We start from the raw sequence: 121,896 nt of genomic DNA, 5'->3' as shown, positions 1-121,896 counted from the left end.
TTGTGATAGTCGTTATTTTCGTAATTTTTTACCTTTTTTTTGACCTTTCATTAAAAATTTTTCATCTCGCTTTTACAAGATTTTAAGGGTTGATGGGGGGGGGGGGGATATTTTTATGTGTCTTTAGATAAACACCACAAAAAGGTTCGCCTTGTGTGAAATTTCACTAGCCTTGTCACCCAGGTCATTCTGGCTACGGGCCTGATTCCACCCGATATCTTCGGTTATTTTGTATCATTACTAGAAGATCCGCGCTTAGTCGCACCGTAAGGAACACACACCCAAATTCTACACTTTTTAACACACATTTTCCCGCAATCGCGATTTTGAAGGGAGTTGAATGAAAAAACTTATGCCATATTCAATTACAATTATTTCGCGTTAATTTAGTTAAAATGTAGTCGCGTTTGAGACGAGATATCTCAAGAATGGTAGCACCTCTCCAAGGGCCCCCTAGGGGTCTGAGGGAAGAAAGGACCTCAGATTCGTGTTCCTCGGCCCAAAAAACCTATATTTTGACATATCACTCGATTTTTTTCATTTTTACAAAATTTGATTTTAGTAGCACCTCCCCATGAGGTCTGAGGAAAAAAAGGACCTCAGATTCGTGTTTCTCGATCCAAAAAACCTACATTTTGATATATCACTCGATTTTTTTTTCATTTTTACAAAATTTGATTTTGGTACCACCCCCCAAGGGGTCTGGCGAAAAACAAGGACATCGGATTCAAATTCCTCGTTGAAAAATACTACGGAATCGCTACTTTCAACTTTTGATATGGTCATAGTTTTGCTGTAAAACGCCATGCGCGCCTTTTTTTGCAATCTGAGTCACTGTGCGCTTCCAGTAGATTTTTGAACCCTAATGCAGCTGGAAATGCAAAATTTATACTGTAAACTAATTTCAATACGCTATGAAGTCGACTGCAGGTAGATTTCAAGCCGTTTTGGAGTCTCCAGCGACTTTTTGGATAATACTGGAGCCTCCAGCAGTTTTTTCGATACTCTAAATTTTCATAAAATTTTACCAAACAGAACTGGAAATCCAAAATTCACTCTGCAGTTCAATTTCAACACGCTATCAAGCCGACTGCAAGTGGGTTCAAGTCATTTTGGAGCTTCCAGCGACTTTTTTTGAAAATTCATAGAACCTCCAGCAGATTTTTGAAACGAACTTTCCACAAAATGTAATCCAATGCAGTTAGAAAGCCGAACGGAATTTTTTAAATTTTGTTGAAACATTGTTGGGTACCTTCAAAAAAATTGCTGGAGCCAAAAAATTTCCCCACCACACCCCCTGGTCACAATGGCGAAAACATTTTTTTGGGGGGGGGGAGGAGGGAGAGCAAAATACATGTATGAGGAGACACGGTTCTTGCCAGGTAAATTTTTACTTCATTTGATGAAATTTTGTGAAAATTTCAAGTATCAGAAATCTGCTGGAGGCTCCAGAAGAGTTCAAAACGGTTTGAAAGCGTTTCCTATCGATTTGGCAGGTCGAAAAAAGGATATACCTATACCTATCCCAAATTTCAGCTTTATAGGTGAACTTCGTAAAATTTCAATTTTTTTTCTCATTATTTTGCTCTTTCCATCTACCTATAGCTTTGTACAGTTCAAGGTATTGGAAATCCGATTTCATTTTAGTGAGAATTTTTCTCAAGCTTTGACACTTGGATTAGTGGATGAGAAGTGGATCACGAGGTAGAGTTTCCTAGAAATTTAATTTCTCTCAAAAATTCATCTTCTCGACAACCCTAAATCTTTTTTAGACCACAATAAAGCAACTTTCATCCTCTTTTTCAGTGGTGTAATTTTTTCAAAACATCTGAATAGGCGAACGTGCATAAAAAATGAGTTTTCAACTGAATATTTTGTAAATTTATTCAAAATTTACTTAGGCTATAATATAAATAGGTAGCAATATGTACAATAATGTTAAATTGAAGGCAAAATCTAAGGAAGACAAAACCAGTGATGGCAAAACAAATTTTTTTCGTTGCGCTTTTCATAACGTTAAAAAAACAAAACGAAAATTCCGTTATATTTTCGTTTCACCTTTGAATTTCTTTTGTTACGTGTACATTAAACCTTACAGCTAAATTTTTTCGTTTTTATTTCAAATTTGCCACTTTTCAGTGCAATTTGGACAATTGTGCTTTTTGCCCATTGATTCAAGTTCTAAAAAATTCCGCAAAAAAATTGAGCCCTTTTCAATAAAATTTTTTCAAAATTTCACAAAAAAGAGAAATGAATTGAAATTTTGAAGACTAATTGAAAAAAAAACAGAACTTTATATGAAAGGTGATTTAAAAAATAGGACAACTGCAGGACTTGTAGGACTCATTGGCAAAAAGCAGAACTTTTACGGGACTTTCAGGATCGTTGGACGCCTTATTTCGTCACATTTTTTGTTTTTTTTTTTGGTATTTTTTTCGTCTTTCCCTGATTGAAAAAAATAAAAAGGTACCAATTTTACAGACTAATACCTACTCATGGGGGAACATGCCCACAATCTTTAGCCCACTGACAACGCAAGTGTACCATTTGTATTTATTTTTACATCCGTTTTTCTCTTCAAATTGGGCAACTCTTTTTTTCGAACACTCCATGATCTTATTCTTGATGTCGTCTGTCATTTGTATCTTAGTGAAAGGTTTCTTAATACTCGTGCTAGGAGAAATATTCGTAGTTTGTCCCTGAATAGCACGTTCGTCGTAAGTAGAAGACGAAGTACCGACAGTTTGTGCCTCAGTGGTAAGTTGCTCGATAGTAGAATTATCATTTATCACGATGTTCATTGCTATTGGATTGGAATCACTGCAATTATTTGAATCGAGCTTCAATTTTAATGTGATGTAGCAGCTAAATTGTACTTCTCCGCAGGTTAAAATTAAGTCATCAAATTTACGTTCCAAATGCCAATTATCACTGAGTTGGACCAATAATCCGAAAATAAGATCGCAATGGAGTTTTGCCGGAGTTGTTTCCTTGACTATTGACAGCAGCTTATAGAAATTACTTTGAACTGAGGTGAAATTGTTCAGTTTGAAATTCTCCAGAATTTGATCAACAACTGCCATTATCGCATCGAAGTACTCCTTTAAATGTTTTCTCGTCCATAGTCGTATTGCATGTTTGAATTCATCGCGCACTTCCTTATTTGGAATGCGGACATTATAATATCGTTCGGATATTTGTTCACACGTCGTATATCCCATTGCTGTTAAAGTGGATAGAAAAGCGTATTCGTCCTTTGCAGCATCAGAGTAATCAATCTCTGATCGCAGTACAGCTTGCACTGAGCTATTGACAAACAATTGCTGGACGTATCTTTGATATTTATCCAACATAAATAGTTGGTGATGACTCGAATCAAGTCCCAATGGAACGCTCGTTATCCAATAGTTGCCCGTTCGATTAGATTCGAAGTAACCACGAATTGAGCGAGGGTTATATCCGTAATGCTCCCCAAACGTGTAGCCACCGTACCAGGTTTTCAATTCGGTCAGATTATGCGGAAAGCTAGGATTTTTTTCAATTAGTGTTTGAACGTTTGCCTCGGTGAAACCAAAATGTGGCATATATTGCGGTTTTATTACACTGCTATCTATACAAGCTGATAGATCGCATCTCGAAAATTGCAGCACACCGGTTACCACACCAAGATATATGCTGGTCCGCGTCTCACCTTCAAATGTCCGAGTGAACAAACTATTCAAAAATTCTGCAGTTTGCTTAAAATCAGTTTCGTTCCATAGCATTCGGTTTAATGCGTAATCAAATTCATCAATCAATACCACAGTTCTCGAGTTGAAATGGCTCGATAATAGGCCAGTTAATATTTCTATGCTATGTTCCAATATATCGAGGTTAGCAGCGAGCTTTTCTTTGGTACTATTTAAAAGTTTATAACACTCAATTGGCAGGCCAGTTTGCCTACAGTACTTTGGTAAAAATGACGCATAATTTTTAGTAGAAATTATTTCGCTTATTTGGTCAGAAAATTTCCTGATAAAGTCGTTAAATGTGTCACCATCGCTGACCAAGGAAATGGATATTGTCGGATGACGTCCCATTTCCTTCATTGCACGTTCCACTTTAGAAATTTCCAAAGGTTTTGTTTCTATGGAAGATTCATTACCTGGTAACACAATTACAGATCCGCCTTCGAAAAATGATTTGACCATGTCTCGTTTGTAGTGATCACCTGAGCCATTTTGGTGATGTGGTATATCGAAGAAAGCTTCCGCCATTGCCATATTAAAAGTTTTACCCCAACGGGAAGGACGACTGATTACTTCGCAACTGAACTGTCGCCTAATCAACTCTTCAATGAACATAGTCTTATCCACAAAAAGGCGATTATGGAACAGCAAAGTCTCTTCAAACTCATTAAGATGATGCGAGCCATTCAGAAAAAATGTTTCAGGTGGTTTGGGTATATTAGGATTTAGGTCATCGGAACCCTGTGTAAGAAAAAAAAGAAATGGTAAATTTTGTGTTTGTACACTAACACATGTATGTACATATGTATGTAGGTATGTAGTAGTATGTTCAGCAAAAAATTGGAAAGCAGCAGGTGTTGATAAAATGAATGTTAAGCAGATAAAACATTTTGGGCCAAAAACTGTTACCCCGATCCAAGCATTGCACAACACCTGTGTAGAAACATCAAAAATACCTCGATTATGGCAGCAGACCCATGTCATTGCGATCTAGAATGCAGACAAAGACCTAGATGACCCTAAAAGTTAACACCCTATATTGTTACTACTTATGTCATCTGTACAAGATATCTGAGCAAGTGGTCCTGAATTGAATAGCTATTAAGCATATTGATAAGAACCTAATCAGTCAGTAGGCAGGTTTCAGATCTGGGCTGCAATTATGAACTCGCACCCCAAAATTTGATAATGCGTAAGTGGGAGGAGTTACGCATTGATACCTGTCGTTCATATGTGTGATTGACGTCTGACAGTGATTGTTGGCAATGATGACATGATGCCCATACACCTGTTACACATACAACATGCTACCAGTTACAATGTGAACTGGTGTGACATTTTTTCAACTCGATACCAGCTACTGGCGAGTAGCAAGAATTTACAGTACGGGTACAGTAGTTACCCGCTGTTAGCGAGTACCGTTTTCAGCTCTAATACAAATCATTACAACACTGCTTAAAGACTGGGGAGGTTCTATGTGACTTTAGAAGGAAAGAATAGCTTGCCACAGGGAAGCGTCTTGTCACCCATTCTTTTTAATATCATCTATCAATAACCAACCAGTCAGAGGTCCTACACATTGTACCCTCTATGCAGACAACTTGGCACTCACAGCACAGTATGACACATTTGTAGAGGAAGAAGACACACTGAATCAGGCAATAGAAGAACTTGACAAATACTATAGAGCCAACCACCGCAGGCCCAAACCTATCCAAGACAGAAACATGTTCATTCCACCTGCGAGACAATGATGAGGTCAAGAGACAGCTCAACATACAATGGGGAAACACTGCACTAAATCACACCAACCACACCAAATATCTAGGAGTGACCCTGCATAGATCACTCACCTACTGGCAACACGGTGAAAAGACCGAAATGAAAGTGGCAGCAAGAACAAACCTGATTCAAAAGCTGGTAGGCAGTAGATGTAGACTGGAGAGCTAAGCCACAGGTCCTGGGTACATCAACGCTAGCACTGTGTTATTCAGTCGCAGAATATGCATGCCCAGTAAGGGGATGATCAGCGCATGCTAAAAAAGTAGATGCATCTCCAAACAAAGTCTGTTGATTGGTGACAGGGTACCTTGGGTCCAACTCCAACTGCAGCTCTGCATTGCTTCGCACGGATTGCACCACCAGAGGTAAGCAGGGAATTGGCTGCCAGAGCATAAAAAACTAAATCAACACACAACCCCTTGCACCCTATGTATGGCTACAAGGAATTACCAGAGAGCAGACTAAAATCCAGACACAGTTTCCTGAGAACAGGAAATGAATTAAGCGCTCCTGCCAAAGTTGAGCACTGTCAAATCTGGAATACCGTATCAAGAAGCAATGTTATGAGCACATAGTCGCCACAGAGCAGCCAACTAAAATACACCCTCTGGAAAATGTTGAATAGATTGAGAAGTGGAACAACATGCACAAAATCCAACTTGTATAGATGGCAATTGGCTGATGACGATCTATACGAATGCGGTGAGGTACAAAACGACAGACATCTTTTCAAGTGTTGATTATATGGGGATTTCAACGCGGTCAAATTGGACCAGACAATTGACAACGAGGGGATGAAGTTCTTCAAATATGTATTGGAACAACAAGAGAATTAGACAGTTGACCTGACAAGAGAAAAATAACTGCCACCATGGTGGTGAAAATATTTGGTAGAGCGGGAACAACGAGAGACAGGGTGCCTCCTTCTTTGTGGATCCTCCCTCCTCCCCCCCACATTACTTTTGAAAGGTTTTGATATTTTTTGGTAGCATTACCTGTGTAGAACCGCCTGCCTGACCCACTAATTGAAATTCAATAGATACAATTTTCAGTCTCTTACAAATTACTCAAATATTGGTGCATTGCAAATATTTTGATTCATCATCAGTTTTACCATTTTAGGACATGGTTCTACATATAAAAAATACCTATATTTTCAAAAAAAAACTGACACTAGATTCGTCATTAGCATATTGAAATACTCCGGCACAGATCATCTTGAAAAATTCATCAAAATTCAAAATATTTCTCATGCAAGCCCTTCTTAGCTCAGTTGGTTTGAAGAAAATAAATCAAAAGAAGTGAATTGGGACAAGTAAGGTGCTTATTACACCCAATGTCTTAAATAAATAGGTTTTAAATTTTAGCTGTATTTATTTTACCTGCAGTAATACGGGGTTCGGTTGTATAGCCAGCAAGAAGATGAAAACTATGCTTTCTTTCATGACAAACAGATCTGCAGAAAAGAAAAAACGGGACACATTTTCAATATTACAAATAATAATTGTCCTTTTCATAAAAAAATTAACAACTCTAATCCCTTAAGGTATGTTTATTCCAATTCCACGAACATATTCTAAAATTAAGTATCTAAAATGCTAAGTTTAGGCAGAATTTTTTTTCTCACGTATCAAGGCGTACTTCAAAAAATTTCCTGCTGCTGCACAAAGTACCAACAATGATCTAAAAATCATTGTGAACCCCCTCCCCCCGCCCAAACTGCTCAATTTAAAATTGAAAATTTCATCTCATTTTTCAGAAAAATGAAATTAAGAATCAATTATTTTAGTTGAATTGAACCTCCCTCCCCCTCTAAATCGGAACCAACCTTCGAACGATTTCTACGTGCCTGGAAATTGAGAAGACGACAGCTATACCTTTTGAAAAATTTGATATTTTTGACCAAAATTATTAAATTAATTCAACTGAACTGTTTAACAGGAAAAAAGGTTCATTTTGTAAAATAGCCATCTTTAAAACTGAAAATGTTGAAAAGCAATTACATTTTTGGAAAAAAAAGTAATCACTCGGTTCATCTAATTTTTTAAAGTTGAAATTTGTTCCTAAATATAGAAATTCTGCTTATTTTGGAGGGTCTTAGTGCTATATAGCGATTTGAAAACTGACCACCAAAACCAAAAAGATTCATTGGCCAAGTTAATTACAAAATTCTATGCAGACTCCATGTAGGAATTGGGCTGAATTTAGATTCATTTTGGTTAGAAGTCATTTTTCAACTCGTATAATAGCAAATAAATTTTGAAAGCGTCGAAAACAATAAGTATGTGACATGTGAGTAGAAGAGGGTACTCACCAAGAAAATCCAACTCAAAAACAAATGGAATGTATCCGTATACCAGTTGTACTAAAATTGAATGAATTCCACATTATCTGCCTACCGTGAGTACCTATCCTCCTAATCGAAATCAGTTTCCTGATCAAATAATTTTTTTTTTATTAATTTTCAAATATCTGCTGATGATTTCTTTCTCAGTACCATGAGATGGTAATACGAGAAATTCGTCTTAATCTCTATCACAACCTTAGATACATCGAGTAGATAGATGTTGATATTAAATCGGTAATAACCTATGGTATTCCATGAGAAATTCTAATCAGTGGCTCAATAAAAAATCTTACAAACAAGATTCCTTTCAATTAGATATCAACGTACGTAAACAGAGTCCGTTCTGGAAATGGCATGACAAAAATTCAACTTTAAATTAGTACTCAAAGAGACGATCCAGAAGTGCGGTGACCTCCTACGCCTAAGATGAGAGCCTCCCTAATGTACAGACCCCCCTCCCTCTGAGTTTTGTTCATTCAATGTAGGGTTATTCTGCCTCAACTTAACTAAAGTTTTTCAGCCATGTCCTTCGATTTCGCTCATTTTTTTTTTTACAATGTTTACCCACCCAATAAGTTGGAAACTCGCAATCAGTTTGGTCCCAGCCCCCTCAAGGGGAATGGGGGCTTCAATTATTTTCACATTGTCTCGAGGTACACAATTTCAGCAGCGCATACCTCAGAAGCTCCGATACTTTGATTAAAACTGATTTCACAGTTCGAAAGGGCATTGCATTTTGAACTAACTTTCATCTGAAAGTTCAAACTTCAAAACGACGGCGCTGTAAGTGGGAGCTACCATTTGAAATTTTGAAAACATTTCCATAGATGTACCTTTTGATGCTTTTTCGAAATATTCAATCATCAGAATTTTACCAAATTGACCTAGAAAGCTTAAATTTGAGATATACCCAATCTTGGAACTGCCAAATCAATTGGAAACAGTTTCAAACCGTTTTAAGCAGTTTGTAACTTGATTTTTACAAAATTTCATCAAATGAAGTTGGAAATCCAAAATTCACTCTGCAGTCCAATTTCAACACGCTATCAAGTTGATTGCAAGTGGGTTCAAGTCATTTTACAGCTTCCAGCGACTTCTTGAAAATTCCTAGAACACCCAGCAGATTTTTGAGACTTGAACTTTTCACAAAATTTAATCCAATCTAGTTAGAATGCCGAATGGAATTTTTTAAATTTTGTTGAAACATTGTTGGGTACCTAAATTTAAAAAAATTGCTGGAGCCAAAAAATTTTCCTTCACCCAAACCCCTGGTCACAATGGAGAAAAACTCATTTTTCGGAGGAAGGGGGGAGGATCATACTTCAACGTGTTTTGAAGTTTTGAATGCACCCAAAATATATATAGAGGAGACACGGTTCCAGCCACGTGTATTTTTTCACAATTTTTAGCTCGCTCCTCCCCCCCCCCCCCCTCCACTAAGGAAGTTATCGACAAAAAAATTTAAAGCCACATATCTCCGCAATAATCACCAAAAAATTGGCACCACGTGCGTTCCAAAATCTTTTCCCTCGGTTTTAGGAATGGTCGTTTACACCTCATTTTTTACATACCTATTTGTGAGGTGGTGGATTGCAGGAGGTTTCAATCCGTTTGGCACTTGGGGCTTCAGTAATTTCCAAAAAGTCGCAGAAGGTTTCAAAATGACTTGAAATCTCTCTGCAGGTCGACTTTATAGCGAGTTCAAGTTGGAGTGCAGCGTGAATTTATGAAATTTTATGGAAATTTCAAGTTTCAAAAATCTGCTGGAGACTCCAGAACTCCTTACAACGGATTTAAAGCGTTTCCAATCGATTTGGCAGGTCGAAAAAGGGATATACCTCGCATCCCAAATTTCAGCTTTATAGGTCAATTCGGTAAATTTTTTTCTCGTTTTTGCTCTTTCGATCTATAGCTTTGTCCAGTTCAAGATATTGGAAATCCGTGACACTGTGATTAGTGGATGAGAAGTGGATCACGAGGTAGACTTTACCAGAAAAATTTATCCCAACCCTAAATTTTTTTTAGACCGATATGAAGCAACATTCATCCTCTTTTTCAGTGATGTGAGTAATTTTTTCAAAGCATCTGAATAGGCGAACGTGCATAAAAAATGAGTTTTTAACTGAATATTATATCAATTTATTCAAAATTTACTTAGGCTACAACATAAATAACAATATAATATACAATTATATTGATGACAAAATCTAAAGAAAGATAAAGCCAGTGATGACAAAAAAAAATTTTTTCGTTGCGCCCTTCATAACCTTAAAAAAAGCACAAAGAAAATTGTTACATTTTCGTTTCACCTTTGATTTTGTTTTTATTACATTAAACCTTACAGCTAAATTTTTTCGTTTTTATTTCTTTCTACATTGAGCAAATTTCGTCGCAAGTGTGCCATACAAATTTGCAACCTTTCAATGCAATTTAAACAACGGTGCTTTTTGCCCATTAATTCAAATTCTAAAAAATTCCGAAAATGAGCATTTTTCAATAAAATTTTTTCAAAATTCAAAAAAAAAGGAGAAATAAGTTGAAAATTTGAAGTTTAATTGAAAAAAACAAGACTTTTTATGGAAGGTGATAAAAAATAGGACAACTGCAGGACTTGTAGGACTCATTGGCAAAGCACTTTTACTGAACTTGCAGGATCGTTATACACCTTATATTGTTACATTTTTTGTTTTTATGGTATTTCTTCGTCTTCCTCTGACTGAACAAAATAAAAAGGTACCAATTTTACAGACCAATACCTACTCATGGGGAAACCAGCCCACAATCTTTGGCCCACTGACAACGCAAGTATACCATTTGTATTTACGTCCGTCTTTCTCTTCAATTTGGGCAACTCTTTTTTTCGAACACTCCATGATCTTATTCTTGATGTCGTCTGTCATTTGTATCTTAGTAAAAGGTTCCTTAATACTCGTACTGGGAGAAATATTCGTAGTTTGTTCCTGAACAGCACGTTCCTCGTAAGTAGAAGTACCAGCGGTTTGTGCCACAGTGGTAAGTTGCTCGATAGTAGAATTACCATTTATCACGATGTTCACAGCTATTGGAGTGGAATCTTTGCAATTTGAATCGAGCTTCAATTTTAATGTGATGTAGCAGCGAAATTCTACTTGTCCGCAGGTAGAAATTACGTCATTGAAACTACGTTCCAAATGCCAATTATCATCGAGTTGGACCAATAATCCGAAAATAAGATCGCAATGGAGTTTTGCTGGAGTTGTTTCCTTGACTACAGATAGCAGCTTATAGAAATTGCTTTGAACTGAAGAGAAATTGTTCAGTTTTAAATTCTCCAGAATTTGATCAACAACTGCCATTATCGCATCGAAGTTCTCCTTTAAATGTTTTTTCGTCCATAGTCGGATCGCATGTTTAAATTCATCGCGCACTTCCTTATTAGGAATGCGGACATTATAATATCGTTCGGATATTTGTTCACACGTCGTATATCCCATTGCTGTTGAAGCAGATAGAAAAGTGTCCCTGCAGCTGGTTACAGCATTCGTGTAATGTATTTCTGAGCTGAGTGCAGCTCGCAATGGGCTATTGCTAACAAACAATTGCTGGACGCATCTTTGAAATTTATCCAACATAAATAGTTGATGAAGAGGGGTATCCAGATGACTCGAATTAAGGCCCAATGGAACACTCGTTATCCAATAGTTGCCTGTTTGATTAGATTCGAAGTAACCACGAATTGAGCGAGGGTTATACCCGTAATGCTCCCCGAACGTGTAGCCACCGTACCAGGTTTTCAATTCGGTCAGATTATGCGGAAAGCTAGGATTTTTTTCAAGTAACGTTCGAACGTTTTGCTCGGTGAAACCAAAATGTGGCATATATTGCGGTTCTAGTACACTGCTACTTAAACAAGATGCCATCCCTGATGATATTTCGCATCTCGGTAATTGCAGCACACCAGTTACGACACTACGGTATATGCTAGTGTATGTCTTACCTTTATATGTCCAAGTGAACAAATTTTTCAAAAAATTTGCCGTTTGTTGAAAATCAGTTTCGTTGCATAGCATTCGGTTCAATGGGTAATCATGCTCGTCAATTAATACCACAGTTTCTGAGTAGAAATGGCTCGTTAGTAGACCAGTTAATATTTCTATGCTATGTTCCAATGTACTAAGCTTACCAGCGAGGTTTTCTTTGGTACTATTTAAAAGTTCATAACATCTGTCTAGAAGGCCAGTTCCTCTACAGTACTTTGGTAAAAATGAGGCATAATTTTTAGTGGAAATTATTTCGCTTATTTGGTCGGCAAATTTCCTGATAAAGTCGTTAAATGTGTCACCATCGCTGACCAACGAAATGGATATTGTCGGATGACGTCCCATTTCCTCCATTGCATTTTCCACTTTAGAAATTTCCAAAGGTTTTGTTTCTATGGAAGATTTATTACCTGGTAACACAATTATGGATCCACCTTCGAAAAATGATTTGACCATGTCTCGTTTGCAGTGATCAACTGAGCCATTTGGGTGATGCGGAATATCGAAGAAGGCTTCCGCCATTGCCATATTAAAAGTTTTAGCCCAGCGGGAAGGACGACTGATTAGTTCGCATGTCTGCTGTCGCCTGATCAACTCTTCAATGAACATGGTCTTATCCACAAAAAGGTGATTATGGAACAGCAACGTCTCTTCAAACTCATTAAGATGATGCGAAGCATCCAGAAAAAATGTTTCAGGTGATTTGGGTATATTAGGATTTAGATCATTGGAACCCTGTGTAAGAAAAAAAAAAAAAGGTCAATTTTTGCGTTTGTATGTACATAGTAGTGCACTATGTTTGGCAGAGCGGGAACAAAGTGGGATGGTGTACCTCCCTCTTTGTGGATCCCTTCCAATCCCCCATCGATATCATTTTTTAAGGTTTTGATATTTTTTGGTAGCAATACCTGTGTAGAACCGCCTCCCTGACCCACTAATTGATATTCAATTAGATACAATTTTCAGTCTTTTACAAATTTTTTGCAATATTGGTGTATTGCAATGTATCTCGATTCATTGTCAATTTTACCACTTTAGGACACTGTTCTACGCTTGAAAAATTCTTACATTTAAAAAAAAAAAAAAAAAAAACCCTGATGCTAGATTCGTCATCAGCACATTGAAGTACTCCGACACAGATTACTTTGATAAAATCATCAACATTCAAAAATATTTCTGATACAGGCAGGCAGACAGGCACACTTCTTAGCTCAGTTGGATTGAAGAAAGTAAATCAAAAGAAGTGAATTGGGACAAGTAAGGTGCTTATTACACCCAATGTCTTAAATAAATAGGTTTTAAATTTTAGCTGTATTTATTTTACCTGAAGTAATACGGGGTTCGGTTGTATAGCCAGCAAGAAGATGAAAACTACGATTTCTTTCATGACAAACAGATCTGCAGAAAAGAAAAAAACAGGGCACATTTTCAATATTACAAGTACAAATATTCAATTGTCCCTTTCATAAAAAATGAACAACTATAACCCCTTAAGGTATGTTTATTCCAATGCCACGTACATGTTCTAACATTAAGTAATAAGTACTTAAAATGGTAAGTTTAGGCAGAATTTTCTTTCTCACGTACTCGTATGAAGGTCTACTTCAAGAAATTTCCTGCAGCTGCACAAAGTACCAACAAAAATCTAAAAATTATTGTGTTCCCGCTCCCTTGGCCCAAACTGCTTACTTTAAAATTTAAAATAAATATTATTAAAAATAAATTTTAGTTGAATTCAACCCTCCCCCCTCCCTCCAACACCAACCTTCGAACGATTTCTACGAGCCTGGAAATTGAGAGGACGACAGTTATACCTTTTGCAAAATTTGATATTTTTGACCATAGTTATTAATTCAACTCGACTGTTTGAAAGAAAAATACGGTTCATTTTGAAAAATAGCACAAGACGTTGAAAAGCAATTACATTTTTGGGGGAAAAAATGAATCACTGAAAGTTGAAATTTGTTCCTAAATATACATACAAATTCCGTACATTTTGAAGGGATTTAGGGGTGATATATCGATTGGAAAACTGACCACTAAGACCGAAAATATTCACTGGTCAAGTTACTGTGATTTCAAAATTCAATGCAGACTTCATTTAAGATTATTTTTCCGGCTCAATTTCGGATTCATTTTTTAGGAGTGATTTTTCAATTAATAGCAAATAAATTTTTAAAATCGTCGAAAGAAATAAGTACATAGATATGTGAGAAGGAGTGGATACTTCTACTTACCAAGAAAACCCAGAGAAAAAACAATTCCAACGTATCCATACACTAGTTGCATTGAAATTGAATCAATTCCATATTATCGATCTGACTACTACGAGTACCTATCACCCTAATCAGAATCAGTTTCCTGATCAAATAATTTTTTTTATTAATTTTCAAATATCTGCTGATGATTTCTTTCCCAGTAGGGTCTACGATGAGATGGTAATACTCGTACGAGGAATTCGTCTTTATCCCTATCACGACCTTTGATAAATCGAGTAGATAGATGTTGATACTATTCTAATCAGAGTGGTTCAATAAATCTTACTTCTTACAAACAAGATTCCTTTCAATTAGATATCAACGTACGTAAACAGAATGGCCTGACAAAAAATCAACTTTAAATTAGTACTTAAAGATACGATCCAGGAGTGCGGTGACCTCCCACGTCTACGATGAGAGCCCCCCTAATGTACAGAGACCCCCCTCCCACTGAATTTTGTTCATTCAATGCAGGGTTATTCTACCTCAACTCAACTAAAGTTTTTGAGTCATGTCCTTCGATTTCGCTCAATTTTTTTTTTTTTTTTACAATGTTTACCCACCCAATAAGATGGAAACTCGCAATCAGTTTGGTCCCAGACCCCTCAGGGGGAAGGAAGGCTTCAATTATTTTCACATTGTCTCGAGGTACTCAATTTATACCTACTTTGACCAAAATTGATTTCGCAGTTCGAAAGGGCATTGCAGTTTGAACTAACTTTCATTTGAAAGTTTGACCTAGAAAGCTTAAATTTGAGATATACCCTATTTTCGAACTGCCAAATCAATTGGGAACAGTTTCAAACCGTTTTGTGCAGTTCTAGAGCCTCAGCTCCGGCAGGATTTTGTAACTTGATTTTTACAAAATTTCATCAAATGAAGTTGGAAATCCAAAATTCACTCTGCAGTTCAATTTCAACACACTATCAAGTTGACAGCAAGTGGGTTCAAGTCATTTTGAAGCTTCCAGCGACTTTTTGAAAATTCCTAGAACCGCCAGCAGATTTTTGAGACTTGAACTTTCCACAAAATTTAATCCAATAGAGTTGGAAAGCCGAACGGAATTTTTGAAATTTTGGTGAAACGTTGTTGGGTACCTTTGATAATAATGTTGGAGCCAACAAATTTTCCTCCACCTCACCCCCTGGTCACAATGACAAAAAACTCCTTTTTCGTTGGGGGGGGGGGAGAATCATACTTCAACTAGTTTTGGTGTTTTGAATTCACCCAAAATATATAGAGGAGACACGGATCCGGCCACGTGAATTTTTTCACAATTTTCAGCTCGCCCCCCCCCCGACAAAAAAATTTAAACCCACATATCTCCGCAATAATCACCAAAAAATTGGCACCACGTGCGTTCCAAAATCTTTTCCCTCAGTTTTAGGAATGCTATATTTAAATATTTTGGAAAACGAACCACATTTGAGGTGATTGGGTTCTTCAAAAATTGATTTTATGCCGCGCAACTTTCTGATCATGGCGTAAGTAGCGCTTCAATGAAGCATTTTATTGGACCTTCATGGTCGATAAGGTACCAAAATAGGTGTACGAGTATTCCAGTCTAAAACACATTTTTATACTTATACATCGATTTCATATGTACTTCTTTGAAAATTAATTGAAAAATCACCCTTTCGCCTCCGTTTGAGGTAGAAAGATGAAATTAAGTTTACACCTCATTTTTTACATCAATTATTGCGAGGTGGATTGCTGGAAGTTTCAATCCGTTTGGGAGTCTCAAAGGGGGGGTTTAGAAACTGCTGTTTTTTTTATATTCCGAAAAATATGTCCGAATCATTTTGAGCACGTACTATGAAACTTTGTGAAAATTTCCAAGTTTCAAAAATTCACTTGGGGCTCCAGTAATTTTCAAAAAGTTGCAGAAGGTTCCAAAATGTCGACTTTATATGTACTTAGCGTGTATAAGTTGGAGTGCAGCTCGAATTTATGAAATTTTATGGAAATTTCAAGTTTTCAAAATGTGCTGGATGCTCCAGAGCTGCTCAAAACGGTTAAAAAGCGTTTCCAATTGATTTGGCAAGTCAAAAAAAAAAGAAGGAAGGGCCTACCTAGTACCTATCCCTAATTTCAGCTCCGTAGGTAAATTTCGTAAAATTTCAATTTTTTTCTCAGTTTTGCTCTTTTGATCTAGCTTTGTCCAGTTCAAGATATTGGAAACCCAGGTTCATTTTAGTGAGAATTTTTCGCATGCCTTGACACTATGATTACTGAAGGATGAGAAGTGGATCACGAGGTAGACTTTCCCCGAAATTCGACTTCACCCAAAAATTCATCATCTTGACAAAAAATTTTTAAACCGCAATAAAACAACTTTCATCCTCTTTTCAGTGATGTAATTTTTTTAAAACATCTGAATATGCGAACGTGCATAAAAAATAAGTTTTTAACTGAATATTTTGTAAATTTATTCAAAATTAACTTAGGCTACAATAAATACAAATGGTAGGTAACAATATGTACAATAATATTAAATTGAAGGCCAATTCGTTTCACCTTTGATTTTTTTATTAGGTAGATATGTACATTAAACCTTGACTTACCTATAGCAAAATTTTTCGTTTTTATTTCTTTCTACATTGAAAAAATATCGTCGCAAGTGTGCCATACAAATTTGCAACCTTCCAATGAAATTTAGACAACGGTGCTTTTTCCCCATTAATTCAAGTTTTAAAAAATTCCGCAAATGAGTATTTTTCAATAAAATTTTTTCGAAAGTCAAAAAAAAAGGAAAAATAAGATGAAAATTTGAAGTCTATAACTGAAGAGTGATATTCCAAAACTCGCTTTGTCCATTTTTATCAAAGTTGGGTTTTCAGCAGTACCTGGTAGATGAAGTCTTAACTCACATTCCTACATCATCAACCTACCAAAATGAGGTGTTAAACTCACCTAAATAGTCAATTCACTGAAAATTAAAAAAAAATAATGTTCCAAAACGCGCTTTGTCCAGTTTTATTGAAATTTTTTTCAGCAGTATTTAGTGGATGAAGTGTATACCTACACTCCTACATCATAAATCCACCCAAATAAAGTGCTAAACTCGCCTAAAAAGCCAATTTACCCGTTTAAAGGAAAATCGTTTTTCCTCTTTCCTGAAAAGTTGTGAAAATGGACAAAGCGAGTTTTGGAATATCACTCTTCAACTGAAAAAAAGCAGGACTTTTTATGAAAGGTGATAAAAAATAGGACAACTGCAGGACTTGTAGGACTCATTGGCAAAAAGCAGAACTACGAGTATTACAGGACTTGCACGACCGTTATACATCTTATTTTGTCACATTTTTTGATTTTATGGTATTTTTTCGTCTTCCCCTGACTGAACAAAATAAATAGGTATCTATTTTACAGACTGATACCTACTCATCGAGGAACATGCCCATAATCTTTAGCCCACTGATAACGCAAGTATACCATTTGTATTTACTTGTATATCCGTTTTTCGCTTACAATTGGGCAACTCTTTTCTTCGAACATTCCATGATCTTATTCTTAATGTCGATGACGTCTAAAAAGGTTCATTAATACTCGTACTAGGGAAATACTCGTAGTTTGTTCCTGAATATCTCGTTCCTCGTAAATAGAAGTACCGGCGGTTTGTGCTTCAGTGGTAAGTTGCTCGATAGTAGAATTACCATGTATCACCATCTTCACTGCCATTGGATTGGAATCTTTACAATTTGAATCGAGCTTCAATCTTAATGTGATGTAGCAGCTAAATTGTACTCGTCCGCAGATTAAAATTACGTCATCAAAGTTTCGTTCCAAATGCCAATTATCATCGAGTTGGACCAATAGTCCGAAAATAAGATCGCAATGGAGTTTTGCCGAAGTCGTTTTCTCGACTATTGACAGCAGCTTATAGAAATTGCTTTGAACTGAGGTGAAATTGTTCAGTTTGAAACTCTCCAGAAATTGATCAACAACTGCCATTATCGCGTCGAAGTTCTCCTTTAAATGCTTTCTCGTCCATAGTCCTATCGCATGTTTGAATTGATCGCGCACTTCCTTATTTGGAATGCGGACATTATAGCCGTCTTCGGATATTTGTTCACACGTCGTATATCCCATTTCTGTTAAAGCTGATAGAAAAGTGTCCCCGTCTCTTGTTACAGCATTCGGGTAATGTATTTCTGATCTGAGTGCAGCTCGCAATGGGCTATTGCTGACAAACAATTGCTGGACGTATGTTTGATATTCATCCAACATAAATAGTTGATGAAGAGGGGTATCCAGATGACTCGAATTAAGTCCCAATGGAACGCTCGTTATCCAATAGTTGCTCGTTCGATTAGATTCGAAGTAACCACGAATTGAGCGAGGGTTATACCCGTAATGCTCCCCAAATGTGTAGCCACCGTACCAGGTTTTCAATTCGGTCAAATTATGCGGAAAGCTAGGATTTTTTTCAATTAGTGTTTGAACGTTTGCCTCGGTGAAACCAAAATGTGGCATATATTGCGGTTCTAGTACACTGCTACGTAAACAAGATGCCATCCCTGATGATATTTCGCATCTCGGTAATTGTAGCACACCAGTTACGACACTACAGTATATGCTAGTGTATGTCTCACCTTTATATGTCCTAGTGAACAAACTTCTCAAAAATTCTGCAGTTTTCTTAAAATCAGTTTCGTTGCATAGCATTCGATTCAACGGGTAATCATGATCGTCAATTAATACCACAGTTTCTGATTTGAAATGGCTCGATAATAGACTAGTTAATATTTCTATGCTATGTTCCAATGTATCGAGGTTACCAGCGAGCTGTTCTTTGGTACTATTTAAAAGTTTGTAACATGCGTTTGGCAGGCCAGTTCTTCTACAGTACTTCGGTAAAAATGAGGCGTAATTTTTAGTAGAAATTATTTCGCTTATTTGGTCAGCAAATTTCCTGATAAAGTCGTTAAATGTGTCACCATCGCTGACCAAGGAAATGGATATTGTCGGATGACGTCCCATTTCCTTCATTGCACGTTCCACTTTAGAAATTTCCAAAGGTTTTGTTTCTATGGAAGATTTTTTACCTGGTAACACAATTACAGATCCGCCTTCGAAAAATGATTTGACCATGTTTCGTTTGTAATGATCAACTGAGCCATTTTGGTGATGTGGTATATCGAAAAAGGCTTCCGTCATTGCCATATTAAAAGTTTTACCCCAGCGGGAAGGACGACTGATTACTTCGCATTCGAACTGTCGTCTAATCAACTCTTCTATGAACATGGTCTTATCCACAAAAAGGTGATTATGGAATAGCAACGTCTCTTCAAACTCATTAAGATGATGTGAGGCATCCAGAAAAAATGTTTCAGGTGGTTTGGGTATATTAGTATTTAGATCATCGGAACCCTGTGTAAGAAAAAAGAATGGTAATTTTTGAGTGGTGGAAATGTTTGGCAGAGCGGGAATAACCTGAGACAGGGTAATTAGGTTACTCTTTGTGAATCACTGCCCCCCCCCCCCATATAATTTTCGAAAGGTTTCGATATTTTTTGGTAGCATTACCTGTGTAGAACCGTCTCCCTGACCCACTAATTGAAATTCAATAGGTAGAAAGTCTTTTACAAATTATTCGAATACTGATGTAAGTATTGCAAATGTTTCGATTCATCGTCAATTTTACCACTTTAGGACACTGTTCTACATTTAAAAAATACCTACATTTTCAAAAAAAAAAAAAAAAAACAGACGCTAGATTCGTCATCAGCATATTGAAATACTCCGACCAGATCACGTTGATAAAATCATCAACATTCAAAAATATTTCTCATACAGACACCCTTCTTAGTTCAGTTGGTTTGAAAAAAATAAATCAAATGAATTGAATTTGGACAAGCAAGATGCTTATTGGACCCAGTGTCTTAAATAAATAGGTTTTAAATTTTAGCTGTATTTATTTTACCTGAAGTAATACTGGGTTCGGTTGTATAGCCAGCAAGAAGATGAAAATTATGTATTCTTTCATGACGAACAAATCTGCAGAAAAGAAAAAACAAGGCACATTTTCAATATTACAAATAAAATTGTCCCTTTTCATAAAAAATGAACTACTCTAACCCCTTAAGGTACTTATGCTTATTCCAATGTGAAGTACATATTCTAACATCGAGTACCTACACTAAAACGGTAAGTTTAGGCAGAATTTTTTTCTCACGAACTCGTATCAAAGCCTATACTTTTAGAAATTTCTTGCAGCTGCACAAAGTACCAACAAAAATGTAAAAATTGTTGTGAACCCCCTCCCCAAGCCCAAACTGCTCAATGTAAAATTGAAAATTTCATGTCATTCTTCTGAAAAATGAAAAAGAAACGTTTCAAACCGATTTTATTAAAAATCAATTTTAGTTGCATTCAATCCTGCCACCCCCCCCCCTCTAACTCCAAACCAACCTCCGAGAGGACGACAGTTACTCGTACCTTTTGCAAAATTTAATATTTTTGACCAAAATTATTCAATTAATAGCAAATAAATTTTGAAAAGCGTCGAAAGAAATAAGTAGATATGTGAGAAGGAGTGGGTACTTCTACTTACCAAGAAAATTCAGAGCAAAAACAAATCCAACTTATCCGTACACTAGTTTTATTGAAATTGAATCAATTCCAAATTATCTGGCTACTATCCATAATCGGAATCAGTTTCCTGATTAAATAATTTTTTTTTATTAATTTTCAAATATCTGCTGATGATTTCTTTCTCAATACGATGAGATGGTAATACTCGTACGAGGAATTCGTCTTTATCTCTATCACAACCTTAGATACATCGAGTAGATAAGATTTTGATATTAAATCGGTAATAACCTATGGCATTCCATGAGAAATTCTAATCAGTGGTTCAATAAATCTCACAAACAAGATTCCTTTCAATTAGATATGAACGTACGTGAGCAGAGTCCGTTCCGGAAATGGCCTGACAAAAATTCAACTTTAAAATTTAAATTAGTACTTAAAGAGACTATCCAGGAGTGCGGTGCAGGTGATCCCCCTACAAATGTACAGAGACCCCCCCCCCTCCCACTGAGTTCTGTTCATTCAATACAGGATTATTTTACTTCAATCCAACTAAAGTTTTTGAGTCATGTCCTTCGATTTCGCTCAATTATTTTTTACAATGTTGACCCACCGCACCCAATGAATTGGAAACTCGCAATCAGTTTGGTCCCAGTCCCCTCAGGGGGCGGGAGGGAGGCTTCAATTATTTTCACATTGTCTCGAGGTACTCAATTTCAGCAGCGCATCGCTCAAAAGCTGTGATACCTACTTTGACTAAAACTGATTTCACAGTTCGAAAGGGCATGGGCATTGCATTTTGAACTAACTTTCATTTGAAAGTTCAAACTTCAAAACGGCGCTGTAAGTGGGAGCTACCATTTAAAATTCTGAAAAAATTTCCATAGATGTACCTCTTGATGCTTTTTCGAAATATTCAATCTTCGAAATGGGATCTTTCAATGGAGGAGAAGCACCCCCTACTCCAAATTTGGGCAAAACTTTTTTTAAAAAAAATCTGGGGCATGTGATACATCGAATAGTACGTTTTTGGTGACTCTGAACACGAATATGACGTTAGATTTTAGATTGGACCCCATCCACGGCCCCTCACACAAAATGAAAATAATTTTTTGGACTTTTACCCATTTGGGGAAGAGGTTCTGGGGAAATGCTTGAAAAGTACAGAATGCAACGCTCAATTTATTATAGATTTAATTAAATTAATATTTAAAGATAATATTTATTTATTTATTAATATTTAATTATTTAAGGTTTTATATTTTTTTAGTTTAATATTTTTTTCTTTAAGAATATATTTTTATGAATTTTAATACCATTTTTAATTAATTTAATAAATTTTAAATTTTTTATAATTTTTTTTTTATGATTATAGTAAATAAAATTTTTTTTTTTTTTTTTTAGTTTGATCTTTAAATGCCCTTTTCGAACTGTGAAATCAGTTTTGATTAAAGTATCATCAAATGATGATTGTCCTTAACCCCATAGTACGAGTACGTATAGGTACACGAGTGGACAAACAAAAAATGTGGGCAATTTGTCGTTATAACATAAAAGAAAGTATAATTCTCTTCAAAAATTCACTGAGCAAGAAAGAGATCATATCTACTCATAACTAAAAAAAAGTAAGGTTAATTATTTTTTTTAAAAACACACACAAAACAAAACAACAACAAAAATAAAAAACATGAGAATAAAAATAATAATTTAAAGTAAGGTAAACTACCAGTTATGGACCACTTTTTTACAATTAATCGCCAAGACATCATTTATGACCCAATTTTGATATTAAAAAAAAAAATAATCCTCGAAGCTTCCTCTTTCACTTCAAAGTGTTCAGTTTTGAAAAAAAGTAATTTACATTACCCTAATTCCTATTTGATCATGATTGAAAACAACGACTTCTGCTCATGCAATTTTCATGATGTGGAACAACATTATCTATGATCAAGGAGGGATAGTGACGTCTTCATGAATGCTTCAACATTATGAAATGCCAGAGACAGCTGCAATTTGACTGTGTAAAACTTTTCAAAGTGGTAGATAAACCTCTTTCGACATTTCCGCAGAAAAACAATCGTACCACTAACCTTTAGGGGATGTAACTATTTGTTTACAAATATCGAGAAAGAATATCGACTTCAGCAGAAATTTCTCAAAACTTTCAAAAGTTCAGAGTTGTGGTTGAACAACAGTTGAAAGCTTTTTGCTGAAACTCAAATCCCCTGAATCCAGTAGGTAGTCATAAGCTAGACACAATCTCATGATTGTAAACGACGACTTCTGCTCATGCAATTTTCACGATGTAGAACTACATTATATTTATGATCGAGGAGGGATAGTGACCTCTTCACAAATGCTTGAACATTATGAAATGCCAGAGAGTGCTGCAATTTGACTGTGTAAAGCTTTTCAAAGTGGTAGATAAACCTATTTCGATATTTCTACAGAAAATCAATCATACTGCTAATCTTTGCAAGATGTAACTATTTGGTGACAAATATCGAGAAAGAATATCCACGGAGTGATAAACAGATTTGATAGGTGGATTGTAGATTTTCTGAACTTATGTCCTGTTAAGAGCATTTGTGTTCCTTTCAATTCTTGTTTCTGTCATTTCAAGCCTACTTAAGAATATTTCCGTATTACGTACTCTGCGTATTCATGCTCTGTTTTTTCAGGTTTTTTCCGAAACAAGTTTATCAAATTTGTAAAAAAACGCTCTGGTCCACCCTGCACACGCCTTTCTTGATTTCATTTTGTGAAAGCTCAACCATCAATATGTTCATCCAAAAATGGAGCATGGGTCCCTGTATTTTATACCAACTTTTATCAATGTTTACCCCCCAAAAAGAGGTGAGGTGTTCCTTGGAATTATGCTTTCACTCATTCATTACATCTAATGAAACTATATCATTCAGTTCCAAGATTGACCCAATTGGGTTTTTTGCTTCCTCAATTTTGGACAATAATCAAATAAATAAGTCTATCATTATCGAGGTGGCTTCAAGGGGCTGGGGAGCGGGGGTGAACTGTGAGTAAAAGTGATACTTGTGATGATCTTATTCAGGAAATTGAAAGCATTTTTTTATAACATCTCAGGATTTGCTTGAGCCGTTAAGGGTTAAAAAATTCATAGAAATAAAAAATTAGCTACCAATTGTGGATCAAAACTAAATTTCACAATTTGAATGTTTATTCACTGGAACATGAAAATATATGTGGTATGCAACATAAATACATAAGATTTGGCTTATAATCATCAATTTTGAAAACATTACAGCGATTTCATGTTCGAACATTGTCATTCTACCAAAAAACGCCTAACATATACCTATAGATAAGATCATAGATTCGTCAAAACTCAAGTTGAAACATTTGTGAATGCTTTGACATCTAGCCTTGTAAAGAGTAAGAAATTGAAGTTTTTGTATGGTATACTTGTATCATCATTGGAAAAGTGGTTTTAGGTAGAGTATATACCTAAAACCACTTTTCCAATGATGATACATGTATACCATACAAACTTCAATTTCTTACTCTATACAAGGCTCGATGTCAAAGCGTTCACAAATCAGGCCCGTAGCCAGAATCTGACTGTAGCTGGGGCCAAGGAAATATCAACTGGGGCAGCACTTTTTGAGGCTCAAACATCTATGAAACATACCCCCTTTAACCCCCCCTCCACCATCTGTTTTTTAAAAACAAATGAACAGAACGAGTGTGTATATTTCAGAAAAGGAATATACATATGTACATAATGCATAATGCTGGGGTTGAGTCTAATTCAGCTGTAATCGGCGCGATTTACTGTGAAACTCTTGTACTTAATAATTTTTTGGCTGTGACACTGTTTCTGTTAAAATTTTTTCATGAGGTAAAATAGTCAAATTTGACTCGCGTCCAAACAACATTAAAAAAATATATCATTCAAATTTTTAAAGAAATGTCAAGACAAATAACGCTCTTTTCACCTGAAAAAACTTTACTTCTCAAAACAAACTTTTGCCCTCGCTCAGGGCTTGTACTTGGTCACTTTTTAAGAAACTAAGTTACTAAATTGGGTTACTTTTTCAATAGGTAGCTTTGGGTTTACAAATTATTATTTTTTTTTAAATTTCAAAAATTCAATTTTTGCATTCATCTTGGTGAGAAAAAAATGCTAGTAATATCCATAAGTGAATAATTTGAGAAAGTTGACCGACTTATACATACACTTTTATCGCCAAAAATAGCTCAAAATTTCACCTTTTGCCAACATTTCCAAAAATATCCTCGTTTCTTGCCAAAAACTGTTACTTTTTGGTAAAAAAAATTCAAAAAATATCCATTTCTCTTTCTAAAAATTACCTAAAAATTCCGCTTTTTTGCTTTAAAAAAATGTTAATGACCAAAATTTCTCCCATTTTCAAACGAAGGTTGCGAAAAAAATAATCATTTTTTTGGCCTATTGCCAAAAATTTGTGATTTTCCTCAAAAATAGTGAATCTTGCTTTGCTTAAAATTGTCAAAATTCTCGGTTTTTTGCAAAAAATTATAAAAATTTTCATTTTTTCCTAAAAGTTTGTCCATAAGTCTTCCCTATTGCTGAAAATTTTAGCTTTTTCACAGTGTAAAAGTTTTAATTTTTTATGTAGAATTGCCATAAATTGCACAAAGTGAAAATCTCACTTTTCGAAAAAAATTGCAAAAAGATGTACTGGATTTCTTATCCTCAAAAATTACTAATTTTTACTCAAATTATCAAATTTTTGATTTAAAATTTAGTATCGAGCGAGTCATGGAGCTATCAAATGCAATTCATGCCGGTGTGGCCATTTTATAAACGTAAAAATAATTTTACGTTGTTGAGTTTATGCACTTTCTGATTTTTTCTTTCTGATTTTTCTGGTCGGGGCAAACGTGTTTTTTTTTTGGATTTTGCTACCTGGGGCAAACAGCCTTTCTAGCCGGGGCATTGCCCCGGCTGACCCTATGCTGGCTACGGGCCTGTCACAAATGTTTCAACTTTGAGTTTTGAAGAATCTATGATCTTATCTATATTCTCATTAATAAACTTGCCAAAATTATTTTTCCAAGTTGATTTAATTTGAATTGTCCTGATGCCATGCTTCATGACGCCTTTCGCCCCTTTGTTTATTTTAGAGAAGACACTGGTAGAACATGTTTTCAGAACTGTGGTACGACTAGTAGCAGCAAATTGTGTCCCACCGCCACCGGTAATTTGTACAGTAACATTATGGGTATGACCATCGTTAATTGTTGTGAGCTTGGTAGGAACTTTGGAAGAAACGTCACGTGTTGAATCGAGCTTCGATGTAGGTTGTTCAACTTCAAAGCTAGGATTTCCATTTACCATGAAATTGACAGCTATCACTGGACCGGAAATATTATAATTCGGGTCTGGCTTCAATGTTACTTTACCGTTTCACAGAAACTACCTGCGTAATCCACATTGCCTACCTATTTTTCAAACTTACTTAGTAGCTGAATTTGAACAATCGAACATTTGCCAGAGTTTTCCGCCGACGTAAACGAGAGCGAACCGATCGCAATCGCAACTGTTCGTTGCAGTATGGGCAACTTTAGTATTTATCCAATCATCGATCGCGGTCTTGAACGACTTTTTCATACCCATTTTCACTCGTAGTTTACTCCACAGACGTTTGAGTCCACCCTTTTCAGCAACAGGACTTGTATTTACATTTATCAAGATATAAGCTGTTATTGGATTAGGATGATTGAAATTTGGCTTCAAGCTTACTGAAATGTAGCAGTGAAATTGTAGTTTTCCTGCGATGGAAATTACGTCATCGAAACTACGTTGCACGTCCCAGCAATCATTACCGAATGTGACCAATAATCCGAAAATAAGATTGCAATGGTGTTTTGCATCAGTTGTTTCGTTGATGCCCGACACGAGCTTGGAGAAATTTTCTCCAATCAAGGCCACATTTTTCTGTCTGAAACTTTCTACAATTCCATCAACGACAGCGTCCATCGAATCAAAGTCCTTCTTACTAACATGCTTTTTCGTCCATAGTCCGATTGCATGTTTGAATTCATCGCGCACTTCCTTATTTGGAATGCGGACATTATAAAAATTACAGATTTCGAATATTTTTTCAAACGTCGTATACCCCATTGCTGTTAAAACGGATAGAAAAGCGTCTTCGTCCGTTGCAGCATCAGTGTAATCTATCTCTGATCGCAGTGTAGTTTGCACTGAGCTATTGACAAACAATTTCTGAACGTACCTTTGATATTTATCCAACATAAATAGTTGATGAAGAGGGGTATCCAGATGACTCGAATTAAGTCCCAATGGAACGCTCGTTATCCAATAGTTGCTCGTTCGATTAGATTCGAAGTAACCACGAATTGAGCGAGGGTTATACCCGTAATGCTCCCCAAATGTGTAGCCACCGTACCAGGTTTTCAATTCAGTCAGATTATGCGGAAAGCTAGGATTTTTTTCAAGTAGCGTTTGAACGTTTGCCTCGGTGAAACCAAAATGTGGCATATATTCCGGTTCTAATACACTGCTATCCAAACAAGCTGATAAGACGCATCTCGAAAATTTCAGCACACCAAAAACGACACCACGGTATATGCAGGTTTGCGTCTTACCTTGAAATGTCCGAGTGAACAAACTATTCAAAAATTCTGCAGTTCGCTTAAAATCAGTTTCGTTGCATAGCATTCGGTTCAATGGGTAATCATGATCGTCAATTAATACCACAGTTTCTGAGTTGAAATGGCTCGTCAGTAGACCAATTAATATTTCAATGCTACTTTTCAATAAATCGAGGTTACCAGCGAGCTCTTCTTTGGTACTATTTAAAAGTTCGTAACACGCGTTTGGCCGGCCAGTTCTTCCACAGTACTTTGGTAAAAATGAGGCGTAATTTTTAGTAGAAATTATTTCGCTTATTTGGTCAGCAAATTTCCTGATAAAGTCGTTAAATGTGTCACCATCGCTAACCAAGGAAATGGATATCGTTGGATGACATCCCATTTCCTCCATTGCACTTTTCACTTTGGAAATTTCCAAAAGTTTTGTTTCGATGGAAGATTTATTACCTGGTAACACAATTACAGATCCGCCTTTGAAAAATGAATCGACCATGTCTCGTTTGTAGTCATCAACTGAGCCATCAGCGTGGTGTGGTATATCGAAGAAGGCTTCCGCCATTGCCATATTAAAAGTCTTAGCCCAGCGGGGAAGGACGACTGATTAGTTCGCATGTCTGCTGTCGTCTAATCAACTCTTCAATGAACATAGTCTTATCCACAAAAAGGCGATTATGGAATAGCAAAGTCTCTTCGAACTCATTAAGCTGATGCGAGGCATTCAGAAAAAATGTTTCAGGTGGTTTGGGTATATTAGGATTTAGGTCATCGGAACCCTGTGTACGAAAAAAAAGAAATGGTAAATTTTAGCATTTGTATGTATGTAGTAGTGTACTGTGTACTGCCACTGCAGTGGTGGAAATGTTCAATTTTACCACTTTAGGACACTAAAAATACCTACATTTTCAAAAAAAAAAAAAAAAAAAAAAAAACCCTGACGCTAGATTCATCATCAGCATATTGAAATACTTCGAGACAGATCACTTTGACGAAATCATCAACATTCAAAAATATTTCTCATATAGACACCCTTCTTAGTTCAGTTGGTTTGAAAAAAATATATCAAAAGAAGTGAATTTGAATAAGCAAGGTGCTTATTACACCCAATGTCTTCAAATAAATAAGTTTTAATTTTTATCCGTAGGTAATTACAAATTTTACCTGAAGTAATAAGAAGTTCGGTTGCATAGCCACAGCTAGCAAAAATATGATAACCATGCCTTCTTTCATGACGATCAGATCTGCCAAAAAAAAGAAACGAAGCACATTTTCAATATCACAAACAACTTTTTATCTTAAAATGGTAAGTTCAGGCAGATTTTTTCTCTCACGCACGGGCATATTCCAAGAATTCTGCCAGCTGCACAAAGTACCAGCAAAAATCTAAAAATCATTGTGAACCCCCCCTCCCCCTCTTCCCCGGATTTACCAGTTCAATGTAAAATTGAAAATTTCATGTCATTCTTTTGAACAATGAAAATAGAAACGTTTCAAATCGATTTTATTAAAAATCAATTTCAGTTGAATTCAACTGATATTTTTGACCAAAATTATCAATTCAACTCGACCGTTTTAAAAAAAAAGGTTCATTTTGTACATAAAATAGTCCATCTTTAAAACTGAAGATGACTGTTTAAAAGCAACTACATTTAAGCAAATAAATTTTGAAAAGCGTCGAAAAAAACAAGTATGTGAATAAGAACTTACTTAAGTTATAGAAAACCGAGCGCTAGATCTATATTACTTTAGCTAAAACCAATCGAATGTGTCCATACACCACTTGTATTGAAATCGAATCAATTCCAAATTATCTGGCTCTGGCTACTGTGAGTATCTACCCCCCACCCGCCGGAATCAGTTTCTTGATCAAAACATTTTTAAAATTAATTTTCGAATATCTGCAGATGATTTCTTTCTCATTACAATGAGATGGTAATACGAGTAATTCGTCTCAATCTTTATCACAGCCTTAGATAATTTGAGTAGATAATGGATGTTGATACTAAATTAGAAAATAACTTAAGGTATTTCATGAGAAATTTCAATCAGTGGTTCAATAAATCTTACAAACAAGATTCCTTTTCAATTAGATATCTACGTACATACGTACACAAACAGGGTCTGTTCCGTCTGTCAAAAATTCAACTGTAAAATTAGTACTATTAAAGAGACGATCCATGGGTGCGGTGATCCCCCTACGTCCATGATGAGCGCCCCCCTAATGTACAGTGACCCCCCCCCCTTCCACTGATTTTTGTTCATTCAATGTAGGTCATTCTACCTCAACTCAACCAACATTTTAGAGTTATGTCCTTCGACTTCACTCAAATTTTTTTTACAATGTCTACCCACACAATAAGTTGGAAACCCGCAATCAGTTTGGGGTCCCAGCCCCCTCAGGTGGTGGGAGGAGGGGGCTTCAATTATTTTCACATTGGCTCGAGGTACTCAATATCAGAAGCGCGTACCTCAGAAGCTCTGATACTTTGATTAAAACTGATGTCACAGTTCGAAAGGGCATTTCACATTGAACTTTTTAACCATTTTAAAATTTTCAAAAGATGAAAGTTTAACTTCCATTTGAAAGTCCAAACTTCAAATGGAAGCTGTAAGAGGGAGCTACCATTTAAAATTCTGAAAAAATTTCCATAGATGTCTTTTGATGCTTTTTAGAAACATTCAATTTTTGAGATAGGATCTTCTAATGTTGAAGGAGCACCCCCTCCCCCAAAGTTGAGCATAACTTTCAAAAAAATCTGGGACATGTGTGATATATCGAATTGTATGTTTTTGGTTACGCTTAACACGAACATGACGTCAGATTTTTGATACTCTTTGGACTTTTACCAATTGGGGAAGGTTCTGGTGGCCATGGGTGAGGTAATTTTTTTTTTTTAAGTTTCATCCAAAATGGGGGCGGGGGTGCTTGTGAAATCAGTTTTGATCAAAGTATCATAGTTTTGGAGGAATGGGCTGCTGAAGTTGAGTACCTCGAGACAATGTGAAAATAATGGAAGGCCCCCCCAACCGCCCCCTGAGGGGACTGGCACCAAACTGATTGCGGGTTTCTTACTTATTGGGTGGGTAAACATTGTAAAAAAATTTGAGCAAAATCAAAAGACATGACTTTCAAAATCACATGTTTTTGGTTGAGTTGACATGGAATGACCCTGTAACAACATTTTGCCCTACAGAATTTTAATTTTATAGATTTTTAAACGTAATATTGTTGGCTATTAATTTCTGCAAATTGAACTGCTTTGAGGAACTTGAAATGTGTTCAGAAACTACATTATTTCAAAAGATGAAAATACGTCTCCAGAATCAATTTCTTCAAGTGCTACAGGTTTGTAAATAAGAATACTCGCATTGAATTTTGTGGCGAGTTTAAAAATTTGTTCCGAGATTTTTGATCAATTATCGCCTGTAACTTCGATACTTACTGCAAAGAATTGCGATGAATTTTGGTTCTGCATCAGCTGTTGTAAATGATGTGATAAAAAATTTTAACAGTTTGTGCGATGAAAAACCCCGTTGAAATGATTTTAAAAATCGTACTTTCAACATTATTGTGTTCAAATTTTGATGTTGGAGAAACAAAAAAAAAAACAAAACAAAACGAAATCGCGTTCAAAAGAGATTTTTTGCGACAAAGCGCCAGCAGATGGTTTCCGACAATTTTGACCTATTGGAAGAACTTTCAAAACTGAAAATCAATACTTTTTATGCCATGCCTGTCTCCTGAAGTGAAGTGAAGTGAAGAAGGCGCGTACTTCGCAAAACCCACAATTTACTAGGTATAATTTTGAAAAAAGTCATCACGAATCATTCAAATGATGATTGTCCTTAACCCCATAGCAGGGGTATATATGTACACGAGTGGACGAACAAAAAATGTGGACAATTTGTCGTTATAACATGAAAGAAAGTATATGTAATTCTCTTCAAAAACTATTCACTGAGCAAAAAAGATGTCATACTTATAACTGCAAATAAAAAAAAAATAATAATAAGAAACACACACGCACACAAAACAAAACAACAACAAAAATAAAAAAACATAAGAATAAAAATAATAATTTCAAATTCCTAAATAACCAATAAACAAAAAAAAAAAAAAAACAGAAAGATATCTACTTATAACATAAAAACAGGATAGGTACACAAAACATAAGAATGAATATGAAACGATAAAAAACGATTACTTAAATTGGCAAAAATAACTACCAATATTGTTTTACATGAAAAAAATTCGTTTTCGTAACATCGTGCCAAAAAAAAAAAAATTTTGGTACTTATTTCCACCAAAGTTTCACTGTGAAATGCCAGATTTTGTGAATTTTTAATTCTGTTTCTGTTCTATAATCACCGGACAAAACAAAACTTGAGGTATTAATGAGGAAATATGCTTAAAACCACTTTTCCAATGATGACACCCGTATACCATATACTTAAATTTCAATTTCTTACTCTTTACAAGGCTCGATGTCGAAGCGTTCACAAATGTTTCAACTTTGAGTTTTGACGAATCTATGATTTTATCTATATTCTCATTAATAAACTCGCCAAAATTATTTTTAAGTTGATTTAATTTGTTCTTCACGATAGTCCTGATGCCACGCTTTATGACGTCCGCCATGAAGCGTGGCATCAGGACAATCGTGAAGAACAAATTAAATCAACTTGAAAATAATTTTGGCGAGTTTATTAATGAGAATATAGATAAAATCATAGATTCGTCAAAACTCAAAGTTGAATAAAAAACGTAAGAATAAAAATAATAATTTCGAAAAAACTAAATAACCAATGAACAAAAACAAAACAGAAAGATATCTATACCTAACATAAAAACTGGATGAACAAAACATAAGAATGAATACGAAATGATAAAAAACGATTACTTAAATTGACAAAAATAACTACCAATTCCTTTACATGAAAAAAAAATCGTTGTTATAACATCATGCCAAAAAAAAAAGATGTTTTGATATTTCCATCGAAGTTTTACTATGAAATGCCACATTTTGTGAATTTTTTATTTTGTTTCTGTTTTACAATCACCGGACAAAACAAAACTTACGGTATTAATGAGGGAATATGCCTAAAACCACTTTTCCAATGATTTTTTTTTTTGGGTGTTTATAATTACAAGATTATTACACCCGTACGGGGGAGGGGTTAGATTTGGTTTGTGAGGTCGATGTTTTTTATTAGGGAGATGAATTTTTGTATTTCACAGGGTTCGTTAGGGATAGCAGGTGGGTTTTCTTTTATTTGTAGTGTAAGTCTGTTTTGTTTTAGTTGGGGGCAGTTGAAAAGTATGTGTTGAATGGACGTGGGTTCGTTTCTGCAAAATTGGCATGGGGGTTTTAGTTCTTTTTGGTATAAGTGGTTATGAGTAATTTTTGTGTGGCCTATTCTTAGTCTATCTCGCGAGGGCACAGGTTGTTGTCGCTAGAGGTAGTCTCTAGGTAGTAGCTCGGATCATCAAGAGGAGCCAGTCCCCGAGGATAGATGAGAAGGCGAAGACAACACCAGGGGTATTCTGCGCGTCCACGTCGTGCGGGGTGGTAACATGTTGCTGTTCGATGGACTCGGAATCGATAAACATGGCCAAAGCAGAATTCTCCAGTATGTGGAATGACTGGGAGGAGTGGCAAGCTGAAGGCCAAACCTCTACATAAATACCAGATTACAAATAAGAATGCATAACAGCTGCAGAACACCAACAACTCACTTGTTCCAGCCCCAGGGAAGCTCAAGGGCTTCAGAGTGAGAAGGCGAATACCAGCGCCTAAAAACTGGCACATTCAGCTAAGGGAGCAAACCGCAACAGAAAACCATGGTGGAAGGCAACGGGAAACCAACACCATTATATCTCCCTAGAATTATATGGATATCAATTCAGCAATGGCCCTAAGTCTCCATTAGGCTGATCCTCATCCGCCAAGGCAGCCGGATAGGGTGCTAAGAATACGTGGAGTTAAAACAAGGAGGAACAACATCAACGTCGCAACCTGGAACGTAAGAACCTTGTATAAAATTGGACAACTTGCCAATGTAATCAAGGAAGCCAGGAGATTAAAAATCGACGTATTAGGAATAAGTGAGACCCGATGGACTGGAAATGGCAGAAACCGGGTAGATAAGGATTATGAAATGATCTACGCTGGAAAAGACGCACACGAACTAGGTGTGGGTATATTAATACATACCAGAATCAGCAATAAAATCAGTGCCATAATTCCAAAATCAGAGAGGATAATATTTGTGAGATTGGAGGTCAAGCCAAAACCAATTGTGATAATTCAAGTTTTTGCGCCAACAGCAGAAAGCAGTACAACAGAAATCAATAACTTCTACAATGACCTAGAAGAAGTAATGAACTGCTCAAAAAACAATGATGTTGTGTTTTTGATGGGAGACTTCAATGCCAAAGTCGGGAATGATCATGGTAGCCAAGTGGCAGGGAAGCACGCACTTGGAGAGCAGAATGAAAGAGGAGAAATGCTCATAGAGTTCGCAGAAAGACACGATCTAATAATATGCAATAAGGTGCACCGGGGGAAGTTGAATTCGGGGTAAGTTAGAAAACTTGCTCTAGCGCCTAGAGGTTTATATCTGGCGAAGTGCCACTAAAGGTGACTTGAGGGTACTACCCCTACTTCATCACGGCATAAAAATTTTCGCGATTCAGTTTCATTTTAGATGTCTTTGGTTCAATTGTATTTTGTTGTTGTTTTGAACTTATTTTGAATTTGGTCTAAAATACAGACTTTCTATTTCTTAGTTTTTCGCATATAGCGGACGAACCGTGCGTCCTAGTGAAAATCTGATGGGAGTGATCTCAAAGAGAATTAAATTCTCTACAATTTTGTTTCTGTGCAATTTCTCTAGGACACTTGGTTTGTGATCTACGCCTCTGCAAAGTTTAGCCTGTTCTGACTTCCCCCAATTGGGGAAAGTCAGGACAGTTTATATTTTATTCCACTGAGCGAAAGCTACTGTGTCAATCGCGCTCAAATTTTTATCATAGGTTGAAAACCCTTATGGGAACCTACATAATAAATTTGATCCATATTGGTTCATTAGAAGGGGAGTAACAGCTGGTCAAAGTTGAAATTGCGAAAAATCATTCTGACTTGCCTCGGTGCACCTTACCTGGTTCAAACAACATGCAAGAAGATTATTATACACATGGGTCAGTCCTGGAGATCGAGCCAGAAACCAGATAGACTACATTCTTGTAAAAGGAAGATTCAAGAACATAGTGAAGAACTGTCATACATACTCTGGTGCTGACTGCAACACTGACCATAAGCTACTGGCTGCAAAATGCCAGATAGTCATGAAGAGCCAGAAGAAGAGCAAAGAACAATACCAACAACTTGACATTGCAAAGATCAAATCAAAGCATGTGCAGAAGAAATTCCGAGAAGAACTGGAAAAACAAAAGGAAGACAAGTTGGAAGAAGAACAAGGTATTGAAGAAAAGTGGCAAGAATGGAAGCGAAAGGTTAAAACAGCAGCAGAAAAGTCTATTCCACTCAAAGATAAAAGAAAACATAAACCATGGATAACTCAAGAGATACTGGATCTGATGGAAGAACGAAAGAATGCAAACAGACCAAGTAGTGAATACACAGAACTAAATCACAAGATCATGGGAATGTGCAGAATGGCCAAAAATGAATGGTATGAGGAGAAGTGTCGAGAAGTAGTAGAACTGGAGAAAAGACACAACTCTAGAGAAATGCATACCAAAGTGAAGCAGATGATGGCTGCCCATAAGAAAAGGAGAAGTGGAATAGCATACATGCGAAGAAAAGATGGAAAGTATTGTGTTAACAATCAAGAAACAGAAGAGGTCTGGATCAGCTACATACAGGAACTGTATGGAGATGACACATGTCTGGCTCAATTGGAAGTTTCATCCACAGAGGAGGCACCACGAATCGAAATGTGGGAGCTGAGAAATGCGGTGAAGAGAGCCAGAAACCACAAAGCAGTGGGGGAAGATCTCATACCAGTAGACTTGATTAAACATCTAACACCTGAGTACGAAAAAGAACTGCTGAAGATTATAAATGAGATATACAATGAAGGTACACTGCCTAAGGACTTCAAAGCAGTAAATTTTGTACCAATACCGAAGAAAAATAACTCGCAAAAATGCTCTGAATATAGAACCATCGCATTAATGAGCCATGCTCTAAAGCTACTACTATCCATCATGAATGCCAGAATTGAAAAGAAGATAGACAAAAATCTAAGCGAAACACAATATGGCTTTGTAGCAAAAAAAGGGACGAGAGACGCAATTGCCCTGCTGAAAGTGATCATCCAAAGAGCACTGAATGCAAACAGGGAAATTATTGCTTGCTTTGTCGACTATGAAAAAGCATTTGATCGTGTCAACCATGAGAGGATGCTGGAGATCCTGAAGAAATACAATATTGATGACAAAGACCTGCGGATAATCAAGAACTTGTACTGGGAGCAGAGCGCAAATATCAAGTTTGGAACTGAGTACTCGGAGAATAGATGTGGTATAAAGAGAGGTGTGAGACAAGGATGCCCCCTCTCACCTAGGCTGTTCAACGTGTACGCAGAAGAAATAATGAGAGAAGCGCGAATCAAACAAATGGGATTCAAGATCAACGGCAAGAGAATAAACGAAATAAGCTATGCAGATGACAAAGTGATCCTTGCTGAAACAGAAGCGCAGATGCAGAAAATGATCAACCAAATTAACAGTGCTGGATTAAAATATGGAATGAAAATAAATGCAGGCAAGACCAAGGTGATGAGATTTACAAAAGGAGACTTCAAGGAGGTCAAAATCAACATTGGAACTCAAGAAATTGAAAATGTAAATCAATTCACATAGGTACCTTGGAGCGCTGATAAATAATGATGGTAGAGATCATAAAGAAAAATTAAATCACGGATTGGAATGGCAAAAAGCGCCTTTAACAACCTAGCCAATGTGCTGGGAAATCGAACGATGAGTCTAGCTCTGAGAAAGAGAATTATGAGATGCTACGTATGGACTGTTCTGAAGTATTCCTGTGAAACATGGACCATGAGTGCAGAATGCGAGAAGAAAATATCTGCTTTTGAGATGTGGTGCTATCGAAGGCTACTACGGATCTCATGGAAGGACTTCATTACCAACCAGGAAGTATTAGCAAGAATAGGAGAGGAGCGGAAAGTCGTAATAGAAGATATAAAGAATAGAAAGCTAAAGTATCTAGCTCATGAAATACGAGAAAATGGTATTTTCATGCTAGTGGTACAGGGGAAAATTCAAGGAAGAACTACAAGAGGGAGGAAACGATCCGAGATGTTAACAACAAACTCACCGGCCAACTCTCCCTGTAACACCCTGAAAGAAACTATCAGATACGCTAGAAACCCGCTGATATAGATGGAAGTATACGCTATCTCCTGTAAAGGAGCGCGACTACGACGACGACAACGACTGTGTTTTCGTCTTTAGCCAGACGCTATGATTAAATTCATCGCGCACTCTTCTCTATTGAATCTATATCGCCTACCTATTTTATAATCTTAGTAGCTGAATTTGTACAGTTGAACATTCCCCACAGCTTTCTGCCGACGTAAATCAGAACGAACTGCACCCAATCGCAACCGCTCGTTGTAGCATGGGCAACTTTAGTATCAATCCAAAGCTGGATTGCAGTCTTGAACGATTTCTTCACACCTAGTTTTACCACTTTATTCAAGAGACGTCTGACTACGCACTTTTCATGTAAGGCGGTGGCATTTCCATTCACCATGATATGAGCTGTTATAGGATCAGGATGATGACGAGTTGGCTTCAAGCTCACTGCAATGTGGCAGTGAAATTGTAATTTTTCTGCGATGGATATTACGTCATCGAAACTACGTTGCACGTCCCAAGCATCACAAAATGTGACCAATAATGCGAAAATAACGTCACAATGGTATTTCGTATCAGTTGTTTCGTTGATGGCTGACTGGAGCGTAGACAAATTCTCTTCAATTAGGGTCACATTTTTCTGCATAAAACTATTCAAAATTTTACCGAGGACCTTGACCCTGTCCATATCATCAAAGTAGTTCTTCGTATGTTTTTTCGTCCATAGTAGGAGCAATTCTTTAAATGTATCGCGAACTTCCTCATTAGGAATCCATACATTGTAATAATGTGCTCCAGATGTTGGTTGACACGCCGTCGTATATCCCATTGATGTTAAAGCGGATAGAAAATCGTCCGTGTCTGTGGGTGTGGCAGCATCCGTGTACTCTATGTCTGACCTGAGATTAGCTAACAAGCCGCTAACAAACAATTTCTGAATACAACGTTGATACTCATCAGCCATGAATGGTCTGCGAAGAGGCGAATTCTCATGTTTGACATTAAGGCCGAATGGGACGCTTTCAATCCAATAGGAGTCTGTTTGATTAGATTCGAAGCTGGCACGAATCGACAGAGGGTTGTACATACGGTATTGCCCAAACACGTAACCGTCATACCAGGTTTTCAGTTCGGCCATTTCCAGCGGATATCCGGCATTTTTTTCAAGTAGTGTTTGCACCTCTGTCTCGGTGAAGCCGAAATGCGCCCTATATCTGTCATGTAGTACACTGCTAAATGCGCAAACTGCCAACCCGGTTGACAGTCTGGCTCTGGAAAACTGCAGAATACCAGTCACGACACCGCTGTATATATTGGCGTGCGTGTTACCTCTGAATGTACGAGTGAACAGACCTTCCAAAAAGTTGACAGTCTGGCTAAAATCCGCATCGTCGCAAATCATCCGGTTCAATGGAACATCGTACTCGTCGATTAATACTACAGTTTTTGAGTTGAAATGGCTCGTTAGTAGAGCAATCAATATTTCAATGCTATGTTTCAATAAATAGAGATTTCCGGCAAGTTGTTCTTTGGTACTGGACAGAAGTTCATGACATTCCCTTAGGAATCCAGATCGTTCACAGTGCTTCGCTAAAAATGAGTCATAATGTTTACTAGAAATGATTCTGCTTATTTGCCCAGCAAATTCCTGGATAAATTCGTCAAATGTGTTTCCGAATTCACTAAAGGTAAGGAGTATCGTCGGATGACGTCCCATTTCCCTCATAGCGCTTTCCACTTTGGAAATTTTCAGCGGTTTCGTTTTTATCAGAGTTGGTTCCATTTCTGGTTTCCGAATTGCAATTGTCGATCCACCTACAAACAATGACTTGGTCATGTTTCGTTTGTACTCATCCACTGAGCCATCATCGAAATGAGGAATATCAAAGAAACAGGCGGTCGTCAGCATATTAAAAGTCTTCCCCCAGCGTGAAGGACGGCTGATAAGATCGCATTCTTTTTGCAGATTAATCAACTCAGCAATAAACATAGTCTTATCCACGAAAAGATGATTGAAGCCAATCAGAGTTTTTTCAAAGTCATTACTCGGCAATTTATCCAGAAAAAATGTTTCATTACTCGTAGTTTTATTAGAATCTGCATCAGCGGAACCCTGTGTAATAAAAAAAATGAAATGGTAAATATTTGCGTTTGCATGTCGATAGTACCCAAGAGTAGGTAGAACGGGAGCAACATGGAACAGGGTACCCCCTCCCTCTCTGTGAATAGGTAAGGTGCCTGGCCACCACATCTATCGCACCTCGGGAGTAATAAGGTTACATCTCGAAAAAAATTGATTTTGACATTTTTGCATTTTTGGAGTTTGTATGACCCCCCTCAACCAAAAATAACACTTTGAGTTGGGTACATTATCTAGATCTTGTAAACAACGCAAACGGCCTAACTCAAAATCCCAACAACATTGCAAGTTGTTTGGAGTTATAAGGGTACTTCTCAAAAAACTCCACCTTTTTTGAGCAAATTTCGTACATACAAAGTGTTAACAAATAGTTTTGATTGTTTTGAATGTTTGTCAGTTAGAAATAGTCACAACGAGTGCATTTTTTATTGGTTTGTACCAAATGGAAACATTTCTTTAAATTGGTAATTTTTCAGAAAAATGAATTTGCACATATAATGAATTTTAGTTTTTTGAGAAAAACTCAAAAACTAAGCACTCTAGAAAAAAACTAACGACATTAGGTCGATTGGAAATTTAATTCTCTACAACTTTGTTATCATGAAATTTTTTTTGGCGCCTCCACATCAACTTTAATGAAAGGTTATAACTCAAAATGTTTTCCAAACATTGAAATAATTCCTCTTTAAGATTTTATTTTTCAAAGTGTTCTTATGCTAAATGAAGGTAGGATACCGGTTCTTTAAAAAGAGATGCTATTCATTCCTCACAATTAATAATTATAAGTTGATAAAAATAATGAATCAAGTTTTTAAAAAAAAAGAAAATCACTCTCCTGTAAAATTCCACTTTTTTGAGATGTAACCTTATTACTCCCAAGGTGCGATATTTTCGCTGCAACTTTGTATTCAACTTCGCCCTTACGGGAAAAATACCAGAGATCACAATTTTTCAATACGAAACATTACCACCGCGCGAGTAAACCATAACAAAGCGTTCTTTTTTTAACCCCCAGAAAATGGTGGCCCTGAAATCTTTTGAAAGTGAGATTCAAGGAAGTATATACAGACCGGCTTAACCAAGGCGGGGGGGTGGGGGGGATTATTCGCTTTTCTAATGTCATCTTCAAACATCCCAAGAAAATGTCATTTCTATCATTTCAATTTGCGATTCTGTTTTCACTTTCAAGGTTCTAGCTAATGAAATTTTTTCAAAATTCCAAAAAGAGGAGGAACAAATTGAAAATTCGAAGTTTGATCGAAAAAAAAAGCAGAACTACTTTACGAAAAGTGATAATGGTACAAGAAAATAGTAGGTACTCGCTGCACCACTTTCACAACTTTTAGGACCGTTAAACAATTTGTAAATTCATAAATTGACTCGGAGGGCTGAAATTTTGGTCTATAGCCTACATTATACGACGCCCCCTTCCCCCGCAATGATCGGTGATGAGCCTCCAGCGGATTCAGGTTCTCCAGCTTAAGCAAACTACTAAAAATAAACCTTGCGTGGCGAGTATGCTGAAAATTAAATTCGGCACCTACGAATGCGGATTTACTTTTTTTTGTAACCCATTCGTTTTGTGCCGGTCCAACCGGTCCGAATTCGAAATTTTCTCTAAAAATAAAAGAGAGAGAAAAAAAACAAAGTACGCCGGAGGTTACAGAACAATTCGAAATCATCATCAATGAATTCGGGTAGTCGGAGATACGCTAACGATAGTAAGTATTTCATTTCATTTTATTTCATTTTTTTGCATAAATACGATAACAAAAAAACACTGTCGCAAGAAGTTGACTGTATCTGATAAACAACCTCTGGGTACTTTTCCCCCTCCAGAAATTTGACCACGGTGACGCGTATGATGAACTAATTGTGGTCTGCTAAAATTCAATATTCGAGTACCTACAGCGCCGTCTCGTTGCAATTTTATAGCGGTAATTTACATATTACACCCGATGTCTTAAATAAAAATAAGATTTAATTTTTAGTTGTTTTTGTTTTTACCTGAAGCAATACGGTGCTCAGTTGTACAGCCACAGCCAGCAAGAAGATGAAAACCATGTCTTGTTTCATGATCGCGACGAACAGATCTGTTGAAAACAAAAAACAAAGCACATTTTCAATCGTTATAAATAGTTTTATTGCCCCTTTCGTAAAAAAATGAACAACCCTACACCTAATCTTTGATGTTTATTTCAATGTCACATACGTATTCTAACATGAAGTATTCAACTTTTTTAGAAAGGCTATAGGAAGTAATAGATATACCTAGATAAGCGCATAAAAAGGGTGAAATGGCCCCCGAGAGCTTTCCGGTTGATTGATGATTTCTTTCTCACAATCAGTACGCTGAGATGGTAATACATACGAATAATTCGTCTTAATCTCTATCACAACCTTAGATAAATAAATCGAGTAGATCGATGATAACATCCGGTATTTCATCGCGATTCTCTCTCTTTTTTTTTCATCAAAGTTGAAGGATTGAAAAAAATTGACTTCTCACATTGAAAATAATGTTGTTTTACTTCCGCGCTTTTGAAGAGTTATTATTTTTGATTACGTTGAAGCTATGAAAATCCACTTTTTGCATCAGTTACCTATTTTTTAATTTTCGAATATTAATCAATTTTTTCAAGATTTTAATCTCACTGGCTCGGGCAGATTTGATCCCTATATTAATGAACTTTCATTATTTTTTACGTTTAAAGTAAAAAACATATCCATCACTTCAAACTTTATTCGCAGAAAGGACATTACCTTAATTTATTTTATTTTATTTTATTTTTTTTTGATATCTTCAACTTTCGAGGTTTTTACTACGTTGGAGGGCAACATTGTTGGGAGGATTGAGGAAAGGGGTTTCTTGAAAAAAAAAAGAATTATCCGGAAGTATTCTGCCCATGAGATGAAAAAAAAATTGAAATAATTTTCATCTACAGCTAGGCATCAATGTTTCATATTTCACAACATTGGTCTAAAAGGACATCTATGTAGCTTATTTCATTCAAAACTTCTTAACCAACCGTACCTTTAGAGTAAGACTCAACAACACATAGTCTAAATTATTAATTGAACTAGAAAATGGAGTACCACAAGGTTCAGTTCTAAGCACAGTTTTATTCATCCTTTTCATTGATGACATTTCTAATGTTATTTCACGACCTACATATCTCCTTAAGAATCTTTGCAGATGACATAAACATCTCCTTTCGTTCAAATAATATCCCACTTTCAATTCAGATAATTCAAGAAGCCCTTGATCAAATTGAAATAGGGGCAAATTCTAATGGTCTTACATTCTCAGAATCAAGAACACATTGTATGCTTTTTACAAGAAAAAATAAGATTTCTCCAGAACCCATACTCAATTTTAAAGGTCTCCCACTAGAGTTCAAATTCACTACTAAATTTCTAGAACTAATTTTTGATAAAAAGCTTACCTGGACCCCTCATTTTTTAAAAACCGAATTAGACCCCGTGAAACGTCCAAATCTTTTGAAAATAATCAAAAACCCTAAATACAATCCCTCTCGTAAATTATTACTACACTTATATAAATCTTTTAATTTCATATGATCGGAAAATGAGTAGTTTCCGCAACAGTTTTGTGGTTGGAAAATATGTCTTTAACGCATCTATCTAAACACGTGCGGAAAGTAGTTACTTTCCTCCCTAGGGAGGAAAGTAACTGTTTTCCGCACATGTTTACAAATTCCAAATTAACAATTTTTAAAAATTTCAGCATTTATTTTCCTCTCATATGAAATTAAAATAGTATACGCGACAGGATTGGACAGTAACGCGATTAACTTGTGCGATTTAAGTCACTCGGCTTCGCCTCGCTCCTTAAACTACGCACTCGTTAATCGCATACTTTCCGCTCCTGTCACGTAATATACTATAATTCGTAGTAAAACTGAATATGGAAGTCCATGTTTTACAGATATCTCTAATAAAACTTCTAGTATCATAAAAACAATACAAAACTCAGCCCTAAGAATTTGCATAGGAGCCCTCTATTCTTCTCCAGTTGATAGTAGGTATATACTGTGAAGCAGCAGAATTACCCCCAGACTTCAGAAGAACTTTAATAACAAATAAATTCATCGCAACAGCTTCAACCAATCACTCTCACCCACCCAATATTCAATTCACCTATACTCAACCCTCAGCTTTATGAACAATCAGAAGGACCTATCTCTGATTTTATCAGAACATTAACCAATCTTCAAATAGACCCCAAAACTCTCGTTCAAAAACCAATATCCTACCCTCCATGGCTGCATAAACCTCCCCAAATTGACTACTATTTGAATAATTATTCAAAGAAAAGTCATTCCCCATTAGTAATAAAAAACAACTATCTGGAACTTCTATTAAAATATTCTGAATTCATCCTCTGTTTCACAGATGGATCAAAAATACCAAATCATCATTCTGGATATGCATACTATATAAATGATGAAATTTCAAATTTCAAACTCCCAACCTGTTGATCACTGCTATCTATCATTGCCTCTGTGATATACTCACCTCTGAACCAGATAACAAACATTTTTTGATCCAGAGTGATTCCTTAAGTTCATTAATTTCTATACAAAACTTATTTTCTGATCACCCTATAGTTCAAAATATTCTTAAAAAACTATTTGAGCTGCAAAATTCCCACTTTATTATCCAGTTTATGTATGTTCCCAGCCACATTGGAATCACTGGAAACGAAATTGTTGATACTTATGCAAAGTCTGCAACTATACTTTTCCCACCCCTTACCATCATCACAGCTCACGACATCAAATTTTTTCTCAATCACAATATATACATGAATTGGCAAAATTTCTGGTCCCAACAAACAGTCAACAAGCTCTTTCAACATAAAAAAATCAGTCCATCCTTGGAAAAACCTCTCCCACTTAAATAGTCTTGAAGAAGTTATCTTGACAAGATTGAGAATTGGACACACCAAAATCACACATAACCAAAACTATCTTTACCTAAAAGCCCCTAAACCATCATGATAATTTTGCTCTTCTGAACTCATATCTGTTCAACACCTTACTATTCCATTGTCCCCAATTACACCAAGATCGATTTGCTCTTCAAATAGATGAAAACTCTCTCTCCATTCCTGACAGCCCCTCCGAAATAGAAAAACTCATTACTTTTGTTAAAAAACACAAACTGACAAATTCAATTAATCTGACGTAGGGTGTAATAATCTAGTAATTATAAACATCCCAAAAAAAAAAAAAATCATATTTATTGATACTTTACAACTTGGAGGGTTTCATACAAGGGGACCAATATCATTTGGACGACCAAGGGGGGGGGGGGGTAGGTTCTGGAAGATATGGTTATCTAAATTATAATTAAAATTCAAAGCGAGACTTTTTGGTAACTTTTGGCAACAAAAAAATTTCCGGCAAAAAAGTAAGACTTCAGCACAATTTTTGAAAAAATTAGACATTTTTTTTAGAAATTTTTGGAAATAAACTAGACTGTTTGCTGTTTTTGGCAGAAAGCGAGACTTCGACAATAATTTTAGCAAAAGGCAGGGCACCACAAAAATTCTTCCCGCAAAGTTCTTCCCCTCGAAAAGGACATTTTTTAAAGCAATTTTTGGGCAAAAAAAAGTAGGTAAGTAAAACTTTTTGACAATTTTTGGCAAAAAAAAAAAAAAATTTGTAATTTCCGACAAAGAAGCAAATTTTTGACGAAAAAGCAGTTACCATACTTAAGCATGAGAAAAAACCAACAATTTTTGACAAAAAGCGAAACTTTTTGATCGTTTAGACAAAGAGCAGATTCTTGCTATTATTGACAGAAAGAGAGAATTTTACCTAAAATAATTTTATCAAAAAGTAAATATGGCTTTTCTGAGCAATTTTTGGCAAAAAGCGAAAATTTTAGCCATTTTTTGAAAAAATAAATAACGTAAATTTTTCACAATTCCTGGAGAAAAGCAATATTTTAAATATTTTAGTAAAAAGCAGAAATTTTGGGGAATTACTAATAAAAAGTGACGCATTCGACTTTTTGGAAATTTTTGATCAAAAAACGAAACTTTCTAAAATTTTTTGCAAAATAAGAAAGCGACAACGATCAGCAAGAAACAGAGAAATCGCAGAATCATTTTGACCCTACCTTGCAAAATTTTATATTTTTGACCAAAATTATTAATTCAACTCGACTGTTTGAAAGTAAAGTAAGGTTCATTTCGAAAAATAGCACATCTTTAAAATTGATGATGTTGACAAGCAATTACATTTTTGAAAAAAAAATGAATCACTCAGTTCATCTAATTTTTGAATGTTGAAATTTGTTCCTAAAATATAGAAATTCTGTACATTTTGGAGGGATTATCGATTTGAAAAGTGACCACTAAGACCGAAAAGATTCTCTGGCCAAGTTACTGTAATTTCAAAATTCTATGCACACTTCATATAAAATATTACGGCTCAATTTCGGATTCATGTTGTTAGGAGTAATTTTCCAATTAATAGCAAATAAATTTTGAAAAGCGTCGAAAGAATTAAGAAATAAGTACGAGTAGATAGGTGAGAAGGAAAGGGATACTTCTACTTACCAAGAAAACCCAGAGCAAAAACAAATCCAACGTATCCATACACTAGTTGTATTGAAATTGAATCAATCCTGAATTATCTGGCTACTATGAGTGCCTATCTCCCTTAATCGGAATCAGTTTCCTGATCAAATAATTTTTTTTATTAATTTTCAAATATGTATCTGCTGATGATTTCTTTCTCGGTACGATTACCATGAGATGGTAATACGAGGCATTCGTCTTAATCTCTATCACAAGCTTATAGATACATCGAGTAGATAGATGTTGATATTAAATTGGTAATAACCTACGGTATTCCTTGAGAAATTCTAATCAGTGGTTCAATGAATCTTACAAACAAGATTCCTTCCAATTAGATATCTTACGTACGTAAGCAGGGTCCGTTCCGGAAATGGCCCGCCGAAAATTCAACTGTAATTAACTAATTGTAGTACTCAAAGAGATGATCCAGGGGTGCGGTGATCCCCTTACGTCTACGATGAGAGTACCCTCTAATGTACAGAGACATCTCCCACTGAGTTTTGCTTATTCAATGTAGGGTCATTCTACCTCAACTCAACCAACGTTTTTGAGTCATTTCGATTTCGGTCAACAATGTCTATTGTCTACCCACCCAATATGTAAGAAACCATTATTTTCACATTGTCTCGAGGTACTCAATTTCAGCAGCGCATACCTCAAAAGCTGTGATACTTTAATCAAAACTGATTTCACAATTCGAAAGGGTATTGCATTCTGAACTTTTTAAGCATTTTGAAATTTTCAAAAGTTGATGAACTTTCAAATTGAATGTTCAAATTTGAAAATGGCGCTGTAAGTGGGAGCTACCATTTAAAATTCTGAAAAAATGTCCATAGATGTACCAGTTTATGGTTTTTCAAAATATTCAATTTTCGAGATAGGATCTTTTAATGGAGGAGGAGCACCCCCTCCCCTAAATTTGGACAAAACTTTCAAAAAGAATCTGGGGTATGTGATATAAAGAATTGTATGTTTTTGGTGACGCTGAACACGAATGTGACGTCAGATTTTTGATTGGACCCCATCCACAGCCCCCACACAAATGGATTACATTTTTTGGACTTTTACCTATTTGGGAAGGTTCTGGGGGCCATGGGTGAGGTCAGTTTGAATAACTAAGGCTATATTCGTGTTCAGCTATATTGGACACATACTATTTCATGTGTCACACGAATGAAACCATTTTTTTGACTGTTACCCCATTTGGGGAGGTGCTGGAGGGCGTGAATGGGTCCATAATCAAAAATCTGACGTCACATTCGTGTTCAGCGTCATCAAAAACATACAATTCGATATATCACATGCCCCAGATTCTTTTTTTGTAAGTTTCGCCAAAATTTAGAGGAGGGGGGGTGCTCCTTCTCAATTAAAAGATCTCGTATCGAAAATTGAATATTTCGAAAAGGAATCAAAAGGCACATCTATGGACATTTTTTCAGAATTTTAAATGGTAACTCCCACTTACAGCGCCATTTACAAAAGTTCAAAATGCAATGCCCATTCGAACTGTGAAATCAAAATACAACAAGTGCCATTTATCAACTTATTCGCAATATCTTGGAAAATCTCCACAACAAAAATGACATTATAGGGTTATTTTGCGATCTTTCAAAAGCATTTGATATGATTGATCATAAAATATTGCGAGGTTAACTAGAAAAGTATTGTATTAGAGGGGTGGCTTTGGACTGGACTACATCCTTTCTCAAAATTAGAACTCACAATTGTTAAGACAGAAGATATAAATGGAGAATACCATTTCTCTGAACAATACCCAGTCGAGCAAGGAGTTCCACAGGGGTCAATATTAGGACCTCTGTTCTTTATTTACTATGCCAATGACCTTCCAAAAAATGTAAGAAGTAACTTGATCATATTTGCAGATGACACTTCAGCACTGATTCCTATGAATATGGGTGTCTCAGTGCAGCAGGTTGTTGATGATTTGATAGTGTGGTTCAGAATAAATAAAATGAAATTAAATGTTGAGAAAACAAACCTAATATATTTTGGTCACAGCACACAAAATTTAAATTTGGCACGGCCTATAACTGGGAGTATACATCAACTCCAGTCTAACTTGGACTGATCACATAAGACTATTTAGCTTGGAAACTTTAATCATCAATAAATTATCTTATTTGGCAATTAAAAGGTGTTACCGATGTGCAAACTTTAAAAATGGCATATTATGGAATGTTCCAGTCTAATATGGGATATGGCCAGGGTTGTACATGTTTAAAACAAAAATGTTTTAAACATGTTTAAAACACGTTTAAAACAACTGAAAAAAAACAGAACGATGTTTTAAACAAAAAAGGCCATTTAAAACCGTTTAAAACAGTGTTTTTTTTTGTTTTAAACGTGTTTTTTTTCAACTCCAATTTCCTAAAAAAAACACTTTTTTTTAAATTTCTTGTTGAAAAAAAGTGAAATTGAACAAACAGTATTTTTAGAGACAAATTTTGTGTTTTGATTCCAATTTTTCAATATTTCTTGAGCTGTATAGCTATTTTATGACGTCACATCTTAAAAATTGATGTCTGATGAACCCAAAACGAATGTATTTGTGTTTAAAACACATTTTAAACGTGTTTAAAACGCGTTTTAAACACATAGTTTTAAACAAGTAAAAAAAACTGTTTTAAAACAAAAAAAACGTTTATTTTGTTTTTTTTTTTAAAAAACACGTTTTTGTACAACCCTGGATATGGCTTGGTGTTTTGGGGCGCTAATATCAGTCTTATGCAGAGAATCTTTGTAACATAAAAACGAGCAATAAGAATCATCTATCGAATGCAAGTCACAGAATCATGCAAGAATGTCTTTCTTTCAAATGAAATTTTAACCTTACCCCGCTTATACATATATCTGATAGCCCGAATTGTGAAGAAGGGCATAGTAAAATTACATACCCCTCAACATAGTCATTACACTAGCAATAGCCAACAACTACATAGCACACAATTCAGGACTACATTTTTCCAAGCTAGTATAGACTTCATGGCTGCAAAAATTTATAACAAAATTCCAAATGAAATCAAAATTATCAATTGCACAAAATTATTTTCTAAAACTCTGAAAAAATGACTGCTAAAAAAAGCATTTTATTCAATAGATGAGTATATGGACGCTATTACATAACTGTGTGCATTAGAAACTGAACTTTCAGCGACTCCTTGTATTTTTGATTTATCATCTTCAATATTCATGATCATTCATACAGCATTATTGTTTCTTTTTAATTTTTTTTGTATTATCAATAATTTTAGGATGTTGTAAATCATTCTAAGAATCTTTATAAATGTACGCAATATCTCAATTTTTTAGAATGTATTTTTTTCTGATTTATTACAATTATGTTGTTTTTTTAGTGTGCGTAGCACACTATTGGTTTCGCTTTGAGAAATTGAAATTTCAATTACAATGAATGTTCTCTTAAGCTATCCAACCGTTTTTTGTACCTATTGGACACCATTTGAGAATCATTAAGGCGGAGGGAATAGATTAATTTTCATTCAATTCGGATGGGTAATTGCTGAGTAATAATTGCAATTTTAGTTCATTATTTTAATGCATTAAATCCTAAAAAAGGGAAAAGGGGACTTGTAGAACACCTGCCGCTCATTGTACTCTGCTATACCCCCAGTCTATTCCATCACCAGCTGTTTTTCATAGTACCCTGTTACACCCCTCATCTGTTAGCTGTATGTTCCAAGTGGGAGTGGTTTGGTGGGGCGTTTACCCAACAAATATATTCTTTTAATGCCCTAACCCACCATGTGAACTCGTAGTCGAATGGTTAGGGCATGTAGGTAAGGTAGGAATAGGAAATTTAGGGACCCAGGTTCGAATCCCCGTGAGGTAAGTAGGTAGGTGACGGATTTTTCGTAGGAAAATTGGATAGGTAAATGCTTTGGAGTTACCTATGTAGTACATGATAATGGGGCAAAAATAATGCTGAAATTGAGTTATGAATTATGATATCATTTGCTAACTAAAAATTCATTTCATTAATTTTTTGTCTACCTATAGCCATAAGTATAGTAAGAACTACCTTGACATGAATAATTTTCAACTTTTTACTTATAATTTAAAAATTACTTCAAAATGAGTAACTAAACTAATTTTTGTACAATTGAAACATGTAATTTTTATTATCATGATTCAGTAAAAATTATTAAAACAAACTGATTTTTACTATTGGTACCTATAGCAAAATTTATTAAAATGATAATTTTTACTACATATATGATTACAGTAAAAATTATAGAATGGGATCTGGTACTTAATTGTGCTAAATACCAGTATTTAGTTAGATTTTTTTGTAAAAATTACCCATTTTTTTTTTCATGTAATTTAGAGGCAATGCAAATTCTTAACATATTTTATAAGATTTAATTCTTAATTTAGAATAAAAAGCAAGTTCTGAAAATTGGTTTGAAAATTTATAAATTTGAAGACAATGGAAATTCTAAAAAAAATAATTATGAAAAGGGTACCCCCCGATAAGATAGGCAAAATGCCCTTAACCTCAGATTTCGATGAAACTCACAGGGTATGTTTAGTACCCCCAAAAAATAATTTTGGGCCCATAGCCCGCTCCCCACCCCACCCCCCTCAGCCAGGGGGGTCATAAAACGCGTTTTTCAGGGGAAAAATTCTGTATCAGCGCGTAATTAAGATAAATTGATTCTGTAAACGAATATAGTTAGAGGATACATGGGCGTACCTCCCTGAATTTTTTCAGAATTTTTCATCACACAGGGAGAGAAGGGGGGACAAAAGAAAACTTTAAATCGACATTACTCCGGAACGAAAAAACATACCAAAACGATTTTTTCGTCAAATATGTATCTTTAGGTCTACTTTCTATAGAAATCATCACCCGGCCATTTGGAGTGGTGGGTCAAGCTCAAAAGCTCAAAAAACTCTCAAAAAACCACGTTTTTTGCGTTTTTCTCCAAAAATATGGACAAATGGCGGAAATCTAAGAGAATCAAGTTGTTCAGCGTGAAATTTTACCTCAGAATTGTGTAATTGAAAATTCATTTACACAGCATGATCGTAAAACTACATGCGCAGAAGTATTTGTGCTTACATCAAGATAGCTGAAAGGGTATTCCTGTAGGTGAAATGTCCCTGTCCTCGGATTTCTGAAATTTTGATGAAACATAGTTGGGTACCATTAAAAAAAATGTCGGAGGCAAAAAATCCCCCCCAACCTCTCCTTGCTCATAATAGCGAAAAAAGGGCCTTGTTCGGGGAGAAAAAATCCATGCTTTAACGAGTTTTGACAAAAAAATCTGTATTCACTCAAAATACTTGAAGGAGATATGATTCTAGCAACTTGAATTTTCTTCAAAAATTGTGGGCCCCCCAGGGGAGATATATTGACAAACGAAAATTTGAAACCGCCGTATCTCCGAACCTAATTTAAGTACATGAAATTTTTTTTTCAAAAATGTATCTGCATGAGCACTATGATTGGTATTTTTTTTTCAAATTTTCCCTCCAGGTAGGCCATCTTCAAAAACTCAAAAAACACTCAAAATTGTTTTTTTTTTTTGTCACAGCACCACCAAAAAAAGCGATCCATAATTTTGGACGCTGGCCTCCAAAAACAATAAGAAAACCAACTAACTTCTTTAAGGCTATTCTAATTTTTTGATGAAAAATGGTCAACTTTGGGCGGGGATTGTGCCAAAACTATAGAACGGATTTTTCTAGGGTTTGCTTTCAAAAGCGAGGGTATGTCGAGATATTTTTGATTCAGGACATTTGATGGCTATAATAGGGAATTGGATGGAGGTACTTTAGACGCTCACTTCCCTGTTGTAAAAGCAAAATTAGAAAATATGACTACATACCCTCGATTTCATAGATGAATCAGTATTGGTGAAAAAAAATTGGAAGAATTTTGAAAATTCACGGAGAAATCCCCGTCTGAAGTTTAGATGGGAGCGGGTCGCGGGACATAAGCACGACTAAATTCGTTCAATCGATTACATGCAGTCTTACGAACGAATGATGAAAATAACGAACAAATCGGTTTCATATTTCGACCGGTTGTCAAATTAGAATGCTCTCCGCAGAGTATACCCTTAAACTCCAATTTTTTGGCCATAGGCACCCCCTCTCCAAATTTGCGCTATTTACGCCATGCAACTTCTTAATCAAGGTTTTCTTGAATTACAAGTAGCCTACTTTTCAAGTACATGGTATCTAACTCAAAACTATCAGAAAGGTTTCTTTTTAGTGTCGATGATTAAATTTTTATGTGAGTTACCAAGTACATTGAAAACATAGGTATTACCTACCTACGTACTATGTAGTAGATTGGGTAAATCACCAAAAAAAGAAAAAAAAACTGGATTTTTACCAATTTTAGCAAAAACTGTCATTTTGAGTTGAAAGTTGTACAGAAAAATTCTGGCTCCAGAAGTGCCCCTAAAGGGAAAACATGTGCCCTTAAAGTGGGAGTATTTTCGAAAAAACACGGTTTTTTCACTGTAGCCCCTGTACCCAATTTGTTTTGAGAAAAATGAGATCGACCCAGTCCTAAATGAATATATCTTAGATTCTGCGTCCATTCTATGCTATTATTTTAAATTGTTTTTGTCAATTTTGAAAAATCAACAAAAATTTAGGAATTTTTGCCAATCTTTATCAATTTTTTGAAACCTAAAATATTGTCATCACTGCGTTCCAAAATATTTCCTCAGTTTCAGAAATACATATATTATCTTTCAATATTTTTTCGTCATTATAGCGAAACTTTTGCGAAGAAAATATTTTCAAAACACCAACTACTAATACCCCCTCTCCAAAAAAAAAAAAGATTTACTTTTCAATTTTCTCAGTAGAACCCCAAAAGTGGCCTTGGATTTTGATGGCAATAGCATGGATTGGCGCAGAATCTCAAATACCTATGTAGGTACTTCTATTATACTGTCTCCTCCATATATTTTGAGTGAATACAGATTTTTTTGTCAAAACTCGTTGAAGCATGGATTTTTTCTCCCCGAAAAAGGTCCTTTTTTCGCTATTATGAGCAAGGAGAGGTTGGGGGGGGGGGGGATTTTTTGCCTCCGACATTTTTTTTAATGGTACCCAACTATGTTTCATCAAAATTTCAGAAATCCGAGGACAGGGACATTTCACCTATTTTACCCAGGAATACCCTTTCAGCTATCTTGATGTAAGCACAAATACTTCTGCCCATGTAGTTTTACGATCATGCGGTGTAAATGAATTTTCAATTACACAATTCTGAGGTAAAATTTCACGCTGAACAACTTGGTTCTCTTAGATTTCCGCCATTTGTCCATATTTTTGGAGAAAAACGCAAAAAACGTGGTTTTTTGAGAGTTTTTTGAGCTTTTGAGCTTGACCCACCACTCCAAATGGCCGGGTGATGACTTCTATAGAAAGTAGACCTAAAGATACATATTTGACGAAAAAATCGTTTTGGTATGTTTTTTCGTTCCGGAGTAATGTCGATTTAAAGTTTTCTTTTGTCCCCCCTTCTCTCCCTGTGTGATGAAAAATTCTGAAAAAATTCAGGGAGGTACGCCCATGTATCCTCTAACTATATTCGTTTACAGAATCAATTTATCTTAATTACGCGCTGATACAGAATTTTTCCCCTGAAAAACGCGTTTTATGACCCCCCTGGCTGAGGGGGGTGGGGTGGGGAGCGGGCTATGGGCCCAAAATTATTTTTTGGGGGTACTAAACATACCCTGTGAGTTTCATCGAAATCTGAGGTTAAGGGCATTTTGCCTATCTTATCGGGGGGTACCCTTTGTATTTAGAGACGCTGAGAATTCCAAAAATTGATTAAAAGTTCTGTAAGTTGCAGATAATGTGAACTTGAAAATTATATGAAATACTTAAGTATTGTAATATTTATGAAGAATATGAGAATTCTGAAAAATTGGAGGCAATGTGAATTCCAAAAATTGAGTAAACGTTTTACAATTTGTGGACAATATGAACTTGAAAATTGAATTTGAAATTTTTTAATTTAAAGGCAATACGAATTCTGAAAAATTATTCAAAATTTGACTATTTAGAGGCAATGTGAATTCTAAAAATTGATTGCAAATTTCCTAACTCAGCAGCAATGCAAAATTCTGAAAATTTATTGAAAACTTTATGAAATTGTAGCGATGGGGAATTCGGGAAATTGATTTGAAATTTTGTAAATTTTAAAACAATGCAAACTATGAAAAACAACTAGAAATTTCTTAATTTAGAAGCAATACCTACAAGCTTATAAATTATTCTGAAATACCTATTGTACTTTGGAAAATATGAAAACACTGAAAAACAATTATTATTTTGAAGCAGTGAGACTTTCAAAAATTCTCATCACTGTGACTTGGTTGATTCGCTTATGCACTACCTAGATGTAATAACAGTTATAGGTGTTAGAAAAGGCAGCTAGCTACGCACACTTTGCAGCTTAGCTTAGCTGTCTAGTTTTTTTTTAGTTTCTATTATTTTTATTGAAGGAGTCTATTTAAATATCCGTGCTAATCCTATACTTCTATAATGCTGTAAGTACATGGCGCATTCATTTCATTTTATTTCATATCATTTCATTTTATTATTCATTTTTTTATATATCATTATCATTTCTTATACTTACTAAATAAGGTGACTTTGTAAATGCAGCAATGCTGCCTACACGAAAAAAAAATTATGAATAATTTTTACTATTTCACACAGTAACCGGATCCCATTCAAAAATATTGTGATTTTTACTATGATAGTAATAAATTTTACCTACATAATTTCCAGGTAAAATGTATTTTTTGGCTGAGTAAAAATCATTATTATTTTTGAATGGGATCCGGTTACTATACTGAAATAGTAATTTTTATAAAAATTTTTTTCCGTGTATTGCAAAAAATAAAGTTGATTTGATTTGATTTGATTTGATTTGATTTGACAGACCATACAAAACATAGGAATGAATACGAAACGATAAAAAACGATTACACTGACAATATTGTACATTATTACATACCAAAAATTTTTTGTTTTCATAACATTATGGCAAAAAAACCACCTATTTCATATGACGGAATATGCCTAAAACCTTTTTCCCAATTATAATGCACGTGTACCACACAAATTTAAAACTTTGCTTCTCAAGTTGTGCAACTCTGTGTTTTGAAGATTCTATGATGTCATCAACGAAATCACAACCTTGCTCACTAGTAGTGGCAGTTTGTGCCTCGATGGTAGATTGTTCGAAAGTAGAATTACCATTTATCATGAAATTGACGGCTATTGGATCGGTAACGTTACCATTTGGATCGAGCTTCAATCTTAACGCGATGTTACAGTGAAATTGTACTTTTTGGGAAACGAAAATCACCTGGTCAAAACTGCGTTCGACGTGCCAATCATCACAGTACGGGTATGTGGCCAATACTCCGAAAATAACGTCGCAATGGTGTTTTGCATCAGTTGTTTCGCTGATGCGCGACACGAGCTTGGAGAAATTTTCTCGAATCGAAGCCACATTTTTCTGTCTGAAACTTTTTTCAATTCGATCAACGACTGCGTCCGTTGATTCAAAGTGATTCTCAATAATATGTGTTTCCGTCCATACTCGGATTGCACGTTTAAATTCATCGCGCACTTCCTTATTTGGAATGCGGACATTGTAATCTGCGTCGGATATTTGTTCACACGTCGTATACGCCAGTGCTGTTAAAACTGATAGAAAAGCGTCCTTGCTCGTTACAGCATCCGTGTAATCTATTTCTGATCTGAGTGCAGCTCGCACCGAGCCATTGGCAAACATTTGCTGGATGTATTTTTGGTGTTCATCGGACATAAATGGTTCGCGAAGAGGCACATCCTCGTGTCTCGAATAAAGACTCAATGGAACGCTATTTATCCAATAGTTGTCCATTTGATTATCTTGAAAAGAACGACAAATTGATTGAGGGTTACACATGCGGTATTTCCCCAACGTGTAGCCATCGTACCAGGTTTTCAATTCGGTCAGATTATGCGGAAAGCTGGGATTTTTTTCAAGTAGTGTTCGAATGTTTGCCTCGGTAAAGCCGAAATGAGGCGTAAATTGTGTTTTTAATACGCCGCTATCTTCGCAAGCTGCTACCGCTGATGATACTCCGAGTCTGGAAAACTGTAGAATACCAGTTACGACACCACGGTATATGCTGGTCGACGTTGTACCATCAAATGTCCGAGTGAACAAATTTCGCAGAAATGCGGCAGTCTTGTTAAAATCCGCGTGATTGCATATCATTCGATTTAACGCGTAATCGAATTCATCGATCAATACCACCGTTTTTGATTTAAAATGGCTCGATAGTAGACCGATTAATATTTCTACGCTACGTTCCAATGTATCGAGGTTACCTGCAAGTTTTTCTCTGGTACCATTTAGAAGTTCATAACACGTATATCGCATGACGGATTCTTCACAGTACTTCGGTAAAAATGAGGCATACTTTTTAGCAGAAATCATTCTGCTTATTTGCCCAGCAAAGTCCTCGATAAATTCGTCAAATGTTTCGCCGCAGCCGATAAAGGAAATGGATATTGTTGGATGACGCCCCATTTCCTCCATTGCAATTTTCACATTCGAAATTTCTAAAGGTTTTGTTTCTATGGAAGATTTATTTCCTGGTAACACAATTACAGATCCACCTTCGAAAAATGATTTGATCATGTCTCGTTTGTGATGATCAATCGACCCATCTTCGTTTAGCGGTATATCGAAAAAGGATGCAGTCATTTTCATATTAAAGGTTTTACCCCAGCGAGAAGGACGGCTGATTACTTCGCATCGTTTCTGTCGATTAATCAACTCTTCAATGAACATAGTCTTATCCACGAAAAGGTGATTGGAGAGAATCAAAGTTCTTTCAAAAGCAGTATCCGGCACTTCATCCAGAAAAAATGTTTTAGTTGTATTAGAATGTAGATCACCGGAGCCCTGTGTAGTAAAAAAAAGAAATGGTGAATATTGACGTTTGTATTGTCACTGTATAGTGATGAAAATGTTCGGCAGAGAGGGAACAAAATTGAACGGGGTACCCCTCCCTCTTTGTTGATCCCTGGCACCCGTATCATATTTTCGCTCCAACTTTGCGTTCAACTTCACCTCACTGAAAAAATTCCAGCTGAGAGAAAATTTTCAATATGAAACATTTCCATCAAGTAAACTATAAAAAAACGTTCTATCCCAACACCCAGAGGGAAGGCCCCTACGAACTCGGATTTACCTTCTTTGTGATCCATTCGAACGATTTAGGCAAATATTTTCAAAATGTTTTTGTGCCGAATCAAATCCGAAATTTTTTTCTCCAAAAATTAAAAAAAATCAAAATCCACTTGGAATAACGCCAATTGGGTGGTGTGTATTTGGAAGCATATTACATCGAATTGAACTACTCTTGGGCGCTTTCAAATACAGAAGATGGTAGAAAAATGTCCCAGCTTTCAGATGCAACCGTTAAAATTACCTTAATGAGCTTAGTTTACGAGCTATAGCAGTCCGGGATTGAACTGGCGTTAAAGGGGGTCCGTACCTTAATATACCTTCGTCATGTCCCTAGGATCTACCTACCCACTCATTAAGTACCCAACTAAAATCATGACGTACCTGCCTATTAATAACAAAAAAGCACTATGAGAAGAAGTTGACTAAGTATATCTGGTAAACCACCCCTAGGAGCTTTTCCCCCTCCAGAAATTTGACCTCTGTAACGCGTATCATGAAGTTACTGAGGTCTGCTAAAATTCAATATTCGAGTACAGCGCGGTCTCGTTGCAATTTTATAGCGGTAATTTACATATTACACCCGAAGTCTTAAATAAATAGAATTCAATTTTTATTAGCTGTATTTTATTTTACCTGAAGCAATACGGTGCCCGGTTGTACAGCCACAGCCAGCAAGAGGATGAAAACCATGTCTTCTTTCATAATCTCGACGAACAAATCTGTTGAAAACAAAAAACAAAGCACATTTTAAATTATTACAAATAATTTTATTGCCCCTTTCGTAAGAAAATGAACAACTCTATACCTAATCCCTGATGTTTATTTCAATGTCACATACGTATTCTAACACGAAGTATCCAACTTTTTTCTAAAGGCTATAGGAGGTAATAGAGAAGCGCATAAAAATTGTGAAATGGCCCCCAAGAGCTTTCCGGTTGATATTTGTATGTTAGATGGTTACTACTGAGAAACTTCCGCGTGGTAATTTTCAGACCCCCTCTTTTTTTGAAAAACTCCCTCTTTTTCTGAAATTACAATAAAAATAATCATCATCTCAAATCGACCATATCGGAATCAGTTTTTTGATCAAATTATTTTTTAAATTAATTTTCAAATACCTACTCGTAAGTATCTGCTGAGATTTCTTTCTCAGTGCGATGAGATGGTAATACATACGAGTAATTCGTCTTAATCTCTATCACAACCTTAGATAAATCGAGTAGATCGACGGTGATACATATTAAATTGATACCTTTGGGTCATTCCACGTGAATTGGACCAAGAAGAGGTAGGGGGGTTCGGCGATTTTTTTGATATTTTTCCTGTGGAAAGACCTTCCGAAGGGATGACCAATGGCGCAAATCGCAGCCCTCTAGCCCATTTTTGAAGGCAGCCAGGCGGTGTCAACGTTTTCATTGAACCTAAAATATCATCCATTTCAGCAGTGGATTACTCGATAACCGCGATACCTACCAAAATGAAACATTTTCCCATAGTTAGGGGGTTTTGAAAGGCAGAAGGCTTTTTGGTGATATTATAAAAATCAGTGTTGCCAGTTTTTTTCGTACAAAAAATTAGCTCAAAAAGTTTCGAGATGTATGTAGTTTTCATATGGTTCAGACTCTCAAAAATTCTGAAAAAAAATATATGTATTATGGACAACTTTATTCATGCTGAACAACATATTAAAACATTGGGATGGTAACATGTTGCAAAGTTGGTTTTTATAAAATTTAAAGTTTGCGAAAAAATGCGAGTTTTTTATTTAAAACGTGAAAAAAAGTTTTGATAGGCGAAGTTGACCCCTTTGACCCCTATTTTGTACGTAGGTATCTGTTGAAAAAGTTGAAAAAACCCTTTCACTCGATGAAATAAACTCCTCGCAAAAAATCAAAATTCGAAAAAATTCAATTTTCGATTTCAAACATCGAAAAAAAATTCAAATTTATTCAGTTGTCTTATTTTGACCTCTTTCTGACGTATTCCAGTAAGAAGTTTATAAAAATAATTACACTCGCAACAAAAAAAAATAGAAAATTCGTTCATTTTTTGAATTTTTTCGAATTTTGATTTTTTCTGTGAGGAGTTCATTTCATCGAGTGAGAGGGTTTTTTCAACAAATAAGTAAAAATCGGGGTCAAATGGGGTCAACTTCACCTATCGAAACTTTTTTTCGTGTTTTAAATCCAAAAATCGCATTTTTTCGCAAACTTTAAATTTTTTAAAATCAACTTTGCAACATGTTTCCGTCCCAATTTTTTAATATGTTGTTCAGCATATTTTCACTTTCAATCATATAAAATTTTACACAATTGGTTTATGTACGTAATTTTTATTATCATGCTTTATTAAAAATTATTAAAACAAAATGATTTTCACTATTGGTAGGTAGGTACCCATAGCAAAATTTATTGAAATGATAATTTTTACTATACGATTACAGTTAAAATTAATATTGTAACCGAACAGTTAGAAATACTGAGTTTTGAAACAAATTTCATCATATTAGGTATGTAGCCTATTTGTAAAAATTACCTATGTTTTTTCGTGTAATTTAGAGGCAATGGGAATTCTGAACATATTTGAAGATTTAATAATTTTAGAATGAATGGCAAATTCTGAAAATTGATTTGAAATTTTGTAAATTTAAAGACAATAGAAATTAAAAAAATATATACATATGAAATTTTGTCATTTAGAGACACTGAGAATTCAAAAAATTGATTAAAAGTTCTGTAATTTTATTTGTAGATGATGTGAACTTGAAATGAAATGTGCTAATATGAAGACAATAAGAATTCTGAAAAATTATTCAAAATTCGGTCATCTAGAGGCAATTTAAATTCTAAAAACTGATTCAAAATTTCATAACTCAGCAGCAATACAAAATTCTGAAAAGTTATTTAAAATGTTGTTATTTTGAGACGATGTGAATTCTGAAAATTCATTGAAAACTTTAAGAAATTGTAGCAATCCGGAATTTGGGAAATTGATTTGAAATTTTATAAATTTTAAAATAATGCATGCTATGAAAAACAACTAAAAATTTCTTAATTTAGAGGCAATGCAAGCTTTGAAATTATTCTGAAATTTTGTAATTTGGAAGGTATGAAAAACTGAAAAATAATCATTATTTAGAAGCAACGAGAGTTTCGAAAATTATTATTTCACATCACTGTGACATGGTTGAGTCACTTATGCACTACCCATGTAATAGCGGTTAAAGCTGTTGAAAGGCAGCCAGCTACGCACACTTTGCAGCTAAGCTGTCCAGTTTTCTTCATTTTTAGCCTTCATTTTGATTTTCAAAAATTTATCAAAAATCCAAAAAAATATTCTAACTGAAAACTGAACTGGTCATGCTTATAGGAAATTTGACGTAGAATAATTTTAGATTTATCACTTTTTTCGTCCGACTTTTCATTTAGGCGATATAGCCGAAAAACGTAGATTGACAAAGGTTAATGACCTCTTGCGGGGGTAGCAGACAAGTTGCAGTATGCAAGTTTGGTCAAAATATTTTCGAGTCTATCGTAATCGAGTTCACGTTTTAAATTGTCAATTTTAATTTTTTAAAAGAATTTTCATAAAATTTACAACTTTACTCCCTCCTCAGTAAGGGTGAAATCGCCATTTCGGGAAATGCTGAACTGGTCATGCTGATAAGAAATTAACCGCAGAACAATTTTTGTTCCAACATTTTTCCTCTCGGACCCTTCATTTTGGCGGTACAGCCGAAAAACCTGTATTGGCAAAGGTTAATGACCTCTTGCGGCGGTAGCCGGCAAGTTGCGGAGTGCACCTTTTGATGGGTTGTTTTAGAGACCAAACTGAACAAATCAGCTACCACCTTTTAAAAACATAGTTGTATCATCTGCAAACTGTGTTAGAAGTGCATTAATGTAAGATGACAAATCGTTGACATAGAGAATAAACAATAAAGGTCCAAGTATGGAACCTTGGGGGACTCCTTTGTCTATTATTTTCTCTTTAGAAAAGGTGTAAGTCTCGGCATTTTGGATTTTAAATTTGTACCCTATTTTAAAGGAAGGATTTCAGCCAACTGTGGATTGGACCCCTTATCCCATATTTTTCCAACTTTCCCAGTAGAATTCTGCAGTTCATGTTATCAAAAGCTTTCAATAAATCACAGAATATTGCCAATGAATTTTCACCCTCTTGGCCAGCTTGGAGAATTTTGTCCAATAAATTAACTATTGCTTTGGTGGTGTTTTTTCCACAACTGAAGCCAATTTGTGTTTCACTTAGAATGCTGTTAGTTGATACCTAGGAATCGTATCAATCGATTATACAACAGATGCTCAAAAATCTTTGAGAATACTGGTGTTACAGAAATGGGCCTGTAGTTGTTTAAATTTGATTTTTCTTCTTTCTTATGTACAGGGGTTACAATACTTGATTTCAAGCTGTCTGGAAATTTTCCCTGATCTACAGAGTCATTAAAAAGTTCAGCAAGTACAGGGTGATCCAAGGAAACCGGACAGATTTAAAAATGGAACAAGTTTTTGAATAAAACTGCTAGACTCATTTTTTTTATACCAAAAGAACCGTCATTTCGGCCTATTTTGAAATGTAAAATGTTCATTTCAATAAGAACTATTTTTTAAAAATGATTGAATTTAAATGAACACCCTTATTTTTAACAAAAATCGTGAATCGTTTTTCTGAATTTACAAATACTTTTTACAATATATTTTTTCGAATAGCCTCAACTTCAGCTCTAATATTTGTTTTCAACTCTTCCGAGGTGCGTGGTGATTCAACATACCCGCACGCTTTCAAATTCCCACATAAAAAGTAATCGCAGACGTATAGGTCTGGCTAACGAGACAGCCAACCAAAACCACTGTGCCGAGAGATATGCGTGCATCGAAATGTTTTCGAAGAAGATAACGTTTCTACCGCAGTGTGGCATGTCGCACCGTCTTGCGGGAACCAGGTTGAATTGAAACGACATCTACGCTTTGATTTGGGCACAACAAACTCGTTTAACATCTGCCTGCACTGTTCACCGTTAACAGTGTTACCACAAAAATAAGGCCCAATGATTCCAAACTGCAATTCCTAACCAAAAGTGACCTTGGCAGAGTGAAGCGGTGTTTCTTTTATTAGTTCCGGAGTATTATCACTCTAATAACCATAGTTTTGTTTGTTTGCATCACAATCTCAGTAAAAATTCTCTTCATCTCTCATTGAAAGCCTACCTAATGAAATTTCCTGGCACGTAAAAATTTGTATCACAAAAATAAGACTCTACCGCGATCGCGCAATGTTCATTCAACCATTCACTTCTGTTGAAAACGTTGTACTACACCTAAAATAGGCTGGAACTAGCTACCGAACAGCGTATGAATCATCCCCCTATCTCATCTGTGAGCTCAAAGATGCTACTTTTAAATCTGTCTGGTTTCTCTGGATCACCCTGTATATGAGATATTTAGGAATCAGCTTGCTTGATAAGGCCTACATCTAAACCATAACTATCCCTCGAGTTGGAATTTTTGAGACCTTGTATGACATTATAGACTTCAGCTGCAGTAGCTGGTAACACAAACATTGAGGAATCATTAGCTGGAATAAGGGATAATGGGTACAATATTTGAGAAGAATTAACTACGTTACTCGCAACAGTTGCAAAATGTTGGCTGAATAATCTAGCCATGTCAGCTGAGTTGGTATATTTGGTGTCTTGAAATGTAATATGATCAATGGTTTGTTTGCATGGTTGATATGAGTTTATTATCTTCCATGTATGAGGGGCGTCTCAAAAGTAAGTTTCATTATTTTTTTTCTCCGGATCTACTGGACCAAACTGGATGAAATTTTGAGGATATGTAAGTTTTGAGTTGCTGGTTACACTGTAATTTTTTCAAGTCCGTATGTTGTTGGAGGGATTGCTTGCAATTGGTTCTCAAACATAGAGGTACACTTTTAAGCCGGAGTTGGCTCAAAGCACCCTTACACGATACGTTATTCAAGGTCTACAGGCAACACGTGGAAATGTGTCTAGTGTGTAGACTTGATATCGTGAATGTTCAAATGATGCGTTGATGAAAGAAATATTCCTCGAGCGCATCGAGTACACCTTGAATGTTGTAAAATGACATGAGACTGTCGTTGAGGCGGCCTTTTCAGGACAAATGGCAAATTTTCTGAGGTGTAGGTTCATTGTGGCAAATTTTTCCAAAAATTTCCTCCATCAACGCATCATTTGGACATTCACGATGTTAAGTCTACACACTAGACACATTTCCACATGAATTTGAACCAAATTTTTGCCCGTAGACCTTGAATAACGTATCACGTAAGGGTACTTTGAGCCAACTCCAGCTTAAAAGCGTACCTCTATGTTTGAGAACCAATTGCAAGCGATCCCTCCAACATACGGACTTGAAAAAATTACAGTGTTACCAGCAACTCAAAACTTGGATATCCTCAAAATTTCATCCAGTTTGGTCCAGTAGATCCGGAGAAAAAAAATAACGAAACTTACTTTTGAGATGCCCCTCGTATATATTTGCCCAACTGATCAATTTTTTATATTCCTTTTGAAGGAGCTTGTATTCAATTTTATCATCTTCAGACCCACTGGATTTCCAATTTGAGTATCTAATAGTCTAGTTTTTAGGGTGCGTATTTGGGTTTGAATACTATGGGGATAATGTAAGTGGTTAGGGTTATGATTTGTGTAAGTTTGGAGTGGGAAAGATATGTTGTAGTAGTTCAAAAAAATATTAAAAAAATTGGAACATCTTGAATTAATATCACCTATTTTCAGTGCATCCCAATTTTCAGATTCCAGAGAGTGGAAAAAATCATCAAAATTTGTTTTAGAGAACATACGTTTTTTTAAAGAAGGTTGTTTTGCTGTATTCACAGATATTTTGACCAGTTTCAAGGATAGGAATACACTATTGTGATCCAATATGGGTGGTGTATCTAAATTATCAATACAATTTCCTAGCCTGGTGGGCTGATAACACATCAGCTTCAGACCATATGATGACAGTAACAAGAAAAATCTACTAGATATAACATTATCATCTAAAACATTGATGTTAAAATCACCACCAACCACAATTTGGTAACTATTATTGAGGAGAAGGGTAATGGCATGTTCTAATTTGCTATGCAAAAAGCAGAAAAATTCTAGAAATACTCATAATACTCGAAGCATAATATGGAAAACGCAAAATTTTCATTTTTATCTGAACAGAACAACTGGATTTTAGAGATAATTTTCTGAAAACCTTTCATGGTGTGTAATGATTTTATAAGAACAGTGGTAAAATTCCTGCTCGAGTAGAGCGAGAGCGAACACTTTTAAAAATTAGGTCCCAAAAATGATAAAAAGGTCATTTTTGCATGTTTAATTTCAAATTTTTACACGCGAGTGGGGGCAATGGCCCTCTTTACCCCTCCCCCTGGCTATGCCACTGTCTCTTGCCCACCTAGTGAAAATTTCATAAAAAATGGCCTGCAGTGGCTGGATGGATGGATGGATGGATGGATGGTTGATGTTTATCCGTCGTAAATAGTTGGTGAAGAAAGAGTATCCAGATGACTCGAATTAAGCCCCAATGGAACGCTCGTTATCCAATGGTTGCCCGTTCGATTAGATTCAAAGTAACCGCGAATTTTCAGAGGGTTATACATGCGGTACTCCCCAAACGTGTAACCGTCACAACAGGTTTTCAATTCGATCATATTATGCGGAAATCCGGGATTTTTTTCTAGGAGTGTTTGCACCTCTTCCTCGGTGAAGCCAAAATGCGCCCTATATCGATCTTTTAATATACTGCTAAATGCGCAAACTGTGAACCCTGTTGATAGTGCGGCTCTGGAAACCTGCTCAATACCAGTCACAGCACCACGGTATATGCGGTTGTGCGCCTCACCTTTGAATGTACGAGTGAACAGCGATTCCAAAAATTTGAAAGTCTTTTTATAATCCGCTTCGTCGCAAATCATGCGGTTTAATGGATAATCGTACTCGTCAATTAATACCACAGTTTTCGAGTTGAAATGGCTCGTTAGTAGACCGATCAGTATTTCAATGCTATGGTGCAATAAATCGAGGTTACGGACGAGTTGTTCTTTGGTACTATATAAAAGTTCATGGCATGCCTTTGCCATGCCGGTTGCTTTACAGTGCTTCGGTAAAAATAAGGTATAATTTTTTGTAAAAATCATTTCGCTAATTTTCCCAGCAAAGTTCTCGATAAATTCGTCAAATGTATCGCCGCAGCCCACAAAGGAGAGGAATATCGTCGGATGGCATCCCATTTCCCTCATAGCGCGTTCCACGTTGGAAATTTTCAACGGTTTTGTTTGTATCAGAGTAGGTTCCTCTGTTTGTTTCCCAGTTGGGTCCTTTGGCAATGCAATTCTCGACCCACCTACAAACAATGATCTAATCATATCTAGTTTGTACTCATCTTCAGTGCCATTGTCGAAATGAGGAATGTCGAAGAAAGAGGCAGTCATCTCCATATTAAAAGACTTGCCCCACCCAGAAGGACGGCTGATAAGATCGCATTCCTCCTGTAGATCAATCAACTCTGCAATGAACATAGTCTTATCCACGAAAAGGTGATTGGAGCGAATCAAAGTTTTTTCAAAAACATTACCCGGCGATTTATCCAGAAAAAATGTTTTATTACTCGTAGTTTTATTATAATCTGCATCACCGGAACCCTGTGTAATAAAAAAAAAAGAAATGGTAAATATTTGCATTTGCATCATGTCGATAGTACCCAAGAGTAGGTAGAGCGGGAACAACATGTGACAGGGTACCCCTCCCTCGCTGTGGATAGGTAAGGTGCCTGGCCACCACATCATATTTTCGCTCCAACTTAGTATTCAACTTCGCCCTTACGGGAAAAATACCAGAGATCGCAATTTTCAATACGAAACATTACCACCGAGTAAACCGTAACAAAGCGTTCTTTTTTAACCCCCAGAAAATGGAGGCCCTGAAATCTTTTGAAAGTGAGATTCAAGGAAGTATATACAGGGACAGACCCCGGCTTAACCAAGGCTGGGGGGGGGGATTATTCGCTTTTCTAATGTCTCCAAACATCTCAAGAAAATGTACCTAATTTCTATCATTTCAATTTCCGATTCTGTTTTCACTTTCAACCGTTCTAGCTAATGAAATTTTCTCAAAATTCCAGAAAAAGGAGGAACAAATTGAAAATTCGAAGTTTGATCGAAAAAAAAAGAAGAACTAGGTACTTTACGAAAAGTGATAATGGTACAAGAGAATAGTAGGTACTCGCTGCAGCACTTTCACAATTTGTAGGACCACGAAACACGTTGTAAATTCATAAATTGACCCGGAGGGCTGAAATTTGACCTCTATGACGCGTTTGATGAACTTAATGAGGTCTGCTAAAATTCAATATTCGAGTACAGGGCGGTCTCGTTGCAATTTTATAGCGGTAATTTACATATTACACCCGATGTCTTAAATAAAAATAAGATTTAATTTTTAGTTGTTTTTGTTTTTACCTGAAGCAATACGGTGCTCAGTTGTACAGCCACAGCCAGCAAGAAGATGAAAACCATGTCTTCTATCACGACCAACAGATCTGTTGAAAACAAAAAACAAAGCACATTTTCAATCATTATAAATAGTTTCATTGTCCTTTTCGTAAAGAAAATGAACAACTCTATACCTAATCTTTGATGTTTATTTCAATGTCACATACCTATTCTAACATGAAGTATTCAACTTTTTTCGAAAGGCTATAGGAGGTAATAGATAAGCGCATAAGGGTGAAATGGCCCCCGAGAGCTCTCCGGTTGATATTTGTATGTTAGATGGTTACTACTGAGAAACTTCCGCGTGGTAATTTTCGTACCCCCTCTTCTTTTAAAAAACTCCCTCTTTTTCTGAAATTACAATAAAAGTAATTATCATCTCAAATCGACCCTATAGGAATCAGTTTCTTGATCAAATAATTTTTTCAATTAATTTTCAAATATCTGCTTATGATTTCTTTTTTAGTAGGATGAGATGGTAATACGAGTAATTCGAGTAATTCGTCTTAATCTCTATCACAACTTTAGATATGATAATGGGAGTAGATCGATGATAATACATATTAAATTAATAATAACATATGAAGAGTCCAGGGAAAGAACCAGGTAAGTCACTTTTTCAAACTTTTGAGTTACGGCGTTTTGAAGTATCAGAATGCTCCAATTTTGTAGGGAATTTGAATTTCATCAAGGTAATGACTGGAAATACATCACACAACATCCCACAAACACAACTTGAGGCATTGTTGAAAAAAAATGAAGAGATGGGCCAGTCACGACTTGAAAAGTCACTCTTTTTGTGAAAAAATCAAGCAAAAAATCGAAAAATCAGTGTTTCGCAACTACTTGAATTCGATAAAAATCGATTATTATGATGACATAATGAAAAATTTTTGTATTCTAAATAGTTAACGATGTTGAAATTTTCTTCTTATCGCCTCACATTTGGTCTCGGCTCATTTTTCTCCTCCCCTCTTTTTTTTAAAGGCCATTTTAACCATGAAAAATCGATTTTTTTCAAAATCTAAATGGACTACATTTTTCTACTCCTCAGTGTGAATTTAATTCAACCCTAAACTCATTTTTGAAAAAAAGTGACTTACCTGGTTCTTTCCCTGGACTCTTCATATTATGGTATTCCATCGCGATTCTCTTTTTTTTTGACCAAAGTTGAAGGATTGAAAAGAATTCACTTCTCACATCGAAAATAATGTTGGTTTGCTTTTTGTAAGCTTTTGCCCTCGCTTCGTTCGGGCCTTCATTTCTGTATTTAAAGATAGGTACATATTATTATCTACAATTTCCCGAGTTGAAATTTTGAAATGTTGAAACTATGAAAATACACTTTTTCAGGGTCTCTACCGGAATTTTTCGACCGAAAATCACTACCTTTTTCACTACCTTTAAAAAAAATCACAGCTTTCCAAAATATTTTCAACCCCCTCCTCCCACAAGAACGATTTTTGATTTTTGATTTCTTTTTGGTTTGAACTTTGTAATTTTTTACATTGGAGTATGTCTTACGCGTTTTCATCAATTTGAAATCAGTTCAACGATTTTATAATCATTGCTACATTTATTCAAGTTGTCACAATTTTTCGTGTGTACATGTTAAAAATACAAAATGAGCGAACTCGAAAAATTAACAAATCAACTACGTATTTTGAGAGTAAAATTCTTTCAAATATGAAAGATGAAGGATTTTATTTTTATTTTTAGCAGTAATTTTTCAGGGTGTCTAGTCCAACAAAATTTCAAAATAAAAAAGCAGGACTTCGGCAGGGCATTCTTTAAACACTTGGGATTTTTTCAAGAGAGGGAGGGAGTGGACGAGGCAATATTTTACATTACGATTTTTCGCTTTTCCAATGTCTTCAAACATCCCAAGATCTTTTTCAAGCGAGCTGATTTGTGATTTCAATTTTTGATTTATTTTCACCTTTTAAGTTCTTGTTACTATAATGAAATTGGACGAATAAAAAACTTTTTTCAAAATGAAAAATTAAAAAAAATAATGGAAAATTCGAACAACATTTGGAAACAAATATACCAATTTTTCGAAAAAGTTATCGAAAATTAGTATTTCGAGGGGCATAAAAAAAGTTATTTTCTTGGATAATGAATGAAGAAGTTTCTTTTTGCTTCAAAATTTTAAAATTTAAATGATTATTCAAAAAAAAAAATTCAAACTCGAAAAAAAGCAAACAAGTTTGGCAGAAAGCGAGACTTCGACAATAATTTTAGCAAAAGGCAGGGTAGCCCAAAAATTCTTCCCATAAAGTTCTTCCTCTCAAAAAGGCAATTTTTTTTTTTAGCAATTTTTGGCAAAAAAGTAAAACTTTTTGACCATTTTTGGCAACAAAAAGAGAATTTTGTAATTTTCGACAAAGAAGCCAATTTTTGAAAGAAAAGCAATAGATGCTGATAGTCCGGCATATGACAATAGGAGTAATTGCACACACCACCCCCAACCGATCCTCTGGGCAACTTTTTTCTTGAAGGGGACATCCTAAGGAACATTTTAAAGCAAACTTTCCCAAAAAAAAGTTGGCCTTACTCACAGAATGGCGGCCATTTTGATTGACAGGTCAGCCGAAATCGTAGAGTTTGCGTTTCAACATAGGACTTGCACGAAATTTTCCAAACTTTACAAAGGTAGATGGAAAGATCATGCAAAAATTCATCACTTGCCAAAATTTCAAGTGCTAACGTGCGTTTTTCGAGCTTTGGTGAATTTTTAAAAATCGAATTTAGGCCAAAAATGAGGGAAAAAATCAAAATTTTACCAAATTGACCAAGAAAGCTGAAATTTGAGACATACAATATTTTCGACATGCCAAATCGATAGGAAACTGTTTCAACCCGTTTTGAGCAGTTCTGGAGCCTCCAGCAGATTTTTGAAACTCGAAATTCCCACAAAATTCCATCAAATTGGAGTTGTACAGCTGAAATTTATTCTAAAAACTAATTTCAATACGCTAGGAAGTACTGCAGGTGAATTTCAAGTCGTTTTGGATCCTCCAGCGACTTTTTTTGAAAATTCCTGAAGCCTCCAGCAGATGTTTGAAACTTTAAATTTTCAAAAAATGTCATCAAATGGAGATGGAAAGTTGAAATTTACTCTACACTCCAATTTTAACACCCTCTGAAGACGACTTCAGGTGGGTTCAAGTCATTATAGAGCCACCAGCGACTTTTTTGAAATTTACTGGAGTTTCCAGTAAATTTTTGAAATTTGAAATTTCCCCAACGTTAATTTATCAAATGGAGTTTGCAAGCTGAAATTTACTTCGCAGACTACATGGTGGTTTCAAATGGTTTTGAAGCTTCCAGCTACTTTTGGGAAATTTCGATTTTCCAAAAAAACGTCATACAACCTTTCAAAAAGTCGCTGGAGGCTCCAAAACGACTTGAAATCCACCAGCAGTCAACTTCGTAGCGTATTTAAATTAGTTCGCAGAATGAATTTCGACACCCCATCACAGTTTGATGAAATTTTGGGGAAATCTGGAGGCTCCAGTAATTTCCAAAAAAGTCTCTGCAGGCTCTAAAATGACTTGAACCCAACCGAAGTCGTCTTCAGAGGGTGTTAAAATTGGAGTGTAGAGTAAATTTCAACTTTCCATCTCCATTTGATGACATTTTTTGAAAATTTAAAGTTTCAAACATCTGCTGGAGGCTTCAGGAATTTTCAAAAAGTTTCTGGAGGCTCCAAAACGACTTGAAATTCACCTGCAGTACTTCGTAGCGTATTGAAATTAGTTTTTAGAATAAATTTCAGCTTTACAACTCCAATTTGATGGAATTTTGTGAGAATTTCAAATTTAAAAAATCTGCTGGAGGCTCCAGAACTGCTCAAAACGGGTTGAAACAGTTTCCAATCGATTTGGCATGTCGAAAATATTGTATGTATATCCCAAATTTCAGCTTTCCTGGTCACTTTGGTAAAATTTTGATTTTTTCCCTCATTTTTGGCCTAAATTCGATTTTTAAAAATTCACCAAAGCTCGAAAAACGCACGTTAGCACTTGAAATTTTGGCAAGTGATGAATTTTTGCATGATCTTTCCATCTACCTTTGTAAAGTTTGGAAAATTTCGTGCAAGTCCTATGTTGAAACGCAAACTCTACGATTTCGGCTGACCTGTCAATCAAAATGGCCGCCATTCTGTAAGGCCAACTTTTTTTGGGAAAGTTTGCTTTAAAATGTTCCTTAGGATGTCCCCTTTAAGAAAAAAGTTGTCCCGTAGGATCGGCCGGGGGGGGTGTGTGTGCAATGACTCCTATTGTCATATACCGGGCTATCAAGCACAAGAAAAAACCAACAATTTTTGGCAAAAAGCGAAAATTTTAGCCATTTTTTGAAAAAAAAAACGTTAACTTATGACAATTCTTGGAGAACTGCAATATTTTGAATATTTTAGTAAAAAGCGGTCCCTCGGTGGCGTAGTAGGTAGAGCCGCGGTCCTCTGTTCACGAGGTACCCGGTTCAAACCCAGCTACAGAGGCAAGCTTGTGCGTGTAATTAAAAATCTTTCGTGCAATTATCATCATTACACGCCAAGTACCGGGGGACTACCAGTTTAGCCGAGCTAACAGATAATGCACGCCATCTGTTAGCAGAATCAAAAAGCTGAAACTGGTTCGAGCGTCTATAGAGGTCAACACTGAGGAGCTCAGGGTCTCTAAACTACCCGGCTAGCTCCAAGGTGCTTGTGTAGATGTCACTAGAAAGCAACGGGAAACTACTAGTGGAAGCTCGAAACAACGTCGATTCCCCAGAATAATCGCAGTGGCAAAAGGCATTCGCCTCGCCCTGTTAGGGTACCACAAAAATGCGATTTCCAATCTCCTGTAAAGGACAAGGAACCACGACGAGTAAAAAGCAGAAATTTTTAGGAATTACTAATAGAAAAGTGACGTATTCGACTTTGTGGAAATTTTTGATGAAAAAAACGAAACCTCTAGAATTTTTTGCAAAAGAAAAATTCGACAATTATTAACAAGAAACGGGGCGTGACCTCGCAGAATAATTTTGACCTCACGACGTCCATTTGAAAAGATCTAGGTATTGCAGAATTCTTGAAAACATGCCCCTTCCATATCAACTCGAACCAAAAATAAATTCTGGTCCTACGTTTTATTCGTTCAAATTATCTTTGCACGTTGTAGAAAACACTGAAAATTCAAAATCAATAATCAAAACACAAAGAGCTCGACTTTGAATTTCAATTGCAAGAAAAACTGATATTTTGACCTTTCTTACATCTTCCCTCTCCCTCAGATGGACAAAATACTGCTTTAAATTCGTTTTTTTTTTTTTGAAATTTGAAAAAACGACCATATACAATAGTGTGAATGTTTGCTATTCGATCAGCCTACGTGATTTTTACTTCTTTTTAAGCAAACACATTCTGCAGCCATGCTCAGTCCTACTCCGCAGTTTGTTATGAAATCAGTCACGATTGTACGAGGATCGATGATCAAAACTCGACTTCTCGTCCGTTATTTGTAACTAATCGCTTCTGTTTATGGATACGACGACGACGACGACGCAGCATGTAACCTCATAGCCAACCTTATTTTATTACGGTTGGAAATATTATAAAAAGAAGGCTACGAAGAAAGAGAAAAAAACCTAAACATGCGACAAGGCACGCGCTCCAACACCCCGTACGACATACGTGTTGTTTTAATTTTCATTTCTCATTAATACACGTCAAGTCGTAAAATATGTATGACAAAACATCTCTGGCCATGTTAGACAACGACAACTGCGCGTACATGGCTGGCGCTGAGCTGAGAGCACACAACACCAACACCATCGCACCTAAATGGTAATATACTCGTACATTACTTTTTTCCCGTCATATTCTTTGGTTACCTATATAAAAAGAGCAACAATATATGCACAAACGATGAGCGGAGGATTTATGCGAGTCAAGAATTAAGTTTGTATTTACCAACGATATTGATGGGCTATAAACAATACGCGAGTCGCGTTCAATTTATGGCTGGATGGTGGAAAAAAAAACTTTGCACGGATATATGTACCTCGTGCTGGTCGCAGTTAACCCTTTTACAACGTGTTCGCGTATTTATCTGCGGACGTTTTGGAAATATTTATTAGCCGTTGTGTACGCTTTTATAATATCCTGTGTGGTGAGCTTTTGTGGCGCGTATTTCCTCTCACACACACAGCACAGTCTCTCTGTCTGGGGTACTGGGGTTATAGTTACATATATATACGTAGGTATATCTGATTCACCTTCAATGCGCTCGTCGCGTAGTATAGGGTATAATTTTGCCATACACCTCGAAATATAAGTATGAAATAGATTCTGCAACGTGTCACACATGTCGCAGAGTAGCCACTAATTAAGACGAATCGTGTGAAAAATTCATTTACTAAACGAACTCGCTGCCTAAATTGAAAACCCAACAATTAATAACCGACTGCCCTGCTCTGCCCTGCCCTGAGCTGTGTTTACGTTACGATTCGTCCTCTTTCCTCTAATATAGAATCATCTCTCGGCATTTTCCATCAGATATCTGCAACGACATGTTGAACAGGGTGTTTCAAAATTAACATTCCTTCGTAGAAAACATGCCTAGTTATATAAATAGTTTTTCGAGAATCTTCACTATCCAAAAAGCATTTTTGATGAAACGAATAATATTACATATTTGAATTCGCACGAGAGGGGGGGGGTGGGGTGGGGGGGGGTACTTTACCAAAATGTGAAATGAGAAAAACAACGATATTATGAGAAAACAAAAGTAGAAAAAAAAGCTCTGCTTTGGGATTTTTCTGCGCTAAAGTATAAGCTGTACTATGAGATATAGGTAGGAAGGCAGCTACCTGTATTAAAAACGATTACAAACACACACACACACACACACACACACGAGCACAATGCACATTACGACCGAAGTAACAAGAATATTGGCGCATTGTTGTTATTATCGCACTCTATAAATTACAAATGAAATAGCTTTTCCTACATTCAAACGTTCAGAAAGCTATTAGCTGCGGGCCGTGTTGGTGGCTCAGATAACCATGCGGAGTTTTTGTACTTTTTCTCGCAATGCATTTTATTCGCCTACAATTTTTTTTCATAAAATCAATCTAAAAATAAGTATTTTTGCCGAAATTCTACCGAACAATGTAAATGGAGTATACGATAACCGTCTGAAAGGGATCGCATTCAATTTGCCCCCCCCCCCCAGTAACTTTCATCATCATCATTGAACTTTGGCCTGGTGAGCTGTTCAGCCCATCTGGGAAACTATAGAAGAATTGCTTGCCGATGTATCATCAAGTTTTTTCTTCAGTCTTCATCTGCTCCTCCTGCCAGTTGGAGTGTATTCATTGACTTTTCGAGCGGACAGTTCATCAGACATTCTGTCAACGTGTTTTCGCCATTTCTTTCTGTAATTTTTCATTCGTCTAATGATTGGCTCTGCTCCTAGCTCCTTCAGGATGTCTTTGTTTCTTTTCCTATCTCGTCTAGTATATCCTGCTGTGACTCGCATGAATCTCATTTCTGCTGCGGTTACTCTGCTTTTTATATCCTTTCTCATTGCCCATGTCTCACTTCCATACAGTAGCATTGGTCTTGCCAGCGTATTGTAGATTCTTATTCGAGTTTCGGCTCTGACTTTTCATGGCGGTATGGCTCGGTTTATAGCTCCGCTTACTCTCATCAATTTACTGATCTTAAGTTGTGCGTCAACTTCTCCTTCATATGACAGCTCATATCCGAGATATTTAAAGCTTTTAACTTGTTCCACTGGCAGTCCATTTACAATGATTTTACTGGGTATTGGCTGTTTCCCCTCAAAGGCCATCACCTTTGTTTTTGACAATGAGATTCTCATTGTGTACTTATCAGCTACTTTCTGAAGGTTGTACATCGCTCTCTGCAAGTCATCTTTGTTGTCAGCAGAGACCACCTGATCATCAGCAAACAAGAGGGTATTGACATGGGTGTCGTTGATGTCTAGCCCTTTTGGCTTGGCTTTCAGCCATTCTTTTATCATGTCATCAAAGTAGATGTTGAACAAACTACATGACATTGGGCATCCTTGTCTGACTCTTCTTCCTATTTTCTTTGCTTCAGACATGTTTCCAGATCTTACTTTTATTACATTATCTGTGTACGTATATTTCTTCAATTAGGCATACTTACTATTTGTTCATTCACTTCAATTTTCCTCAGGATTTCGAACAACTTCTTCCTTCATACTTGATCATACGCCTTCTCCAGATCAACAAAGCACATGTGGGTCTCCAGGTTATATTCTCATCTCTTCTCCATCAGCAGCTTTGTTGTGTATACCCATCTATGCATGATCTTCCTTTTCAAAATTCATTTTGGCATTCCAATATTATTGGCTCTGCATGATTCTCGATTCTTCTCGCTAGCATCTTTGCAAGTATTTTGTAAGCAGCATTCAGTAGGCTAATTCCACGGTAGTTTCCTGGGTCATTTCAGTCTCCTTTTTTGAAAAGGGGTATTACAATTGCAGTGCGGAAGTCTTCGGGTATGGTCGCACCTGATAGTATTTTATTGTGGAAAGCTAGCAGTCTCTTCTTAACGGTTATTGTGGCATTCTTGAATAAGTCTGTTGGTAACTTATCACTGCCTGGGACTTTTCTATTTTTGGAGCTTTTCAAGACTCCATCTAGCTCTCCCCAAGAGAATGGCTCATACTTGTTCTCCTCATGGTTTGCCGCTTTGATTTAATTGCCGGGATCACTCCATAGGTTTGTGTATTATTCAACCATTTTTTCACAGTCTGGTGGGGCAATGTCAGGGTTGCGGAACGATACCGATACCGAAAAACCAATACCGGCAAAACCGCCTAATTTTTGAAAAAAATTGAAAAAACTGAAAACCGATACCAATAAGTTGACAAATGAAAAACCGATTTAGAAAATACCAATATAATTTCAAAATCGGTACAAAATACCGAAAACCAATACCGAAATTATTTTAAAATCTGTATTTTGGTACTCATTTTTGCATATTTCTGCAAATGAAACAATTCCAACATCAAACAAAATGAGTTTATTCATTTCAATGATCACTTTTCTTTGTTGATTTTCCTCTCATTTCATTCTCATTTCAACTTTTATACTACTACTCTCTCAATTTCTGAATTTTAAGCCAAAGTGTTCTGTAATTAGCTTGATTTTTGGGTGATAAAATACCAATACCGAAACCGAAAACCGAAATAAAATTCACAAAAATTGGAAAAACCGATACCGAAAACCGAAATTTTGAGGTAGAAATTGATGAAAACCGAAAAACCAATACCGTTTTAGCCACCACATTTGAAATACCAATACCACGTACTGATACCGTTTTGTTTTATCGTTCCGCAACCCTGGGCAATGTTGGCTCTGAGTACCTCATCTTCCGATATTCTTTTGATTATTTTGTACACTTTTGGTTTCAGTTTATACGTATCCCTCTCCATTTTTGCCACAAACCTTTTGTATTGTTCCTGTCATGTTTCTCTTATCATCTTTTTTGTCTTGCGGCACTATTCTTTGCAGCTTCCTTTGTCTTGCTCGTTCTTTGAACTCATCCACTTCCTCAAAAGGGTTTGTTTCCTCTTCAGTTCTCTTGATAGTTCATAGTTCCAGATTTTCAGCTTTTTATGGTTTTGTCTACTTGATCTAAGTTTGAAAAACAGGGTGTCTAACAAAATTTCAAAATGAAAAAAAAAGACTTTTAGTAGGACTTTCAGCAGGTCATTTTTTGAGCACTTATGGAATTTTTTGAGGTGTGGGGGGGTGTCAACATTTTTTTCAAGCTGGGAGCTTCAAAATTTTCATTCAAGTTTTTAGTCAAAGGAATTTTAGCAGGACTTTTAACAGGACAGTTTGTGAACACTTGGGATTTTTTAAGAGGGAGAGGGAGTGGGCGAGATCGGAATTTATTATTAATAAAAGAGAAACAAAACGGCCCTGGCGAAGCGAGGGCTAAAGCTCTCAAAAAGTAGAAGGTATTTTGGGAGATATAAAAAATTGTGTTATCTTGTGTGATGAGTTACTAAGTATATTATTTTGCTTCAAAATTTTGAAATTCGAATAATTAATTTTTGAAAATTTAAAATCCTAAAAAGAAAAGCTAACGGACCCAAGCAAAGCGAGGGCAAAAACCCACTAAAATGAAAAATCATCATTTCGAGTTCGAGAGATACAAAAACGATGTTCGTATGTGTAACGAATTATTCGTGTTTTGCTTCAAAATTTTAAAACTTGAATTATTATTTTTTTTTGAAAATTTAAAAATGGAAGCCAGGGCAAAAGCTTTAGAAATACAATATCTTGAGAGGTATGACAACGATGTTTTTTTGTGTAATAAGCTACCTATATATTTTACTACAAAATCTTAAAAGTTAAATGATGATTCAAAACCCCAATTCAAAAAAAAAAAAAAAAAAAAAAATTCAAACTTGAGTGAAGCAAGGCTAAAAGTTTTGATTTAAAAATTTCATGTTTTGCTGAGAACTAAAAAAAATCTGTAAGGAAGGAGTTTATTTTTCTGATTCAAACTTTGAACATTTCTTAAATTTAAACAATAATTAGTCATTTATCGGGAAAGAGAAGAGCAAATAGCCCGAGTGAAGCGAGGGCAGAAGCTCACAAAAATGTGTGATTCAAGTTCTAAAAAAGTCGACAAATGAGCCCTTTTCTACAAGTTCAAAATTCCGGATAAAAAGGGGAAAAATTGAAAATTTGAAAAAGTCATTTTGAAAAAAAAAGTACTTTTGGATAAAATTGTTGGAAAAAAGGACATTAAAAGGACAAAAAGGTCTTATAGGCAAAAAAAAGACTTTTGTAGGATAAATAGGATAAATAGGAGTGTTAGACACCCTGAAAAAACAACCAAAAAATAACCAAAAAAAGGACGAAACGCGATCAAAACATTTCAATGTAGAAAAAATGAAACTAAAAAAAAACATCACAAAATGAAACATTCTGTCTTTTTTTTCAAAAAATTCAACTATTTTGAAATTTGTTGATGAAAAAGCAAGACTTTTTGGCAATTCTTGGTAATAAAAGTGAAATTATTGTTCTCACTTTCTGGTGTAAAAAAATTGAAGATTTTTGGTAAAATAAAATGAAACTTTATAAATTTCAACAAAAGGAAGGGCTTTTTGACAATTTCTGGTCAAAAAACAAGACTTTTGAACAGTTTTCAAAAAAAATTGTGATTTTTTTTTAGCAATTTTATACAATTTTTGGTAAAAAGCGAGACTTTGACACTTCTAGCAAAAAGCAGGAAATATGACCTAATTTTTGAAAAAATGAGAAAATTCCTCGTAATTTTTATAAAACACAAAAATTTTTTCAAAAAACTGGAATTTGATAATTTTAGCAAAAATTAGCAATTTTTGAGAATTATTGGCAAAAAAATGAAGTAAATTTTATGGATGGACTTTTTTTTTGAAGAATGAGGCTTCTTTGTGTATTTTTTAGTTGACAAACACTTCTTGGAGATTTTTGGTAAAACAGTGAGACTTTTTTAATTGCTAAAAAGTTTAAATTTCTAACAAAAGGCACAATTTTTGGACAATTTTTGGCAAAAAAGTAAAATTTTCTGTATTTTTTTGTAAAAAAAAAAAAAATTGAGAAATTTTTGAAAAAGCGAGAATTTCTGACAATTTTTGGAAAACGTCGAGACTGCATGAGAATTTTAGGAAAAAGTATTGGCAAAAAAATGATACTTTTTTAAAATACATATACGTTGAAAATGGGAAACATTTTGCAATTTTTGCCAGGAAAGCGAGGTTTTTGACAATTTTGTTTATTAAAAAAATCAAGACTTTTTGGGTATTAAAAGCAAAAGTGATACTTCTTCAATAGTTTTTGTCGAAAAAGTGGTACTTTTTTGCAACTTTTTAGCAGAAAACAGACTCTTTCTCAAAATGTTGGCAAAAAGCGAGACTTTGACAATTTTAACAAGAATACAGTAACGTTTTTTGACACTTTTTGTAAACAAAACGAGACATTTGGGCAATTTTTGGAAAAAAGTGGGTCATTTGGAATTGTTTGCGAACTATACGCAGAAAATGAGATTTCGTCAAATTTTAGCCAAAGGCGGGTTTGGAAAAATCGAATTTTTGACAATTAAAAAAAAATTAAGTTCAGTAATCAAACTTTTGAAAAAGCGACCAAAAGTTACTTCTAGTAGTTTCAGTATCTTGATTACTTAAAAAATAACCGAGTTAGAGTCCTGTATGTTTTTCTTCAAGACTTATGAAAAAGTTTAATTTTTGAAAGTATTTGTATTTTGTGAAAAAAGGGAAATTTAGTAACCAAAACGAAGAAAAAGAGTGCCAGTTCAAAAAATTTCCCTCGTAAATGCCCTAGAGAGATCCTCCTTGCATATTTTCCCCCCTACTGTCTGGATTTTCTCTGCACATCTTCATTTTTTTCGAATATCACAAACTTGATTTTTTCAGCCTCAACTTCTTTCGTGAAAAATGTTTAAAAATCTGTTCGATTTCTTTCAAGCGTTGAAGAATGAACAAAGGATTATTTTTGTAAAGAGCACCCTTGATCGTCACGGTTGCTGGTGGTCTATTTACTCGCACTCGCATGTACATATGAAGGTCGAGTATGTACCTTATCAGTTCACTTAACAATTAACATCAGTCGATAAGGAGTATTCACAAATTCCGCGACCTATGATCCCAGGCCACCAGCATCTTCGAGATAGCTACAATCTCAACAATTCACAATTGTTTTGCAAAGATGAAAACAATCATTCTCATTCTCGAATTGGCTGCAGAAGAGATAAACCTCATCTATGTACCAGTAAGATGTGTGAAGTTCAAATTGAGTACTTTGGTGATAAGATTATACGAGTACATACAATCGCTTTCTCAGACCCTGATTTTTCACAGGCACACGAATTAGACAACATCGCTGTAACCGAACGAAGCACACCAGATAACGTGTAACTCGTGTACTCTGTCGCGAGAATATTAAGATATCCCTCATCCATCCCTCAGTCAGACTAGAACATTATACAAATACATGCACGTTTCGTCTAACCAAAAAGTTTGCGGTTTCCAATTCACTAAAAGGGAAAAAAGCTTATAAATCGGGTTCTACATATAAAACACACATACCCGTACATTTCTACATACTACATACATAGTAGTTTTACCCTTGCAACTCGGAACGCGTAACGAATGTTCTCATTACAGCGCCGTTGATTTTTTTTTCTCTCGAAAGGACATTTTTCATACACCATACACGACTGCCGTTTGCCATTACATTAGCCATTTGCCAGCATGATCAGATTTGGGTTCGGTTTCGCGTCCCGTACGTGTCTTCCAATCAAACGACCTATTTGCCGAAATATATGTACGTACGCGAATTCGATAAATCTATATGTATAGCTAGTACACGTAGGAGATAAAAATCCACTATACACCGATCAGCTAATGCGGTATTAATTACGGCGGGGTGGAGGTGGGCTAAATTCGCATTATCGTCCATCTATAAAGTAAAAAGGATTAGAGGTATAGAGGTATAGCAGGTATACCGCTACATTCGAGGAGAGAAATGAAAACGGACATTGTTATTTTTTTGATTTATTATAAGGCGAGCGAGCTCGCAAACAGCCAATATAGCCAACAAATTGCCTTCTCGTATAGCCAAGAATTTAATAAGTTTCCAAATATACCTACAACGTCGTCGACGTCGTCGTCGTAGTCGTCGTTGCTCGTTGTTGTTTAACACACAAAGCTCGAACACGCAATTTTATAGCCTCCGGTTAACGGATGACCATGGTTTGGGCGTCTCCCGGCTATTATAATGTATCGACTTTAACTACATATTTACCTTATAATTCGAAGGGTAATATTTCCATCTAACTATCGCGCCGGTAGTATCAGTTCGCTTCAAACAAATCAACCTTACGAAAATATGTAGGTACGTCTAAAAGTATACCTTATAGTTTGGCATATGCCATGTATGGAGAAATTACAACCCCCTCCTGATCCTCCGGGATAACTTTTTTCTTAAAGGGGACATCCTAAGGAACATTTTAAAGCCAACTTGCCAAAAAAAAGTTGGCCCTGCTAACAAAATGGCGGCTATTTTGATTGACAGGTCTGGCGAAATCGAAAATTTTGCTTTCCAACATAGGACTCGCACGAAATTTTTTGAACTGGACAAAGCTGGATCGAAAGAGCAGGCAAAACTTCATCGCCAACCAAAATTTCAAGCGCTGAAGTGCATTTTTCGATTTTTTTGTGAATTTTTAAAAATAAAATTTAAGCAAGAAATGAGACTAAAAAAATTGAAATTTTACCAAATTGACGTAAAAACCTGAAATTTGGGGCATTCCCTATTTTCGACCTACCAAAATCGATTTAGGAACTGGTTCAAACCGTTTTGAGTATTTCTGGAGGCTCCAGAACATTTTTCGATGCTCGATATTTCCATAAAATTTTACCAAACAGAGGTAGGAATCAAAAATTATTCACTCTCATGGTATCCAAAAGATTTTTTTGTTGAAAAAAAATCACTACTTTTTACCTATTTTTCTACTGCCTTCCTCCAACCAATTCTTTAGAATGATCTCCACTCACCCCCCCCCCCCCCTACCCAGACACAATTTAACAAAATTGAATGTTACACAGGAAATTTTTCAAAAAAATTGAAATTGGAAGACAATTTGTAAAAAATGTACCTATTTCTTAATTTCAATCAATTTTTTCAATAATTTGAAGATTTTTGATGCACGTTTGATTTTTTTGATTTTTTCAAAACCATTTTCCTTTTTGACTAAATTCACTACTTTTTCACTACTCTCACTACCCATTTTAAAATCTCTACTTTTTCACTACTTTTCACTACTTGTTAGATACCCTGTATTATGAAAAAACTGGCGCTCAAGTTTAAATGGACGGTTTTTAGAGCGGTTTTTAGAGCTTTTTTTTATTAAATCTGAAATTTTCAAAATATATCCAAAGGCTCCAGAACAGTCTGAAACCTCCTTCAATCGACTCAGCGTATTAAGAATAGGGTACTAAAAAGGAAACTTCTTGAGGTGTCCGCCTCCGATTTGAACGGGACCGCGATTTTTGGAAAGAGCATGTCGATGGCTTGGTATAAATACCACGTAAGTCCAAAATCCTAAATTTTTCAGGAGAACAAAAAATCGTTTAAAACATTCATATCTTGTTATTTGCAGTTTTAGATTGCATTATTATATTTTAGAGGTCTTAACGCTATGGCCTGATGAAATTTTATAGGTTGATCAAATATAATTAGTTGATTAAAGAACTTTGAAAGGACATACGAGGTTTCTAGAGACGACATACAATATTTTTATTGTACTTACATACGACTTACGAGGTTTTCAAATTTACAATTGATGAAATTCTTGTACTTACCTCGTATGTCGGACTTACGTGGTTTTTAATGTTGGATTTTCGCCGATTAGAGCGCTAGGATGCGTTTTAGACTTACGAGGTTTTTAAATTCGGATTCCTCGTTTTTTTTTTACTAAAGAAACCACAAAAAAAGCATTTTTGAAAAAATCTGGACTTACGAGGTTTTTATACCAAGCCATCGATGTTTTAAAACCCCAAATCCAAATTTTCAGGTCTCCAAGTTCATTTTTCGATTTTTTATTTTGGCGAATTTTTGAAAATCCAAAATTGACTATTTTTGGTGATTTATGCTATTTTTAAAAGTACGTACTTGATCAGTAAAAATGTTCAAAATAAGTCCAAAAACTGATAATAACCCCCCAAATCCAAATTTCGCCATTTCCAGCCATTCTGGAGCCTCCAGCGCTATTTTTCAATTTCACCAGAATTTTCAAATTTGCTCCAGAAGGCGTGAATATGAAGTTGGGCAGCTGAAAATCGAGTTGTGTGTCATACTCGACCTGTTTAACGAATTTATCCACATTTGAGCCGATTCTGGAGCGGACACTTCAAGAGTGGTTTTTTGACCAGCTTTTTTTCAAAATAAAAATATCCAAAAACCAAAAATTCCTCGATTGTGAGAAAATTTTTGAAATTTGCGCGAATCGCTGTATTTTGTCATTAATTAACCACACGAGAGCTAATTTCTTCATATCCAGCCTTTCATGAGCCTCCCTTTAATTTTTGGATATTTTTATTATGAAAAAAGCTGGTCAAAAACCCACTCTTGAGGTGTCCCCTCCATAATCGGCTCAAATGTGAATAAATTCGTTAAACAGTTCGAGTATAACACACAACTCGATTTTTAGCTGCCCAACTTCATATTCACGCCTTCTGGAGCAAATTGAAAATTCTGGAGAAATTGAAAAATCGCGCTGGAGCCTCCAAAATAGCTGGAAATGGCGAAATTCGCCCTCGTAGGGTTAGTTCATGAGATCATGATGAAATACTGCGATTCGCGCAAATTTCTAAAATTTTCTCGCAAACGGGAAATTTTTGATTTTTGAATATGTTTATTTTGAAAAAAAGCTGGTCAAAAAACCACTCTTGAGGTGTCCGCTCCAGAATCGGCTCAAATGTGGATAAATTCGTTAAACAGGTCGAGTATAACACACAATTCGATTTTTAGCCGCCCAACTTCATATTCACGCCTTCTGGAGCAAATTCAAAATTCTGGAGAAATTGAAAAATCGCGCTGGAGGCTCCAGAATGGCTGGAAATGGCGAAATTTGGATTTGGGGGGTTAATATCAGTTTTAGGACTTGTTTCGAACATTTTTACTGATCAAGTACGTACTCTTTAAAAAAAAGCATAAATCACCAAAATAGTAAATTTTGGATTTTCAAAAATTCGTTAAAAATCGAAAAGTGAACTTGGACAGCTGAAAATTTGGATTTGGGGGTTTTAGAACATTCCCTTTATAAAAATCGTGGTCCCGTTCAAATCGGAGGCGGACACCTCAAGAGGTTCCCTTCTAAGTACCTACCTATTTCTTAATTACAATCGATTTTTTCAATAATTTGAAGGTTTTTGTTGCACGTTTGAATTTTCCAAGTTTTCACTACCTATTAGACTAAATTCGCTACCTTTTCACTACTCTCACTACACTTTTTTAAAAGACCTTGTATTACGAAAAAAAATGGCGCTAAGTTTAAATGGACAGTTTTTAGGGCACTTTTTAATAAACCTGAAATTTCCAAAATATACCCAAAGGCTCCGGAACAGTCTGAAACCTCCTTCAATCGACTCAGCGTATTAAGAATAGGGTACTAAGTAGATTTTATTTCAACAACTCAGAAGGGCAAAATTTAGTCGAAATTTCAATTTTCAATAATCTGCTATGATGCTTCAGAACTTCCACTCAAAATGGTTCGAAACCGTTTCCAATCAATTTGGAGGGTCGTCGAAAATAGGGCACACACCAAATTTCAGCTTTCTTGGACTATTTGATGAAATTTTGATTTTTTTTTCTATTTTTGACCCGAGTTTAATTTTTCAAAAATTCGTTAAAAATCAAAATTGTTTGTGATCTGAAAAATTCCATCTACTTACTGTTTCCAAATTCGTATTCGGAAAATCAGATCGCCTCAATTCAAACCTGATAGATAATTATTTTAGCTAATTTTCCAATTCCGCGATTTTAGAATTATGATTTTTTGATTTGCCATTGAAAATAAAAGGACACAGGTGTAAAAGTGTCTTACGTAACTTTTCTCATAAGGATTATAAAATCACTTACTCATTCTCATACGCGAGTTCATATTTCATCATTTTTCGAAGGAAATTTGTACTCACCTGAAACACAGTAAAATTAATGTGGATTAATTAATTATAAAATTATTGATCAATCAACAGATATACAAAAAAGTATCATAAAAATTGTAAAACTGATCGTGAAAATCACTCAAAAATATCAAAAATATTTTGTGGAAAGTTCAAGTTTCAAAAATCTGCTGGAGGTTCTAGGAATTTTCAAACAGTCACTGGAAGTTCTAAAATGATTTGAACTCACTTGCAGTCGACTTGATAGCGTGTTGAAATTGGACTGCAGAGTAAATTTTGGATTTCAAGTTCTGTTTGGTAAAATTTTATGGAAATTTAGAGTTCTGCTGGAGGCTCCAGTATTTTTCAAAAAGTTGCTGGAAGCTCCATAACGGCTCGAAATCTACCTGTAGTCGTATTGAAATTAGTTTACAGTATAAATTTTGGATTTCCAACTGCACTAGGTTTCAAAAATCTACTGGAAGCGTCAAAAAATTCCAAAAAGTTACTGGAAGCTCCAAAATGACTTGGTGTGTTTAAGTTGAAGTGCTGCGTGAATTTCGGATTTCTAACTTCATTTGACGAAATTTTATGGAAAATTCAAGTTTCAAAAATCTGCTGGAGGCTCCAGAATTGCTCAAAACGATTTGAAACCGCTTCCAATTTTCTAAAATTTCAGTTTTTTTTGGTCCATTTGGTAAAATTGTGATTCCCCCCCCCCCATTTTGGCGTAGATTTGATTTTTAAAAATTCTCCAAAAATCAAAAAATGCACTCTAACACTTGAAATTTTGTCTGGTGATAAATTTTTGAATGCTCTTTCAATCTGGCTCTAGCCAGTTCAAAAAATTTTGTGCGAGTCCTATGTTGAAAAGAAAAATCTGCGATTTCACCTGACCTGTCAATCAAAATGGCCGCTATTTCGCTAATAGGACCAATTTTTTTTTCAGCAAGTTTGCTTTAAAATGTTCTTTAAGATGTCCCTTTTAAGAAAAAAAGTTGTCGTCATATTCCAGACTATTATAGACGTATCCAGGAGTTACAAGTTCATCAACGAAAGATACACTGTGTGTAGAACCAGATGTGTCATTTTTTCTACACCATCTCGAGACTACCATAGCACAAGCTAAGAAACTCAGATTTCTTCCCAACCACCATCTCACCATCCTCTATAAAATTTATCACTCACAAAGCAACAAAAAAAGTAGTAGAATTATGTCATTAAAAAGAAAAATAATAATAACGATAATCAAAACGCCTCGCATCATGCCTCATCTCACTAGTAAATTTTACCAAACACCATTTACCAAGCAATTTATTTTATCTCTGTTAAAAAAAAAAAGGCCTCGTTAGGGACGACGCACGATATACTAAACACTTGGAGCAGATGTGGTTGCACGATAATACCTTTTCGACAGATGGGTTTTTATGATTATGAAACACGACCTACTTGTATACCAGAGCCAAGACCTTGAATGCACATTGCACTTTGCAAATCGAAACAACCACGGTGAAAAAAAAACAGAGACTAGACTCAGGTTGAATGGGACGCGACCCTGCGTCGCGATACTCATCCATATAAGTAAGTAGTACAATGTTCATTTTATCAAACCATTCACCGCACCATTTCCTCATCATGAGTCGATATGCCCGACTCTCCCCTTTTCTAATACATATAATTTTATACGCGTACAAGAGATACACACGCCGAATGAATAACGCCAAAAAACCATATGATTCCAAAACCTAAGGGCCTTTTACAAGGTTCGAGTTTACTTTTTTTTTACATATCTGCGAATGTGTTTTCTGGATTTTTTTTTTCACTTGCTCTTTTTTATTCCATCGTTCTTATTTTTCAGTTTGTAGACTCGAAAACTCGACGAAATAAATAAATTTGGATTGGACGTTAATTTTTTCATTCGAATGAAACACAATGGGCTACTATACTGCGTTTCAAAAAATTTTAATTAAAAAGATACCAGATTTATTCTTTTACATCATTTATTTAGGATGTTTTTACACTTTCAGTATTCGACAGATAATTGTACCTAATTCCATTTCGAATGGAATCATATTTTCATGTTCAATGATTTTTTAATAATAATGAATATAGGTAAGGTACCGACAAAATTGAAAACAAGGTGTCTCAAAAACAGCAAAACTATGGATTTTTAGTTGTCTATTTGACTAAATTTTTTCAAAAATTTTATACGTTGATGTGAAAATTGACACATGTGTACATATATCTGATCAAACAACGTTTCAATGCTGATATCATTTTTAATTTTCTAAATTACACACTGCAGTACACATCTGTGGACAACATTGACATTATATGCCTGTGTTGATGAGAAGTGTTATCAAAATGCGAATATGGCAGAGGATGAAAAATCCAAATTGAAATAAGTACATACTTCCACATAATAAGATAAGAATTACGTATCTCGTAATTTCAGTTCTCGACATCCTCGCTCGAGACGAATGGGCAATCATTTTGAAATGTGTTTACAACAGTGTAAACTTGTACGGTCAATTCCGTGTACCTTTTCGCCGCAAAATGTGCGAATAAAACGGAAGAAAGGCATTTGTTTATCAAAGCGAGCATATCAACTGGTCGAATTTATTCGCCTATTTGTACTTTTCGCAAAGTTAAAAGGGGTTGGGGAGGGAGAATTCGAAGCGTGACCAGGTTTACGTACATTTGTACGATTTGTACTCGTACCATACTACGTACCTACTATTTCGTGCTTCGGACGTATTTGCAGCAGGTTTAGTTGATTAAGTTTAAAGATAACTTCGGTGTAAATCCGTTGTACAGTTGTTTTAATTGATTTTAATGTAGTTGTTTAAAGATGGCATTAATGAATGAATTAAGGTACACTGTCTTCTAATTTGATTAAACTTTCGACAAACCGAATCGCAATTAACGAAATACAAGTTTCGTTCGTTTTGACAGGTTTTGGCGTTATTGTTGCCTAGGCTGTAACCGCATTCGCTCTTTATTAATCGATTTGGCGCATTAGTCTTTTGAAATAGCGTACAGGTAATTAATTTATCGAGGCATGTGGGTGAATTGGGAAGAGGGGGGGAGGGGCGGTTTCGATTTCAACGAAAGTTGTATTTTTTTGAGAAACAGCACGATTCGAAACTTTAGTAGGTGCTAAATTCAAGGCTGTAGGTACAACATATGGTTTTTAAATTTTCGATAAATCTTCCAAAATCCAAGTTGATCAATTTTCAGCCAAAGTAAAGCCAGCATCATTCGGCAAACTTTTCATTTATCTATATTTCCGCAAAGGTTCCGTTTGGTAGAAAACCTGCTCGATGAACCGATTACAAATCCATGGCTGATTTTTACCTTTCCTCAAGGAGCATTTATCAACTTCAATCTCCAATACAGCGTTTATTTGTCTCTACTGCAAATTAAAAGCCCTCAATAATGAGATCTTTAGTCGCGATATCGATGTGCTGTCAAGTATTTCCGAAATGAAATCGAAAAAAATACACTAGATGAGGAAAATCGCTGAGAAAAGGCTTCGTACGAGTCGTCAAAATTATCTTCGCGCGAAGTTTCCCACAATTACGAGATACGACGACGAAGCGAAGAGACCAGACGCATCCCCAATTTCCATCCTTAAATAAAAAACATTAATTTTATCGCGCTTTATCGACACGCTGCCGATACGAAAAAGGCGGCGTGAAATTTAAATCACCTTTTTTCGTTTTGTTTCGTTCCATTTTGGTTGAAAATGTCGTATTATAATATTTAAGCGGAAGAAATCGAGCGCGTATAAGTAATTGATGCACTGTGGTGGCGATGGCGTGTGGTAGAAATCGTCTCGTGATATTGTCGCGTATTTTCTATACCATCGACGCGACGTGGTGCTGTGATTTGTTAGGGTTATGATAGAGACGCTTCAGCTTCGCGTTCGCCTTTTTCAACCCTTCGTTTAAAAATGCACAATGTATAACGAACAAAGCGCTTTAATTGCCCTAATTTTTATCAATACGTACTATAATATGTACGAGTATACGAGTATATAGCGGATGAGGATGACACCAGACGCGCATATTACATTCGTTTTTGCCCTTTCCAGAATTAGGGCCGTGTTACAATGAATCCTCCAGTTGAGCTTGCCAAAAAGTCATGTTTTCTGCTCAACTTTCCAAAAAAAGATGATTCCTTTTTGTCAAAATGAAAATAGCATAAAAACTCTATTTTTTTTTCAAAGTTGCATACAAAAAGTCTCGTTTCTTGTCAGAATTGCAACAAAAAAAAACAAGTCCACTGTTTTTTGTGGCCAATTTTGAATTAAAAAATCAAGTTTTTGCCAAAATTTCAAAAAACTGTCCACTTTTTTTAGCAAAAATTGCACAATGAAATACACCGTTTTCTGTTGGAATAGCAAAAGTCCCTTCTTTTCCAAAAAAGTTCAGTCAGAGTTGCCAAAAAGTGTGATTTTTGGTCAAATTTGCAAAAAATGAATTTTTTTCAAAATCACAAAAGATGCACTTTTTTCAAAATTGCATCATCATCATTGAACTTTGACCCCATGAGCTGTTCAGCCCGTCTGGGAAAATGTAGAAGAATTGCTCGCCGATGCATCATCAAGTCTTTTCTTCAGTCTTTCTCTACTCCTTTTGCCAGTTGGAGTGTATTCTTTGACTTTTTGAGGGGACCGTTCATCAGACATTCTGTCAACATGTTTTCGCCATTCCTTTCTGTAATCTTTCACTCGTCTAATGATTGGCTCTGCTCCTAGCTCCTTCAGGATGTCTTCGTTCCTCTTCCTATCTCGTCTAGTATATCCTGTTGTGGTTCCCATGAATCTCATATCCGCTGCGGTTACTCTGCTTTTTATATCCTTTTTCATTGTCCATGTTTCACTTCCATACAGCAGCATTGGTCTTGCCAGCGTATTGTAGATTCTTATTTGAGTTTCGGATCTGACTTTTCTTGGAGGTATGGCTCGGTTTAGGCTATAGCTCCGCTTACTCTCAGGAATTTACCAATCTTAATTTGTGCATCAACTTCTCCTTCATATGACAGCTCATATCCGAGATATTTAAAGATTTTAACTTGTTCCACTGGCAGTCCATTTACAACGATTTTACTGCGTATTGGCTCTTTCTCCTCAAAGGCCATCACCTTCGTTTTTGATGACGAGATTCTCATTCCATACTTGTCAGCTACTTTCTGAAGGTTGTACATTGCTCTCTGCAAGTCATCTTCATTGTCAGCAAAGACCACCTGATCATCAGCAAACAACAGGGTATTGACATGGGTGTCATTGATGTCTAGCCCTTTTGGCTTGGCTTTCAGCCATTCTTTAATCATGTCATCAAAGTAGATTTTGAACAGACTACATGACATTGGGCATCCTTGTCTACATGTGGGTCTCTGGGTTATATTCTCGTCTCTTCTCCATCTATGCATGATCTTCCCTTTTGAAATCCATTTTGGCATTCCAATATTATTGGCTCCGCATGGCTCTCGATTCTTCTTGCTAGCATCTTTGCAAGTATTTTGTAAGCAGCATTTAGTAGGCTAATTCTACTGTAGTTTCTTGAGTCATTTTGGTCTCCTTTTTTGAAGATGGGTATTACAATTGTGGTGAGGAAGTCTTCTGGTATGGTTGCACCTGATAGTATTTTATTGTAGAAAGCTAGCAGTCTCTTCTTAACAGTTATTGTGGCGTTCTTGAATAAGTCTATTGGCAATTGAAGACGTCATAACAAAAAAGGGTATATATGACACATATGTCATTTTTGAGACGAATCCATATTGTTATTCTTCAGACCTTCCTCTATCATATGAGACCACCCCCACTTCACAAAGTCAAAAAACCAGCGAGATATTGTCATTTTAAAACTGTGAAGTCTATTAAAAATTTACTTTTTCAGAGATATGGGTTACTCATGGTCGATTTTGTGTTGTCAACCATTATTTACCTGGTTTAAATCCAAAAATTTGCTCAAAAACATTTTTAAATCGAAAAAAAATTGGCTAATTTTTTGCTTCAAAAAGGACATAATAATAGTTTCCTCCAGACTGATGGTGCATAGCATTTCATATAGTTAAATAGTGGGAAAATAAGATAAAATCGTCACCATGTTCAAATATGCACATTTCTAAACTTCACAAGCACTCAAACTTTCAAACAGTTTTTTCTCAAAATACAACTTCCACACATACCTATGTCCTTTTTGCTATGACGTCTTCAATTTATCACTGCCTGGGGGTTTTCCATTTCTGGAGCTTTTCAAGGCTCCATCTAGCTCTTCCCAAGAGAAAGGCTCATACTTGTTCTCCTCATGGTTTGCCACATCAATTTCATTGTTGGGATCACTCCGTAGGTTTGTTTGCATAGTATTCGACCATTTTTTCACAGTCTGGTGGGGCAATGTTGGCTCTGTGTACCTCATCTTCTGATATTCTTTTGATTATTTTGTACACCTTTGGTTTCAGTTTATATGTGTCCCTCTCCATGTTTGCCACAAACCTTTTGTATTGTTCCTGTTATGTTTCTATTACAGTGAAACCGCGATAAGTGCAACCTCAATAAGTGAAAATTCACGTTAAGTGCAACCAAAATTAATCCCCGGTCCCTACAGTTCATTTACCATGTAAATTCACCTCCATAACTGCAACAGTACCTCGATAAGTGCAATGAATTTGGCGAGTTTTTAGTGAAAATTGTTCAAACTAAAGTAAAAATTTGAAAAATACAGTAAAAAATGTAGAAAATATTCAAAAAATTCTTCAACATTTACACTAAAATAGTATAATTCCCAAAAAAATCGTTTAAAAATTGAAAAACGGGTAATGTTGGCATAATATCAATCAATCAATTTCATTTATTTGGCTCAGTTTTTACAACTTTATCACAAAAAGATAACAGGTATAATTATTAAAGATGAAAATTAAAGGGGCAGGATTTTAAACCTGAATATCTTGGAAAAGTCTGGGTCGAAGACGACGGTTTATGGTTGGATTTATTATATAATTTAGGTTAGCATTACGCTCAAGTTTTAAATGATTTTTCTTACATAAATTGAGTGAATGCATCTTCAATGATTCAATATTAATATCTCGTCGAATCTGTATATTTCTCACATACCAAGGGCTTCTTGAAATTATACGTAGTGTCTTACTCTGGAATGTTTCTACTTTATGGAAATTTGAATCAGAGGTACCAATCCAAATTGGTACACCGTAGGTGATGATTGGACGTATGAGAGATGTGTAGAGTAGTTTTCCAATTTGAATGTAGGTAATGTAAAATTGACTGAAAAATCATCAAAATTGAGTCCAAAAAAGGAAATACTTGTCGCGTAATTTATTCACCTTGATAAATGCAAATAGCGAAAAAATAACCTTGCTTAGTGCAAACCTTTTTAAGTGAAAAACTCAATAAGTGCACTAATTTTTCCGGTCCCTTGAGTTTGCACTTATCGCAGTTTCACTGTATCATATTCTTTGTCTTGCAACACTCTTCTTTGTAGCTTCCTTTGTCTTGTTCATTCTTTGAACTCATCCACTTCCTGAAAAGGTTTTGTTTCCTCTTCACTTCCCTTGATAGTTCATCATTCCACATTTTCAGCTTTTTGTGGTTTTGTCTGCCTGATCTTTTTCCTAGTGCCTCCTCTGCTGCTTTCTGTACAATAGTTTTCAGGCATGCCCACTCCCCTTCTACATCCTCTTCTATCAGTAAGTCTTTTTCAATGATTTCCATTCTTCTTTTGTATACCCAGTTTGTTACTGAATCATTTAATGAGTTGATGTTGAGCTGCATCTGTCTTCATTCAGTTGTCATTCCTATGTTGTTGACTCAAATGGCTGCTTTGACTAGACAGTGATCTAATCCAATGTCGTAGCCTCAAAATACCCGCACATCTAACATTGTCTTCTTGGCATGGATGTTTGCCACCAAATAATCGATTATTAACTCTTGGTCTCCTGCCACCCATGTGATTTTATGGAATTTCTTATGTTTGTAGAACCCGTTCATAATTGTGAAGTTGTTGTAGCTTGAGATGTCAATCAGCCTTGTCCCATTCTTGTTCACTGTGATTTCTCCGTGTCTTCCTACCACTTTGTCATTTTCACTTGACCCTGTTCTTGCATTGAGGTCTCCAATTACAAAAATGCTGGGTTTTAGGTTCATCTTATCAATGGTCTTTTGGAGCTGTTATCAAAATTGCAAGAAAGTATTTTTTGTCAGAATTGCGGGAAAATCCTTTTTTTTGGCAACAAAATTGCCAAAAGTCTCAGTTTTTCACTTCAAGTGTTGTTTTCTTGTCAGAATAATTGTAAAACAAGTCACGTTTTCAGCCAATTATTGTAGATAGTTTTTTTTTGCCAAGATTGCAAAGACAAATTTTTTTTGGTCAAAAATTTAAAAATAAGCAAAATGATCAAGGTCATATTTTTTATCAAACATGCTTAAAAAAAAGGTCTTAATTTTTTTTGTTGAAAATTACAAAAATGAACACTTTAATGGGATCAAAATTACAAGTTCTATTTTTCAAAAACATTCCACAAAAATTGCAAAGATAGAATGATTTCGGTGTCTTTTTGTCAAAGTAGGGAAAAATCAATTTTTTCTACCAAACCTACTTTCTACCAAACCTACAAAAAAAGTGACGATTTTTGTTAAAATTGCAAAAATGTGTTAACTTATGTTTTTTGTCCTTACAAAAAAAATTCCTGTTCTTGCTAAAATTGCATCAAAATTGCAAAAAAATGATTTTTTACCAAAATAGCAAAAAGTCTCAGTTTTTTACTACCAAAATTTGCATAAAAAAGTACAAGACTTTTTTACGGTTTTCAAGTCAAAAACGAGACTTTTGTGAAAAAAAGCGACAAAAAGTTATTTTGGTAACCAAAACTTTGAAAAAGAAATAACTGAAGAAAGAAAATCAAAATTCGTATAAAATATGTACCTACTTGAAATTCAGCGTTCCAGGGCTCCTGCGAGGAGGTGTTTTTGGACATTGAGATTTTGGCTTTTCAATCTCACCTCATTATAGCTACAAAAAAATTGATTTTCACATATTTTTTTTCTCAAGTTTTTGACTTTATAAATAATCGTTGGAGTCTCACCAAAATTTACTTCGAAAGTTTTTCAGCAGGCACAATCGGGGGGGGGGGGGGGGTGTCCTGAATATGCCTTTTGGAGATTTCGATTTTTCAACCCCTACCTACTCGAATCTAAACCGATGATAAAATTTGGCACAGGATCGATCTCAAACGATACAAAAAAGGCAAAAAAAAGGCCATCTCACCTACAAAAGAGCGAATGTAAGCCCAAGTCAAAGGTTTCCTACTCAGCTACAAAGAAAAAACTCTCCACTTCTCGAGATAATTGAAAGAACGAGACTGGGGACTGAGTTTCGCGTTTTAATTCGCTTTAAAACGATACACAACGACCGAATTAAACTCGTTCATTGTGCGAAGTTGAGAGTAATGTTTTTTAATAGCGCTTTAGGGGTAAACCGAGTGAGATGGCTGAGTTGCGACGCGTTAAAAAGGCTCTTAATTAGCACAAGGGTCGTTCAGGTGTACCTATTACGAGTACATTGTGCATGTTGAATGTTTATATAAAAACAGCCCCCATACCCCGTACTCCATATGCACATGTTGAACGTGGCAGTAAAACTGGCGCGACATTAAATCGAGTTTAATTGTTTTAAAAATCTCCCCGTGTGTCTGGTCTAGATTCAGCGCTCGAGGGTCCACACATCAGCTTAATTATTCGCCAGCCCAAAATACGTTGTACTAGTCGAGATTTCTATTGTTTTTATTCCTAGTATTTCTTCGCATTATATATACGTACTATTGTATCAGTTTCGACTTTTTCGACAGAATACGAACGACTTGGTTAAAAATCAATTTTCTAAACCGTGTAAACAACATAAAGCGAGCTAATTTTTCGTTTCGATGCTTACGCGACGAGTATCGCCCTATAGCCGTAGAGGTTTGAAATTTTCATCTTTCGTCAGCAAGCACTATGGCAGGCAACAAAAAGAAGGAAAAAGAAATAAAGAGAGAGAAAAATATTAAAGGAAACAACACTACACACTCGAATGCTCGCTATTTCCTGTATTGTCGGTTCGAACAAGTTTCTCAGCATTGTTTTTTCTTCGAATACGAATAAAGCGATGCGTTCTTGAATGGTATTTTTAATTTTAAGCAACTCTCAGGGTCGGACTCGAGTACTCGTAATAGTACTATGTTCCGCAGAGTTGACTTTTTCGACTACTGCGAGCTGCAGAGCCAGAGACAGAGTATAGACCATCGAGTCGAGTAGTTTTGGATATCGAGGAGTCGATGGGTGGGTAGCTGGGTACCATAGAGGAAACTTATAACTATGCACTGTCTTGAAACACACTACTAGCGAACGATGAGTCTTGGCCGTGGCCGTGTCGTGTCGTTAAATGACAAAAGGCAGGTGAATTTCAATCGGACCCCTTCTGTTTTTATGCGCCTTCTAAATTGCAGGAGACCGTTAATGGTTGTAACATTTTAAAGCAAAGCGTACATACTACATACTTTATACTAGATACGTAGCTAGCGATGATAATAAATAACGCGAGGTAATCGCTTTTATAGCTCCAGCTCGGTACGCACCGCTCCAGCACCCCCGCTTGCATGTTCTCTCATACGCATTCGACTCGACTCGACTCTTAGTCGTAGCCTCCTCGTAGGCCTTATACAACCATATTAAGTATTACGTAAATTTATTTTCGTCGATGGGTAATCGTTCTTAATTCGAATCGTATATACGAGACACGGGTATTTCGATAGCCTATTCGCCGGCTGAATTATATTATCGTTCAAACGACGACACCGAAATACCAACTGATGAGAATTAAATTACACCATCCACGGACCTGATTTGAAAATTCAATCTTACTTGCACATATCAACAATTAAGTGTACTAGGGTGCAATGGGGCAACGTAAAAACACAACCAACTCGTACCTACGAGTATGATTTTCGTTCGGGTTCATCGTCGTCGTCGTCGTCGACGACACTCGACACCAGTTACAAAACTTTCGCTACGCTTTTAATGGATTAATAAAAAAGTTTTTAAGTGAAATCGTGACGACTAAATGGTATATAGGGGCTTTGATTTCATTCTTCCTCGTGTCAACTTACATTACTAAAGCTGTATGCTAAATCTAAACTTACCTCTCTCGAATGATTTTTCTCGTATACTTTTCCTCGCCGCGCACTGCTGCAATCGGAATCGTCGTCGTACAATTCATGGTTTTTAGAGTGCTGCAAAACCCGACGACGATATTCGATATTCTGAAACGAGAATTATAAAACAGAATGAGCACGAGGTAAACAAACCCGAAGCTAAGAAAACACACGATTAAAAATACACACTAAGATGCTTTATTAATAAGTTCAACAAATAGTTCAACAGTCTAGGGTGGCCCTTGTAACTGCATGGCAAAAAAAAATTGGAATTGGCGATTTTTTCTGCTCCAGCCCTCAAAGTTGTGACCTCTTGTGAAAAAATAATTCCCTATTTGTTATTTTTTCCATGTTTAAAAAATTAGAGCTGCGGTGGGCCTCTCAATTTTCAAAAATTGAAAAAAATCCGACTTCAGAAGAAAATTTTTCAAAATTTCAAAATTCCAAGTTCCAACACCTCTCAAAAGTCTCTTTTGAGTAAAATGAACTCTCAGAACGATATTAACCCCCTCCCTGGAAAATCAAGTTGGCCCCCTTCAATAGCTGAAATTCGTACTTTACATTAAAATTGGTAACCGCTTGAATTATACGACCCCCCCCCCCCCACCAGCACCCAACTACCTCTAATCACGAGATGTTGATTCTGAAGTTAATTTGATAACTGTGCTAATTTCGTGTAAAAAATAAAATATCAAAAAGATGAATTATTCATATTCATATTTAGCAATTCTGAAAACCTAATAAGTAAGCCATATTATGTCACCTGATTTTTTCATTTTTTTTTGGGGGGGAGGGGGGAATGGGAAGCATAGAGAGGCAGGGGACTAAATAAGAAAAAACAAGTTGATATCCGTATTCAACGCTCTAGAAAGCGTAAAAGAAAGATTTTTCATCTCATATTCGGCACTTTTTTTACATTTTGACCAATATTTTGAGGCTTTGAACGCTCCCTTCCTCCCCGCACAGGTTTGGTGAATCCCATCACAAGTTCACAGTTGTAAATATCATAATAATGTGCATGCTCCCTGTTTTTTTCCAAATTTTGAATTCGTGGTTCCGAAATTTCAGCAAGATTTTGAAAAATTGAGCTTTCGAAAAAGCTGAACTTTGAGCATTTAACATTTTTGGAAAATATTTTTTAAACTTCTTTCAATTACTTTTAAAACGCTGTACACAGATTTTCTCCAAATTAGACCCCAAGGTTGGGCATTATAACGAGAAATCAAAGGGGGTGGGGGGCAATGACAGCAATTTTCCCACCTCCTAATGGGAATTTATTCATTTAAAAAAAGGTGCAAGATCGCAAGATTCGAACCCAAAATTGGGCTAATTTGACATGATATGGAAATCCTCCCCCCCCCCCACCAAAAAAACTTATTCGTCTAAAAACTTACCTATTTAGTATTTTTTCTTTAGAATTTTTCCAAATGATGCCCCTTTCAAGAAAAAACCGCCCTGTAAAAAAAAGCCCAAAAGTTGTTTTTTTTTTTGCCAAAAAATCAGTTTTTCTGTCAAAATTGCCAAAAAAAAGTTTTTCATCAAAATTATCATTTTTTGTTAAAATTGACAAAAAAGTCTAGTTTTTTATGAAATTTTTTTAAAGAATTTGATGAACCGGATCTAAAAATTTATGTTAAGGTAGTCCGGCATATGACAATCGGAGTAATTGCACACCCCCCCCAATCCTCCGGGACAACTTTTTTCTTAAAGGGGACATCCTAAGGAACATTTTAAAGCAAACTTTCCCAAAAAAAAGTTGGCCTTACTTAGAAAATGGCGGCCATTTTGATTGACAGGTCAGCCAAAATCGCAGATTTTGCGTTTCAACATAGGACTTGCACGAAATTTTTCAAACCTTACAAAGGTAGATCGAAAGATCATGCAAAAATTCATCAACTGTCAAACTTTCAAGTGCTTAAGTGCGTTTTTCGTTTTTTGGTGAATTTTTGAAAATCGAATTTAGGTCAAAAATGAGGGAAAAAATCAAAATTTTACTAAATTGACCAAGAAAGCTGAAATTTGGGATATACCCTATTTCCGACATGCCAAATCGATTGGAAACGGTTTCAACCTGTTTTGAGCAGTTCTGCATGGAGCCTCCAGCAGATTTTTGAAACTCGAAATTCCCACAAAATTTCATCAAATTGGAGTTGTAAAGCTAAAATTTATTCTAAAAACTAATTTCAATACGCTACGAAGTACTACAGGTGAATTTCAAGTCGTTTTGGAGCCTCCAGCGACGTTTTGAAAATTCCTGAAGCCTTCAGCAGATTTTTAAAACTTTATATTTTCACAAAATTTCATCAAATGGAGATGGAAAGCTGAAAATTTCTCTACATTCCAATTTTAACACCCTCTGAAGACGACTTCAGGTGGGTTCAAGTCATTTTAGAGCCCCCAACGACTTTTTTGAAAACTACTGGAGCCTCCAGTAGATTATTGAAACTTGAAACTTTCCCAAAATTTCATCAAAGTGAGATGGAGAGTCGAAATTCATTCTGCAAACTAATTTCAATACGCTGCGAAGTTGACTGCTGGTGGATTTCAAGTCGTTTTGGAGCCTCCAGCGACTTTTTGAAAGGTTGTATGGCGTTCTTTTGGAAAATTGAAATTTCCTAAAAGTAGCTGGAAGCTTCAAAACCATTTTAAACCACCATGTAGTCTGCGAAGTAAATTTCAGCTTGCCAACTCCATTTGATAAATTAATGTCTTTTGCGAAATTTCAAGTTTCAAAAACCTACTGGAGGCTCCAGTAATTTTCAAAAAAGTCGCTGGAGGCTTTAAAATGACTTGAACCTACGTGAAGTCGTCTTTAGAGGGTGTTAAAATTGGAGTGTAGAGTAAATTTCAGCTTTCCATCTCCATTTGATGAAATTTTGTGAAAATTTAAAGTTTCAAAAATCTGCTGGAGGTTTCAGGAATTTTCAAAAAGTCACTGGAGGATCCAAAACGACATGAAATTTACCTGCAGTACTCCGTAGCGTATTGAAATTAGTTTTTAGAATAAATTTTAGCTTTACAATTCCAATTTGATGGAATTTTGTGGGAATAAGAATTTCAAAAATCTGCTGGAGGCTCCAGAACTGCTCAAAACGGGTTGAAACTGTTTCCAATCGATTTGGCATGTCGAAAATAGGGTATATCCCAAATTTCAGTTTTCTTGGTCAATTTGGTAAAATTTTGATTTTTTCCCTCATTTTTGGGCTAAATTTGATTTTCAAAAATTCACCAAAAATCGAAAAACGCACTTTAGCACTTGAAATTTTGACAGGTGATAAATTTTTGCATGATCTTTCGATATACCTTTGTAAGATTTGAAAAATGTCGTACAAGTCATATGTTGAAACGCAAAATCTGCGATTTCGGCTGACCTGTCAATCAAAATGGCCGCCATTTTGTAAGTAATTAGTAAGGCCAACTTTTTTCTGGGCAAGTTTTCTTTGAAATGTTCCTTAGGACGTCCCCTTTAAGGAAAAAGTTGTCCCGGAGGATCGGCGGGGGGGGGGGATGCAATTACTCCTATTGTCATATGCCGGACCATGAATCAATTTTTTATTGGTAAGGGGAAATTGATGAAGCAAATTTGGGAGAAGAGGATGAGAATGATTTGTTTACAAATAAATAAGATAAATATCGTTAAGAACAACACTTCCCAACAAACTTTGGCAGAATTTTTCAACACATCTGACAAAATCTGTATTTATCAATTTTTTTTTTTTTTTTTGCAAAAAACTCGCACATACCTAAGTATTCATTTGATGATTTAAGCAAAAGCATGGCATTTTTACAAAATGAACTTTTTAGGTACATTTTGTCAAAAAACAGAACTTTATTTATTTTGGCAAAAAAACAGAAAATTTCTACAATTTCGTAAAAGAAAAATTTACAATTGTGGGAAAGAATAGGTAGGGTCTTTTTTGAAATGTTTTAAAAAATACAGAACTGTCAATTTTGGTAAATAACGCCATTTTTCTTACATTTTTGGTAAAAAAGAAATTTTTTTATCATTTTTTTCTTAAAAAACATAAATTTTCAAAACAATTTTTCCTCGCTCTGTTCAGGCCAGATCGTTTTCCTTTTCATTGCTGCGACCATACCAAATTTTCAAAATCAAATCCCAAAACTAAATTATAAAAGCGATCAAAAATTTTAATTTATACATTATCGTTTAAGTCAGCAGTAGATATTCGGATCCTTATTATATAAGCATGATACCGAACCCCGGCAATTCGAAACTTTCACCATCGCATAACAATCATTTCTCGTACACCTCGCTAATCGAAAATATACCATTCAAAAACTTCAACTCGAAAGGTTAGAAACATCGCTATATAAGGGTATTTCGGAGACGCAAGGTGTGGGGGGCATGGAGGTGGGGAAACGCTTAAGGAGTAAGTAGATATCGGTAAAATGTAAAATGGGGCAAATATTTTGTTAAAAGTTGAGAAAATAATCCGGCAGAATGATTATAGTGCTTTCAAGACGGCTTCTCTGTGTGCAACCCCTCTCTAATGTTCTACTCATTAATTTAATGTCGAAATTAATGCGAGCCAGTTATACGCATTACTCGAACATGCAACTTTTTAACCGCCTCTCTCGTCCAAGTTTACATGAAACCGCCATTAAAATTTACTTCGCTCATACCACACTCTGTATACGAGTAAGTTACTACACAAACAGACTGGCAGCGAGAGAAACAGAGAAAGAGGAACAGCAGTTTCATTTTATACGCGGTAGAGCGATGAACTATATTATTGTATTATGTAGTACTATGTTGTACAATGTACCTACCTATAGTGAGAGCGAAAATTCCAACGTACCTATAGCATCCCCTATCGATCAAAATACATATACTAGTTCTCGACTCTCGGTGAAAATTTTCAAATGTAAGACGACGCTAGCAAGACCCGAGTAATGAGCAATAGGCTATACTTGTATATCTTGTCGACTCACATCGTTATTAAATTATAATGTTAGCTATTGTTAACATCAAGCAAGTAATACGATGCTTCCATTATCGATAAAATATGATGCGTCAGTGACAGCAAGTTCAACTTCTGCTATTCCAATGACTACCTTATCGACGGTGCAAAAACATAATATACGAACACTGATATCTAATTAAGAACCCTTTAACATGTGGTCCAGTCAAAAAGGTGTACAGTTTGTTAAAGTTTAATCTACTTTCATCCACTTTATTCTATTATAACCGAGTCTGTTGATGCCTTTCTAAATAGGGGAAAAAAGTCATCTCAGGTTTTGGGTCCCACTGGAGTGCTTAGTCAGCTTCCAGCACAGCTAGCACAAAGTTTCGCTTTTTTGCCCTCCTATACACTTCTGAAATTTTGTATCTTTGAGTTGCCCTTAAAGTTGATGATGTATCGCAGAGAGCCTTTCAGAATGAGATAGTGAAATCCATACTTTCTCCAATTTTGACAAAACTCACCCAAAATGTTGGTTTTAATTTAAAACCGTCTCAAAAAATTTTGAGTCGACCTCCCTCCCCACCCCAACAAGAGAAATGTACCCATACGTGCTCAAAATTTACATTCTCCGGGTGGTGGGGGGGGGGGGCTGTTCAAAAATTGGAATCTTTCATAGAAAATAGTCACTGGGTAGGTGCGTATGTGGAATTTTTTTCAAAAAAATATGTTCATATTATTTAAAGTTTTTTTTTGGGGTTGAAAATTTCAAAAATTCATAGAAAAAACGTCAAGAAATGAAGGGGGAGAAAGTAATTAAGCGCATTTTCTCTCTATCGTCTCTGGTTGTACTCGTAAAATGCACACATCCGTGTCCAAAATGTGGGGAGCACATCTCAAAATCAAACACATTACTTTTGTTGATTCTCGATATAATTGCATTTCTTCACATAAACGCAATTATCCACCAACATGTCCTCTGACTCTTTCCTAAGGAGCCTCGTGAACCGTAACAAATACACGATTTAACGGGGAACTTGATATCGTGAAGCGCGAAGTCATAAAGTAATAGAATACGTCATAAGTTGTCCAGGTAGGAAGCCCTGATGGTAAATCATCTCAGGGATAGAAAGCGTGTCATAAGTTGTCCAGGTAGGAAGCCCTGATGGTAAATCATCTCAGGGATAGAAAGCGTATGAGGAAATTATGACATCAATTAACCAAATAATAAATTCATGTATTGAAAGCGTAACATGTAATATCACAGGTTGCTCAAATCGTATACATGAATGAGACTTCTATAATTAAATGATAATTATAAACTTCTAATAGAAAACATAATAAATCGAATGCGTAATGTGGAGGCAGGCTTTCAACGTTTTTAGTTGCATATTGAGCTCAAAGCCGGAAAGCTCATATACAACCCCCTGTTGGGGTCCTGGTTAAGGACATCACGTTCTCTGGAGTGCCATGTCTACTGACGAACTTTTAACCCTGATGCCCGAGTGCTAGTTACATTCCACGGTTCCTCATTTATGATCCTTCATGACTTATATCCCACAATACGGTGGAAATATAAGAATGCGTAAGGCGTGACTCAATATGTTGGTCCATGATGAATGGGATAAGTTTCAAGTGTCCTTAGAAAGTGTATCCACAGCATAAATTCGAATTCGTAATTCTTGATCACCAAGGTATTCCACTGGGCAGCAAGAAGTCGAAAGCGTGAGGAGGAATGCGTACAATAACTGGAACAGCTTTTATGGTGAGTTGTTGGAACTAACAACTGAGGAAAACACACTTGTGCAGGAGCTTTTATAGACGAAAGTTCAACGTAAAAGCGGCAGGGATGACGGATATTTTGCGTGAAAGTAGGGACATAACGGCGCGCATCGCGTAGGTTCTATTGGCGGCAGCAAATTGGTGGTGGTATCGTGGAAGGGTTGATGAGTCGCGAGTATTTCTTGTGGCTGACATTACAAATACCTTAAATAAAATGTGTATGATGTCACTAATATCTTGTAGAATTATGTAGAAACGTTCATTTTCTACTGCCTATACTTAGTGGAAAAAGTGATCATTTCTACCGCTATAGAAGGAGGCCTTCTGCAAAATTTTTTCAGAAATTCAGTTACACCCCAAGGTATAACATATGTACTCGTACGTATATTTTTGTGGAGTTCAAAAATCGGTGCAACATGCTCAAAAAAATTGAAATCTTTTGGACTTTCTAAGTAAACATTTTTGGAAAAATTAAAATTCAAGCAATGTACGTAAAAAGACACAAAAAGTTCTGTCATTTGCCAAAATGGTCAAAAAATCTTGTTTCTTGTTAACATTTTCAAAAGTTCTTGTTTTTGCCTAAATTGTGAAAAGAGTCTGTTTTGTGTCCAAAAAAAAGTTTTGTTTCTCGTCAAAAAGTATGAAAAAATTTCCTTTTTTTTAACCAAAAGCGTCAAAAAAGTCATGTTGTTTGCCAAACACGTCAATTCATGCTCTCTGTCGGAATTGTCAAAAGCTCCTTTTTTTTAAAACAAAATTGCGAGAAAAATCTGTTTTTTTTTCTGTCTAAAAAAAGTTTTGCATTTTGACAAAACATGTCAAAAAGTTCATTTTTTCCAAAAGTGTCATAAAATGTTTATTGTTACCCAAAATTATCGAGGTCTTGTTTGTTGTTAAAATTTTTAAAAAGTTCTTTTTTTTGCCAAAATTGTGAAAAAGGTGAATACTGCGTCCAATTTTAAAAAAAAGTTCAGTTCTTCTACAAAATGTATCAAAAAGACCTTTTTTTTCAAAAAGGTCTGAAAAGTTTTGTTGTTTTCCAAAATTGTCAGAGTCTTGTTTCGCGTCAAATTTGTAAAAAAAATCTCTATTTTGTGTCAAAATTGTTGAAAGTTCTATTTTTTTGCTAAAAATGTAAAAAAAAAGTCAATAAAGTGCTGATTTTGACAAAAATTCTCAAACAATTTCCTTTTTCATAAAAATTGTCAAAAAAGCCAAATTCTTCGACAAAATTGTCGAGGAAGTATTGCTCTTGCCAAAATATTTGAAAAAATACGTTTTGTTCTTCGCAATTAAATAAATCAAAAAAGTTATATATTTTTCCACAAAAAGTATCAAAAAAATTCAAATTCCAGGCTCAATTCCGAACTAACAAGCTCAAAATCCATATCGGTGTCTTTATCTCATTCTCGATTGTCTAGTTTAGCAACTTGAACTTGAGTTTTATGTAAAAAAACTTTCAGCATCGGTGTTTGGGAAATTAACGTCAAGACAAATAAATTACCCGTTTCACGTGTCTCGAAGTTTAAAGGTACCCAGTAATTTAAATTTAGTTCACGAACTAAGGCAAAAAATTTGGCCAACGCGTCAAATGGAGCTATACTTGGCGAAGTCTTGACAATAGGTGAACTTTCGAGCTGGTGTAGGGAAGGCCGATGGTACGAGATAGGTATACGTAAAAAAAAAGCACACCTCCGAAGGCGATAATTGTTGGCCAAGGAAGAAAATTGCTTGGAACGCGGTCGCTTTGAGCGAATATATTCGCGCACACCGCTCATACGAGTACACTGTACAGAAGAACAGAAAAGGGTAGCGTGGCATGGCGTGGCGCAAGAATAATCACATATAAAAGATTAGATTGGGCGTAGCTTGACTATCTTTATAATTTATATAGGCCAGAAGGCCGCAACCAAAACAACCATAATTCATCAAATACTCGGAAAAAGCTTTCGTATAAAAATTTTCCCGCCGCCGGTGTCATGTGGACGCGCGGACCCGTGCCCGTGCCCCAGCCGGGTTACAATTAGTTTATTCGACTAGCACGTGCGCAGCTTTTCAGCTTTTGCGAGTCGGGCGACGACGACGATGCTTTTAATTTGAACATCGCATGACAACCATATTATACGAGTACGACCGCAGCAACCGAGACGTCGAGGAATGGCTATATGGCTATATATAGGTACCATAGATATGCTATACCATAGCGTGTAAGGTCCTCGCGTTTGGTATTTTTTTCCTGTATTTTTTGCTTTCACCGCAGCACCTACCACCTACGTCAAAGGCGATGCGATGCGACGCGACGTACGACCTTATATAGAAATATCACCCCCGCATTCGTCACCCCATCTATGGCACCTTGCACGACGATGCTTTCGAAAACTCGGCTTTTCTAAATTAAGTAATCCATAGGCAGTTGTTGATTTCTTCATTTTTTACACCCCTTCCTTCGCTTCCATGGCGAGCTGCCTTTTCTACGCCATCAACCCGAACTCTAACTCTAAAATTAAGCCAAATGTACGTATCATTTTAATTGCGTGAGTCGTCCGTACATGCGATACCGATGTAGGCATTTTCTTGTTAACATACCGTCTCATTACCTCTTCCTCTTCGACCAAAAGTTTCGCTCAACTCCTGCCATATTTGATTTGATGTCTACTCCGCGAAAATAAGACGGACATGTCGAGCAATTCACGCGATTTCATCGTATACGAGTAGTATTGCGTTTTAATCATACCTCGAGCTGGAAAATTTGCGGAAAATTTGCTTACATTATAAATACATGCGATAATATCTCTCCTCGAAACGCCTTATGTTCCACAGTCGAGTATAGTACAAAGTCGAATCTAGTTCGCATGATGTCCAGTGTCTGTAAACTGGCAGAAGAGAGATTTTGCGTACGAGTTTTCGATAAATGGAAGTCATTTTGCTAGACTTTGCACTAACTTGGAACTACTCTCACGATCAACGAGAAAAATAAATATACCATCGCCAATTTTATATCTTCACATTCGAAGCAGCACCTTCCTAGTCCTCTAGCCATCAGTTTTATTCACAAATTATCCTCCCCTCCCCACCAAAAAATGTGCAAATGAGTAGTGAAGTCACGGCCTGAATGCTCAACTTTGGAGAGCAATTATTGCTCGAGACCACCGAATTTGAAGAGAATCTATTCGCCGCGTTTGAAAAGTGTTCAAAAATATTTTCAAAAATTTCAAAAACTCAAAAGCTAACTTGACAAGTTTTGGAGTTATACAATTTAAAATTTCAAAAACATCCAGGAAACGTACATACATTCTCATTATGTTTACAACAATACACTTTTCATGATGGAATTTGCAAATCTTGAATTGGTGGGAGAGGAGTACAGAGCCTCATTCGGTCAATAACTAAAAATGTAAAAAAAAAAAAAAATAAGTAAGTAGATAACTTACTAACCAAAAAGCGAGAAAAGAGTCGAAAACAAGAACCAAACACTAACCACCTAAAAAGCTGAACCCGGAACCGTTTTAAAACTTTTAGTTGAATAAGCAAGATTTTTTGACAATTTTTTGAAGCAAAATTACTAGGACTACCTACACAGTTTCTGGCACAAAAAAAAAATCGGCAAGAGACTTCAACAATTTTTAAAAAGGGAGGCCGTATTGGCAATCTCTAGCAAAAAAGTGAAACTTTTGGACAATTGAAATGCGATGCACAATTCGAAATAAAACAATGTATTTCACATGGGTAAGGGCGCCTAATATGGACAGGTTTTTTGTTTTTGATTGCTGTGGCCGCTGTAATTGAGCTAAAAACTTGGTTGATAGCTCAAAATGTACCTACATCTATCTAGTTTCATATTCCAAAGCCTCAACATTTTTGAGAAATTTCAAGTGTGTCAAAAATATCATTTTCTGAAAAGTGTCAAAAATCAAAAAATTGAATTTTGGGTTCCTAATATGGACTGTTTTGAAAAATCAAAAAAAAGCGCTGAAATCTCCTAAAAATACGTTCAATAGCTGAAACACCATTAAAATATGTTTAATTAAGACAATATGAGTAAATTCTAAGTGGGCCAAATGAATTTTTTCCTGAAAGTAGTCAAAATTTGAAAAGTCAATTTTGGGTCCCTAATATGGACTAATTTATCGTGAAATTAACTAAACCCATAACAAATGTACACCAGTCCATATTAGGCTACCCTATAACTTTGAACTTTGAAAAATCATATGTAGTATGTATATGTACCTTGAATAATTTCTAAATTGTCTTGTTTGATTCAGAAAACTTCACCACTTCTTAATAATAATAATAAAAAACATTATAGGGTGTCCCTGGGAAATTTTTCAAGAAGCCGGATTTTCTAAACACATGAAAAAAATTTTGAGGTTCTCAATTTCGTTTTTTCCCTCTAGAATCACCAGTTTTGACTTTAGGGAGTTGATTTTGGTCTCATTGTGTTTTTCTGTGAAAAATACATCAGATTAAGCTTGTACCTGCCAGGTAGTGCTAATAACCACCGAGATTGGGCGTCGGTTCATATTAGGAACCAGTCCATATATAGCGCCCTTACCCTTACATTAAAACAAAACGGTAGAAAATCGCCATATTGCGAACGTTGGCGTGATCGAAACATTAGTTAGAATATTCCAAAAAACAGAATCGCGAGTATAAAATATTACAAAGTCATCTTCCATGTTTGTTGACTTCTCAAATACAATGTATCACAATAATATGAAGAATTACCAGTAAAAACACCCTAATAAATAATTACTGATAAATACACGATTTTTACATCATTTTTAACACTTTCCCCAATTCGAGAATTATTAAGCAATACATTAACAGCAAAACTGCTCGGCACAAACATGAAGAATGTCAATCATGTTTCCTCGAATTCGGTTGATGTTGAAGATGCTTCAATAGCGGCAATCAACTCAGATAAGCAACTCAATCAGCTACCTGGGTCCACATATTGCCGCGTCAGCATTTTTGATAGGTACGCCAGTTGTCAAGTGAAATGTACTCAGACATCCGGTGAAATCAGCATAGCTGGAACATTGGAGCTGTCTTCGATTCACATTTTAGACAGCTGATGTCTTCAGTGGTAAAATTTTCCAGAATTTTTGATAACACACTGGCTGCATCGAGGAGTGTGTCTCTGGTGTTGTAAAGCAGGTTGTGTACTGCTGCTCGATGATCGATAGGAAACATCAGATGTATCAATGTCTAATCACATTTCCAGAGGTCTAAAACCTAGATTCGGCGCGTCGTTAGTGGCTATGGATTTCTTCAAAGTATCCACAGAGTTTTTCAATTTGGAAGCACAGAATTGTCTTGACAATCGTTGGAATTATCATTAGCCTCATCAAATTCGTCATTCCCAAGCAAGGAACTATTTGATGATTAGCGCGAACTATTTGGAGTCGATTTGGTCAAAGATTTTGGCGTAACAGGCGATGACTTTGACATAGAAGGTGCACTTTTCTTCAGAGTTGATGTTGTGCTTTTAGTTTTCTTCACATCACTGATTTTGGTATTGTTTTTGTTATCAACCAGATCTAACAAATCTCAATTGATTGGTATGGTAACTTATTGGTCGCAATTTCGAAGTTTCTCGTTGAAAGTGACATCTTTCAAAATAACAACATCACGTGAGACACTACTTGGAAATGTTTTCCAAAAACCAACTTTTTTGTGAAAAAACGACAACTTTGAACAATTTTTGACAAAAAGCCAGATTCTTAAAATTTCAGCAAAAAGCAGGACATTTTGGAAATTATTCGCAAGAAAAATTGAATTTGAATAATTTTTAGGAAAAAAAGTAAAAATTTGATAATTTTTAACATCAAGTAGCAATTTTTGTTCGCAATTCTTTTCGAAAAGCGAGATTCTATGTAGGTAGTTTTTAGTATTTTTTTGCCAATTTCAAGTGAAAAAGCGATACTTTTCAATTGCTGAAAAATTGGATTTTTGGCAATTTTAGGCAGAGACCAAAACTCTCCGATAAAATGTTTTTAAAAAAGCAGACTTCTTGATTTTTTTTGTTTTTCAAAAAAAAACTACAATTTTAAAAAAAATTTCTGAATATTGAAATTTTTGTCAATTTTTGAAACAGCGAGACTTTTATGGCAGTTTTTGGAGAAAAAAACAAGACTGGCAACTTCAGCAAAGAGTATGACTTTCAGGCAACTATTGGCAAAAAATATTGATATCTACTTTTTTACAATTTTTTAGGAATTTCTTGATGAAATAGTGACCATTTTTAACAAGAAATGAGACTGACAATTTTATGACTGAATGTGAGCTGTTATGGTAACGAGAATTTAGCAAAGTTTGGCAATAATTAAGACAAATCTCTGTATCGAAAAACTGAATTTCTGAAAGTGTTACACATTAGGGCGTACCTTATTTCGTAAAGTTGGAATTTCCCATCTCCCACCCATTAAAGTTGTTATACCCGAGGTGACAAAATAAATCTCTATTTTTTATTGTCCCCCTATCTGCATAAAAAAAAGATGACGGTAGCTCCTCCCCAAGTTGAAACAATTTTAAAAATGGCAAAAAAAATCAATTTATCAAAATTAACTGTTTTTGCGTTGGAATTCATCTGAATGATTCCTTTTTCAAGAGAAAACTATCTCCGGCCCTTCAAACCATATTCGCCCTGTAATGAGGAGCTCCTAGCCCCTCAAAGTTGAAAAAATCACAAAAAATTAGAATAAATCAAAATCAGGGAAAATTTTTTGAAAATAGTAGATTTCAATATCAGAATCGTGATTTTCAAGAGAAAATCCTCCCTTGGCCCTCCAAATGATGTTGGCCTCATCGTTTGAAGCCTTCAAACTTGAGAAATATCAGAAACGATGTAAAATTGATATCTTCAGGTATAAATTACAAGTACATGTAAATTTTTCATCTTTGAGCAGAATACTTCTTAACGAGCCTGTTTTTTCATTTATTTTTTTGGGACACACTGATTCTCGAAAGTCGTAGATCGATAATTTTTTGTACTCCATGCTCACCCCTAACCACCAGAAAAATTGATTTTCGTCTCATCTGTTCAAAAAGTCCTGTTTTTTGCTAAACTTACTTACCTAATGTTCTGTTTTTTTTCTGCTAAATTCGCCCAAGTCAAAAACTGTCAAAAAGCATAAATTATTTTTGACAAAATAGTAAACAAGTGACCACTATTATAAAAATTGTCAACTGGAAGAACGCGAGGTGTGGGGGGGGGGGGGTAAAAAATGGGAATTTTGGTAGAAATAACTATTAATGAATAGGGGTGTCGTTTCCGCATGATTCGATACCACTGAGCACGAATATGGCATCAGATTTTCTGCTATGTACATTCGTCTAGCCCCCTCCAGACTCTTCAGCCCCCCACCACAATTTTTACTATTTTTGAATTTTTTTTTTTTGAATAATGTTTTCATATGATTCGTACCTCATGAGCACAAATATAGCGTCAGATTTTGTTTTACACTTACCCAGCCCAGTGGCGATTTTCAGAGGGAAGTTAGGGAAGTCAGACTTCCCCTATAATTTCTCTCAAAATTTTGTTTTTCTCTCATGATTTTACAGTTTTGTAAAGTTTTGTTTAAAAAATCAAAAAAATGCTCGAATTATTTACTAATACAAATTAAAAGTTTTTCTTTGCCAAACAAATTTTGATTCGAAAAAACGAACGTTCTAAGTAGGGCAAAAATTAGGCTTGATGACTTCCAATCGGACTCTTTTCTATTATCTTGGTTTGTTTTTGCATCAACTCGATGTAAAGGATGGCGATTTCATAAGTTATGATACGATATTGTTACCTATGGATACTTATATGCAGGTGTTATGCCCATGTGGGCTCAATTTTTTTTTGAACTGTAAAAAATTATTAAAAAATGCTCATTTTGTTCAAGATTGCTGACTTCCCTATATTTTTCCCTCCAGAATCGCCACTGACCCAGCCCATTCAGAACCTCACAATCAGTCTCATCAATGTTCACTATTTTTTAAACGGAGCTAATTTTACAATATTGAGGTCGTTTTCATAAATGAACCGAACTCCCTAAACGCAAATATGACGTCAGATTTCGTTTTATTCTCACCAAGCCTCTCCAGAGCCTCAGCCCCCTATACTCATTCATGAAACAAAATTTTCTCATCGTCGTATAATCCTTAATCGAGGAATCGAGTTGATACGAAGCCAATGTTGATTCTGTAAGTGGTCTCCTTTCCTGAATTTAATCATAAAGACGACCACGCAGCCGATGAAAACTTTTTCATCCGCAGACTTTTGTCGGAATTTCTTTTTGTCAACTACAAGCCAATCAAATACAAATTGCCCTAACCTGTACAAAAAAAATCCAACTTTACAGTATAAAATTTAATACAATTTACGCAGTTTTGTCAAATTCAAATGACTACTTTTTTCTCCAGTTTGATGAATAGGTTTTCGTGATGGGTAAGGGTAACCCTAACCAACAAAGATGAGAAACATCGATCGAACCAAGTATTCTGTTTGAAAAAAGTGGACGCTTCGTCGCATCCTGCCCTATTAAATTCGGTTTTTTGTCGGTGACGCGGCGCGGCGCGGCGGAGAAAACATCGAGTCGAGTAAAGAAAATCCAACGAATCGTCGGGAATTTTCTTTTTAAATTCAAATAGCTTTTGGAAATTAGACACGACGATATAACAATGAAGTCTTTTAAATTGAAAACGAACGTTGTTTGGCAAATGTAAAAAGCAGAAGAAGACGACGACGACGAAAGAATCGAGCTACTTAATAAGAGCGTAAGACTAAATATCGTATTAAACGAACGATTTGAATGGTAAAAGAAGACGACGACGACGCGTCGCGACAGAAAAAGCAGTTTATTAATAAGCAGGGTGACGCGAAACGACGAGCGACGCTCGACGAGTATCGCAGCATCATCATCCTCATCCTCATCTCCTCATCTGGAGCTGGCGAGAGTGCGAGTGCGAGAGAAACCGAGAGATGCGGTTTGAAAAATGGCGAATCGCGCCGCGCGTCCTTAATAGATATTCGCGATTGTGATTCGCCAAAGAAGACATTGTTCCGTCACGAACAGCACAACGAGCGAAGAGCGAACGAGTACGAGGACGAAGTACGAACGAACAGCAGCTATAACATGCAAAAATTCATTAAACTTTTTAACCATATTGAAAAGCGCTGGAACGAGAGAGCTTTCATGTTAAGTAGCAGTTTACAAATTACCGCAATAATAAATCTCTATAAATTTAACGAAATGGCTTCTTAACGTTTTTACACAGATAAAAAATAACAGTATAGAAATAATAAATTAACCGCGGAAAATTACTTTTTTTTTCTTCAGCTCCTCCAAAGCCATAAAAGAATTCCCTTCTGCTTTTTTCCTCTTTTCCCTTTCCTTTCGCCGTGCTGGCTTTTCTTTTGAAAAGCTGTTAGATTACATCGTTTTTCGAGGGGATGTGAAATGACAGCTCACACACGTACCTACTATACGAGTATTCGCGCCATTGCTTGAAAATCAAATCAAACCAGAGTACGAGTACGAGTACATGCAATAATGCAACATATGCTCACGCATTTTGGTAATTCATATTACACGTGACGTGAAGGGTGTCCCTGTGCCTGTCCAGCATTGCTGCGTGTAATGCCTCTAATGCGTCACTCCATGGACACACCGCTGTAGTGGTTGTAAATTTTATTCGTCGCTTTTATGCGTGTACGTACGTCCGAGTCGATACCTATTGAAATTGGTTTCGACCGAAGCCGAAGACGATGAAGGCGTCGTATCGTTTGAGTGCGCCAAAAACACAGGGGTGGTCAAGCAAAAAAAAAAAAACGAAGTGTAAGAGAAAAGACCATAAATTTTAAATGATGCAATCTCATTACGGTGTATAGCCATATAGCCTTATATCGAGGATAGGGAGAATGACGTAAACGTGCGATGAATTTTTATACACCTTGTGTAGAGGGTCAACGAGTCGAATACTGCACGAAGGGGCTTTTACGAGACGCGGTGATTTTTCAATTTCTACAATTTTCAAGGTACCTACCCGGAATCCTCGGCGAAGGCTGACGAATGCGTTTTTTTACGTAGTACGTATACCCGGTGCATTGTAATTCGAAAATCGTCCGACGTTCCTGCACAGTATCCCCTTTTCCAACTTCTTCATCGCTATACCTTTATCCATTTTAAACGAATGGTATGATGTTCCATTCTTTATTTCGCTTTTGAATTTATTAAATCTGCTCGGAAACGATCAAACGTGAAATTAATAATACCCTGGCTCGCGCCAATCTATATTCAAAACCGAGACGAGCCCCTATACATACGGAATTTTCAACTCGACTTGAATAATTAAGCTAGGGTCGAGTTTAGGTCGCTATAATATAGGTGGCGATATTTTTCTTAAGACTCGCGAATTGAGAGGAATCGAGAAAAAATATTTGTCAAGTCGAACTAGCGACTCGTGCAAAATAAATTATGTATTTGAACTTATTCGTGGTATTCGCCATTTAGAAATTATGGTATCAATATAAGAAATCCGAAAAATTGAAATTTTTACTCGTACGTTTTTTCAACCTGCTAACCCTTAAATTTGGTTCATTTTCATTGGAAATATTGTTAAATATTTTCCACCCTTCTACATGATTAAAAAGTGGAACTGGTCTCCTTCCTCAAAAAATGAGGAAAATAAATATTTTCATTTTTTGCAAAATTTTAATCCTTGGATTTGGTCCATAACTCGATCAGCAAAGCACCATATTAATGTTTCCGATTTTCCCCCTCAACATCATCACCATGGAAAGGGGGACTTGTTCCCTTCCCAAGTTTCTGAAAATAATTTGATCTATTGAAAAATAATTAATTTCATAGTTACTACATAGTAGGGGACCTGGCCCTAAGACGGCGCAATTTTTTTTCCGAAGCCTGGTGCTCCTAAAGTATTCAACCAAAATGGACAAAAATTTGATGGAAGGTCCCTCAGACTATCTACTACTTACCACCAGAAACGTAAAACTTTTGGTTTCAAACTCTTGTCTCAATCGAATGAATTCTAAATAGGTTGAAATGCGCCGATGGCAAAAATGCATTCCTAAGATGGCGCAAATCCAATTTTAATGTAAAACGTGTAACTATATCGATTGATTTTGATTGAAATTATTATGTTAAATACATTAGGATCCCTAATTTACACCCAATTTTTTTGTTTCAGGCTGTTAGAAGTTTTTTTAGTGATTTAGCTGATAATTCTGCTTTTTTCAATATTTTCACAGTAATACCTTTTTATGAAATATTGTGAACAGAAACATGTAACATTAGGCACACTATATACACTTCTACACGATTCACCTAAATCAACCCCTTTTTGTTGCTGAGAAGCTCCTGCTTTTGCGGCTGCGCCATCATAGGACCGTTTATACAATTCAAATTTAGTAAATTTATGAATGAACATAAATACTAATGAAAAAACTGAGTAGTGCATTAGAAAGTAGATGAAATTTTGCACATTATAAGATACTTTCAGTCACTTTTGGTAATGAAACCAATTTGGAAGAGCTTCCGGCAAAAAATTGCAACGATCGAATTTTTAAGCAAAAAAACAAAAATATGTTCTCAAAAAAGCAAGGTAATTGTTCAAGCAGATATGACTACAGTAAAAAGTCAAGAATGTGAAGCACAAAAACGGTGTGCAGTTGGTTTTTACATCAGCGTTGCAAGATGCCAGAAATTTGAATTGCGCCATCTTAGGAACTGCACCATCATAGGGCAGGGTCCCCTATACTTATGTTATTAGGTATTGATTTTCCAAGGTTTATTGATTTATTCATTGTACGAGTATCTGAATATTTCAGTAGCTAATCGAACTTTTTCGGCATTTATTCCCAATTTCCATAATGAAAATGAAACATGATAGTCCGGCATATGACAATAGGAATAATTGCACCCCCCGTCGATCCTCCGGGACAACTTTTTTCTTAAAGGGAACATTTTCAGGAACATTTTAAAGAAAACTTGCCCAAAAAACAGGTGGCCTTACTTACAAAATGGCGGCCATTTTGATTGACAGGTCAGCCGAAATCGCAGATTTTGCCTTTCAACGTAGGACTTGCACGAAATTTTCCAAAATTTCAAGTGCTAAAGTGCGTTTTTCGATTTTTGGTGAATTTTTGAAAATCAAATTTAGCCCAAAAATGAGGGAAAAAATCAAAATTTTACCAAATTGACCAAGAAAGCTGAAATTTGGGATATACCGTATTTTCGACATGCCAAATCGATTGGAAACGGTTTCAACCTGTTTTGATCAGTTCTGGAGCCTCCAGCAGATTTTTGAAACTCGAAATTCCCACAAAATTCCATCAAATTGGAGTTGTAAAGCTGAAAGCTATTCTAAAAACTGATTTCAATACGCTACGGAGTACCGCAGGTAAATTTCAAGTCGTTTTGGACCCTCCAGTGACTTTTTGAAAATTCCTGAAGCCTCCAGCAGATTTTTGAAACTTTGAATTTCCCAAAAAAAAAAACTGAAATTTACTCTACACTCCAATTTCAACACCCTTTGAAGACGATTTCAGGTGGGTACAAGTCATTTTAGAGCCTCCAGCGACTTTTTTGAAAATTGCTGGAGCCTCCAGTAGATTTTTGGAACTTGAAATTCCCGCAGCATTAATTTATCAAACAGAGTTGGCAAGCTGAAATTTACTTCGCAAACTACATGGTGGTTTCAAATGGTTTTGAAGCTTCCAGCTACTTTTAGGAAATTTCAATTTTCCAAAAAAAAAACGCCATACAACCTTTCAAAAAGTCGCTGGAGGCTCCACAACGACTTGAAATCCACCAGCAGTCAACTTCGCAGCGTATTGAAATTAGTTTGCATAATGAATTTCGACTCTCCATCTAAGTTTAATGAAATTTTGGGGAAATTTCAAGTTTCAAAAATCTACTGGAGGCTCCAGTAATTTTCAAAAAAGTCGCTGGAGGCTCTAAAATGACTTGAACCCACCTGAAATCGTCTTCAGAGGGTGTTAAAGTTGGAGTGTAGAGTAAATTTCAGCTTTCCATCTCCATTTGATGAAATTTTTTCGAAAATTCAAAGTTTCAAAAATCTGTTGGAGGCTTCAGGAATTTTCAAAAAGTCGCTGGATTCTCCAAAACGACTTGAAATTCACCTGCAGTACTTCGTAGCGTATTGAAATTAGTTTTTAGAATAGCTTTCAGCTTTACAACTCCAATTTGATGGAATTTTGTGGGAATTTCGAGTTTCAAAAATCTGCTGGAGGCTCCAGAACTGCTCAAAACCGGTTGAATACGTTTCCAATCGATTTGGCATGTCGAAAATAGGGTATATCCCAAAATTCAGCTTTCTTGGTCAATTTGGTAAAATTTTGATTTTTTCCCTCATTTTTGGCCTAAATTTGATTTTCAAAAATTCACCAAAAATCGAAAAACGCACTTTAGCGCTTGAAATTTCAACAGGTGATGAATTTTTGCATGATCTTTCGATTTACTTTTGTAAAGTTTGAAAAATTTCGTGCAAGTCCTATGTTGAAACGCAAAATCTGCGATTTCTGCTGACCTGTCAATCAAAATGGCCGCCATTTTGTAAGTAAGACCAACTGTTTTTTGGGCAAGTTTGCTTTAAAATCTTCCTTAGGATGACCCCTTTAAGAAAAAAGTTGCCCCGGAGGATGGGCGGGTGGGTGGTGCAATTACTCCTATTGTCATATGCCGGATTACAAAACAAGCAAAAAAGTTATTTCTCGAAGAGAAGTCAAGTCATTTAAAAGAGCTCTGAAAGATCGATCTGAAAAAGAAGCCTAATACTTTGTTTAATTTTTTTGGTTGTTCAACTTTGAACATCTCTATCTCGATGGTCAGCATTGTTGAGAGTATTCTCGAAAAAAGGATTATCTACGTAGAAGCAGGGGGGTGTTTTTCAGAAGCACCTGAAGGCACAATGTGCTCCTTAAGAAAATTTCAAAAATGTCGAAAAATTGCCACAAAAACTGCGAAAAAGAAGAATGAATTTTGAGGATGAAAAATGAAATTTGAACAATAAGAAGATTTTTAAGAAATTTTTGAACATAAAAAACAGAACTTTTGTGTGGGCAAACTTCAAAACAAAAAGAGGACTTTTTAGGCAGGCGAGGACAAAATCGATGCTTTTCTGATATGTCGGCAAAAAATCAAAAATTTTTGAACAATTTTGGCAAAAATTACGACTATTTGACTACATTTTATCAAAAAATTACTTTATAAGAATTTTGTCAAAAAACATTGAAACTTTTGGTCAACTCGTCAAAAATTGACTCTTTCTGACAATTTTGACAACACACGGAAATTTTTTGACAATTTTGGCAAAACAGTGGGATTTTAGGCAATGTTGGCAAGAACACGACTGTTAGACAATTTTGGCAAAAATACTTACACACAAAATTAACAAAATCAAATTTTTCACAGGAAAATTTTCTAACAAATTGAAATTGGAAGAAAATTTGTATACAAAGTATTTCCTAATTTTATTCAATTTTTTCAATAATTTGAAGAGTTTTTGTTGCACGTTCAAATTTTTTAATTTTTTCACTACCTTTTTGACCAAATTCTGATAAACCCTGTATTTCGAAAAAAATGACGTTAATGTCACTCGTTAGAACACTTGAAATTTCCAAAAAACACCCGAAGGCTCCAGAACAGCCTGAAGCCACCTCCACAATCGATTCAGCATATTAAAAATGGGGTACTAAGTAAATTTCATTGCAACAACTCAAATGCGTAAAATGTTGCGCAAACTTCAATTTTCAATAATCTGCAAGGGTGCTCCGGAACTACCCCTCAAAATGGTTCGGAATGGTTTCCAATCAATTTGGAGGGTCGAAAACAGAGCACAGACCAAATTTCAGCTCTCTCGGTCGATTTGGTAAAATTTTGATTTTCTCCCATTTTTGACACAAGTTTGATTTTTCAAAAATTCATAAACAATCAAAATCGTTTGTGAACTCAAAAATTTGATCTACTGTTTCCAAATTCGTGTTCGGAAAATCGGATCACCTCGATTCAAACCCGATGGACAATTATTTCAGCAGATTTTCAAATTCCGTGATTTGGGATTTTTTTTTGATTCGCCATTGAAAATAAAAGGACACTCCCAGATGTAGAAGTGACTTACGTAACTTTTCTCAGCAAGATTATAAAATTACTTACTCATTCTCAAACGCGAGTTCATATTCCATCATTTTTGAAAGGAAATTTGTACTTAACTGAAACAAAGAAAAATTAAGGCGGATTAGTCATAGTTATAAAATTATTGATCAATCAACAGATTTGTACACGTAATATGAAATAATAATGATCGAAGGCCAGAGTAAAAATTCTGACGATCTCAAAGTGTAATAAAGAGCCAGAAATGAATATTCAGAAAAAAAAAAGTATCATAAAAATTGTAATTGTGAAAATCACTCAAAAATATCAAAAATTGATGGATCATCAAAAAACGACTAAAATTCAGAAAATGTCTCATTTTTGGAAAAAATTTTGCACAGACTGCTTAGATTATTGAAAAATACCAAGAATTAATCAAACATTTTCAAAATGAATGATTTTGTCAAAACTGCAAAAAGTGTCATAAAATTTGTCAATTCGACCCCTCGTCACAGGAAAATTTCTACATAAATTGGATTTCCAACTACATTACGTTTCAAAAAAATCTACTGGAAGCGTCAAAATTTCCAAAAAGTTGCCGGAGGCTCCAAAATGACTCAAACTCACTAGAAGTCGATTCAATGGTGTGTTTACGTTGGAGTGCAGCGTGAATTTCGAATTTCCAACCTCATTAGATGAATTTTAGTGGAAATTTCAAGTTTCAACAATCTGCTGGAGGCTCCAGAACTGCTCAAAACGATTTGAAACCGCTTCCAATTGTTTTGGCATAGGGCGAAATTAGGGTATATCTCAAATTTCAGCTTTTTGGGTCAATTTGGTAAAATTGTGATTCTTTCGCTCATTTTTGGCGTAAATTTCATTCTCAAAAATTCACCAAAATCGAAAAATGCACTTTAGCACTTGAAATTTTGGCTGGTGATAAATTTTTGAATTCTCTTTCAATCTGGCTTTAGTCAGTTCAAAAAATTTCGTGCGAGTCCTACGTGGGCCAACTTTTATTTTTGGCAGGATTTCGAAAAATCAAGCAAAACCCATACATGTATTGTACTCTCGCAGGAGGCTGCGAATATCAGAAAAAGTTTGCGGAAAATTGAAATTATCGACCAAGTTTCGACCTTGTTTGGCTTTCTAATGTAATAAAATACAGGTTCGGGGATGGTTAATAAAGCGGTGGGCAAAGCTTCCGCCAATAAATCGGGTCAGTTGCGGTGGTAAGATGAGATTAAGAGGAGTCTTAATCAAATTAGTCTACACTGAACGAAGTAATGGATACGGGTGTGGGTGTGATGATGAAGTTATATTGCGGTTCATGGTCGTAATTTACCTTTAAAAATATCCCTTTTCCGGCGTTGTCGTTCGCTATAGCGTTAAATTTCATCTCGTATCGTACGACGACGACGTACGATCGCCATGTTTTCCATTTTCCGCGTCAATTTTACTCGTATTAAGACCTGGCTAAATTGATACGTAATTTCTTTTCCGCAGTTACGTATCAATGAACAAAAATAAGTAAAGGAATGCCCAAAGTTATCAGATGTGTTGCTTGTTGAATATACAACAACATGTTGCGTGTGTTGCGCTAACTTGCGGTCTAAATCGATTGGAAGCTCGACTGTCGACTCGTATATATATACGAAATTTAATGCAGCAACTGGAATTGCATTAAGTTAACTGCCGAAGTTTTCGTTTCAGCGTATTTTAATAAACGTTCTGGATTCGGGAGCGAGCGAAGCAAAAGCTGCACTAGTAGCGGAATAGGGAATACCAACGTAGATTGTGTGGTACGTTGTTGGTGTATAGCATACATACTCGTACTCGTACTCGTACAAGGCGAATAACAAAGTCAGAGTGGAGGAGCTAGGCGGGTAAAATGCCGAGAGAGAAAGGTAACGTAAGTACTGAAAATACAGAGTACTAAAATCGCATTATGAATTTTACGCGTCCGCAATAATGCATTATTTATTTATGCAAATTTCGTATTTATGAAATAAACATATTACACGTCGCGTTATTACGCAATCAAAAGAACGAATAAAAGGCGAGACATTATGCTGGAGTGGTTGCGGTAGCAGGTAAGGAAAGGGCGGCAAAGACATTAAAGAAAAGGGGTGTTTTTCAGTTTGCTCAACGATGATTACACGGTATACCTAGTCTACATTTTCGCTATACGACGAGTAGTCGAGTACGAGTACGATAAACCAAAGGCATTTTCCCCTCAACCATTCTTCGCCAACTTTTCACGTTTCACGTAGGAAATGTGCGAGCTGCGACGATGGGTAATGGTTGATGGACGAAATCAGCATCAAACAACCGCCAACGAATTACAGTAATTTGAAAAATTACATCGCAAACAATAATGCCAAGCACCAGCACCCGCCAGTACCTGGTACTTGGAAACGTACTCGTACAAAGATATCGAATCGAAAAAGAAATTCCAAATGAAAATTACCGCTTAGAAACGCCAAATCATTGGTCCTGGTACCGGCTACGGCTACAAATACGAATAGAATACCTTCCTAGGTATAAATCCGCGTATTTATGAGAATACTCGTACTCGTACACAAAGGTTTTATCGATATATTTTATAGTACTCGTATTTACTACGTAGACGGTGCTAGCCTGGCAATGGCGATGGCGATAGGCGAGAGTTTTGCCAAATTCAAATGAATTAATTATCGAGTTTTCGGGCCTGCGAACAGAGGCGATTTTATCGTTTCGTGTCGCTGAAAAATGCGGATAATTTTTGATTGCGAATTTAAGAGTACCTCGAGACTATTTCCCCTTTCCGCGGGATCTTTGAATTGCCTATACAATATGATGCCGTCGGCCGAGTACCAATCTGCTTTCCTTCGCTATACTGGCGCATAGTTCACGAAAACTATACACGTTATTTGAATTTTTCCATAATTTGAGTACATATTCAAATTATTTTGCATCTGCTGAGCCTCGCCGTAGTAGTCGTCTGCGTTCGAAATGTAATCTTCTTTGAATTCATCTTCAGGTGTTGTCAAAATACCGACGTATTGTGTCGACTTTTTCGTTAACATTTACGAATTATTTGCGTTGCGAAGAATGTAAAGCTTATTAACAAGCTATGGAGCGCGAAGCAGCCTGAAGAATTGTTCGCGTTTAATTCGTCGCATTTAGATATTATTTGCGAGTAATTTGTATATTGTAGGCAAACGCGCGCATAAGAAGGAGGTATGAGGGGAGGTGTCACCCTCTCATCCCTTCCTGTCAGAAAAATGTTGGCAAAAATTTAGCGATTTCAAGGAAAAGTTGGGAAAATCTGACGAAAAAAGTTGAAAAATTGTAGTGGGAGAAAAATACACACAGTTCTCCCACTTATGTGGGAGGAAAATATTTTTATCCGTCACCTACACTGGGAGAAATTTATATACGAAAAGTTCAGTCACCTTAATGGGAGAAAATTTTCCTGTCTCCTAATTGGGAGAAAAATTCTCATTTGCCATAGCAACAGAATATTTTTCTACCCCCTAAGCGACAGATTTTCGATCATTTTAGTGACCAAGCCGCGGCAATTTGAACTTCCTACTCAGTGGTGGTGGCGCTTACGTCCAATTATAATCAAGAAATTATCGAACATAGCCGATTATACTGGATTACATCATCGTTTTTTAGGTGGTGGCGCCAAGCTGTCCACCACTCTCGTGATAACAACCAATAGAAAACCAGTTCAACACGAATATCCCCGAGTATAATCGAACATGATGTAATTCTAGTGCCAGCTGGGAAAGATAGCACCGCTAGAAGAGTTGAGCGCATGCGCCACTGACTACACACGTTTCCCGCCTGATTTCTCGTAAAAAGCGCAGTTATAAAAGCTCTGATACGAGACAATTTAGGTAGGACTGCAGACATTGACGCTGCCAAGTATAGATCCAACTCTATACTTCCATCTCCGCAAATGGGCTGGAGCACATTCGCCAGAAGAGACCAATAAATCCATCTTTAGCTCAATATTTCCAACTGTAGTTCCCACTGTTTCCAGCTTTAGCTTCCTTCAGTTCGTGATTTATTGGACTTTGATAAATTTTGGTGTCTGCAGCCTCTCGGACTTTGTTATCATCTGCGATGACATCGTTTCTCAGTTAAGTCCCTATGGGTCAATTAGTGAATCTTCAGCTGTCTCGGATCACTCTTTGAAATGCACAGAGATAGGTTTTAATAACAAGTTGCCTTGGTTCACATTCCAACTTTAGATTTAAGTTTCAAGACCTTGGCTCACATTGTCTTTCTTTATTTTCTTTTTTGTTTGAAAATGACGTATTGCTCAGGACGTGCATTTTAGTTTTAAGTACAGACGCATCTCTCAGGGTGTCTTCCTTTCTTTTTTCTTTTTTTTAATATTTATTTTCCTTTTTGTTGCTCCTAGTTTAAGTATTCCCAAAATTCCCCAGGGTTGCGATCCTTTTTATTTGTCTTTGTTTTATCCCTTAAGTATAAGAATAAATGTCCTCAATGTGAATTTGTCTCGGACTTTTATTCAACTTTCGTGACTTTGAGAATTCAATGAATATTTCCAACTTTACCATAAATATATCATTCCGTCGAAAGTTCAATCATATCTTAGCTCCAGCTTCAATTAATCCAACTTTAACCCCACGTATTATAAATATGTAAATATTGGGGAGGGAACCCATTTTACATCCGCAATTCGTCCGATCCTGAGATCTTGATGAGCTAGTTATAGAATTGCGAGAGATATCATTTTGACATCACCAATATTTCCATCACTATTTTTCCAACAGAACAAGAGTGCATGAATCCGATATCCAGATGGCCAAAG

The 121,896-nt window shown here is 35.9% G+C and overlaps 5 protein-coding genes across 13 annotated transcripts; all 5 read right to left on the bottom strand.

The window, feature by feature from the left end:
- Positions 1-1,866: 1,866 nt before the first annotated feature.
- On the bottom strand, positions 1,867-8,655 carry LOC135840219 (uncharacterized). 2 transcript variants are annotated; one of them, XM_065356636.1, is made up of 3 exons: positions 7,825-8,655; positions 6,893-6,966; positions 1,867-4,469 (listed from the first exon to the last, which is right to left on the bottom strand). In XM_065356636.1, the coding sequence occupies exons 2-3, from the start codon at positions 6,953-6,955 to the stop codon at positions 2,490-2,492; spliced, it is 2,043 nt and encodes a 680-aa protein (XP_065212708.1). In that variant the 5' UTR covers positions 6,956-6,966; positions 7,825-8,655; the 3' UTR covers positions 1,867-2,489. The 2 variants fall into 2 exon arrangements, with proteins under 2 accessions (XP_065212708.1, XP_065212717.1); XM_065356645.1 differs by lacking the exons at positions 6,893-6,966; positions 7,825-8,655 and adding an exon at positions 5,634-6,124.
- A 1,303-nt stretch (positions 8,656-9,958) lies between these two features.
- LOC135840211 (uncharacterized) lies at positions 9,959-14,892 on the bottom strand. Its single transcript, XM_065356623.1, has 3 exons — positions 14,114-14,892; positions 13,201-13,274; positions 9,959-12,611 (listed from the first exon to the last, which is right to left on the bottom strand). Exons 1-3 carry the CDS (start codon positions 14,163-14,165, stop codon positions 10,614-10,616), a joined length of 2,124 nt encoding a protein of 707 aa, XP_065212695.1. The 5' UTR covers positions 14,166-14,892; the 3' UTR covers positions 9,959-10,613.
- Positions 14,893-16,538: 1,646 nt separating this feature from the next.
- Positions 16,539-20,849, bottom strand: LOC135840229 (uncharacterized). Its single transcript, XM_065356658.1, has 3 exons — positions 20,691-20,849; positions 20,061-20,134; positions 16,539-19,507 (listed from the first exon to the last, which is right to left on the bottom strand). The coding sequence occupies exons 2-3, from the start codon at positions 20,121-20,123 to the stop codon at positions 17,648-17,650; spliced, it is 1,923 nt and encodes a 640-aa protein (XP_065212730.1). The 5' UTR covers positions 20,124-20,134; positions 20,691-20,849; the 3' UTR covers positions 16,539-17,647.
- A 1,480-nt stretch (positions 20,850-22,329) lies between these two features.
- On the bottom strand, positions 22,330-29,376 carry LOC135840236 (uncharacterized). Of its 2 annotated transcripts, XM_065356671.1 has the most exons (3): positions 29,009-29,376; positions 28,463-28,542; positions 22,330-28,077 (listed from the first exon to the last, which is right to left on the bottom strand). In XM_065356671.1, the coding sequence occupies exon 3, from the start codon at positions 27,867-27,869 to the stop codon at positions 26,145-26,147; it is 1,725 nt and encodes a 574-aa protein (XP_065212743.1). In that variant the 5' UTR covers positions 27,870-28,077; positions 28,463-28,542; positions 29,009-29,376; the 3' UTR covers positions 22,330-26,144. The 2 variants fall into 2 exon arrangements, with proteins under 2 accessions (XP_065212743.1, XP_065212751.1); XM_065356679.1 differs by lacking the exon at positions 28,463-28,542.
- A 1,824-nt stretch (positions 29,377-31,200) lies between these two features.
- On the bottom strand, positions 31,201-66,602 carry LOC135840171 (uncharacterized). 7 transcript variants are annotated; one of them, XM_065356564.1, is made up of 4 exons: positions 57,988-58,361; positions 57,369-57,454; positions 40,855-40,940; positions 31,201-38,820 (listed from the first exon to the last, which is right to left on the bottom strand). In XM_065356564.1, the coding sequence occupies exons 1-4, from the start codon at positions 58,170-58,172 to the stop codon at positions 36,862-36,864; spliced, it is 2,316 nt and encodes a 771-aa protein (XP_065212636.1). In that variant the 5' UTR covers positions 58,173-58,361; the 3' UTR covers positions 31,201-36,861. The 7 variants fall into 7 exon arrangements, with proteins under 7 accessions (XP_065212636.1, XP_065212652.1, XP_065212644.1 ...); XM_065356602.1 differs by lacking the exons at positions 31,201-38,820; positions 40,855-40,940; positions 57,988-58,361 and adding exons at positions 53,250-56,447; positions 66,270-66,349; positions 66,470-66,602; XM_065356595.1 differs by lacking the exons at positions 31,201-38,820; positions 40,855-40,940; positions 57,988-58,361 and adding exons at positions 53,250-56,447; positions 66,270-66,349; positions 66,437-66,597.
- Positions 66,603-121,896: the final 55,294 nt, after the last annotated feature.

The sequence above is a fragment of the Planococcus citri genome, chromosome 1 (genome assembly GCF_950023065.1).
Source record: "Planococcus citri chromosome 1, ihPlaCitr1.1, whole genome shotgun sequence".
In the NCBI taxonomy this organism is placed as follows: domain Eukaryota; kingdom Metazoa; phylum Arthropoda; class Insecta; order Hemiptera; family Pseudococcidae; genus Planococcus; species Planococcus citri.
This window is presented reverse-complemented; position numbering and strand designations above follow the sequence as displayed.

Coding starts and splice junctions, on each gene's coding strand:
- LOC135840219 (XM_065356636.1), bottom strand. CDS start 6,955: ATGAAAGAAAGCATAGTTTTCATCTTCTTGCTGGCTATACAACCGAAC. Junction 4,470..6,892: donor CGAACCCCGTATTACTGCAG/GTAAAATAAATA, acceptor TTTCTTACACAG/GGTTCCGATGACCTAAATCC.
- LOC135840211 (XM_065356623.1), bottom strand. CDS start 14,165: ATGCAACTAGTGTATGGATACGTTGGAATTGTTTTTTCTCTGGGTTTT. Junction 13,275..14,113: donor TTTTTCTCTGGGTTTTCTTG/GTAAGTAGAAGT, acceptor TCTTTTCTGCAG/ATCTGTTTGTCATGAAAGAA. Junction 12,612..13,200: donor CGAACCCCGTATTACTTCAG/GTAAAATAAATA, acceptor TTTCTTACACAG/GGTTCCAATGATCTAAATCC.
- LOC135840229 (XM_065356658.1), bottom strand. CDS start 20,123: ATGAAAGAATACATAATTTTCATCTTCTTGCTGGCTATACAACCGAAC. Junction 19,508..20,060: donor CGAACCCAGTATTACTTCAG/GTAAAATAAATA, acceptor TTTCTTACACAG/GGTTCCGATGATCTAAATAC.
- LOC135840236 (XM_065356671.1), bottom strand. CDS start 27,869: ATGGCAATGGCGGAAGCCTTCTTCGATATACCACACCACGCTGATGGC.
- LOC135840171 (XM_065356564.1), bottom strand. CDS start 58,172: ATGGATGATATTTTAGGTTCAATGAAAACGTTGACACCGCCTGGCTGC. Junction 57,455..57,987: donor TCACGTGGAATGACCCAAAG/GTATCAATTTAA, acceptor TGTTTTCAACAG/ATTTGTTCGTCGAGATTATG. Junction 40,941..57,368: donor CGGGCACCGTATTGCTTCAG/GTAAAATAAAAT, acceptor TGTTTTCAACAG/ATCTGTTCGTCGCGATCATG.